This window comes from Azolla caroliniana, unplaced genomic scaffold, assembly GCF_043228905.1.
Source record: "Azolla caroliniana isolate FFs.n. ecotype wild unplaced genomic scaffold, voAzoCaro1.0.p SCAF_5, whole genome shotgun sequence".
NCBI lineage: Eukaryota > Viridiplantae > Streptophyta > Polypodiopsida > Salviniales > Salviniaceae > Azolla > Azolla caroliniana.
The window spans coordinates 9324460-9468638 of NW_028230440.1; the positions used below are offsets into that span (position 1 = coordinate 9324460).

The 144179-nt window shown below is 44.3% G+C and overlaps 6 protein-coding genes and 1 non-coding gene across 10 annotated transcripts; 2 read left to right on the top strand and 5 right to left on the bottom strand.

The window, feature by feature from the left end:
• Positions 1-16281: 16281 nt before the first annotated feature.
• LOC147864089 (non-specific lipid-transfer protein 1-like) lies at positions 16282-18639 on the top strand. Its single transcript, XM_087319915.1, has 3 exons — positions 16282-16401; positions 16511-16855; positions 18470-18639. Exons 2-3 carry the CDS (start codon positions 16512-16514, stop codon positions 18477-18479), a joined length of 354 nt encoding a protein of 117 aa, XP_087176041.1. The 5' UTR covers positions 16282-16401; position 16511; the 3' UTR covers positions 18480-18639.
• A 27737-nt stretch (positions 18640-46376) lies between these two features.
• LOC147864090 (uncharacterized) lies at positions 46377-49195 on the bottom strand. Its single transcript, XM_087319934.1, has 6 exons — positions 48952-49195; positions 47843-48082; positions 47639-47750; positions 47380-47554; positions 47056-47296; positions 46377-46888 (listed from the first exon to the last, which is right to left on the bottom strand). Exons 1-6 carry the CDS (start codon positions 49136-49138, stop codon positions 46590-46592), a joined length of 1254 nt encoding a protein of 417 aa, XP_087176060.1. The 5' UTR covers positions 49139-49195; the 3' UTR covers positions 46377-46589.
• A 1782-nt stretch (positions 49196-50977) lies between these two features.
• LOC147864091 (protein disulfide isomerase-like 2-3) lies at positions 50978-55111 on the bottom strand. Its single transcript, XM_087319849.1, has 9 exons — positions 54905-55111; positions 53793-53951; positions 53137-53250; positions 52733-52893; positions 52549-52648; positions 52255-52431; positions 51996-52141; positions 51769-51915; positions 50978-51491 (listed from the first exon to the last, which is right to left on the bottom strand). Exons 1-9 carry the CDS (start codon positions 55049-55051, stop codon positions 51338-51340), a joined length of 1305 nt encoding a protein of 434 aa, XP_087175975.1. The 5' UTR covers positions 55052-55111; the 3' UTR covers positions 50978-51337.
• A 23230-nt stretch (positions 55112-78341) lies between these two features.
• LOC147864092 (uncharacterized) lies at positions 78342-80217 on the top strand. Its single transcript, XM_087319968.1, has 3 exons — positions 78342-78606; positions 78869-78944; positions 79553-80217. Exons 1-3 carry the CDS (start codon positions 78598-78600, stop codon positions 79960-79962), a joined length of 495 nt encoding a protein of 164 aa, XP_087176094.1. The 5' UTR covers positions 78342-78597; the 3' UTR covers positions 79963-80217.
• A 602-nt stretch (positions 80218-80819) lies between these two features.
• Positions 80820-81023, bottom strand: LOC147864093 (U2 spliceosomal RNA). The gene has a single exon (XR_015529887.1). It is a non-coding gene; the product is annotated as a U2 spliceosomal RNA (small nuclear RNA).
• Positions 81024-85954: 4931 nt separating this feature from the next.
• ORG4 (OBP3-responsive protein 4 (ORG4)) lies at positions 85955-89251 on the bottom strand. 2 transcript variants are annotated; one of them, XM_087320579.1, is made up of 5 exons: positions 89138-89251; positions 87730-88000; positions 87485-87637; positions 86641-86816; positions 85955-86540 (listed from the first exon to the last, which is right to left on the bottom strand). In XM_087320579.1, exons 2-5 carry the CDS (start codon positions 87994-87996, stop codon positions 86444-86446), a joined length of 693 nt encoding a protein of 230 aa, XP_087176705.1. In that variant the 5' UTR covers positions 87997-88000; positions 89138-89251; the 3' UTR covers positions 85955-86443. The 2 variants fall into 2 exon arrangements, with proteins under 2 accessions (XP_087176705.1, XP_087176706.1); XM_087320580.1 differs by having other exon boundaries at positions 89143-89248.
• Positions 89252-90932: 1681 nt separating this feature from the next.
• Positions 90933-96119, bottom strand: LOC147864095 (Haloacid dehalogenase-like hydrolase (HAD) superfamily protein). Of its 3 annotated transcripts, none has more exons than XM_087319768.1 (11): positions 95714-96119; positions 95199-95248; positions 95020-95083; positions 94892-94940; positions 94688-94756; positions 94396-94457; positions 92962-93042; positions 92716-92870; positions 92176-92260; positions 91922-92061; positions 90933-91365 (listed from the first exon to the last, which is right to left on the bottom strand). In XM_087319768.1, the coding sequence occupies exons 1-11, from the start codon at positions 96115-96117 to the stop codon at positions 91361-91363; spliced, it is 1164 nt and encodes a 387-aa protein (XP_087175894.1). In that variant the 5' UTR covers positions 96118-96119; the 3' UTR covers positions 90933-91360. The 3 variants fall into 3 exon arrangements, with proteins under 3 accessions (XP_087175894.1, XP_087175892.1, XP_087175893.1); XM_087319766.1 differs by having other exon boundaries at positions 91918-92061; positions 95714-96118; XM_087319767.1 differs by lacking the exon at positions 90933-91365 and having other exon boundaries at positions 91914-92061.
• Positions 96120-144179: the final 48060 nt, after the last annotated feature.

Consider the following 144179-nt stretch of genomic DNA (forward strand, 5'->3'; position numbering starts at 1 on the left):
CCTTGCACCATTAAGTTCTTGAATGCTTCTCTCATTAAGGCTTCTTTGTTGAGTATCGAATCTTCCCTCTTCAAGTTTTCTTCCTTCGGTGGTGGTGTATTGCATCCCGTTCTCCTTTGAACATCCCTCATGGGTCGTGTTGTTGTCGACGAGAATATCGTCTTCCTCTCGTCGTGTTGTCGGCATACCCTTTCCACTTTGGCCCAATCCTCAATGAGGCCATTTGCACCATCATCATCCTCGAGTTGGATTCCAATGGCCTTCCTTTCATTCCGATTGATTGACTTTACAAATAGTAGAACTTTATTCACACCTACCAATCTTCGATCCCGCTCTGAGAGTTGAGCAAAGCAACACTCAAACTCAACGAACCCATCTATGGCACTCCGGTGGGTCTTCATTGTTGGGAGACAGGTCCCTCCGGATGGGAAGGGAGAAGAACAGTGCTGATGAACAAACTCGGCCGAGGCCGAAACCGGATGAGGAGTACCCGGCTACGGAGAGCCGGATGGTGCAAACCCGGTGAGAACCGGATGAGGAGTGCCCGGCTACGGAGAGCCGGATGGTGCAGACCCGGTGAGAAGTGCTCACCGGATGAAGAGACATATTCGTAAATATGTTTCTGAGAGTCCATCATGGCTATATTTGTAAATAGCAGAAAAGTCATATTAGTATAAATATGACTTAGGGCAAACTTTTAGTGGTTGTTGTCATTCTTGTTGGTGCAAGGAGAGAGAGAGCGTGTAACTGTGTACAGAGAGAGAGAGAGAGAGAAAGAGGTCGTTGCCTCTGTTGTAACCGCCGCCTGTGGCGAGGATCGTGAGCACGAGGTCGTTGCCTCCGTGAACTCACTGTTGTACATTCTAACATAGCGATAGTTTGCAGCCTGTGGGCTGCCGTGGTTTTTCCCTTAGTTTGGGTTTTCCACGTAAACATCCTGCGTACTCTTCTCTTCTTCGTGTCGTGCTTTATTTCCCGTTTTCTGTGTATGATTCTAAGCTCGGTTGTGGCCAAGCGTTGTGTATACGGAGCGTGCAGTTCCCGTCATTCATCAATGACACCCATTGGTCGAACTTGTACAAACTTTTTCCCTTCAGTCTCTTGTAGCCATATGCCTCCAATAGAGCCTCCTTGAAAGTCACCCACGAATCATGAGCTTCTTGAAGCTCTTTTACCTCTTTGTAGTTTAGTTCAGCCACCACTTGACAAAAGTACTCCAACCTCATAGCTTCTTTTACACCTCTCGAATCCATCTCGGCATTGTAGGTGTCTAGAAAATTTTGAACTATGCCCCCATTGAAATAGCCAACTCACTCGACCACGCTTTCGACGGCTTCTTGGGCCGCATCTCATCTTTTACCTTCTCTCGAAAATTCCATCATCATCTTTGACATTGCCTTTATGAGATATTCCTTATCCATCTTCATCCTCCATTGCCGCTCTTTCACGTCGGGTTCACCAAGTAAGATGTCGAGGAAATCCTCGCGTGTTCGTGAAATAAAGTGGGACCACCGGGGTTCTGGACCGGAAGGAATCGATGTTTTTAGTAGCGTAAGCGAGAAAGTATTGAAGATAAATAGATGGATGAAGAGAGAGAGAGATTGAGATAGAGATTGAACCCTTGTCTTTAGTTTTACGAGACAAAATACATCACCATTAGGATAACTCAGATTTTGATTAAAGGTTTCTTTTTTACTTACATCACTTGCCTCCCTTACACAAGCCCAACTATAAGCTTTTATAGGTCTCTCCATGCAAAAACCATGGGCTAACACCACAGGCTAAAACCATGGTTTTGTGCCCACGGTTTCTATATGTTTGCTTCCTACAAAATACTGAATATGAAAAGAAAATATACAAATTCTAAAGCACTCAGTAGTGGCTTTAGTGGTAGGTTAATTTGTTTCCTATCTTGGATATGCAAGGTTCGAGCCTTGCTTCCACCCTTATGTATGCACTTAAATGTTACTAGGCTTTAGTCTTATTTTTATATTTACAATTGAGCATGTGCACATGTTTAAGTTTACATCTAGCTTTTCTTTTACGATTCTCATTTTAGTCCTATTTACAACATGCTAGCATATGTGTGTGGCCTTCACCCCTTTCACACATGCACATTGCACCTTCTTGATTTCATTCATTGCACACAATTTTCACACCGTTGCCTAAAATCTTTACGACAAAGGACTAAAGCAAGCCCCACATGCCTGGAATGCGAAGATCACACAGCGACTACGTCAGACAGGGTTTGCCATGTCGAAGTCGGACTCTTCACTTTTCATTCAGCGAGGTTGGAACGGTCCGGTAAGCATTTTGCTTTATGTTGATGATTTAGTCATCGCCGACGCCGACCTGGATGAAATCGATCGTGTCAAGTCCAAACTCGCGACATAATTCGAAATGAAGGATCTCAAGGACCTTCATTACTTCCTCCGGATCGAAATGATCCACACCCTGGAAAGCATACTGATCAATCAACGCCACTATGTGTTGAGTATGCTATTCAAATTCGGTATGACGATATGCAAGTCCATCTCAACTCCTCTGGATAGGAATGTGAAACTTCGCCCCGACTCCGGAACGACATGCGGCCCGAAAAGGTTCTGACAGATAGTCAAAAGCCTTATATACCTGACCATCATCCAGGCGGATCTCAGCTATCCGGGCGGCTTGATCAGTCAATTCATGGCGCATTCGATTGTGGAGCAGTAAGGACAAGGGGTTGTTGTATTGGGCTGGTATAGTTGGACAACTTGTTGGCTATATAGATGCCGATTGGGCCGAAAACGCCAATGATCGAACGTTTTCACTTGGAAGTGCCGCGTCGCCTAGAGCAGCAAGAAGCAACCGACAGTTGCACTATTGAGCACTGGGGCCGAGTATTGAGCAGTGGCTGTCGCAACGTGCGAAGCCATTTGGCTCAAATGGTTATTGATGGATTTGTAGGTGGAGGTGTCTCATCCGACGACGATCTACTGTGACAACCTCAGCAACATCCAAATGGCGAAGAACCCCGTATTTCACGCTCGGACCAAGCACATTGAGGTGCAGTACCATTTTGTCTGTGAGCATATCCTCTCCGGTGAAGTCAAACTAGTGTATGTTTTGATGGATCGGCATACTGCCGGCATCTTCACCAAACCTCTTGGTCTGGACAAGTTGCGACAATTTTCCGATCAACTTTGTCTCCAACACCTCGATATGCCGAACTTGAGGGGGAGAGGTGAAGCCGAAAAGGAAGAGAGAGATGATGATGTCTGGAAAACCGAATCGGATACCGAATTCAATTTCGGTCTGACTGAAGAAGTTAGAGTGTTCGGATCGGCTGAAGAGGTCGAGGATGGATAGACATGTGCAGATAGAACGGACAAGTGGAGACTTGTCATACGCAGGGGGAGCGACCACAAAGGTAAGCCAGAGCAAAAGCCAGCTGAAAGTAGGGGAGGTGAAGTCAACAGGGGCAAGAAGACCACGACACAAACATGGTCTGATGTCGTGAAGGGTCAGAAGATCGGGGACGAGTTGGAGACAACCAACCTGGACAAAAGCGGGAACGAATCAGAGACATCCGATTCAGTCAAGAGTTGAAGTGAATTGGATGCAACCGATTCAATCGAAATATTCGATTCGGAGGAGCCGAATTGATTTTCCAAGCGGTGCAGAGGGCAACAGAAGTCGACTCCGACACGGAAGAGCCGGCGGGTCGAGAAGCGGTAGAACCGTGACAGTAAGGGAGTTGACAAGCGCCAAGGGAGGAGACAAACCAACCGAGAAGGTCGAGGTGCGTAGAATCGGACGGGTCGTCGGAAGAGGAACTGGACCGGACGAGGAGTGTGAGCCATGTGGGAAGACGCTGTCGGGGTAGTTGTGGTTCGTGTGGCGAAGTTGTAGGGACGAAGGTTAAGGGGAGTTGAAGGAACTTAAATTTTAATAAGGCTTGTATGGTGATGTTAGAAAGGTTAAGAATAGCAAGAAGAAGAGTTACGAGTAATGTGTGTGAGAGAGAGAGAGACGAGAATAGATAGAAGATAGAGACAATATATGATTCAAGAAGCAAGATAGAGACAATGTATGATTTAAGAAGGAAGATTGAGACAAAGTATGATTCAAGAAGCAAGAGTATTTGATATAAACATGATGTATATTAAAAAGACAATATTTTACTAACTTTACAATCCTCGATCGCAAACTGAACACATTCTCTACCGACCCTTGATTTGAACCCATGACCTCAACTTTGAAACGCAAGCTTCTTCACCCAATGAGCTAGTCTTCTCTACTTAATTATATTATTTTATCACTCTCTCTTGATGATTCCCCTCTTGTTTCCTTGCCCCTCATTATATAAGTGTTGGCATGCATATGGTAATGTATGGGAGCATGGCATGCATGCAATGCATGAGTTACATGTAATGCATGATCGCCATTTGGCGCACATGCATTGCATGTGATGCATGATGGCTATGTATGAAAATAAATATGGGATAACTATAATGATGAAAATGTATTCTAAAATAACTAACCTATCTTAGTGGTGTATGCTTTGTGTTTGGTATACAAGGTTGAGAGTTCAAGTCTCTTTATTTTACTCAATACAATATATAGCTTCATTCTTATATCATGAAGCACATTTTTTTACAAACTTTTACAAATAAATAGCCTAGCCTAGTGGTATGTACATTGTACTTCGTATATAAGGATGTGGGTTCAAGTCTCTCAAACATTATTAAATACAATATTTAAGCTCATTTTTATATCGTGAAGCACATTCTTCACGACAACGCAAGGAGGAGCCGAAGGGAAGGACCGGTGGACACACATTGCGATCCGACCTCAAGTTGAGCTTGAGGGGGAGTGTTGAGCGGGCAAGATCAAACGGATCCGGAGCAGAGAACCAGATCGGTGTTTGGAACCTAGAGCCGGACCGGAGAACCGGATCGTACTCCGGAATGGTGTGAAATGGTAGGTTGTTGGCATCCTACGCTCTGAGCCTAGTACATAGGCATATTCCTTGGAGTTAGTGTAGAGGCTCATTTGTGAGCATTCAAGTACTTATGGTACTTGTATTAGTCCGTGTAAGGACTTGTATAAAAGTGCTCTCTGAGCACATTCTATGTAGAGAGCGTTGTTATTTTGAAATTAAGTTTTTGTTCTGCTCTCTCTCTGTCTCTCCCGTGTATTCAAGCTTTCCATTAAACCTCTGTTCTGTGATCTACTGTTATCTGGACTAGCCGGTTTTGACTTAGCTTACACACAATATCTTTTACAATATTATTTTTGAAATTTAGTTTTCAGTCTTCTGCTCTCTCTGTCTCTCTTGCGTACCCTCTCTCCATTGTGTTGTTTTTTTGTTGCTGTCCGGCTGAGCCGGTTCTGTTTTGTTTTAGCTTTTGCACTTTAATCTTTACATGGTATCAAAGTGCAAGGGTTGAGAATCCTCTATTGCTGACAAGCGTTCAATAGGAACAAACCCTATCACCCGGTTAAGAACAAATAACAAGAAGAAAATGGACAGAAGCATAGCAAGCTCACTTCCAACGGAGAAGCTCGATCGGAGCAACTACACATCTGGGTCCTACAAGATGCACCAGTACCTGCTTGGGCACGATTACTGGAGCTATGTGGAAGGAGTAAATGAAGTAGCACCAAATTCGACACACAAGGAATTTCTGGTTTGGGAACAAGGAGCAAGTAGAGTCTTGTACTACCTTGCATCATGTGTGCATGACTAGATGTTGGGTTAGATTCGAGAAGCAAAGAAGCAGAAGGAGGCCACGGAAAATCTGAAAAAGATTTTCGCCGCAAGTACCACGGCCTAGAAGTGGCAGCTCCAGCATGAGCTCAACATTATCCGATAGAAGGATATGATAGTCACTGACTACACCACCAAAATAAAGGAGATCTGTGATGCCCTCAGATCCATCAACGTGATAGTGGATGAAGATGAGATGGTACAGATCTGCCTCGATGGTCTAGCTCAGAGGTATGAGACAATCCGGATGGCTATCTGTACAAGGGAGAAGCCATCGTCGTTCTTCGACCAGCAATCAATGCTCATCGTTGAAGAAAATCATGTGGGTGCGTCAAGGAGCAGCAATCCGACAACCATATGTTGTATAAGGAGGAAAATCGGCCCCGTGGTCATGGTAGATGAGGTGGATTGGCACACATTGGTGGTGGTTGACAAGACCAAAATCAAAGGCGTAATCGACATGCCGAGAGCAGTTCCGGATCCTCCACGAGCAGGGGGAGTCAAAGCAATGCCGGAAATCGGCAAGGGAAAGCCGAGATAGAATGTTGGTACCGTGGCCGAAAGGGTCACGGAGAAAGCGAATGCTGGAAAAAGAAGGCCGATTTGGACAAATCCGGATCCGGCAGAGCCAAACAAGGGAATCGGCAGCGCTCGTACTATGCCGGAGTGTCGGAAGGACCCAAAACCATAAAGGGCCCAATCTTTGTGATGAAGCACAAGGAAAACTCGATGAAGAAGAGCACCGCAAAACCGAAGAAGGTGTGGTATGTCAACTCCGGAGCGTCGAATCATATGAAGAGCCACGAAGAGTGGTTCTCATACTTGCAGAAACCCGAACAACCGGGAGTCATTGAAACTGGTGATGACACCGTGCATCCGATCAAACATGTCGGCGAAGACCCCCAGAGTCATGTCGAACAGAAGGGGAGACTGATGAACTTCTTGCATGTCCCAATGCTCACCAAGAACTTGGTGTTGGTCGGATAGATCGTTGACCAAGGGATGCATGTTCGGTTCACATTATTACGCAAGGGCGTCGAGAAGGGAGGATGTTCGTCCTTGTCACAAACGACGTCGACACCGCATTGTTCACTAAAGGGCAAAAGGACGATTCAAATATCGACTTGTGGCACAAGCGGATCGACCACATCAACTATTAAAGACTTCAAGTATTGCAAACAAAACAAGTTGTGTTCGGTTTGCTGAAGTTCACTGGTTGGAAAGCCCATATTTGTGAAGCTTGCCAGTTAGGGAATTAACACCGACTTCCATTCCCCAACGAGCGTAATCAGAGCCGCAACAAGCTCGACTTAATTCATTAGGACATATGGGGACTGGCACAGAATGTGAGCCTAGGCGGAAGTCGATATTTCATCTCCTTCATCGACGACTACATACAACTGACGGGAACTGGTCGTTCCTTATGCGCAACGCTCGGCCACAACCGAGCTTAGAATGATACACAGAAAACGGGAAATAGAACACGACACAAAGAAGAGGAAGATACACAGGAGGTTTACGTGGAAAACCCCAAACTAGGGGAAAAAACCACGGCAGCCCACAGGCTGCAAACTGTCACTATGTAAGAATGTACAAAACAGTGAGTTCACGGAGGCAACGACCTCGGACTCACGATCTTCGCCACAGGCGACCTCTTTCTCTCTCTCTCTCTCTCTGTACAACGTTACGTACTCTCTCTTCTTCTTGCACCAACAAGAAAGTAACAACACATACCTAAAAGTTTGCCCTAAGTCATATTTATACTAATATGACTTTTCGGCTATTTACAAATATAGCCACAATGGACTCTTAGAAACATATTTACGAATATGTCTCTTCATCCGGTTCTCATCGGGCATGCACCATCCGGCTCTCCGTAGTCAGGGACTCCTCATCCGGTTCTCACCGGGCCTGCACCATCCGGCTCTCCGTAGCCGGGTACTCCTCATCCGGTTCTCACCGGGTCTGCACCATCCGGTTCTCACCGGGTCTGCACCATCCGGCTCTCCGTAGCCGGGGACTCCTCATCCGGTTCTCACCGGGTCTGCACCATCCGGCTCTCTGTAGCCGGGGACTCCTCATCCGGTTCCGGCCGAGGCCTATCGGCCTCGGCCGAGCTCGTTCATCAACACTCTTCTTCTCCCTTCCCATCCGGAGGGACCTGTCTCCGAACAACAACACACTTGGATCCACCTCATCGAAAAGAAGAGTGAAGTCTTTGACCGTTTCTGAAACCCAAAAAGCTTAGCGGAGAGGGAAACAAAAGGGAAGATCAAGTGCCTGCAGTCGGATGGCCGAAAGGAATAATTTTTAGGCCAGTTCAATTGTTATCTTAACCAAATGGGAATTTGGTGCGAATTCAGCTGTAGATATACGCCAGAACAGAACGGCGTAGCCGAGCGGAAGAATCGGTTGATTATCGAAACGACATGGGCAATGCTAGAGGAGAAGAGCAGCCCAAGTTTTATTGGGCCGAAGCAGTTTGGATAGCGGTCTACATCTAGAATTAGATCGGAGAGAAGGTGTCAGCACACGAGTTGTCTTCGGGCAAAAGCCGAACTTGAGACACTTGAGGTTATTCAATAGCATTGCCTATGTGCATGTGCCAGATGAGAAACGGAAGAAGGTAGACGTGAAATCAGAAAGGTGCATACTGGTCAGCTACTCACAGGAACAGGAGGGGTATAAGTGTTATAACCCCTGGACCAAACAAGTCCGAGTAAGCCAAGATGTTGTGTTCGATGAGTCGGCATCCTGGTATGCTCTTCTGACTCCGAACCCCGATAACTCCGACCTCCCAATCTCTAAGGATGAGGCTATTGAGGCCGTCATGATCCAAGAAGAAGAAGAAGATTTTGGTGCTCTGGAAGAGAGTCTGATTTCATTCCGGCTTAGTGGCCCGAATGAAAAGCTGATTTGGAATGACTAGCCAATGAGTAGTGATGACTCGGCCCTGCACTCCCCGTGCAAGGAACTGAGGAGACGGTTCACGCGCAAAGAGAAGGGGAAGATGAAGATGCCGGAATATGACACAAGTAAAGGTATGTCGGATCACGGAGAATCCGATACCATCCGAAGTGAAGAATGACATCAGGGTCTGAGGTTGGATGTGGCCAAGAGGGCCCTCAAATCGGCGAATGAGAAGCTACATTGATCGACTCGCCACAAGAGGCCGGTGATCTGGTACGGTTATAACGAGTACATGGCGCATCATTATGTGTACATGACGAAGGTGGTGGAAGTCCACGAGTTGGAGAGTTATGTGGAGGCATCACAGGATGCCAAATGGTGTTTGGCCATGGAGGAAGAAATGTTGGCACTTGATACCAATGACACTTGATGCAGCCATGGTCTCCACTCCTCTCAACAAGAACCTGAAGCTACATCCCGACTCGGGAGTGGCCTGCGATGAGAAACGGTTCCGACAAATTTTCGAAAGCCTTATTTATTCAACCATCACCCGACCCAACCTTAGCTATCCGGTCGGTGTGATAAGTCAATTCATGCAATGACTGACTAGAATATTGCGGTATGTGAGCGGCACAAAGGATCGAGGGCCGGTGACGCCACAGATCATCGATCCACATCGGATTTCATGTTCTCTCTTGGAAGTGCAATTGTTGTCATGATATGACAAGACTCGAACCCATGACCTTATGTTACATGGGTCGAGCTCTTGACCATTAGACTATATATTGTAATACGAGAGATATTATTTTCATTTAGGTTTTACTATAGAAAATTGATGTATATTCCAGATTTCTCTAGAACATTCTAGAAACTTCAGGAGTACTCCTGAGAACACTATAAAAGGAGGCACAAGGCATTATTTTGAACCAAATCGGTTCAACGCCAGTCTTAAGCCTCTTAGCTACTATTGTATATTCCCTTAACATAATATATATCTTTTGTTATCCTCATTCTCTCTCTCTCTCTCTCTCTCTCTCTCTCACTCAAGAGTTCTACACCTCCCTTTGTATTAATCCTCATCTTCTCTGTTTTAGTACTGTTCTTGACAATATTTCTCTGTCTTAGTACTGCTCCTGACAGTTTGAACCGATTTGGTCTCTCCTTCCTTCTCTTCCTTTGTCTTCTTACTTCTCTCTCCCTTCATACTAATCTCTTATTCCTCTTTTCTCTCATACTATGGCCATTGTTAGTGCTCAAGAATATCAATCCGTTTTCTCAAAGCTGCAATGCTTGAAAGAGAAGTTCCTTGCTTTGGAACAAGAAAATCAACAGTTGTTGGGGGATCTTCAACAAATCTTCTTAGAAAAGCATCAGACGCAACAACAACATGGGGAACTAGTGGTACGCATGCAACAACTCGAAGCAACCTTAGTAGCGATGGAACAACAAGGACCTAGTACGTAAGGGATTCACAAAGAACCCAAGATCGGCCTTCCCATGAAATTCGATGGAACGCGATCGCAGTTTAGAGGATTCCTTAATCAGGTATGATTAGTCATTCAAATGCATCCTTCTTGATATCCCACCGATGCATCACGAGTGGGATTGGTAGGCACTCTAATTAGTGGCACGACTTTTGCATGGTTCACCCCCCTGTTAGACAAAAGCTCTCCCTTGTTAAATAATTTCGAAGAGTTTATTACCGAGTTTAAAGCCTGTTTTGGAGATACCAACAGTGTTAGAACATCAATCAACAAAATCCGAAGATTGTGTCAAGGTGAGCGGTTGGCCTCAGCTTATGTTGCGGATTTCCGTCTTCTCGCCACCGATATTCCCTGGGATGACCAGGAACTAATGGAGCAATTTCATTTTGGATTTTGGCCTACGTAATGATGTTAAAGATTTACTCTTAACTTTCCCCGAGGAGCCAAAGTCATTGACAGAAGCAATCAGTCGTGCGGTGCGATGCGATAATCGCCTCTTCGAACGACGTTCGGAACGTTAGTTCCAAATGCCATGGACAAGATCGGAGCCCACCTATGCTTCAATCGTAGCAAAGCCTTTCCCAAGGGAGTCATTCGATACGTCTCCAGCAAATACTCCGACTACAATGGAAATCGACACCACATGTCGTCGCAGACCACTATCTAGTATCGGAAGAAGAAAGCAGCGACGCAGGGCAAATCAATTATGTCTTTATTGCGGTGGACTGGGGCATATTGCAGTGAAATGCCCCCATCGGCCGAAAAGGTAGGTAAATCAAATAACCGCTAGTACTAATAGTACTAAACCCGATTCTATTCCTCTCGGTGTGTCTGATAGTCCGAATAGCCTAAGCCTTTCAAACAAATTTGAAATCCTTAGTCAACTAGAAGAAGAGTTGAATGATTAAGTTCAGCCAAAATAGGAGCCGTTTGTTGGACAACCCTAGATCTGTGTAGCCCATTAGTGGTTCCATTTCCGACCAGGAGCGTATAACCTCGTACGGATCCAACCAGGAGATGAATGGAAGACTGCGTTTTGCACCAGATATGGGCACTTCGAGTATACGGTCATGCCATTCGGCCTCACTAATGCGCCAACAGTCTTCCAACACATGGAAAATGATATATTCTGAGATCTCTTGGATGTTTGTTTGATCATCTATTTGGATGATCTACAGGTTTATTCGAAGACCCAAGAAGAGCATGATTCTCATGTACTGTTAGTACTAAAACGACTTCGAGAACATTGTCTTTATACAAAGCTGGAAAAATGTAGTTTCGAGCGCAACCGGGTAGAATTTCTAGGCTATGTCATTTCCTCGGAAGGCATCTCCATGGATCCAGCTAAGGTCAAAATGGTGGTAGAGTGGCAGAATCCGCGTTCGTTGCGAGATGTGCAATGCTTTTTAGGCTTTGCCAATTTCTACCGCAAGTTTATACAAGATTACTCAAAGCTTGTTCTGCCTCTCACACAGCTTACTAAGAAGGGACAATCGTTCGTTTGGTCTGAAGAAGCAGACATGGCTTTTGAGAGTCTTAAGAAGGCATTTACATCAGCTCCTATTCTGGCTCATGTTGATCCGGAAAAACCATTCATCATCGAAGCAAACGCGTCAGATTTCGCCTTGGGTAGCATTCTGTCACAACAAGGCGATGATGAAAAGCTCCATCATGTGGCCTTCACTCACGCAAGTTTGACGCCACCAAAATCAACTATGAAATTCATGATAAGGAGCTATTAGCAATTGTGGACTCTTTTACGCAATGGAGGCATTTTCCAGAGGGATCTTCTCATCAAGTCACCGTATTTAGTGATCAGAGAAACCTTGCCTACTTTTAGAATGCTCCTGTGTTAAATTGACATCAAGCTCGGTGGGCCCAATTCCTCATTCGTTTCGACTTCAAAATTACATATCGGCCGGGGAAGCAACAAGGGAAGCCAAGTGCATTATCATGGCGCTTGTATCTAGCACCGCGTCCTGGCGAGCCAACTTTTGATAACCAAAAGCAAGTAATCCTGGGATTGGCACGACTGCAAGCAACGCAGGTCTTCAGTATGCCCTTGGATTCCCACGTTATCGATACCATACGTGAGAACTTGAAGACAAATGCTTTCTCCCAAGCCATTCTAGCAGAAATTGATCCCTCTTGAGCATCTTGTTCACAGTCGCAACAACCAGGTACGGACTATCGACAATTTGAATGTCATGATGGATTACTATTCTATATGAAACTCTTGTATGTTCCTAATGGTTCTTGTCGCCTTCGAGTAGTCCAAAACTGTCATGACACATATACATCTAGGCATTTTGGTAGTACTAAAACATTAGATTTAGTACAACGATCATTCTCGTGGCCCCATATGGGACAATTTGTCGAAGATTTTGTTCGGACTTATGATACATGTTGTAGAGCAAAAATGCGAAGGCATCATCCATATGGTTTATTAGAACCATTACCAATTCCAAGAAAACCGTGGCAATCCATTGCTCTAGATTTCATCACAGATCTTCCGGTCTCTAAGGGGTTCGATGCGATCTTAACAGTAGTAGATCGATATACGAAGATGGCCCATTTCCTACCATGCACTAAGGAAATCTCCAGTGAGGAAACCGCCGAAACTTTCATGCGTGAAGTATGTTGGCATCATGGCCTTCCCGATAGTATCATCAGTGACCGTGGACCCCTGTTCGTCTCAAAATTCTGGAAGCACCTCTTTAAAATGCTCAAGTTCACTTGTAACCTCTCTTCGGGCTACCACAAAAAAGGGATAGTGTCATGATATGGCAAGACTCGAACCCATGACCTTATGTTACATGGGTCAAGCTCTTGACCATTAGACTATATGTTGTAATACAAAGAATATTATTTTCACTTAAGTTTTACTATAGAAAATTGATGTATATTCCAGATTTCTTTGGAACATTCTAGAAATTTCAGTAGTACTCCTGAGAACACTATAAAAGGAGGCACAAGGCATTATTTCGAACCAAATCGGTTCAACGCCCGTCTTAAGCCTCCTAGCTACTATTGTATATTCTCTTAACATAATATATATCTTTTGTTATCATCATTCTCTCTCTCTCACTCACTCTTTCCTTCTCTCGAGAGTTCTACACCTCCCTTAGTACTAATCCTCATCTTTTAGTCCTAATTCCTTCTCTGTCTTAGTACTGTTCCTAACAGTACTTCTCTGTCTTAGTATTGTTCCTAACAATTGTAGCATGGAGCAACAAGAAGAAGTCGACAATGGCCCTATTGAGCATTGAGGCTGAGTATAGAGGAGCCACTGTCGCGACCTGTGAAGCTATATGGCTTCATCGACTATTGTAGGACTTACAGGTCGAAGTTCCCACTCTAATCCCAATCTACTGCGACAACATCAGTAGCATGCAGTTGGCAAAGAACCTCGTTTTCCATGCTCATACGAAGCACATAGAAGTGCATTATCACTTTGTGTGCGAGCGGGTCTTGAGCGGTGAAGTCGAACTCCGGTATGTTCGAATGGATCGACAGGTGGTCGACATCTTCACCAAGGCACTCGGATTGATTGGACAAGTTGCGACACTTTTCGGAGATGCTTGGGTTACGACATCTCGACGTGCCGCACTTGAGTGGGAGAACACGTGGAACAATAGGGGGAGAGTAACAGGAGGAAGCCAAAGAAGATGGTGACACATTCGGAAGAGCTGGAGCAAGTGGAAATTGCGGTAGAGTCAAGAAGGACAGAGTCGACCAGAAGAAAAAGGCCAAGACCAAGGCATGGTTTGACGTATTTAAGGGCATGAAAATAAAAGACGAATTGGAGATAGCCAATTCAAATAAGAGTGGGAACGAATCGGAGACAACCGATTCGGTTGAGAAGTTCGATTCGGAAGAGCCGAATTTCATGAAAGCCAAGTAGACAGGGAGGCAACCAAAGCCAACATTGAAACAAAGGAGTACACAGGTGAAGGGGCATTGATGCTGTGACAACAAGGGAGCTGAGATGGGCCTAATGAGCAGACAAGTTGACCGAGGAGGTCGAGATGCGCGGGACCGGATGGGTCGAGGAGCACAAGCAAGCCGTGAAGACGCCAAGAGGAGCCGGAGACAAGGACCGACGAATGCTGACACAGAAGACCGACCTCAAGTTGAGCTTAAGGGTGAGTGTTGAACGAGCAAGCTCAACGTGGGCCGGATCGGCTAAACAAGCTGAGAGCCGGATCGGATGAAGACCGATCTGCTAGGCTCAAATCGGAGCTGGAACAGAGAGTCGGATCGACATGTGAGCCGGTAGGCCGTTAGAGGCCCACACATCTAGATTAGTAGGTAATCATAGTTTTGGGAGTTAGTATCAGTAACTCAGTTATGAGCATTGAAGTACTTGTCAATACTTCTGACCATCCTTTATGGACTTGTATAAAAGTGCTCATTGAGCACATTTGTATGTATAGAGTATTATTTTTGAAATTGAGTTTTTAGTCTTCTACTCTCTCTATCTCTCCCGCGTACCCTCTCTCCATTGTGTTGTTTTTCTGTTGATGTTCGGTTGAGCCGGACACACATTAATCTTTACATGATGAATCCAAACAATGTGTAGGATGAGGTAATTTACCCATGACCACCATAATCGTCATGGAATTGTAAAATTAGAAAAATGAGCATTACGGCTTCCTTCACGTTCTTCGACAAAGAGAGATTTTCCCTTTTGAAATGCATGGTGAATTTGAGATGCTAGTTAAAAAATTTGTATGATAAACCCTAAGCGTATACACACAATACAAGATGCACAACAAAAAATGAACTTGATATGGTACCACAATGATGACTCTATAGCTTAGACCCAACAACATGACACTACTCTCTTCCCAATCATTGAATATGTAATTCTCCCCTTCATGTCCTAGTTTTATTCCTAAGTTTCATAAGGGGACTATACACTTACCGCTAAACTTGCGTATATGTGTATGATAGTCACGTTCGAATTGCCATGATCATTGCATTTGTGTTATAATCCATGTGAATTACATTAACGCTCTGATTATTCGATGTTTAGAAATGTGATTAGTGTGGGTAAATAGCATTGTAATGTCACCTAATCATAATGTTAAATCGTCTTAACCAATATAATTTTAAGCATGGTGGGTTTGATTGAGTTTGTGAAGGTGGCATCAGATAATATTTATCAAATGCAAAGGATTTGACCATATTATGTTACCTTGGTACTCCTAGGGGTAATGTTTGATATTTTCTGTTCACCTTTTACATTTTGTTAGCAAATGAAGTTTCATAAGTGCACACTCCATGTCCTTTGAATTGATAAAGAGTATCCTTAAGATTAGGACATTAAACTAATCTCTTAAATTCAGGGTCATAAATATATGGGCAATACTTGACAATGACTAAATTGACTATATCAACTAAAGGGTGTTGAGTGTCTTGAAATAAAACCAAGATTACAGGATAGTCATGAAACTTTAATAAAGAAAGACAACCAACCTTCGAGAAAAACGTAATTCTTCATCAAGGCCAAACTCACAAATGAAAAGGAGGTAACACGAGAGAAAAAAGGGAATTCTACAACCAAGAGGAAGAAAGACTTATGTAAAGACGAATTCACATGTTAGGGTTGTTATAGAGAATAGTTAGCTTGGAATAGATTTAGAATGAAAAATGTTTGTTTATGTATGATCAATTCATCCATCTGTGTATTGTATATTGGAAGTAAGAGTTTGTTCATATACAAGTGTGTAACAAAGTTTACCAAATATGAGTGTGCTACAATTGGGGAGTGTAATTGTTCATTGATTTATAATAAGCTACCAAGTATATTCATGTGTAAATATAAGTCTCTCTCGGTAACAAGTGTGCTTATTGTGCTTGACTATGTGTGTACATCGTCTAATGGGTGAGACATTATTAATTAAACGTTGTGCTATTAAGATGGTGACATGTATGGATGCATTTTGGAAAGAAAATTGAAAATTTGAAACTATTCAAACAAGGTAATTTACAATGACATGTATCAAGTAATTTCTAAAAGTGCATAGAAATGCATATTAGATGATACTAAAGCATGTAGTTGAGAAAGAGAGAAAGGAAGAGGGGACACTTTGAAGTGTAAGGGGGGAGGGAGACTATATAAAATGGGCGGGGGGGGGGGGGGGGGTTGATCAAAATAATTTGAAGAGACTTGAAGTGTGAAATTAGTGGTAGTAGTGGAAGAAGAAGAATACAAAGAAGTGACAACCTATTGTTTAGAACTGAAGAGAGGTTATTATCAATATTCTTAGGGGAAATAACAATACAATAGTAGTTTCAAGGAAAAGGTTTGAGTTATTATTATGGAGAAAGGATTAAATTTTGATTTTAACTATTTTAGGATGGAGGCATCAATGAAGTTGGCTACAATGATGGTATTGGTGGCAATGTTGTTGGGGATATTCGGTGTGGACGGGCAAGAGATATCGTGCGGAGATGTGACGTCAGATTTGGGGGCATGTGGGGAATATCTGACATCAGGCGGGACACCATCATCAGATTGTTGCCAAGGTGTGGTAGCAGTGTCAAGGTTGGCGACATCCCGAAGAGCGCGTCAATCCATTTGCCGATGCCTCGAGAGTGCTGCTAATGAAATCCAACCCCTCCCCTCTGCCATTAGTGCCCTCCCTTCCTTTTGTGGTGTCGCCTTCCCCTATTCCTTCTCGACCACCCAAGATTGCTCCAGGTATAAATTTAACCTCTCGCTCCCCCTCTCCCTCTCCTAGGCTATACAATTCTCTTTATATGTTCTCCATAAAGTTTGCCCACACCTCTCTCACTACAAGAATGACTACATTTTACTCTGTGCATATCTTTTTACTTGAAGTTTGTCATTGGCAAACACTCACAATTGGTTTTAAACCTCTTGCTCCAAGATTCTCTCTCTCTCTCTCTCTCTCTCTTTTTCGTAATTAGCTTACCCTAGTGGTAAACCCAATTTTCTCACTTCTCTCTATTATATACTTCTTATATATCTCTTAATTCACTAGATGCCACTGTGGAATGTAGGGGTTGAACACATGACCACTTGGTCTCCATTGGGCAACTTTACCAATTGAGTTACATCAATTCTCTCTCTCTTACTCTCTCTCTCTCTCTCTCTCTCTCTCTCTTACTCTCATTTTTTAATTTTTATTTTCAATGATTGGACATACATTCCATTATTGTAGTCAATTGTCTCATGGGCCAAATTTGGTCTTCGAAGACGTTAATATTTCTTTCTCTCTCTCTCTCTCTCTCTCTCAAGATCTCCTATAAGAAGATTTTGACAATTCACCCATCTTACAATAATTTGCATGTTTTTGACGTTTCCACCATCATCTCTTACAAGAAGTCATGGACATTTCGTACCCACACCAAAGAATATCAAATACTTTTAGATATTACCCATCATTCCTCTAATATTTAATATTTTTCTTAGAGGAAATTTTAGATATCACCCATGATTATTCTCTCTCTAGATCTCACTATACAACTCTTTCTCCTAGAGGTCATTTGGGCCTCTGAAAAGACTTTAATATAGTGTCTTTCTTTCTATAGTGCCTTTATATTATATTCGCTCTCTTTACTTTTTACCTTCATGGATTGGTTTTGTCCATGGCAAGCTATTCAGATGAATTCAAGATCAAGGATTCAATATATTTGTTTTGTCTAGTATCTCCTCTCCTCGGCTAATGTTATACTAATTGATTCAACTAAATGACCTTATGGTCACATAAACTTAACCCAACCATTTTAATTATAACATGAAGGTTGTAGTTATCTTTTTGTGTTGAGTCTCCAATGCTCCATACCTAGATAGCCCAAGTACACATGATATAAAGTGTATTATCTCATCTTCACCACCAAACTCTCATATTCATGTTGAAAATTATAGGAAAAATCGAGAGACATCGAGCATTATCCAATGTTGGCACTGATATACATATGTGCTTAAAGTTGAATATTGTATGATAGTCAATTTCTAGAACTTACAACCACATGCCCCAAATCATCTAGCAAGGAGCCCGAGCCTCGCTTGTCACACACAAGCTCGTAAATAGTTGAATGTTTTTTAACCACACTTAGTTTGGTGCCCGAATTCAAAAGTGTTGAATGTTGTAAGGAAATATGGCCAATATGGTTATGTTTCAAGTGAGTCATGTGTTTGATTCCCCTCAACTACAAACTCTTTTTTATTGCATGCTCTTTGTATGAATACTAACTGGTTGTTTAATAACTAAAGAGTTTCTAGATCTTGTAGTCCTCATGTGCTCCACTAATTTTATTACTTACCATACATTTTTGGGGGGTTTTGCAGGATTGAGTAAGTTGTACACATGATCAAGGATATCTATAAATACATATAAATTTTAAAAATAAAATATCTTCCATGGCTATTTTTTTATAGCAATGAAGAAATACGTGTGTCACCAATATATAATTTCGTTTTGAATCCTGCTTATATATCAAACTATTGCAATTAGTTTAGATTTGTATAACTGATTATTGATTATCAAAACAATGCATGTGTTATATACCATTGTGCCACATTGATATCAATTTGAATCCATGCATGCCTTCACAATTAAATTTGGATATGTACTAAGTTTCGTGCTCATGGTGTCTCTTCCTAAAAGAAAAAAATGTTTGTCAAAAACCCTTCAATCTCCTTAATCATAACATGGATGAAGAAGAAGTGAACTATATGGCATGATCCTATTTATGATAAATTATCCATGAAGATCAACGCTCGTGCTATGACCATATTGTAACTGATTAAATGACATTCTATCAAGCAATCTTTGTGGAGATTGAATCTTTAATTGTATATTTGTGTGTATGAAACATTTCACCCCTCCATGCTGGAAAAAGAAAATATGTTACTCTACAATTGGTGAATGCACATAAGCTAGATTCTCGTTATCTTTAACCATGCAAATGCACAGGTGCCCCACTCTTTTTGGCCATTGACGAATTTGGAAAGAAGCAATCTCGATTATTCATTTGTTAATCTCAAACCACTTGTTATGTTGAATCATTCTGAATATATTATCCTTAAAATAATCAAAATGGTATTCCACAACCCTTAGGCAATGGTATTCCACAGAAAGAGCAGCTAAGTGTTGCTGATAAGTGAGGCAAGATCACTATGTTTGTGTGAAAATCCTCGCATTGTGTAAGAGAGTGACAGAGATCATCATTCAAGGTCAAATGGTCTTGATTGTGCAATTCCTTTTATTATTAGCATTCCCAAGTTAGAGAAGGCAATGGTATTGTTTTGGATGACCTATGGGTTGTGGAAAGTAAAAATTATGAAGCCTCGAATACACATGAAAATTATGAGAGTGCATGATCCCAAACTAACTAAAAAGGATGAAGCTTTTTATGACCAGGAAAACAACACGACGAGAGAGACTTTGAACCAATAAGACGAGGCTTGCAAAGCGCAAGTTGCACTATCGCATTTGTCCATTCAGAGTTGCTAATCTTGTGGACCTTAACATATGCATGTATGTATATGTATATAGTATATGTATGTAGATATCTTTGGAGAGAAAAATGAATCAACTAGATAAGCAACTACTAACATTTTAAAATACCTTATCGGGTCTTAGGTTGGTTCCTAGGCATATGAAAGGTAAAATGAACACTAATGCATCAAATTAACACTCTAGACCTAAGAAATGCAAACAATACCATTGATTATGAAGGAATTTCAAGAATCTGGAAGCTGAAAGTGAATACTTTTAGAAGTAATGGCTTTAGTTATTGGTAAACTGTTAACATTGTTACTAATTTCTCTTTCCCAAGATCCAGTTGTGGATAAATATAGGCTAGGTTAGTACAAGAACTTGCATACCAAGAGTCCTCCATCTTGATGCACCAAATTTTCCATAGTATCAATGGTGGCACAATGAGAAATATCTTACTAGCTTGGTGATGGTTTCTTGAATGGTATTTGTGTTTAGGATCAGGATTGATCACATAGACAATAACCAAACAAAACAGAATACAAATGGAAAAAAACAATGCACACAAGTTTTTACATGGAAACCCTAGGAAAAACCATGAGATCCTCAGTGTACCAAAACTTCACTATGACAGAGTGTATAGATGTTCACAACTTCCCTAGATCACTAGGGGAATGTCCAAAACCTCAAGGCAGCAACCTTCGTCACTCTCAGTAGAAGAAATGGAAATAGTAAGAAACACAGAACAAAAGAACCTGGATAATAGAGTTGCCCACTGAGAGATGTTGATGCCACCATGCTTTTAGATTGTCTTTTGAAACCACTACTGAGATCTGTGCAGAGTCCACTAACGTTGCTTGCTTTTGTTTGTCTTTTCTTTTCTGTCACACTCACAACAACGACACTCTGTTGTTCGCTTTTGCCTATATATATATATACATACATACATACATATATATATTGTGGTGTGCATGTGTTCCTTTGTGCCACCCTTTTAGCTCACCCTTTTTAGGATGCACATACCCAAGTTGACCCACCCTTTTAGCACACCCTTTTTAGCCAAGCCAACCCAAATGGGTTCCGTTGTATCAACTATAAATTGATTAAGAAGTAAGAAGCTAAGTAGATTGGTTTTGATCTCTTATGTGCATTTCACAATATATAGGAAAGCGTTATTTGCCCCCCCTAAATAGTGCCCCATCGTTTTGGCTAAACCACCCCCCACCCCGCCGGTACATTCATCACCATAATCGTTGTCAATAACTTTCTTGGTACTGCGGGGGGAAATAGCCAAAATGGGGGGGCAAATGCATATCGCAAGTGCGTGCATTGTGACCAACTTGACCACATTTGGAACATTTGCGACCGGTAGAGTACTCAAATAGTGACTTCTCCATTTGGTTGGCCTTTTTGTTCTTCGACCCTGCAGGGCGACCTTGCTTCCTTGTCACCACCACTGGATTGGAGAGAGACTACAGTGGTGCCTAACTTGCTTCATCCAATCGTGTCATGAGAACAACAACTTGGTCATCGTCGGTTTCATACAATCTTTGCTCGATGTTCCTCATCAAATGCTTTCTGGGAGACAAACATGGCTCAGCTATAGCGGCGGGTTGAACCACTGAACACGCAATCAAGTGCCATTGACGGTGAATATCTTCAATATGGAATCTTTCATTTCTTTGGATGCATCTCAAAATGTCATGACAACATACAACTTGGTCATCGTCGGTTTCATACAATCTTTGCTCGATGTTCCTCATCAAATGCTTTCTGGGAGACAAACATGGCTCAGCTATAGCGGCGGGTTGAACCACTGAACACGTAATCAAGTGCCATTGACGGTGAATATCTTCAATATGGAATCTTTCATTTCTTTGGATGCATCTCAAAATGTCATGACAACATGGGACACCAAAACTTGATCGAAACAACCCCGTACATTCATCACCATAATCGTTGTCAAAAACTTTCTTGTACTGCTCAAGTAGCTTGTCTAATGCGTGTTTGGATATCTTCTTTACTAGCGGCCTCATGAACTCGACTGCATGTCGATGTGAGAACTATCAGAGGATTTCTTTTTTTTTTCTTTTTTTTGAGGGGGGGGGGGGGGGGGTTAGCCAAAATGAGGGGGCGCTATTTAGGGGGGGCAAATAGTGCTTTCCTATATATATATATATATATATATATATATATATATATATATATATATATATATATACCCAATTAGAAAATCTCTCATCCAAATCAATTCCTTACTGGGCTCAATTACAGCCATATATTTAGCATCTATGGTTGACAAATCCATAACATTTTGCAATCTTGATTGGTAAGACACAAGTACCCCTAGAAAAGTCATCACATGACCGGACGTTGAATGTCTGGAATCAACATCACCTGACATGTCAAAATCTATGAAACCTTCAAGCATAGGTTTTCTGGAACCATACCTAAGGCATACACTTGAGGTGCCTTTTAGGTATCTTAGTATCTACTTGATTGCATCCCAATGCTCCGTACCAAGATTACTCATGAATCGGCCGATTGTCCCAACAACAATGACAATGTTTGGCCTAATGCAAACATAACATACATTAAGCTACCCACAGTTTAGGCATATGCCACCATTCTCTTGTCAAATTTGTCCTTCTCACATTTTGGACTTTCACCAGAATTTAGCTTAAAATTCATTGGTAGAGTAGAGCCAACAGGTTTTGCCTTGTCCAATTGAACCTTTGCAATACTTTTGTCACATATTTTTCTTGTGATAGCCATAACATATTTTTCTTCCTGTCTCAGACTATATGCATTCCCAAAATCTATTTTGCTAGACCTAAGTCCTTCATAGCAAAGGACGTACTCAAAGCTTTCTTCAAGCTTCCAATCTTGTTGGCATCCTGACCAACAACCAACATATCTGTTGAGAATCAAACTCAACTTTCCTAGTGTGGGAACACACCTTAGGAACACCCAAGTGTGTAAACATTCCATCTCCTTTGTATCATAACTAATGTGTAATAGAAGTTAAGTCCTATGACACATATTTAGTAGGTAGTTAAGTCTCCACCTCTTTTGCAATAGATGGTTGTAATGAGAGAACATAGAGAGAAGGTGACTACATAAGCACCTTCTCCTCCTCTTTGTAACTCTTGTTGGTTCATTATTGTTCTTGTTAATACAGTTTTTTTGTTTTCTATATACATTGTGCATCTCTCTCTCTCTCTCTCTCTCTCTCTCTCTCTCTCTCTCTCTCTCTCTCTCTCTCTCTCTCTCTCTCTCTCTCTCACACACACACACACACACACACACACCTCTTTCGTTGCACAGAATCATATCCGATTATTTACATGGTATCAGAGCAATTGGTAGCTTGATCCATTCCCAATCGTGTGTGTTGTGCCTGAGCCCACGTTCACGAAGAATCGGCCAATTGCTATAGTATAAACTTGCACAGTTTGTATCACAAAGAAGAAGAAGATTCAACATGAATACTCAGATGGGAAGCACTCTTCCAACAAAAACAACTTTGCATCTTGGGAGTACAAGATGCACCAATACCTTGTCGGCCAAGGCTATTGGAGTTACATCGAGGGAGCACAAGTAAATCATCCAACCCGACACATGCCGATCACCCAACTTGGGGGCAAGCGGCGAGTCGTGTGCTGTATTTCCTTATATCATGCATTCATGATCACATGCTCGACTACATTCGAGAGGCCAAAACGCCAAAAGAGGCATGGGGGGACCTCAAAAAGATATTCGCGGCCAACACAACCGAATGAAAGCTTCAACTCTGCGAGAACTTGAACAACATACAATCGAGCGATATGTCAATCGGCAACTACACCTTGATGATCAAGGAGCTATGCGGTTCCCTCGAGTCAATGAATGTTAACATTGACGACGATGAAATGGTGCAAATATGCCTCGAAGGCCTAGCACCTCGTTTCGGCGCCATACGGTCAACAATCCTCGTGAGGGAGAATCCTCCCTCCTTCGATCTCCAATCGATGTTGCTGGTCAAAGAAAATCACATCCGAATGAGGAGCAATGTGGAAGAAGGACACATGCTCGATTCAAACTCGCATGGAGGAAGGGGACAAAGTCATGGAAGAAGAGGTTGATTCGGTCAAGGCCATCAAAACCAAGAGCAACCCCGCGAACAAAACCTTTACTACCGGCAAGACGTTTCAAATGCATGAGGTAGAGCATCTGGAAGTAGCGGGAGCAATCATGCCGGACCTAGCCGACAAAACAACCCTGTCCAATGCGGATATTGTGGCAAATTCGGCCACTACGAGGCCGAGTGTCGAAAAACGAAGAGTGAGTCAGACCTCACAAGCCGACGACTCACTAACTATGCCTCTAATTCCGCACAAAAGGATCAGCCACATCAATCTCCAAAATCTCAAAGGAATGTAGTCAAAAGGGGTTGTGATCAGACTCCCGACCTTTATTGAGAAGGAGCTTGCAGGCGTATGCGAAGCCTGCCAATTCAGTAAACAACACCAACAACCGTTCTAGAAAGAGAGGAATGTGAGCAAAGGGATCCTGGTGGTAATACATTCAGATGTATGGGGACCAACCCAAACGGCATCATTCGGTGGTTGCAGGTACTATGTGACATTCATCAACGACTTCTCCAAACACATTTAGATATTCCCAATGCGGCAAAAGAGTGAAGTGTTCTCGCACTTCCAAAAATTCAAAAATGAAGTCGAAAAGGAAACCGACCGACATGTTTGATGCCTTCGATCGGACAGCGGCAAAGAGTATTTCTTCGATGCCTTCACAACATACCTTTGACAAGAAGGAATTCGACGAGAGTTCACCTACCGGCACACGCCTCAGTAGAACAGAGTAGCCAAATGAAAGAACAAGCATATACTTGAGGTGGCAAGTGCAATGATGAATGAGAAACATCTGCCGAAATCATACTGGCTAAGGCGGCGAACACGGCCCTCCATCTAATGATTCAGTGCACAACATCCGGAGTGCACGATGTCACCCCCCACGAGAAATTCTATGGAAAGAAGACGGAGCTATCTCATGTTAGGATATTCGGCTCAATTGCATTCGTACATATTCCCGACGAGCTGTGAGAAAAGCTTGATCCCAACTCGGAGAAATATATCCTCGTAGGGTACTCACTCTACCCTTCTAGCAAGAAGGTACGTGAATCGGGATGTCGTATTTGATGAATCAACGTCCTGGTACACAATCGACCCAACTCCATCTGATTCAGTCGAAACCGATTTCGATATAGACTCAGAGAGTCATGTCAAAGGAGAGTCCAATCTCAACCAGATTGAGTGGACCACAAGAACCACCGAGTGACCACAGCATGTCGCAGCCAAGTCGGAAATCGGACAAAGGGAAGGCGAAAATGCCCAAGTATGAAGACTCAAATGGAAACGAATCGGCTCACCAACTTGACAGTGAGTATGGTGGATTGGATGTGCCTATCATGTGGACATCACAAGCCGAGAAAGCGTTCATGAAGACAAGTGAACAACCACGTCGGTCCACTCAAGAAAAGAACACAGTTAATTGATTCTACTACAACGACTACATGGTACATCATTATGCCTTTATGATGAAGGTGGTGACAATTCGGGAACTGAAAAGCTTTTCTGAAGCCTCTAAGTAGACCAACTATGGGTTGAAGTGATGAATGAGCAGATGCAAGCACTCTCCAAAAACGAGACGTGGGATCTCGTCCCCACTCAACCTCATCAAAAGGCAATCGGATGTCGGTGGATATTCAAGGTAAAGCACAATGCCAACTGCACCGTCAATCGGTATAAAGCCTGGCTTGTGGCAAAAGGGTATGCATAGACACATGGGGTCAATTATGAAGAGACTTTTGCCCCAATGGAAAAGATGACAACCATTCGAACCATGATCGTGCTTGCAACAGCCAAAGGGTGGCTCCTCCACCAAATGGACATGACGAACGCCTTTCTCCAAGGCGAGTTAGAAGAGGAGATGTACATGGTACAACCACCCGGATTCAAGTCGAGCACACATCCGACCATTGTCTACCAACTCAAAAAGCCTCTCTACGGTCTCAAGCAGGTGTCTAGAGCATGGCATTCGAAGATAACTCACTATCTTCACCAAACCGGCTTCAAAATGTCCAAGTCTGACAATTCATTGTTCATCCAGAGCGACTCTAGAGCTCTTAGTAGATAACGATCATATCAAAAAGCTTCTCTCCGGACGATTCGAAATGAAAGACATGAAGGAGATCCATTACTTTCTAGGAATAGAAGTAATTTGGACACTCAACGGCATCATGATCTCCCAACGACACTATATCCTCAATCTTGTTTACAAGTTTGGGATGAGAGAGTGTAAGTCCGTCCCTACCCGTCTCAATTGAAATCCAAAACTAGATGTCGAGTCCAGCACAGAAGAGGGTGAGCTGACTTTCTATCGTCAGCTAGTCGGAAACCTTATTTATCTCAACATTACTCGGCCCGACTTCAGCTACCCGGTTGGCCTCCTCAGCCAGTTTATGCAGACACCATGGAACATTCACCTGGTGTTAACTTGCTGACAACCAACAATTGTAGTCAATAGACACAATAACTCAAACATCTTTCTTCTTAGAGTGTTCTATTAGGATGATTGTGGTGGAGAGATGGGTTGGTCAACACTAGTTCTACACTCAGAAAATAGGTGTACAGAAATTAATATTATGATTAAACATACGATCCTAATCGACTATTAGCTATAATATAATCTATGTAGCAGAGGCTGAATTCAAACATACGGCACGATGACAGATAGTATATTAATCAAAATAGATCAATACAAATACAATGCTCTTGGTCCCTTTTTATAGGTGACCCTAGAGTCTCTCTCCAAGATTTACATTCGCCTTGTTCGGCAAGAACCTACAATTATACCAAAACCGTTCTATTTCCTAGTATTACTCTAATTTTTATACTTGGCAAAGTTACATTATATTCGAACTTTGTACTTTCACATTCTGACTCTTGTTTATACTCTTCAACTTCGACTATGACTCTTTTTCACATTCGTCCGACTCCAACCATTCAACTCCGGGTAGCCGACCGGCTAACACATGGCACACTCGTGGGACAGTGCCTTGCACAGTCGAACCCCACCCTTTTACTCCTGGTCGTTCCTTTCGTTGTTATCGGCAACTTGCTTGTCTTCAATCGGGTCATCGTCGCTGATGTCGCTTGTATCCTCATTCAGTATGTCAAAAAGTGTTAGCTCCTCTTCACTTTAGTGTTAGTCAGATGCAGTTGGTTTTTTGTGTGAAGCTCCTCCACCAACTGCCCCGTCGATTTTGCCTCAGCCTCCTCCTACTCGGTGTCACCTGCGTTGCTTACTAGGATGGTTTGGCCAAATTCTTCTTGAGATGGTTCGTTGGCACCGATTGCCCCCAATTTGCGTGTCTGCTGACGAGGTTCTCTCTCGTAAGCATCGAGTTGCACATTAGTGTCCATCTAATGGTCGTCATATTCATCCATGAGCTTGGTGATCTCTTCCTTATGGCTTCTGGAAAGCTCATATATGTCCTTAGTGAGCTCTTCCTGGATTTTGCCGATCACTGCGTCGTCCATCTTGAAGAAGCCTTGACCCTGCTTTTTCCGGTTTTCATTGTCAACTCGTAAAAGTTGTAATTCGGCCGCTTAGGCCGACCATGTCTTCTGACCTTTGTCTAGGGATTCAATGACCATCTGGCGCGTCTCGCTCTTGTGTGACGATAAGATGAGGCACACTTTTTCTTTTCTCATGCTTACTCTGTACTTCCTTCCGCATTTCGGAAATATGTACGTCTACTGATCCTTGGTCGAACATCAGCTTTGCTTCTGCCATCAATAACACCAATCTCTTTTGTTCCTATTTCGCTTTGAACTCGGTGTGCTTCCTAGTTAGTTTGTCTTTCTCCAGTTCAAGCTTTTAGCACTGTGTTCAGAAAACTGTGCCTCCTGCATCTTAATATACAATTCGAGATCTTCGACCTTCTCCTGTTCTTCCTGCTTAGCCGTCGTATGTTGTTGTAGTTGTCGACTAAGGACCTTTATTTCTCCATCCTTGGCATCTAGGAGGGCCCCGAGTTGTGTTTTGTCTAACTCGATTTGATCCTTCATTTTCTAAAACTTTTCTTTGGCTTTTTCTGCCCTCTAATTGGCACGTTCGGCTTCTTTCTCCATTGCTCGTAGCTGATCCCATAATCGTTTGTCTAGTACATGTGGGATTCCTTCAAAGTCAAAGTTTTGGAGATATTCGTTTACTTCTTTTAACTTTTCTTCTGCCTGTTGGAGTCAGGCCGACAACTCTTCATTCTTCTTCTTGACTGTTGACCACTATATATGCATCAGGTTAGATGTTTTTGTCGCCCGTTTGCAAACTTCTGCCATTTCTTTTGCTGCCCTCGTGGTCTTTGCTAACTCTTGGTGTACTTCAATTAGAGTACTATCAAGAGAGGGCATTTGAATTGCCGTACCTTTTATTCTTGGCTTCATGTTGTCACCCGATTCGTTGTAGTTCTCTTTCTTCTTCTGGTTCGAGGTCTCCGAGCATGGCCTTCTAGATCATTTCCCGATCATTATGTTCTTGTGCTAATTAATTAGTCAGAGGCAAATTGTAATCGCTTGGCTAACCAATCCACCATCTTGTAAGATGTGCCGAACTGGAGTAGAGCCGTGAATTCATGGACCGCTGGAGGAATATCAAGTAGTCCAAGAACCTCATTTGGGGAGATTGTCAACGCCTTCCCCTTCTTCATTGTTCCTCTCTAGGAAAGTTTGATTGGTTCTATAGTCGGTTGTTGTTGTTCAGCGAACAACTGCTCTTCAGCTCTACTTCTTTTCTTCAGTCGTCGTTCTTCTTGATTTGGTGGTTCATTGGAAACTGGTTTTGACACCAAACGCTAACTCCTTTGTTTCATACGTTGTGATGGTCGTGATTATGCTTGTGGCCTACTAGCTTCTCATACTTGAGTCGACTGTCAAGTGTTGGGTGTCGGCTCAACTGGGTTTTGTGGTCGGTTGTTGGTTGTCAGTTGTCAGTGTGGGTTGTTGTTGGTTGTCGGGTTTGGGTGTGGGTGTTGGCTCTGGTTCTTGCCACGCTTCTCGCAGTACTGTTCTTCTTACCGAACCCTTCGACCGTGCTTGTGAAGACTGCCCCTTTTCCTTCTTCAAGGTCTTACGTCTTGTATCAATGACTAGTGTTGTGAAAATATGATGAAGACACGTGAACTCGAAGCAGGTCCTCGAGGCCTCCGACCATAGGATATCAAATTCGTGCGTTTATACTTTAAGAATTAACGAAAACGAGAAAATTTAATAATTTTCATTAAGAAAGGAAAAGAAAAATTACAACCTATCCCAAGATTGGGATTACAAAAGTTTTAGCTTATTGAGTTTAATAGATTAATATATTAAGGTTTATGAAATATGGCTTAGATAAAATAATAATTTAGGGATTATCCAAAAGATAGCTTAGATAAGAAATTTTAGGGTTTTTGAGACATATGGCTTCCGTAAGGAAAATAGGGTTTATGGCTTCCGTAAGAAAATTAAGGTTTGGCTTCCGTAAGGAAATTAGGGTTTTTCCCAAAAGATGACTTCGATTCCCCTAAGGACCATTCTTTCTATGGATCATCGAGCTAGCTTTCTCCTCCCTTCGCGCACTTGCATGAAGGAACTCCAGTTTCCATCTTCAATTCAATTGCCATGACCTTTATTTTACATAAAGTTTAACTTTAGTTGCATGCGTTCACATATCCTTTACTTTACTTTACTTTTACTTTACTTTAGTTCGTCGCATGATCCATCTGGTCTCCGCCCGATTGGTTCCATCGCTAGTTTCATCGCCAACCGGTTCGATCGGTTGCCGACTCCCGGTTAACGATTTCCGTTTGCCGGCTCCATCCGGTCGTTGTTCCAGTTCTGGTTCCGTCGTCGTCCGGTTTCCAACTCTGTTCAGTTGCCAGTTCTGTCCGGTCGCCGGTTTCTAACTCCGTCCGATTGCCGGCTCCATCCGATCACCGGTTTCCGGCTCTATCGCCGGCTAGTTCCTGTTCCTTCACCGGCCGGTTCGAGTTCCATCGCTAGCCGGTTCGAGAAACTTAGCCATATCTGGCAACTTAACCACATCTGTCCATCTACACAAAGTGGCCCAAGTTCAACCATTCCTTTTGTGCTCTCAACACATAGGTGAAAACTAATGGTTCTCAATCTACTTACATAGTTGGATCCTAAAGTTTCCTATCTATGTGGGATATTTCACAATTATATTTTCCCTATCTTCTCAAACTTTATATTCACATAACTTGATATGTAGCTGTCCATTTTATATGTAGTAAAATGTGTTTTGAAGCTCTTGAAGATGTCTATCTTTTTATACCAAGCCACTAATCTAATCTAAAATAATTATTTCATTATTTTTTTACATAGTGTGTGAAGAATCACACGACATTCGCCCCCATCAAACCTGCACATCCACCAGTATGTGCCAATTTGGTGAGGCTCCACTTTTGATTACTTTACTTTTTCATCGATGTACCCGAACCGCAATTGCCATCCGATCCACCATATTCTTCATTCACTCTTTGCATTTCCATGACCGGTTGTCATGGCTCTCTTTGCTCCTCTTAAGCATAATGCTTCACGCCTCGTGCACGTGCCACCTTCGTCTCGGCCATCTCCTTGGCCATTGTTCACTCTTGCCTTCCTCGGGCTGATGTCATTATGTGTATTGTCTTGGTCCTTCTCTTCCTCTTCACCACCATCTATCTCTTGGGTCTCACGTTGGTTCCCATACGCAACTGCCAAAGTCTCTAGATGAAGTGTTATGAAAGCGTCTACATGGCTTTTTACCATCACATCGTTCATATCCATCTTCGCTTCAACGTTGTTATTCGCATTGGCTTTAATCTTTGCTTCTTTGCCACTCTCCGTCTCTTAGGTCTCACATTGGCTTTTGGATGCAACTGCCCAAGTCTCCGGAACATGTGTCAAGAATTTCTCATCTTTATCGGCTTTTGCCTTTATCATGTTGTCCATAGACATCTCCTTGGCTATCTCTTTGTCGCTCGAATTAGCTTCAGCCCTTGCTTCCTCGCCACCACTGTCCTTCTCTTGGGTCTTACATTGGTTAATGCCCAAGTCTCTCAAGCGAGTGTGGAGGGATCCATACGTTTTCATAGTTTGTCTTTGTCATGCTACCCTTAGCCACTTCCACCTTATGGTTGTCCGCATTGGCTTTGACCTTTGTTTCTTGGCCGCCAACGTTAGAGAGAAAGAGAAGGAGAGTGAAACAAAGAAACACACACCAAAATGAGAGGGGAAAAATCTCTATATTCCATGATGCCCCATGGGTAACCATTACAAAAGAATGAGACAAGAAAGGGCGGGGTTTATATAGTACAAGAGGTAACGATTACAAAAGAATGAGACAAGAAAGGAGTTACATTACTGACCCACTCTCTCACTTTTGTACACATGCACACAAATGTGCATGTGTTCATACACATACTCATCCTCACACACTCATACACATTACACATACACATCAACCACATTATCATGTTCCACCCCTTATGCCTCCCTGTATACTCCTACGGGTAACAATAGTACATGAGAATCATGCTCTTCTTGAGTCTTTGAATAAACTTGTGGATCATCCAAATAGATAATCAAACATATATCCAAGAGATCTCCGAATATATCATTTGCCATGTGCTGGAAGACTGTTGGTGCATTGGTGAGACTGAATGGCATAACCATATACTCGAAGTGCCCATATCGGGTGCGAAAAGAAGTCTTCCATTCATCTCCCGGTTGGATCCGTACGAGATTATATGCTCCTCGTAAGTCAATCTTTGTGAAGAACTTTGCACCATTAATCCGTTCTAAAAGAATCGAGATAAGGGGAAGTATATACATATTCCTGATGGTGACCTTATTCAAGCCACGGTAATCCACGATGAGACTAAGTGAGTCATCCTTTTTCTTGACAAAGAAAATGGGTGCGCCAGCTGGAGATTTCGAATGTCGAATGAACCCATTTGCCAAATTCTCCTCTAGGTAGGCTCGGACGACTTCTAGCTCGCAGATCTAGGGTTGTCCAACCAAACGGCTCCTATTTTGGCTGGACTTAGTCGTTTAACTCTTCTTCTAATTGACTAAGGACTTCAAATTTGTTCGATAGACTTGGACTATTAGTACTATTAGGACTATCAGACACTCCCACTAAAATAGATTCAGTTTTAGTACAAGCTACTATTTGATTTACTATCTTCTTGGCCTATGTGGACAGTTTACTACGATATGCCATGGTCCTCCACAGTAAAGACATAATTGATTTGCTCAACGTCGTTGCTTTTCTTCTTCTGACAATGGTTCATGACGACGTGTGGTGTCGATTTCCATCAGTGTTGGAGATGCAAAGACATAATTGATTTGCTCGGCGTTGTTGCTTTTCTTCTTCCGACAATGGTCCACGACGACGTGTGGTGTTGATTTCCATCGGTGTTGGAGTATTTGCCGGAGATGCATTATATGACTCCCTTGCAAATGGTTTTGCTACGACCGAGGCGTATGTGGGCTCCGACCTGGTCCTTGGCATTTGTAACTGGCATTCCGAATGTCGTTCGAAAAGCTGGTTATCGCATCGTACCGCTCGACCGATTGCCTCTATGAGTGATTTTGGTTCTTCGAGGAAAGTCAGGAGTAAGTCTTTGACATCATTTCGTAGGCCATATCGAAATTGGTCCATCAATGCTTGATCATCCCAAGGGATATCGAAGGCGAGTAGACGGAAATCTGCAGCGTAAGCAGAGGCTGGACGATCACCTTGACATAATCGTTGGATTTTGTTGATTGTCATCCTTATGCTATCAGTATCTCCCAAACATGCTTTAAACTTGCTTATAAACTCTTCAAAATTATTTAGTAATGGAGATCATTTTTCTAACAACGAAGCGAACCATGCCAAAGCTGAGCCGCTTAGCAACGTGCCTACTAGACCCACTCGTGATGCATCGGTGGGAAGGATGCATTTGAATGACTATTCGTACCTGATTAAGAAATCCTCTGAACTGTGATCACGTTCCATCGAATTTCATAGGAAGGCCGAACTTGGGTTCTTTATTAATCCCTTGAGTACTTGGTCCTTGTTGTTGCATGTTAACTCTTCGGGCCGGACAATGGCCTAACACAGGGTGTCTACGGGAGACACTTCACCAAAGGGTGTTACGGCAACCGGATTCTACTTCAACGCTTAATCCGACTTAATTAAGTTACTTATTAGGATCGTCTTTCATAACACGCGTAAGATATAACAATTAAGACAGAACGGCAATTAACACAGAGAGATAACAACGCTTAAGCTTTCATTAATTAACCGCTCACTATTACATTGTATCCGGGCCTTTAAATAGGTTTCCGGTCTGTATTACAAAACGGTGCCATCCGCACCTGTTCGGGATCGGTCCGGATCCGGAACGGCATACCGATTCCGGTCCGTCCGTCCACACTCATAGCTAAATTACAACCATATTCCAACTACTCAATTAACTCTCCGTTTCCCACTCTGGACTCCTTTGCCGGCCGGTAACACATGGCACGCCCGTGGGACAGTACCTTGTACGTCGAATCCACAACCGACCCTTGCTATTTCTAGTCCAAAATGTCCAGAATGCTTTGTTCGAGAGGCTCCAATGGTTCATCTGGAAGTGGTTGTTGTTGTTGATGTTGCTGCTCTTCCTTCAGTTGTTTGACGATTTTGACGTTGTCCTCCGCCTGCGCCTTGTAATGCGTCAATTGCCTTTGATATGTGCTTTATAATTTCTGCAATACTGTTGACGCTCTCTCTTTGTCTTCCTGTTGCTGCCTCTGGAGCTCCATCCGAACCTTCTCCGCCTCGTCCAAGCGTCTTGTATTTTCTGCCCATTCGTCGGCGATTGCCGTCGCGGCCCGATCAACTGCCTGTTGGAGCTTGGCCATCCGTTCTTTATGCTCCGTTTCCAGCCGTTTGTAGTCCCGGTGCAGGTGCTCAAAATCATCCGTCTTTTGCTTGAGCCATGCGTTGATCTGACGACGGGCCCGGTCCTCGCGGTCCTTCTGCTGGCGGAGCTCTTTCTTTAGCCGTTCAATCTCTGTTTCCGCCGTTTTCCGTAGCTTGTCCTTTTCCTGCAGCACTTTGTCTTTCTCCTCCTTTAGCCGGTTGTACGCTTGATGGCCTTTCCGGAGGCTCTCCTCTGCCCGGCGGAGGTTCTCAGCAATCTTCTTTAATTCGGCTTCGGTCGCCGTCTTCAATTCTCGTTCACGGCTCCTTAGCGCCTCTTGTGCGGCAAGTTCATCTCTCAATTCCGCAAGCTCCTGGGCTTGCGCCGCATCTCTCGCCGGAACGGTTTCCGTTGTCGGGGTCTTATTGCTATGTACAGGTCGTTCCGTTTCTTTATTCTGTACACTTACCGGAGTCACTGGTGATTGGATCCGTATTTTGGCCATCTCTGTCGTGACCTGATCCAAGTCTTTTTCAAGGCACCGGATTCTGGACCGGGCCGTCTCTAGTTGTTCGGTTGTGACGAGCAACCGTTCGCTTTGCGCTCTTTCTTCTGCCTCAATATACCCCACTGCTCCGGCTATCTGTTCGCCTATCCACCGGAGCCACAGGCTACCGGTGCCTTGTTGTGCTTGCACGGAGGTTTGACAGATGGGCTCACTTGTAGAGGGGTGGTCCCGCCTGGTTGCGCCGAGTTGTAGTTCCGTTTCTGCCCGTGGACCACCCTGTTGTCCTGGTTCCCCTTGCGCTTCTTCTTGGCTGACCGAGGGAGGCTGCATTGACCTTTCCGGCTCTGGCGGGATGGGACTTGCCGGTGTTGTCGGTGCTGCCGGGGCTTCTGTTTAAGGTGCCATCTGCATCGGTTCCAATTCCTTCCTTGGCGTGGGAGACTCAGTATGGGGAGCTGGTGTTCCCTCCGTCTGAGGGTCCGAACGTTTCCCAGCTGCCTCAACGGTCCTTGCCGACGACCGTCGCTGGAGGTGCTCCGTAGGCTCCCCCTCTATTTCCTCCTCCTGAGCTCCGGCATTGAGTTTTGCCGCCAAGGGGTCCGCTTCTCGATTCACCGGTCGGCGGAGTGTGACCTTTACGGGTCGTGCCGGTGGTTCCTCCTGTGCCTCTGTTGGGCGCTTCTGACTGCTGCTTCCTACTGCCGCCTGTTCTGCATCCGCCGCCTTTCCCTTAGTGGCCTTAGAGGCCAACAGTTGTTGCCGTTTGGAAGCCGTCCTTGGGGTGTCGTCCGCCACTCTTCCTCGCTTCTTGGGCTGGACGGTCTAAACGGGTGGCACCAGCAAGGTGAGCCACTGTGTTACGGCGTGCCATATCCTCCGTCCGTCTCGGCCTTCTTTGTCGTCTTTGCCTCTGACGATCTCGATCGCCACACACAACCCGTCTGCGATCAATACCGGCCAATCCACCTTGATCCCTTCATAGGTGGCGATGATCATCCCTGCCCGGTTCTACGGCATGACAGGGGGTCTAGGGTACACGTGGCCGTATTCATGGAGCACACGAGCAATTTCGCGGAACAGCATATCTCTGCCGCCCTGTGTCCGGTAGCCCTTGCTGGCTAGAGAGTACTCACCAAAATACCTGATGAGTTGCTCCGGGGTTGGATTGTCGATCGTGAGTATGCCTCCCTCCGGAAGGCCTGTTAACGCTCGAATCGCCTCTGCCGTTATGACCTCTGTATCGATTTCCTTGATCACTTCGTCGGCTTCTTTGTGTGGCGGTACTTCCATCATCATCAAGAAGCCCTCGAGCCCGTGTTGCTTCAACCATGTCTTGGCGGCTTCCGACAGTGTTTGCGGGTCCATGTCTGTGTCGAGGTCGGATGGCGGTGGCGAGGTTAGATGGTGATGAGAGTGAGGTTGAGAAAGAGAGAGTTCAGAAGGCGGGGGTTCTCTGTGCGCAGGTTCTCGTCTGATGATCTTGCAACGTCTTGGTGCTTCTGTGCTCCTGGGTTCGCGAAAGTAGAGGGTCTCTACGCGCAGTGGTTTTTGTCTGTGCATTCTGGCGCCTTTTTCGAGTGTGTGCATGTCGTGTACTAAAATAGCATTATGTCCTGTCGTGGCGCTTTAAATGCCCACTACGTACCTTTTCGCTCCTCGCTCTTTCATCCATTCATTCCTCGCTTTTGCATGATTGTTTTTTTTTTTTTCAGTTATTATTATTATTAGTGTGACGTCACTTGTCCGTTGGTCCTCTCGGACCCTTACCGGCCTCATTCTCCCCAGTTACCGGCTCGCCTTCTCTGCCGTCTTGGTGGTTGCCATCGGTCCTTTGCTCAAACAGGTTCTTAGGCATCGGTCCTCTATATGCCTTCAACCGGAATCCGTTGACCCATTTGCCTAGCACTTCGCCGGCAAGTGTCCCTAACTGGTAGGACCCATTATACTCCCTTGTAAGCCAATACAGTCCGGTCCATCTAAACCGTAGTTTACCCGGCATCTTGCCCATCCAGGTTTGGAATACTAACACCGGTTTGCCGATTGCGAACATTTTTTCGTTACCTTTCCTGTGTCGGTCGACAAATGCTTTCCATCGCCGTTGCTCCAATTCTAAATGTAGGATGTTGGCCAGTCGTTGTTCCTCGAGCTCACACAGCGCTGTCAACCTTATTGCCTCCGACTCCTTCTCGTTCAGCCATTCCCGTAGCTGGATCCGTAAGCTAGGTACTTGGAATTCTACCGGCATGACCGCCTCTAGTCCGAACGCTAACCGGAACGGTGTTGTTCGGATGCTCATTTTGTATGCCGTCTGGTATGCCCAAAGCGCGCTATGTAGCTTTGTGTCCCAATCCGTCCGGTTTTCGTTGACAATCTTCCAGAGAATATTCTGGAGCGTCTTGTTTGTTGATTCCGCTAAACCGTTCGCCTGTGGATAGTAAGATGTGCTCCGTTTGTGTACAACGGCATAGAAGGTCGTCAGGCTTTCCACTACTTGTCCGAGAAAGTGCCCCCCTTGGTCACTTATTAATTCAATTGGGCATCCGTAACGGCACCAGATGTACTCATATAGAAACTTCGCCGTTGACGCAGCGGTGTTATCCCGTAAAGCTTTGGCCTCCACCCATTTCGTGCAGTAATCCGTAGCAACGATAACATACCGATTACCCATTCTCATTGTCGGTGGCTTGAACGGTCCTACAAAGTCCAACCCCCACTTTTGGAATCGTTCGAGTGGTAGTACCGGCTGGTGTGGCATATGAGCCTGCTCCGTTGGCTGGCCCATTCTCTGGCATAGGTCACATTCTTTTGCGTACCGTACCGCATCTCTTAATGTCGTTGGCCACCATAGGCCACTTTGCCATATTTTTCTGGCCGTCGCATCTCCGGCATAGTGACCTCTGGCAACTCCGCAGTGGGCTTCCCTCAGTATCAGTTCCTTTTCATCGCTACGCACCGCCCGTCTCCATATGCCGTCCGCACCCTTGTGGTACAGTGTGTCCTGCAGTAAGCAGAAATGTCGGCTTTGTACTGCCAGGCGTTTCCGTTCGTCCCGGTTCATCTCTTCCAGAGGCAGTCCTGTGCTCAGAAACTGGTGCATATTTGTGAGCCATTTGTCTTCCTGTGCCACCGTCTCATCTGTTGTCGTCTCCGTAGTGACTCGAAACAGCTCTGCATCCGGAAACTCATCCGCTACTCCGTCACCCGTCTCTCCGGACTCTAATCGGCTTAAGTAATCCGCCATGGCATGCTGTATACCAGGTCGGTGGAATATTTCAAACTCGAACTCCTGTAACAGTAAGGTCCATCGGGCCAATTTGCCGGTGAGTGACGCTTTGGACACCAGGTAAAGGAGTGTCGAATGATATACATGGAAGGAAAACTTCCTTCCCAACAAATAATGCCGAAACTTTGTCACACTGTAGATCATCCCTAGAGCTTCTCGTTCCGTAGTAGAGTAGTTCCGTTCTGCTTGGGATAGCTTCCGGCTGGCATAGTACACTGGCCGGTACTACTTTGGTTCCGTAAGCTGCATCAGTACACTTCCGATTGCGATGTCGGAGGTGTCCACGAACACGTGAAATTCGTTACTCCAATCCGGAGGCTGCACTACCAGTGCCTGCGACAATAGTACCTTGAGGGCCTTATACGCCCTATCCTCAGTGTCGGTCCACTGGAATGGTGTCCGATGTACGGCGGCATGCAACGGTGTAGCTAGGTCGGCCAAGTATCAGAGCATCCAGCTGTGCCACCGGATCTGGCCTAAGAAACGGCTTAATGCCTTTGCCGTTACCGGCGCCGGTGCTTTTAATATGGCTTTCACTTTGTTCGGGTCGACTGCAATACCTTCCTAGCTCACAATATGTCCTAATAAAGTTCCACTGGACACGCCAAATACACACTTTGCCGGATTCAAGCTTAGCCGGTACGCTCTACACTTTTCTAGACAAAGACGGAGGTGCTGAAAATGGTCCTCCTCCCGGCTATAGACGGCGAAATCGTAAAGGAAAACTTGCATGAAAGTTGGTATATATTCACCAAAGACTTCCATGATGATTCGTTGAAATGTTGTCGGTGCCGTTTTGAGTCCGAACATCATCACCACGGCCACAAACACCCCCCATTCGGTGACGAATGCCGTTTTCTCTTGGTCATCGGGGTGCATCCGGATCTGATTATACCCGTTGAATCCGTCTAGGAAGCTATAGACCTCATGGCCGCCGACGGCATCAAACACTCCATCTGTGAACGGAAGTGGAAACGCATCTATTACCGTAGCCGCATTGAGTTTCCGGTAGTCTACGCAAACTCGAATTTTTCCGTTCTTCTTCGGTACGACTACGATCGGGCTCAGCCATGTCGCTTTCTTTACCGGACGGATAAAGCCAACTCTTAGCAGTTTGTCGATTTCCTCCTTGACCTTGGCGGCATAATTGGGATTCATCCGGTACCGTCTTTGTGCCACTGGTTTTGCATCCTTGCTCAAGTGCACTTGATGCTGGTATAACTGAGGGTTGAGACCTCGCATGTCTTCGTATGACCAGGCGAATACATCGCGAAATTCCGTGAGAAGTGTGATCATCGTCGTTTTGTCTCCGGACTTCATCTCCTTGGCGATGTGCACCGGTTTTGCTTCGTCCGTGGTCCCTAAATTCACCTCTTCTAGTTGCGATGCTTTTACGCGCTGTGAAACGGCCATTTCTCGTTCCAACGCTTCTTGCGCTTGTCGTAACTCCCGGATTGCGTCTTTATCCGGTTCTGCTTCAGCCTCTTCCGGTTGCGGTAAGTATGGTGCTACTGCTTCGGCAATGTCAATTTCGAAGTGGGGTATGATCTTCGGGTTTTCCTGCAGGTACTGAGCTTCTTCTTCGTCCGCTAACCCTTCTAGCATGTTGACGCATTCGGCATATAACGGTGTACATTCCTTGCCAGTGCTCGTCCTTGGCTGTGTTGGTACCCGTACCTTGGCTTTTCCTCGCCGGAAGGTAATTATATTTTTTCACCAATTCTGTTTGATATGTGCCGTTTTCAACCATGGCCGCCCCAGCAATAGCGGGTATGCGCCTTGTGCCTGTAATTGTAGCACTACGGCCGAGATGTGAAATGTATGACCGTCGACGGTGACTTCTAATTTCCGTATTAATCCTGTTGGCCGCACTAAGCTTGTATCGGCCATCCGCAACCAGAACGGACACGGCTCCCACTCGTGGATTCCTAGGTCATCACACGTCTGGAGGCTTATTACATTCACCCCAGAGCCTCCGTCTATAACTGTGTCGGGGAGTTCTTTCCCTTTTTCAATGGCAGTGATTACAGAACTGCTGGTGTCCACCACCGTTGGTCCCTCCTCCGGATTCGAGAAGAGTACCGGTGCCGGTGATGGTTCTCCTGCCGTCATGGTCGTCTTCAGTCCTTCCGTGAATCTTGGCACGAGTTGTAGGAGTCTTCCTAGTGGTAACGTAATCTGGCATTCTTGCAACGCCTGCCATGTCTCGTTCTCGGAGTGATTACCGCCAGCAAGCCCTGCGGTGTTCTCATTTTGCCGTTGTAAGTCTGTGACATTCTGCTCGTTTGCTTTCTTTACCCATTCCGTTGCTTGTTTCCGGATGGTCTCCTGTGTCTCCCATTCTTTGGCCATGCCCTTCGACCTTGTGGTCACCTGCTGCAGATCTGCCACCTCAGGGACTACCATATTTACCGCCGGTCGTTTTTCATAGCTTTTCACCAGGCATTGGTTACTATAATGGCCTTCCTGTCGGCAATAGTAGAAGTAGGCCTTCCGGGTATTGCTAGATTCGGCATTGTCTGTTGTACCCGGGGTAGGTCCTGTGGTACGCGCGGGGTTTTGTACCGGTTGGCTGCTTGGAGCTCCTTGTTCCGGATCCCGGGGGTAGCCGCCTTTTTTAAAATGCCGTTTTTTGTTATAGCTCTTCTTATTACGGTACTCTTGACGGGGTTGCCCGTTATATCTGCCGTATTCCTCCCGTTGCTGACGATACCCGGGGGAGTGCTCCCGGTCGTAATGTTCGTATCGTCTATTGTAATCCTGGTACCGATCATGCCGGTCATAGTTATCCCGCCGATCACTGTACCGGACATCATTTTCCCGTCGATCGCCATACCGAACATCATTTTCCCGTCGCTCGCCATACCGGACCCCGCCGGTCGGTCACAGTCCATTCGCCGCCAACGTTCGTCTTCTTCATCCCGGCTACTGCGTGGCTCAATTTGTCGGACGGGCGGTGCTTGCCGATTCAACAGATTATACTCGCACCTATCTGTCGTATGGCTCTTGGATTGACAGATTACACATTGCGTCCTCATAGTGCATTCTAGAGCCGAGTGTCCGGAATTCAAGCAGGTTGTGCACTGTATTGCTTGCCGAAACCGGAGGTCTTCATCGGACGGTAACGCCTGTTGAAGTGCTCCCAGTGTGAGCCAGGAGCTTGTCTTTTCCATCTCTCTCACCCGGTCAATGACCTGGTCGATGGTACTTGTGCGGAAGTCGATTACCGTGCAAACCGTGCGTAGGGGTTCCCGGAGCGCGTTTAGGAATATAGTCCGTAATTCCTCTTCCAGGGGTGCGCGGGCAAGCTGACTATGCATCCGTTGAAACCGGATGACAAATTGGGGAATGCTCTCCCCTGCCTCTTACCGGATGGTATAAAATAAGCCTACCATTACGGTCTGGTCCACCTCCTTTTGAAAAAAATGCAAGAATTTAGCTTTTAAATCTGCAAAGGTGTTGATGGTAGACAAGTCCTGCGTCCGGCGCCATCTTGCTGCCGGTCCCTCCAATGTGACGCCAAATTCCGCTATCTTAGAGCATTCTTCTTCCTCCGGTGTCAATCGCTGGGACACATGGTTGGCTTCCCATGTTTGTTCAAAGGCGTGCACATGAGCTTCCGCGTCCGGATCATCTCTATACTTGGAGTACTGGAACGGCATGTCCTCGTCCGGTATTGGTGCGCGGGCTGGCAGTGTTGGTGCTCGTTCCGGAATCTTCTCCGGTGTCGGTGGTCTTTCCCGATTTGTTTCCGGCGTCGGTGGTTTTTCCTCTTCCTTTGGTGACGGAGGCCTCTCCTCTTCGACTTCCGGTGTTGGAGGTCGCTCTTCCTCTGCTGGTTCCGGGGGTTCCAGTGTTAGCACTTCCGGTTCCGGTGTCGGTAAGGTATCTGATCCTTCGTCCTCCGGTCCGCCCAGGGTTTCGTTGCTGCTACGGTAGTTCGTGTGCACGCTGTATTCCCCTTCGGAGTCCGATTCATATGCTGAAAAGGCTTCTGCTTCGCCTTCTCCGTTTGCCAACGCGTGGAGAAGGGATTCGGTTTCCCGGAGGCTGCTTAGGCTGCTGTCGTCGTCCGGGTGCGATGTTTGCTGTAACCAGAGGGAGTCCTCCGCTACTCTCCGGATTACGTTGGAAAACGAGCGATCCGCTCTAATTTCCTGCGCCGCTTGCTGGAAAGCCTCGCGTCTCCTTTGCCTTTCGGCAAGGCGTCGAGTTCGATCTGTAACCAGGTCGTGCGTTGATCTAGACATCCATCTGTGCCGTCGTTCGCTGCAAAAACAGGAATCGTGGTCGCCAAAAACTGTGTTAACTCTTCGGGTCGGACAATGGCCTAACACAGGGTGTCTACGGGAGACACTTCACCAAAGGGTGTTACGGCAACCGGATTCTACTTCAACGCTTAATCCGACTTAATTAAGTTACTTATTAGGATCGTCTTTCATAACACACGTAAGATATAACAATTAAGACAGAACGGCAATTAACACAGAGAGATAACAACGCTTAAGCTTTCATTAATTAATCGCTCACTATTACATTGTATCCGGGCCTTTAAATAGGTTTCCGGTCTGTATTACAAAACGGTGCCATCCGCACCTGTTTGGGATCGGTCTGGATCCGGAACGGCATACCGATTCCGGTCCGTCCGTCCACACTCATAGCTTAATTACAACCATATTCCAACTACTCAATTAACTCTCCGTTTCCCACTCTGGACTCCTTTGTCGGCCGGTAACATTGCAATGCTACAATGGTTGCTTCAAGTTGTTGCACGCGTAACGGTAGCTCCCCATGTTGTTGTTGTAACTCCCCATATTGTTGTTGCGCTTGCTGCTTTTCTGAAGAAATTTGTTGAAGATCCCCCAACAGTCGTTGATTTTCTTGTTTCAATGCGACAAACCTTTCTTTCAAGCAATGCAGCTCCGAGAAAACATATTGGTATTCTTGAGCACTAACAGTTGCCATAGTATTGGAGGAAGGAAGGATAAGAAGATTAGCATGAAGGGAAGGAGGGATACGAAGTTGAAGACCAATTCGGTTCAAACTGTCAGGGATAGTATTAGAGGCAAGGAGAATTGGTACTAAAGATAGAGGAGGAGAATGAGGATTAGTACTAAGAAGGGAAAAAGTGTGTGAGAATCACGAGAGAGGAGAGAGAGAGAGAGAGAGAGAGAGAGAGAGAGAGAGAGAGAGAGAGAACGATGACAACAAGAAGTATATTATATTATATGAAGAAAGATACAAGAACATCTAGGAGGCTTAAGACTGGTGTTGAACCAAATTGGTTCTCAATAATGCCATGTGCCTCTTTTTATAGTGTGCTTAGGAGTACTCTTGACATTTCTAGAATGTTTTCTAGAGAAATCTAGAATATACATGGATTTCCTAAGTGAAATAATAAATGAAAACAATATTCATATTGCAATGTATAGCTTAATGGAGGGTTTCAACCCCCGTGACACAAGGTCACGGGTTCAAATCCTAGGGTTTAACCCCTATGAAGCCATACCATGCTATATCATGACAGCCCCATTATCTCCCATCTTTACACAGCCATAGTCACCGGTTATGTAAGATGAGAAACATTCTCTTGAGGGAGTTAAATGGAATGATGCATTAGAGTCAATCACCCAAGTGCACTCTTCATTTGAGAGGTTTGCACTCGCTTGCTCGCAAATGAACAATAGCTCTTCTTCACTTGTAGCCACGTTTGAAGTGCCCTTTTCCTTAGAGATCTTTTTGGGTTTAACATCGTTTAAGGCACCTTTGTCTTTCTTAAGGTGTCAACAATCCTTCTGGTGTCCAGGTTTTCCACAGTAGAAGCATGTGAGCTTTCCTCTAGGCTTGGACCTGGCATGAGACTTGTCTCTCTTATGTGGAATTCTCTGCTTGCTTCTTCCTCATACAGAATGTTGTGCCACATTTGCCTCCGATTGGGACATGACACCCTTGTCCTTCCTTCTTGTCTCCTCGTTTAGGATACTTGTCTTCACCACTTGTAAGGACACGTTTTCTTCTTGGCACGAGGTACTGAGAGACACCACCAAGTTCTCCCAGTTGTTTGGTAGGGTACATAGCAACAGTAGAGCCTAAAGAGCGTTGTCACGGGGAAACTTGGCTGCGTTAAGTTGATTTACTAACCCCATGAAGGTGTTGATGTGTACTACTATGCTCTCTCCATCTCTGTACTTGAATCTTAAGATCTTTCTCATCAAAGAAGCTTTGTTGAGGGCATTTTTCCTCTCATACAACCATGATAGTTTGTGCCACATTTCGTAGGCGTTTGTGTCATTAGCCACATGTTGTAGGACACTCACGTCTACAAACTGTCTGATGGTGGCCATTGTCTTCCTATTCAGGAGTTTCCACTTGAACTCCAACACCCATGTGGGTGTTCCACTCCTATCTATGGGTTCGTACAAGTCTTTGACTATCAGGAGATCTTCCATTTTGATCTTCCAGATCTTCCATTTTGATCTTCAAGTCAGAATAGTTGTGTGAGCTCAGAACTATCATTCTTGGGAAACCGCTCACACCTCCTTCTATTCTTGCACCTCAAGCTCTGATACCAAATTTTTGAGAAATGGACCATAGACAGACAAGAAAGATAGACAGAAATGTACAAAGCAAAAAACAAAATACACAGTACACAAGATTTACGTGGAAACCCTAAACAAAGAGAAAACCACAAGGCAACAAACTTTTACTATGAAGAAAAAAAGGAGTACAAGAGAAAGGCTACAAGTATCTACTAAACAGAGTATTCACCCCTTAGGGTTTTGGCACGTTCACCTCACTTTCCTACTCTCATGCTCTCTCTCACGTTTCACCTTTTCCTTATCTCTGTAGCACTCTTTCTACACTTAACTATCTACACAATTCTACAACTTCTGCACACCTTCTACACACAAAGTTTTCCCCTAGCTTCACCTATTTATATATGTGTAATAAGTCATTATAATAATAATAATAATAATAATAGCAATCAATAGGGGAGTGGTCAACTCGATTGTTCGACCCACAAATCGACGGTCTAGTCGATTCGACTAGCCGACTCTTTCTGTTGACTATCCATTCAAGCCGACTAGTCGGCCTTGTCTTCGACCATCCGATCGGCCCGACTAGTCCACCTATTGTAATTGACTTGGATCAACCATCCAATACAGTCAACTTACTGGTCGAACCAACGGATCAACCAAAATTCGGTTGTCGATTTCTCCCATTTGGAGGGACAAGATCCTAACAACTTACCATCGACTCTAAGTTACTTTCGACTCTGACTTACCTTCAACTCTAAAGAACAATCAACTTTAAGGAGCCTTCAACTCTCAAGAGCCTCTGAATCAGAGTCTTCAAGTTTAACGATCTTTCAACTCTAATGAGCCTTTAAGTCTAATGAGTTTTCAACTCTAACAATTATTCAACTCTAACGAGCCTTTGAGTCACCCATCCTTTATGGTTCAAGTCCTCGGTTGTCCTGCTCAAGTGGCACACGTACACGCATAACTTCACGACATCGTCGTTTGAATAAAGTCACAATCAGAAATAGTTATCCCATACCTCGAGTAGATGATTTGATAGATCATCTACAAGGAGCTAAATACTTTTCAAAGATTGATTTGAGAACTGGTTATCCTAGATTAAAATTGCCGAACATAATATTCCAAAATCAGCATTGTGTGTGCACTATGGCCATTATGAGTTTTTAGTCATGCGTTTTGGTTTGACTAATGCTCTGTCTACATTCCAACAAGAAATGAATGATATGTTTCGAGATCAAGTCGAGCAATTCATCATTGTATTTTTGGTTGATATTTTTATTTATAACTATTCATTAGATGAACATGGTAAACGTGTATGTTTTGTCCTCCAAACATTACGTGACAAACAATTTTATGCCAAGATATCAAAATGTGAATTTTTCAAGTGAAGTCAATTACGTATCTTGGACATTTGATCATTGAACATGGTGACAAATTTGATCCTTCTCGAATAGAGAAAGTCTGTGGCCTACTCCTAGAACCATTCATGAGCTATGTTCATTTTTAGGTTTGGTGGGGTTCTTACAAAATCTATTGGTAATTACTCCCAATTGACTACATTGTTTAAAAACCTTTTAAAAGGTCAAAATAGTCAATCTACAAAAGCAATCCCTTGGAATGATCATTTAGATAAGTCATTTAGAACACTAAAGAACATGTGTGGCAGGCTCCTTCACTTCTCTTACCATACCCATCTAAACCTTATGAGGTTGAGACTAATGCAAGTGATTATGTGGTAGGGGTAATCTTGTATCAAGATGGCAAACTTACTCCGATAAACACTTCATCCTCGAAAGGAACCTTTTACATTGCTAACGGTTTGCTCTATCGCAATGGAAAAGTTTGTGTCCCTAATTTGCTTAAGGCAAGAAAGAAAATTCTTTTTGATACATCATACACTTGTTCTTATCTCTAGTGAATTTTTTTGGCCTAAAATGTGTCCTAATGTTGAAGATTACACCCATACTTTACCGATATGAGGACCCAACGCTTCATTGTCAAAATATCTGTAATTGGTAAGAATGACAATCGTAGGACTCTTTTCCTCACTCATGCTCACAGCATTGATAGAATCAGAAATCCGGAACTGTCAAGAAAGATTGTCTGTTATAGCTTGAATTGTTTAAACAAAGAGATAGGTATATGGATGGCATCAATCACAGTAAACATGGAATATACAAGACGATTATATTCTGCAATAGATTGAATCGTTTAAATGTAGGGACAAGAATATGGCATCAATCACAATTAACGTGGAATATACAAAAGATTTTATTCTTTAAACAAACTTCAGCAAAAATACATTCATCAGATGGCTGCATTTCATTTTGGATATAGTAAACATGAAATATACATGACATTATTATTTAAACAAACTTAAGCATAAATACATTCAGCACATGGCTGCATTTCACTTTGTATATAGTAAACATGAAATATACAATACATTATTATTTAAACAAACTTAAGCGAAAATACATTCAGCACATAGCTTGTCCATGCAAGTAGCATTTCATTTTTTACATAGCATACAATTGCCACTCTAAAAATAGATTTTTTGTCTTTGGAAAGATAGTAAAGCCATTATACCCCCATAAAATTTTAATGAAACCATATTGAGTTTGACCTCAACCTAAGTTCAGTAGAATTCGCGATCAGGGAATATGATGGGTGCAATCAGAGACCAAATGAATAAACCTGCAGTGACCCATTGGGTGGCAATGCGAACCCAAACAGATGACCATCCAACATCAATAAGCTCTTGGCCATCAGTTCGTGCATTCGTCCATCCTGTCAAAAGCATAGCAGAATACATGCTTGCAAGTGCAAATATCAAATGGAAGAATGAATATACATAAGTAACAGGTTTTGGATCAGTCTTCTGATCTTTATCTTCAACCTCTCCCCCTTGCACAGGTAGCAGTGGCTTTTGAGCACCTATAAGACCGGATAGCGATGGTTAAAGAATATTAAAAACTGTTTTTAACTATCTCGTGCTATTTGACTCACATTAAAATTGGTATTACTAGCTCTTAAAAATGTTAAAGATCAGCACTAACTAAAATTTGTTGAAGTTAATTACTATGCTCAATCTTTGTTTTTACCTGCCCTCGGAGAAGATGGAGGTGAAAGAAGTGCTGTAGATGATCCTGCACGAACAGCAGAATACACAACAGACAGCACAGTTGTAATCAAACCAAGAACGAGGGTACCAGTTGACACCGCTTTCACATGGTTATGTAGCCCATTGCACTCATAATCACGAGGCTCACTAGATAAGCCAGAGTAACACAAGTATGCACAGTAAAGAGAAATCACTGATGCCGGGAGTATACTTCCACTGACCTAGAAAAACTCCAACCATAAATAAGTCAATAATCAATATAGCAACAGTTGGTGAAGTAGTTGCTTGATAAACATGAGATTACCTTAGGATGCAATGAGATGATTGTGAAAGCGAAGGCAAGGAAAAGAGTTACTACAATGAAAAACTGATTCAATTGGCAATCTTGCCCAGACACTATGAACCAATGGAAAAGGAATCCGACAAGGGTGAATGCACCAGCATAACAAAAAAGAGATGCAAGAAGCAAGGCGACACACCTGCAAAAGGACACAGGAAATCAAATTGATTACTGCCCAGACATCACGTGATAATGATTCAATAGATAGTGAAAAAACGTGTACCAAAATTTCTCATCTTTTTCAACCCATGATGCATTCCACCCATGTGTGAAATCCAGCAAGAGAATGACCTGGATGAGCAAAAATAGCCCCGAACCAAATTTGGAAACAGTCTCTGTATGGTGAACACACATACAATGAGCATTCAAATCTCTGAACAGAAGTAAGTTTTTCATTTAAAAAAATTTCTTGAGTTTGGACGCATACCATATGCATAGATTGCTCCATTGGGAAGGAAAAACATTAGAGCTACTAGGACACACCAACCAATAAACTTCAGCGACCAACCCCCATGGTGCCAGGAATCTCGTGTGTCATTCTGATCTTTCACTCCAATCATAAGGATTGAAAATAGTGAAAAGAAGAGGAAGTTGCCGAGGGTGACACGCACCACCGCTTGTGTTTCAAACCATTCTTTATCTGGGACATGTGCAAATGTATTGATCCCTGGAAAAGAAGATGAACTTCATGAGGCTAGACATCTACAAATTCTAATCTAGCCAAAAAAGGATATCATTTGTGATCCCTCAAATCATATAGACATCTGCCTGAGTGAGGCATGGAAAGAAGCACAATAGGATGAATCGTAGTTCGTGATTATTATGTAGATAAGCCCCTGTGAGCTTAGAAACATTGACAAAGAAGTTCAGAGATCTCTTCGATCATTCACCTTTGGGCAAATTGCAACCATGTTTTCTTGATCTGCAAATCATGATGGTATAGTGAGGTATGTCAGAGGAAGAAGGTTACCTGACATCGTAGTTAGTGCTTCTTGGACAATAAGCTTTATTTGCACTACCTTTCATAAGCCAAATTTGATGTTCATGGTTACAGTTTGTAGGAAAATAAGCATTTCCTAAGGTTATGGTTTCCCAGAAAATGTCATCTTGCATGATTGTTGATAGATAAACTCGACGTACATAGTTAGGAATTCTCAGAGTATAAGCCTTTTTCATGATTGTTTCTCAACCAAAAAAAAATCACGTGGTTATGATTTTTGTATTAACTTGCAGTAATATTTCCACGGCAAAATGCAAATGACCAAGGTTAGGCGTTCATGATAGATTTGTGTGATTGAATTCTATAATCGACTGTGATTGCTATAATTAGGGACTCTCAGAAAAGATAAAGTTTGCGTGATATTTTGTTTAACCAATCACGATGTCCAAAGTTAGGGGTACTCAGCAAAGTAACATGCTGTGCAAGTTTCTGTTTTTTCGGAACCACGAGAGATGTTCATAGAAAGTGTCTCTCAGAGATAGAACATTCATATAAGAGAGAAAAAACATAGGCAGAGAGAGAGAAAGTAAGCTTACATGGCAACTTTTCCATGAGAGGAGCCGCAACTTCTCTGAAGATGAGTGCGACGATGAGGGACAAAGTGAAGAGGCCACAGTAAGCGATACGAGCAGATCTGCGGCTGATACCTCCAGCGACTGTTCGGCAAGCCTCGCAGGCACAGGAAGCACAACAAGAAGCCAAGCAGGAGGCCATGATTCCCATCGCAGAGAAAAAGCAGTCGCAGAAAACGGGGAGAGAATACACAGAGAAACGATGGATGGAGGAGAAGACAAAAGACGAGGAAAAAGAAAATGCTCTTTCGACATAAAACTATAGAACTACTTATATATATATATACATATGTATATTATATATATGTCCCGATTGTTTATATTATTTACGTCTCTGGCTTGTTTTTATCGGTTTGGTTCAGTTTGGGGTGAACGGTTCCGTTTGATCCGGTTAAAACAGTTTGATGGTTTGGGGTTGTTGGTTGATTGTTTTTTAATATTTTTTTAAACAACCTTTTCATTTTTAAGCCTAATTCTGACATTTTAAGAAAAATCTTTAAAATTTTGAAATAGTGAAATTGAAATTTGACTTTTTGACCTAACTTGAAAACTGAAATCGAACCACCAAACCCGTGGTTTTAATGGTTTGGATTTTTTGTAACAGTTCGATTAAAACAGTTTGGGTTTAAATGGTTTTGTGGTTCGGTTCAGTTCAAGTTTCAAATGTTTTAAACGGTTCAAAACCGAACCATTGCCGATTGTTATGTATGTGTATATGTATCCCCCCTCGAGACATTTTATTTCTAACTATTAACACTCCCTCATAACATAAATAAATGTGTGTTGAGGGAATGTGAGTATCCCAGTGTCAATCACGTCTGTGTGTAAAATGTGAACTGTTGCCCAAATTTATTATCTTAACATTTGCCTCGTCTTTTCCCATGAACAAGGAATGTATGACACATATGCTTGTTGAGATGTTCGACCACTCAAACTGAACGAGGCATATGTCACACATCAACCAAAATCATAGAATATATCATCTAGATTTTCAAGTTTGGTTTTTGCATTCTCCTATGTGAATGATATTCAAATAAACATATAGAATCTATCGCCCATTGTGATCAAGGACAATAAGATTGCCTTCAAGTTGTAGGGGAACATACTCAACCACACTCATTGTTAACAATGTGTATGAAATCTTCGAAACATCAAGACAAATTATGAAGGTATGCTGTTTGAGGCACGTAACATAGTTTAGCAATAATTGACCAATTGTTATGCTGTACATTCTTTTGACCTTTCTTATTGCAAGTGGTGAGCTACCAATTTGCACATCACCAAATATTAATTCTTGTTGACCATTACCTACAAGGATCATTGAATCGATATGCTGTCTTGAGATAATCCCCAAGTTCTTTTGAAAAACTCAGCTCCATGAGATTTTATGCATATTTTGAACATTTTAATTTTGTGTTCTTATAATGGTACACTGCCATTATAGTGACAAAAACAAATTATTAGCTTATTAATTCCCTCTAGCAACAATTTCATCAACTTTTGCCGACCCAATGAACTAGACATGAATTAATGAGAGTATAGCATTAGGAAATTGAAATACCTACCACCAAAATCTACCTCTATAAATCCGTATCCAACTTTCCCATAACATCGAGTAAATCTCAATGTTCAACATTAAGCAACTCTTCACAAAAGAATAATGACTTCAAACAATAACTTGAGAAAATTTTCACAACTTTTCATGTACTCCTACCCATCAAACCACATGATAAATCCTTCTAGAAGACATTAACCATTCTCTCATATCATATTACAATCAATACAATGAATGCACTCGAATATCCCTTTAAAACATGCCAGTCTTGTTGAGAACATCATAAAATATGATTGCCAAAATCCATCAGAACACCAATTATGGGAATAATTGTAATAAGCCCATTCTCACATGATTGATTCTACAGTCTGCCACTCTGGCCAGGGTAAATAAATGATATCTCATCACAAACCTGACCTACATACAATACACGAGTTCCTCCCAATTTGACTCATAAAATGGGTATATTTATTCCTTCAATGTTGGTTGAGCCAGAACCTCCGATGGTGCAGCTTGAGATGTTGGTTATTTCTAGAGGATTAACACATGGAAAAAGCACTAGAGGATCCAAATCTCAATTGCACAGTAAAGAGATTAAAGAAATGACATGTACGATCAAAAACCATATTGACTACCTTGAACATCCATAAGATAAGCCAAATACTACAAAATATTTCTCATCTCGACATTTCTCCCACATCATGTATATGTCGTTTGTGTTAATACTTTCATTTCTCCCATATCAACTATGAGGCTATAGACCTTATCCCCTAGGATCTCTTTATCTTTCTTTGTTTAACTTTCAGACATAAGATCTTCCAATGAAAATTCATCCTCCTCTATGATTTCACCATCTTTACCATCCCAGGCTTGTGTTTGTTCAAGCACAGGCATAGTTTGAATGGGTGTGATCCCCTTCCCTCCTTGGCCAGCAACCTTTACAAACTCACTGCAACAAATATACCACGCATAATGATCAAACCCAAATTGTGTTACTTGTGAATCACAAAATAACAATGGCAAAATTAATAATGTTGGTGTAAAATTAAGTTTCATGATTTTGGAAATGGTCCTACACTTGTAAAGTTCACTAAATGCACAGGATGATGTGTTTTCCAATCTGTATAGTATTTTGCATGTTTTTTGTCTTTGTATCAGTTCAAACTAAGAACGTACGTCGCCTTAGATTAACAGAAACTTATAGCAATGGCAAGATCAGCACTTACATGATGGAATCAATTTCAAATGCGCTTCGTAACGGTGCATACACACTTTTCTTCACATTCAGAGCTACCATTGCAGGGTACCCATAACCTCCTACACCAACTGCTTGTTCAAGAGATGGTTGTTTTCCTGCCGCAGCCCATGCATAACTGCCAAAACTTGCAGCATATTAGAATCTATAAAACATCAACACATGTGTGAACACCAAAATATCTTCCCATGCCATTACCCATATGCACTTCCTTTGAATTTTTCAGCAATTTGCTTCATGATACCAATATATTTATTGCGGCCCTCAGCCTTCGAATCAAGGATATCTGGGAGAAATGCCACAAAGCAAATCGCAGCTGACCCACAATTCTCCTCCAATACATCCTGAGGGTGAAGATAAATGAAGAGGGCATTAAAACAAGCTCAATCTAGCATCACACATTCTTTCTATCTATTCTACACAGATGTTCTTTCTAAGAACCACGTTTCTGCATTACCTGCCCAGTTAGTTCTACAACTTCTGGAGGAATAGCATGTGCTTCTTTCAGCACAAGAGCAAAATTCACAATTGAAGACGCATCCCTTGCACCCTGATAGGGTGTTGGGTTTTCCTTGTCAGATCCAAAAAGCAGAATAGTTGGAAAGCCTTGAACACCATATTTGCTCATAAGGCTCTACAAATAAGATTAAAAAAAAAAAAATTTGATTGAAAAGATATGTTGGTATAAATTATAATATGCATGTCATAAACAAAAATATTGCAAACAACCGATGTATATATATTACATTACCTTTTCTGCATCGCAATCTACATGTCCAAGTTTTACTTTTCCTTTCAACTGTTTTGCAGCTTTTTTCCATTCAGGTGCCAACTTCTTACAGTGTCCACACCTTCAGAGGAAAATACTTAATATTAGGTATTTTCATATAATTAAATCAACACATATCAGGTGCGAAGATTTCATCTAGACTGACCATGGGGCAAAGAACTCCACCAGCCAGAGATCCTTGCTTTTAACCACTAGCTTATCAAAATTACTTGATGTTAATTCAATAGACTGGCTAGGTCCATCATCATTATCTTTTTTGTTTCCACCACCTTTTCCATTCAATCTCTCCTTCAAGAGAACCTTGACCTGCAGTTTTGCTCTAAAGATTCATCACCCACAAAACTAATTGCAGTTAATCAATACCAAGGGTAGCACAACTACACATAATTTTTCATGTAAATAAAAGATCCATCTCAAAAATGATCATCGTTCTTAACATAATGCAGAATTATGTTGAATCAACTAAGTTTTACTGACTGTACCAGTACCAATTTAAACCTTTTTCCAGCTTGAGTAAATCAAACTCAAACTTCTCAGTAAAGCACACACCTGTTTGAGAGCAAATTCAGCTATGGACTTGGCATCCCGGGGTCCTTGATAGTCAATGGGTGAATTACCCACACCAAACACTTTGATGGTCGGAAAACCTTGTATTCCATACTCCTATCCCAGAAAAAAATATATATAATTAAGAAGCATTAAGTCTTTTAAACGGAAATAGAAATTATTCATAGCCATTGAATCTCTGAAGTTTCCTAAAGAATATAGACATAGTAAGGACCCAACCCCAATTTGCAAGTTCAACCTGCAATGCCAACAACTCTAGGTTCAGAACACCCTTTCATTTTATAGTGGCTTTTATGTATCTGATAGTCTAGCTATCCTTCTTGAAATATACATCATGGTTTTCCAATTGGGATTCTCATGATTTACTATACTGAGGATCCTGTTATCTTAGTAGATAAATTTAACCTTGATATTCCTATCTGCTGTAAACATGGTAAAAGTAAACCATTCTAGATTTGAGGTCATATATTGCGGTTCAACGGTCACTCTTGGACTGGAGGCAAATTGATACAAGTGAGCATATTTTGGTTGTCCATTCAAGGCTCTTCAATGGGTCCCTAAGTGTAAATGTCACAGAAAATGTGATGGAATGTAACCATAAGAGGAGTTGAATAACAAATTTTCTTTTACCAACTGACCTGCGCAAGAGAACTGTGTGCATCAGCATCAAGGGCAGCAACCTTAACCACTCCCTTTAAGATAGTCCCAACTTTTTCCCATGTTGGAGCCAATGCCTTACAATGACCACACCAGTTTGCATAAAATTCCACTAGAACAATTCCTTCATCTTGCAGTACCTACACATTGTTTAGGAGTATCAGGATTCAGTACGATTAATTTGAAGAACTTCGGGAGCAGTAACATGTGGTGGATCATGAAGATCACATCCAAACCTTTCGATCTGTTTGAAGGAAACAAAGCAAATGATAAAAAACTGTTTCTCTTTCATAATCTCTATCATTACCTTGCAGGTGATCAAAACAACAGTGTGTAAAGGTCAATAGTATAATATTGGCAACTTGGCGAACATGCAAAACGAGATTCTTATAATCTCTCAAATGGCCTTGCAATAGATAAAGAAAACATAAAATTCTGGTCGACAACAGAAAATTGTACAGTGATATCTTCATAAAACTTTTGTGTCAACCTTCTAACTTGGTAGATAGCATGTAACAGGTTGATCAACAACGGAAATGCACACTAGGATATCTAAGCAAAACCATGTAAAAACCAGGTCCCTAGCTGTGTTAGATCTCTTATTGTCTCTTGTGTATAAAACAGGTAAAAAGAGGATCCAGGGCAGAAAAAATGCACATCCATGCAACGCCAAGAAGAACTTTAAATGTTGTAAACCTCTTGATATCTCTTCTCAAAATTGAACTAATCAAACAACAGTCAGAAACTGGAAATTGCAGTCATTCCGCACCAAATTTACAAGAAAAATGAAAGATTATTTGTCAATAGTAGAAAAAAGATGCTGATTTTTTCTGCAAATAGCGTGATCTAATAGCAAATGTTGCTAATGATATGTGACTGCAGAAAATATTTTCAAGGACTCTTGAAAAATCCGTCAGCCTTTAGAAACGAATGATATCACTATCCCGCAAGAAGAAGCAATACAAATGTTGACGACAGATAGATAGATCGAACAAATGAAACAGATGCAAGTCAGATGGCGTGGAATGACAGAATAGATATAATGCTCAGCTGAAAAACAAAACGAAACTAGAATTAATAAAGGAAGAAATACCTGGGACTTGAAGTTGGAGGCGGAGAGGAGGACGATGGGAGAGGATGGGGAGTAGATATCAGCGAATGCAGAGTTGATAGAGGCGAAGAAGAAGAAGAAGAAGAAGAAGACAGGAAACGAGATCACTGGGAGACGAAGAGACTCCATCTTTCTTCACTCTGTGTGTGTGTGTGTGTGTGTGTGTGTGTGTTCGTGCGCGCAGAGAGAGCAGAGCAGAGCTATGGTGACCTTCGTTTGCGTCGTAATACGCAAATACCAACAAGAAAGCACAGAGAGAGAGAGAGAGAGAGAGAGAGAGAGAGAGATTAGAGAAATTACAGAAATGTCCCCATGCCCATCACCATCAGAGTGCTGCTCTCCACCAATAGCATCGCGGCCTCCACGTCATTAACTAATTTCTTTACATATTTACTTTACTTATTTATTTACTCAATTAGTTTAGGGTTCGTACATACATATACATATACATATACTATTGTATATGTATGTAGTCTTATAGATGTATTCAATCCCAATCCCGCCTGCTCTCTCTTTCTCTCGTAAATACATAATGGCTTTCATTATGAAAGATAAAAAAACACCCCACGACTAACTTACTACAATGTATAAAAAACCTTCTAGTGATCTAAACACTACTACGCTTACGAACTCCATCCCACCCTACACACCAATTCAACTGTCGCATATGATTATATATCACCTTTTACAATCCCCTCTCTTCATGGCTGAGATTTTTTGTGACATCTCTGGCACTGTCAGTCACCACAAAATAAGCCCTTTTAACTTTACAATATATTTTCTCGCCCCAACTTGCAAATCAGAAGTGAAGGCATTCCGCATATTCCAGTTGAACCCCCAATACCGCAATGACTCAAAAATAATTTGGAAATGAGGCATCCGTTCAATGTTCTCCATATGTACAAAACCCCAAATGAAGGAAGATAGTCTTACCCTAGTTAAAGACATCCAAACCAAAATGATACACCTCCAAACCATTCTACACATCGGGCATGAAAGAAATTGATGGCTACCATAGTTGTTAAAAAACTCATATTCTATGTTTTAGAATACTCTGAAATAGTCTACGTTTTAGAACTACCATTTTTCAAATTTTCAAGTATTCTACGTGTTCTAAGAATTTGAAATATTCTACGTATTTAAGAAGTATTTTAAATTTCAAAATAGTTTAAAATTTATTTATTTTGAAAAAAAAACTTTAATTTTTAAGAAGTATTTATCATATTTTACATGTATTCTAAGTATTTTATGTATTTGATCTGGAAAATACGTATTCTAAGTATCTAAAAAAAAAGTTAGAATGCTTGTAGAATACTTAGCATACATATTCTACGCGTATTGTATGTTAAGTATTCTACAACAATGGCATTGCCTACTATGTTCCAATTCCATTGAACAAAATAAACACATTCCTCTAGCAATGTTTCTTTTGTTTAATGCATCCCCCGATGGTAAAGCTCCAACTATAACTTTCCAAATGAATATTGTAGCTCATAGCATCAATCAAGAACATCAACTTGCCTTGATCATATGAAACCACCAGTTAATGGGCTTACAAAAACCCCATATCTTTATAACCCTTTCTTCCATCCACTTAGGTTTGTCAATCAACTTGTGATAAGCATAATTTATTGAGACCGTTGTCGCATTGCTACGCGCGTGCGTGCGTGTAAAATGAGACGAGACCACGGGGGCCCTGAACCAAGGAGCATGAGAGAAGGGAGAGAGAGAGCGTTTGCTGAACACGGTGAACGAGAGAGAGAGAGAGAGAGCAAACAGAACAATTTGATTATAACACCAATAACGATTACAACCGGCACACCGGCAACGGACCCAACATGGGAGTCCACACACACACACACACACACATGTCCCACGCCAAGCACAGAGACGCGAAAGGGAGAGCCTCTGATGGAAGCACACGGGCTGTCCACGAAGCAGAGGCGACGATCTCCAAAACCCGCCGAGAATGACAATCAAAGAAGGAGGAGGGAGAGAGCTCGGTACACGGTCCGGCAGCGCTTCGTCCTCCCTATTGCCTGATCCCCTATTCTTCCTCCTCTTCTCCCTTATATAGGTCGTGGGGGGGGGGGGGGGGGGGCTTCTCCGTCAATCATAGTCACATTACTTTATTCTCTGTCCCTTCGGACAGAGATATGCATCGATTTCCTAATAAATGTGTCATACCTAGTATATTTACATCAACCGCCCTACACATAATTATGCACAAGTTATCAAATCACACGCCCACACATGGAAGGGCCGGTTCGTGCACGGTTTCTCTCGTTTCCTCTTAGGGATGGTTTTCTCCACCCCCACCAAACCGCACGTCCACCTGTAGGCGCCAGATACAACACTTGTCGGAGAAACCCGGCCCGCTATCACTCGTTGTTGCCCGAATCACCATCTGTTTCGAGCCGGTCGTCGTCGTCAGTCACGCATTCCGGGTATGGCTCTTCCTCTTGCCGCTTCTTGAATACCTTGACACTTTTTCCTGCTACCGGCACCGCCATCCGTGTCCCGTCGAGCTCCGCGAGATGGTACGTGTCGTTGTCGTTCGCACTCATTACCGCATAGGGCCTGAACCACCTCCTCGCAAACTTACGCACCGCACCGCCTTGTGCTGATTGTCGAGGCTGCTATCGTGCACCAGCACCCAGTCACCTTCCTCGATCTTCCTCGGCCTCAGTCGGTGAGTACGATCGAACCGACCTTTGTTCTTTTCTCATGTTGTACGCATCCTTTCCTTCGCCCGCTCCACGTCTTCCAGTCTTTGCTCGAGTTGCCGGATCCTTGTTGCCAGCAACTCTTCCCGGCTCATCTCGTCCTTCCAGTCCATCGCGGCCCACGAAGTGATCGTTTTCTCCGTCACCATGATTGGCTTCTGCCCGTACATCAGCTCCGTTGGCATGAACCCCATCACCGAACTGTGTGTAGTTCGATCCGCCCATAGTGCGTAAGGAAGGAGCTGCGGCCAATTCCCGACTTGTCCTTCGCATGCACGTACTAACACCTTCACAATGGACCCGTGACCACGCTCTACCTTCCCATTGGCCTCCAGATTGTACGCCATGGTGAGGGAGAGTTTGACCCCCAATCAGTCAAATAGCTCTTCAGCCTCTTGCGCGTCTAGTTCTCTGCGGTCCGCTACAATCTTCCCGACGCACCCGTACCGGCATATCACATCTTCTATTAGAAACCGGCACACGGTCGCGGTCGTCTTGTTCTGCAGTGCGCGACCTTCCACTTGATTCGTCGGGTCCTCCCGGGCCAGCACCAGATACCGCATTTGTCCTACCCCCATCGGCATAGTCACTAAATCCACCATCCATTTGAAGTGGACGGACGATGGGTAGTTCGGATGAAGCTCGTCTCGATGTCGAACTGTAGAGTGCATCTGGCAACTCTCACAAGTTGTCACAAAATGATGCATGTCCCGGTACAACCCCGGCCACCAATACTTACCCTTGAGCTTCTCGAACGTAGCCCACGTCCCACGGTGTCCTGCCCAAGGACTGTCGTGATACGCCATAAACAACGCTTTCGGCTCGTCTTCCCTCGCCACTACACGGAGTGGGGTGCCGCTACGCTTCTTTGGATGCCTCCATATGTGTCCTCCTCATAGGAAGAACCGGTACGCCTTCTTCCGCACCCAATTGGCCTCTTCTCTAGTCCACGTCGTGTCCGGCGTCATTGTGCGTAGGAACCTTCCTATTTGGAGCCACTCCCCGTCGTATTCGCTCTCGTCGAACTCGTTAAGCGCCGGAGTGCTCCCCATCCTAGTTGCCACGTTGGCTGACCCGAAGAAGTCCTCGCCGACTTCTTCGTTATCCGAAACCATGACGTCCTCGTCATTGAACCGCGCCCTTGAAAGCATATCGGCCATGGTATTATCCTTTCCGAAGATGTGTTGTATCTCCGGGTTCAAGGACTTGACCTACGCGATCCACCTGAGCATCGTCAGGTCCGAAGTCGCGCATCCGGAAACCATACCCAGAATCGATAGGCAGTCCGTCTCAATGATCACTTCCGTCCCGGTCAGATAGTCCTTGTCGGCCTTGACTGCCAAAACGATACCCCATAGCTCGTGCTTAATTTGGGCGTATCCTCGTTACCGCTCACTCAATACCTTTGCCCCGAACCGGATCGGGAACTGCACGCCATCCTTGTCTTCCTGATTGATCACCCACCCGATCCCAGTCGAGCTCATGTCCACCGTCACGTAAATGGGGACTTCTTTGCCGTAAACCGATTTCCGGAGAGCCGGTGCCACAGCGAGCGCCTCCTTCAGTCTCCGGACCGACTCCGTGTGCTCCGTCCTCCATTCGAACCGGCGCCCTTTCTTTAACAGCCCGTAAAGCGGTTCCGCGACATGCGCGTAGTGCGGAATCCATATGTGATAGAACGCACATGCCCCTAGGATCCTTTGGACCTCCATAACCGACCCGCAATCATCCTTCATCGCGGAGATGGCTTCTATCTTCGCCGAGGACGGCTTCCGACCGTAAGGCCCGCATAGGTGTCCGACTACCAAGATCTCCGGCTGTCTGAAGGCTGACTTTTCTCCGGAGAAGGTGAGTTGCGCGCTCTCGAGTCTTTGTAACACCTTCTCGCAGTCGCAAATGTGATCCATCACGAACCTCCGGCAATCGTCGGGCCTGACTGACTCGTCCTTGTCCTCCACCAGACATCCTTTGATCAGGATGTCGTCCAGAAATGGCATGGTGATGTCCGGGATGCAGTTCCTCAACACCTTGTTCATCGCATTCACCATGTGCGCCGCCGAGTTCGTTCCCCCTTGCGGTAGGGTACGCATCCGAACTAGGCGGAGAGGGGTCCGCATCGTCATGATATCCCTGCTCTCTATGGCTAGTTGGAACTGATCATACCCTGAGTACATATCCCCGACCGAATAGATCGACCTCCCTACGAAGGCCTCCGCGAATTCGTCAATGGTCGGTTCGATACCTGCATTTCGAATGGTCACCTTGTTGACCGACTGCAGGTCTTGTATGAAGCGCAGTGTGCCATTCTTCTTTGGCACGGTAAACCACCGATTTGAATATGGGGCACTCGATGATTCGAGGATGCCCATTCCCACATTCTGTTTCAGCAACTCCATCAGCTCCGGAATGTGAGCTCTAGGCATCGGAATCGGTTTGAGATTCCACGGTACGTGCGGTACTATGAAGATCACCATCGCTTCCACAATCGTCGAGTCTATGCACCCGATCTCCTCTGGCGAGAATGCAAAGGCTTTCCCATGCCTTCTGAGCTTTCTCCGAAACCGGTCCTCCTCCACCGGCAGTAGAAACCCACCCCCACCAACCTTGAGCTCCCGTAGCGTTATGTCGGTGAACCGGTGTCCTATGCCGGCCGGATCCCGTAAACTTGGGTTCGACGTGACCCCCTTTATACGCTTCTCGCTGCCCTCTGGCAAGGGTGCCGCGACAGGCCTCACCTTCCGGTCCACAGTCTTGTACTTCGTACCTACACAGGCCGTCCGATCCGACCTGATTCGTTCACCAAAGTCCGCGATGACTTCGTACATTTCCACTGAGCTGACCGGAATCATCCCGTCTCCGCTAAGGCCCTCATCGACTACACCGCATAGCTCTCCCAAGGTGTCGTCAAACAAGACCGCCTCCACGACGCCACTAACTTCTTCATCGGGATGGAGAGCTCCGCATGACCTGAGCCGCTCCTCCACCTTCTTCTTCTCCCTGCCATTGATGTCAGTTAATGTACAACCTCTGTTGTCGGAGAGCCAAAATTTCCTACCTATGGTACAGGTGTGGGGTTCCTCCAGCGCGTCCGGACTATTGCGGCCCCATGCCTTGATAGCCCTCTTTAAAAATCCCCTCGATTGTCGCCGTCGAGAGTCTCACAATTACGCTCATGATTCGGTCTTACGGTCAGAAATTGGATGGAGTGCCATCCATCTTGACTCTTCACGCGCGCTGTCGTGAAGATCCGTCACTACGCGCGGATCGTGAGGCGGAACCGTCGGGGTTCTGGACAAGAAGGATTTAGAGTCGATACAAGCTTTGGCGAGAAAGTACTTAAGATAGATTGGGAAAGAGAGAAGATGAGATTACACGATTGATTTGATAACGAAATTCTTCTTCTTAATTTTCATAAAAAAAAACCGTGTTTTTCTCCTCCCCCTTCCCTCTTTTATAGATGCTCTCATGCATATGATGCATGTGAGGGTACAAGACATGCATAAATTGCATGTTTGCCATTTGGTGCTTAAGTATTACATGTGGTTGCATGCTAACCATGTCACTCATTTTAGCACTCATGGATGAGAATTTACATGTAAAAGTACAATGATAGAAATATAATTTCAATTAAATACCACGGCTTAATGGTAAGCCATTTGACTCCTAACTTGGAGGTGCAAGGTTTGAATCCATATTTGCCCTCCTTGTATATGTAAATATGTATATATTTTTATATATTTATTTTATCTAGTCGCCGGTTCGCCGGATGCCGTCGCCGGATGCCGGTGCCGACGCCGGATACCGGTGCCGCATGCCGCCGCCGGATTGCGGTCGGATGCCGTCGGATCACCGGCTCCATCGCCGGTCCGGTTTTGGTTGGCCAAAACCCTTTTCGAGTAGCTAGCTACCTTGAACTCTCTATGCTCCACACATATACACAAAGATAATATCTTTTGCTCCACCTTATATATGATGAGAGCCGTATTTGTCGTGCCTATGTGGGATATCTCACAATTTTCTCTTTTCTTTTCACAAACTTTATACCCTCATATCTTGACATTTAGTTGTCTATTTCTCGTGTAATAAAGTGCATTCGAAACCTCCATCATTTTGTACTTAGATATTAAAAATATTATCTTCACAATTATTGTATTACGTGATTTATACTCGATTTTGTACGTTTTATGGGATTTTCACACTATTGCCGAAAATCTTCACGACATCCACCCCCACCAAACCGCACGTCCTCCGGTACGTGCCAAGAAGAGAAGAAGTGAGATTTCGGCTACGATGATCAATTAGATTCCTCCATGTCTTCATTTTCATCCGGCCTATTATGTTCATCGTCGAGGTAATCGAGGTCAGGATCCTTGTCTTGTCTTTTCTTGAAAAGCTTTACTCTTTTTCCCGCAATGGGTACGGCCAACCTTGATCCGTCTAGTTCCGCAAGGTGGTATGTGGCATTATCGTTGGCACTTGTCACCACATACGGCCCGAACCATCTTCTTGCGAACTTCCTTGTTGTACTATGTTGATTGTCAAGGGTGCTGTCGTAAACCAAAACCCAATCCCCTTCTTCAATCTTCTTGGGACGAAGTCGATGCGTGTTGTCGAACCGAACTTTGTTCTTTACTCGGGCTGCCTTCATCATCTTTCGCGCTTTTTCTAAATCTTCAGGTCTTCTTTCAAGTTGCCTTATCCGCGCCGCTAATAACTCTTCTCGGCTCATCTCGTTCTCCCACGGTATCACTACCCATGAGGCGATCGTCCTTTCGATGGGCATAATCGGCTTTTGTCCATACATAAGCTCCGTCGACATATACCCTGTCACCGAGCTATGTGTCGTTCTATCGGCCCACAAGGCATAGGGTAATAGTCGTGGCCAATTCCCGACTCGACCGTTGCATGCCCGTACGATGGCTTTAACGATAGGTCCATGCCCTCGCTTGATCTTCCCATTTGCTTCCGGATTGTAGGCAGTCGTGAGGGAGAGCTTCACGCCTAGTCTTTCGAAGAGCTCCGTCGCTTCGTGCGCGTCCAACTCCCCTCGGTCGGCCACTATCTTCCCTACACATCCATATCGGCAAACAACATCTTCAAGTAAAAATTTACAAACGGCTGAAGTCGTCTTATTTGTCAAGGCTCGTCCTTCCACTTGATTTGTCAAGTCTTCCCTTGCGAGCGCTAAGTACTTCATTTGTCCCACTCCCATTGGCATCGAGACCAGATCCACCATCCATTTGAAGTGAATGGTGAGTGGGTATGTCGGCTTTAACTCATCACGATGACGTATATTTGAATATATTTGGCAAGTTTCACATGTGGACACGAAATGGAGTACATCTTTGTACATGCTTGGCCACCAATACTTCTCCTTCAATTTTTCGAACGTCGCCCATGTTCCTCTATGACCTGCCCAAGCACTCTCGTGGAATTCGGTCATCAGCGTCTCTTGCTCTTCTTTCTTTACCACCACTCGTCGTGGTATTCCTGTCCTTCTTTTTGGATGTTGCCAAAGGAATCCTCCCTTCAAGAAGTATCGATAAGCTTTCTTTCGGATTCGTAGGGCCTCATCCTTTGTCAACGAAGCATCTGTCGTCAATGTTCTTAGGAATCTACCGATGAGTAACCACTCTCCTTCGTACTCGTTCTCGTTGAAGGCGTGGAGGGTTTGCGTGTCCTGGTCTTCCGCCGACAATCGAGCCATCTTGAAGAAGTCGAGGGCGACATCTTCATCTTCCGAAACCATGTTACTTCCATTTGAAAATCTTGCCCTCGAGAGCATGTCAGCCATGGCGTTCTTCTTCCCTGCGATGTGACGGATCTCTGGGTTTAAAGACTTGATGTAGGCGATCCACCTTAGCATAGCAAGATCTGGGGTCGCACATCCCGAGACCATTCCGAGAATTGGGAGACAATCTGTCTCTATTATCACTTCTGACCCGATCAGGTAATCTTTGTCCGTCTTCACTGCCGACACAATACCCCAAAGTTCCCGCTTGACTTGGGCATATCTTTGTCCGTCTTCACTGCCGACACAATACCCCAAAGTTCCTCAAAACATGGGAAGCCAACCATGTCTCCCAAAGACTGACGGAGCCCGAAGCCGAACGATCCAAAGTCACCGAATTCGGCATGACCTTAGAAGGACCGGCGGCCCGATGGCACGCAAAGCACTTACCGGGCAACTTTGCCACATTCGATGCCTTGAAGGCCAAATTCCTCAGGCTTTTTCACAGACAAGTTGAGCAAAGGGAATTGGTCGGGCAGTTCTACACCACCCGACAGGAAGAGAACGAGACTGTGCCACAATTCATCATTCGGTTTCAAACCCTGCACAGCCAACTGACGAGAGCACCACCCGAAGACGAAGCCAAAGCAGTCTTTTTGGCCGCGCTAAAAGAGCCACTTCGAACGATGTGCGGAGTCCTTGATTTCCGCACCAGCACAATGGACCAAGTTATTGATCGGGTCTTAGAAATGGACAAGACTAGCTCCTTCTTGTCGATGGGGATGTTACACCGGGCACTCCCGAAGGAGGAAGACCTGAGGTTCCGACAAGCCTTACAATGCACAACATGCCTAAATTCGGGCCACTCAACGGTAGACTGCAACCTGCGGACACAATGTATGATCTGCAACTCTCGAGCCCATACAACGGACCGATGCGAATATAACCTGTTAAATCGGCAGGCGGCACCGGTTCGACACATAGAACCGCGCAATCAGGACCCGGATGATGATCGATTCCGGAGAGACGACCGCTACCAACGCGAACGCGGTAACAGGTACGCTGATAGAAGACGCGATAACTATGACCGAGAGGAGAAACGCAAAGATAGCTACCCCCGGGACCGGTACGACCGAGACAAATCCCCGGAATACGAACGACGCAGAGAAGAGAGGCGACAAGGGAACCGAAATTTCCGACGGAATCAGAAGCGTGGATTTTTTCGAAGAGAGGAACGTCGGGAGGCAGCAAGGAATGACAACCCGGTATCGGTGTCGGATAACCGAAAAACCGAAGACGACCGCCGAAGTATACCCACCCCCCAAACCGGGGACAAAGGAGAAACGAGCAACAGTCACAAGGTGTACTGTTATTACTGCCGTAAGGAGGGCCATTATAGTAACCAATGCCCAAGCAAAACCAATGACAAGCAGCCGACAGTCAACATGGTTACAACCGAAATAACGGAAGTGCAGCAGGTCACAACCCGGTCAAAGGGGAAGACCGCCGAGTGGGAAGCCCAGGAGGCAATCAGAAAACAAGCGGCGCAATGGATCAAGGAGGCCAATGAACAGAATGCGGCAGAAGTAAGAGACCAAAATATGCCAAAAGACGAAGAAATCATACAGCCAGGAGAAAACCCGACGTGGCAAGCGCTCCAGGACTGTCAAATCGTGCTGCCGTTAGCACGGCTACTACAGTTGGTGCCACGGTTTACGACAGACTTACAGGCATCCGTGAGCAAACCGAAGCCAACGCCAGCATCGACATTCTTCTCCAACCCGGAGGAAGGACCAGCTATGGTCGATACAAGTAGCCCGGCGATCACGGCAATCGTGAAAGGAAAGGAAATTGCCGGAACAATTATTGACGGAGGCTCCGGGGTAAATGTCATCAGTCGACGGACATGCGACAACCTGAGCATTCGGGAATGGGAACCATGCCCCTTCTAGTTACGCATGGCGGATACCAGCTCAGTCCGATCGACCGGGCTTATCCGGGATTTGGAAGTAACGATCGGAGGCCATGTATTCCGGATATCGGCCGTGGTGCTGCAGCTGAATGTACAAGGCACGTACCCCCTACTCCTAGGACGACCATGGCTGCGAACGGCGCATATCAAGCAGAACTGGCAAAAGAACATGATCACATTCCGGCGAGGGAAAACAAAGGTACGAGTAGCGACGCAACCACGGGTGATCGCCAGTAAGGAAGCAACTCCATTGTATGCGGAAAGCATCAACATGTTGGAGGGATTACCGGACGAGGAAGTCGATCGATACCTCGAGGAACACCCACGAATCGTCCCACTATTTGAGGTGGATATCACGGCGGCAGTAGAACCGTACATCACGACGCCGGACGAACCGGACCAAGCGGCGATCCGGGAACTGCGACAAGCGCAGGAATCCCTAGAGAGGGAGATGACGATATCCCAGAGGGTAAAAGCATCCCAGACGATATCAATCTCCTCCGGGTCGGATTTATCCGACCGGTCAAGCAGGCAACCTGGCTGAGTCCGATAGTGGTGGTCCCGAAAAAGAACGGCAAAATCCGGGTATGCGTGGACTACCGGAAACTAAATGCCGCAACGGTGACCGATGCGTTTCCACTACCATTTACGGACGGGGTGTTAGATGCGGTAGCCGGCCACGAAGTTTATAGCTTCCTGGATGGATTTAGCAGTTACAACCAAATACGAATGAACCCGGCCGACCAGGAGAAGACAGCGTTCGTTACGGAATGGGGAGTGTTCGTCGCGGTCGTGATGATGTTCGGACTAAAGACAGCCCCAACGACCTTTCAAAGGATAATAATGGAAATTTTCGGGGAATATATCCCCGGTTTTATGCAGGTCTTCCTTGACGATTTCGCGGTCTACAGCCGGCACGGAGAGCATCTCGATCACCTCCGGCTGTTCCTAGAGAAGTGCCACGAGTACCGGTTGAGTCTAAACCTGGCCAAGTGCGTCTTTGGAGTGGCAAGCGGCAACTTACTAGGGCACGTGGTGAGTAAGGAAGGAATCGCGGTAGATCCGGATAAAGTAAAGGCGATTCTCGAGGCACCGGCACCAAATAACGCAAAGGCTTTAAGCCGGTTCCTGGGCCAAATAAGGTGGCATAGCCAGATGATACGGCACCTCGCAAACTTCGCTACACCATTGCATGCCGCCGTACACAGGGTACCCTTCCTATGGGCGGAGACGGAGGAGAAAGCCTACCAAGCGTTGAAGGTTATGCTGTCGCAAGCTCCGGTGGTGCAACCGCCGGATTGGAGTAAAAGCTTTCACGTCTTTGTCGACGCGTCAGACGTAGCAATCGGCAGCGTTCTGATGCAACTCACGGAGCCGAAATGGTACCGGCCGGTGTACTACGCAAGCCGGAAACTCTCAAAAGCCGAACGGAACTACTCTACGACGGAACGTGAGGCATTAGGAATGGTGTATAGTATCACAAAGTACAGGCACTATCTGCTCGGAAGGAAGTTTTCCTTCCATGTCGACCATTCGGCACTACTCTACCTGGTCTCGAAGGCATCCCTGACGGGAAAAATTGCACGATGGACACTGCTGTTACATGAATTTGAATTCGACATTTTCCACCGACCCGGGGCGCAGCATGCGGTAGCGGACCACCTAAGCATACTCGAATCCGGAGAAGCAGGGGACGACGTACAGGATGAGTTCCCCAACGCCGAGTTGTTCTGGATCACGACAGAACCGGCAACGGATGCAACGGTAGCCGATGAAGACAAGTGGCTAACCGAGATGCATCAGTTCCTGAGCACCGGAGTACCCCCGGAGAACATGGACCGCGATGAAAGGAAAAGGGTAGCAGTAAGAAGCAGACATTTCTGCTTGGTTGGAGACACCCTCTATCACAAGGGGGCAGATGGCATCTGGAGACGAGCAGTGCGGAGCGATGAGAAGGATCTAATCCTCAGGGAAGCCCACTGTGGAATTGCCGGCGGACATTATGCCGGCGACGCAACCGCTCGGAAAATATGGCAGAGCGGACCGTGGTGGCCCACCACCCTAAAAGATGCCGTGAAGTATAGCAGAGAATGCGATTTGTGTCAACGACTGGGCCAACCCACGGAGCAGGCCCGGATGCCACACCACCCGGTCTTGCCATTGGAACCGTTTCAAAAGTGGGGTTTGGACTTTGTCGGTCCCTTCAAGCCACTGGCAATGCGAACCGGAAATCGGTATGTCATAGTGGCGACTGACTATTGCACCAAATGGGTGGAAGCGAAGGCCTTACGGGACAACACAGCCGCGTCCACGGCAAAGTTCCTGTACGAGTGCATATGGTGCCGGTATGGATGCCCGATCGAGCTTATAAGTGACCAAGGAGGACACTTTCTCGGGCAGGTAGTAGAAAGCCTGACGTCATTTTACGCGGTGGTACATAAAAGGAGTACTCCCTACTACCCCCAAGCCAATGGACTAGCGGAATCGACGAACAAAACTCTGCAGAACATCCTACGAAAAATCATCAACGAGAACCGGACCGACTGGGATACGAAATTGCAGAGCGCGTTATGGGCGTACCGAACAACGTACAAAACCAACATCCGGACAACCCCGTTCCGACTAGCATTCGGCCTAGAAGCGGTCATGCCGGTAGAGTTCAAGATCCCCAGCTTACGGATCCAGGTAAAGGAGCGCTTAAGTGAGAAGGAGCCCGAACGAATCCGGATGGCGACGTTGTTGGAATTAGAAGAAAACCGAATAGCCAGCTTACTACAACTCGAACTGGAGCAAAGGAGGAGAAAAGCTTTAGTGGACCGACACCGGCGTGGCAACGAAAAGGAGTTCGAAGTCGGAAAACCGGTGCTACTGTTCCAGACACGGATGGGGAACATGCCGGGAAAGTTGCGGTTTCGGTGGACCGGACCGTTTTGGATCACCAAGGAGTACAATGGGTCGTATAAGCTCGGCACGTTGTCTGGAGAAGTCATCGGTAAGTGGGCAAATGGGTTTCGGCTAAAGCCGTATAAGGGAAATATGCCAGCCAACCCGTTCAAGCAAGACCCGGAAATCTGGCACGATGAGGAACCGACACCGACAGACGCTGCTGCAGAAATCTGGACCAAGGAAGAACCGACACCGATACCGACAAAGACTATCCCGGAAAACCGACAGAAGGAGATTCCGGTATCAGCGCGAACCGACCCGAACAAATCGGGCGGGACCGGGAAATGACGTGGTCCAAACAAAGAAAAAATAATAATAATAAAAATAAATAAATAAATATATATATATATAATAAAAAATAATAATAAAAACAAAGTAATGATGATGGGGAGATCACAAGAGGTGGGAGCGCCACCATGCAACGAAGAGGCGCCATGAAGTAAAGGAGGACGTGCCCGTACTTGCTATTTAAAGCGTAGAACGTGGGCACCGACGTACGAGGTATTACGCACGCGCGGCAATCAAGAGAAGAATTGGTAATAATGACAGGAGATATGCACACGCGGCAACCAAGAAAGGACATGCTAATTATGGCGGGAGATAGACATGCGCGGGAAACGAAAAAGGGCGGCTCGAGGCAAAAGCCACTATATAAGACACAGGCCTGCAAAGGACTTACTTTTTACGAATTTTCCTACACACAGGCGCAGAAGCACAGAAGAGCGATCCGACGCACAGCGCACACACATCCCGATCCCGAACAACAGACAGCAGAAGAAGAATCCGAACCAATGGCACTATCGGAAGAGGCACGCCAATGGATGATAGAGAACGGGTTAGAAGGATTGCTGCGGATCGCCGACGCTCCACCACACGCAGAACCGGAGTAGGCGGCAGCATCGATTGATTTATCAGAAGTCACGGAAGGAGCGGTGCAAGCGCTCACGGGGATAAAAGCAGGAGGACTTCAAACGATCGAAAACCCTTCAAGTCAAATCCTGTTCGAATATTTCGGTGAGTATTCCATCAACAGCAAGGCGTACTGAACATAGGGCGGAGAGAACCTGCTGTTCGGAGAAGTGGCCCGCGCCATGATGGAATACGGATTCGTGAATTCTCGTCCCCCGGCCATAGCCAGGTACCGAGCAGCGTTCCTAATTGCAACGTACGAAGGATTACAAGTGGACTGGCTCCATTTCATAACCGAAGGATTGAAGGAGGCCATCAAGAACCTTGTGGAAGGAAAAAAGCCATGGGCCGGGATAGCACAATGGCTAACGGTGTTAGTCCCACCGGTGCTCCCCATCAAACAAAAGAAAAGAGGTCGGCAGGAGACGACGCCAAAAAAGGTCACAAAGCGCCGACAGATCCTAGAGAAACACACCCCCGGATGGACCCAAGAAGAAGCAGAACAGCGGGAGGAAGGACCATCCCAACAGCAACAGGAACCAGCAACAAAGGCAAAACCGGCAGGAAAAGGCAAAGGAAAACCGGCCGAGGAAGAACCGGTAGCGCTCAAACCAATCAATATAACGTTGCGACGGCCGAAACCAGAACCAGAGGACTTTATACAAAAGGTCCGTCTGGTAGCCGCACCAGAGGAGGAAGCTGAAGCAGAAGACTCATCCGAACCACTGGTAAGACTCCCAGCAAGACAAGGTCGGGAGAGACGGGCGAGAGGACCGGCTCCACCAGTTGACAGAACTCAGCAGAGGGCGCAAGGACCACCTCCAGTAGCTGGGGCGGAAGCAGTACCGGAACCCGCACCGAGGGAAGCAGTACCGGAACCGGTTTTGCCGGACTTCAGAGAACCGGTCATTCCAGAGAAGAGGAATGAACAAGCGCCGGAGCCAGAGAAAAAGGCCGGAAAAACAGCCTGAGTTAAGGAGTAGAAGTGAGCAATGCTACTCCGACACAGGAAGCACAAAGCCACAATGGCTGAGATGGCTTTCGGAGCAGGTATCGGGAGTAGCGGACCAGTTAGAGGAAGAAGAAACGTGTAGGCAACACCTGACGCATACAACAACCCAGGAGTTGGTCGCGCTCCGAATACAGATCCAGGAGTTGCAAGGGGAGCTGTTGCAGGCGAGGGAAGGAATTCAACAAGCACAAGTTGTCACCGAGCCGGTCGGGACAACAAGGAAGCAACCAGAACCAGAACCAGAACCGGTAGCCTTGCAAACCGGCCCTGAGACCGAAAAAATAATAGAAACCTTGCGAGAGGAGTTAAAAGCTCAGGAGGCATTAAGGGAAAAAGAAAGGGAGCAGCAGAAAGCGGTGGAGGACGACAGACGAAGAATGGAAGAAGGCCTCCGGAAAGGCCGAGCCACTAATGACCGACTGCAAGAAGAAAAAGAAAAGCTGCAAAAGGAGAAGGACCGACTGCGTCGACAGGCCGAGCAGGAGATAGAGCAACTACAGGAAGAACTCTGACAACAGAAGGACCGGGACGACTGGTTAAGAGCTAAGGTAAGCCGACGCCTGAAGCAGAAGACGGAGGACTTCGACGGCCTCTACCGAGATCACAAGCAGGCCGAGTCGGACAACAAGAAACGGGCAGCAGACTACGACCGGCAAATAGAGAAGCTGAAAGAACAGCTCAAAGAGACCCGATTAGACCTGGCTAAGACAATGGACGAGGTCAGTGCCAAAAAGGAAGCATTGTCGGCGGAAATAACCCAAGCGACGGAGAGAAGGAAGGAATTAGAGGCGCTAAGGCGGGAAAAGCTGGATCTGACCAAGATCAGGAATGAAGAAAAGGAAAGATCGACCTTCACGATCAACAAACTGCAAAGTGCCTATGAAAAGCAGAAAGCGGATTACGAAGCCCAAGATCAGATAATGGCCGACATTATAAAACGGGCAAGGAAGGAAAAGCAAGAAGCTTATGCGCATGCTAAAGCGGGGGTTGACCGGATCAAGCTCATCATGTCATGTTGGAGTACCCGAGCTCAGGCAAGCATCAACGAAAGTACGGAAAAGCTATGGAATGAGTGGTCACAACAGGCAACCGAGCTGTAGACACTCCGAGCTGATGCCGAGAATCGGAGGAAGACCGGTGACAAGTTCTACAAGATGGATGAAGAAAGTATCGTCGCCATTCGGGAAGAATTGTCGGAGGATTTCTACGCTTTAGCGGAAGAACATCTCAAAGAAATCCGAGGGTTGGTAGAGAGGTTGGATGACGGGCAGCTCGCAACTCAGTTGGAGTTGGAGAAATACGAGCAGGACCGGTTACGACAGGAAGCCGAGGGAAGAACGACGCCAATCACTATAAGTGAGGGAGAGCAACCGGCTGAAGCTGAACCAACCGACACCGAACAACCCCGACAAGGAATACCCGAAGAAGAACTTCCGTTCCAAGAAAATCAAGAAGAGCAGGTGCAGACCGATGTCGGGGAAGAAGAAGAGCTGAGACTGGAAAACACCGGAGCAGAGGAAGAAGGCGCACCGAACCGACCAGTCGAGACCGGAGAAAGCGACACTGGTAACAGAACAGAGCCTAGAACGGAGGAAGAACAGGAAGAACCCGGACGGAGCGGTGAGGAAGCACCGGCACCACAGAATCAAGCAGAGCCGGAGCAACAAATTTTTACGGAACAGCCAACCCAACCGGAGGTCGGAGACCAGGCAGGCAAGGAACAGGAATTGGAGGAAGAGGCACCACTTGACACCTTCGAGCGGAGTTTGCTCGATATTTTGGAGGAAGAATGAGGCCGGGAGTGGATTCGAAGTGCAAGGCACTTTCCCACGGGCGTGCCATGTGTTGGTCGGTCATAAGAGCAAGGACAAGTGGGAAGGCAAAGTCGGATCGAATAATAGGAAGTAAATAATAGTATATTTATTATTCGGAGGGACGGATCCGATATAGTTGTACCGATCCGGATCCGGACCGATTCGGATGCCTGTTGCCTAAGCGCACCGATTGTAACCTTGCCGGATGCCTATAAAAGGATCCGATGATTTGTAAATGCTTTACGGAAGTAATACAATTATACTTATTGCGTGTTTATCTTTGTCTTTGTATTGTTTTACTGTCTATGCTTAGTGTAATCATCTTACGCGTGTAACCTAGCATCCAATCCTTACCACCCCTTTGGAGAAGTGTCGGATAGACACTTGTCTTGTGGCTAGTCCGGCCAGGCAGACAACAGCCCCCGACCCGGATTCCTGCCAACGCCGCATAATTCACGGCCTCAGCGTGTCGTGCGGTGGCCTCTTCCATCAGCCTCTTCATTCCACCACGCTTGGTATTCACTTCCAGGGCTCTCCGAGTCTCGCTGGAGTGCACTCGGCCACCCCACAGGTACACTGTGTTAGTTCTGAGCGCATCTGCGAAATCCGCGCAGTCTCTACGAGCATGGCCGAATGCGTCGCACCATATGCATCGCTACCCTACCGGTGGCCTTCGGTCGCGAGATTGGTCGTCGTTGTCCCGTCGTGTCTGCACGATCTGGAGGTCGCGCACCATTTGTCAATTCTTCCAACGCCGCTCCTCCGGAGGGACCTTTCACTACGTCGCTCAAGGTTGACCCCGTCCCAAGCCAATTTCGGGTCTCTTCCTTTCGCGCCAGTGAAGGCTCCTCGAACAACCTTGCCGGGACGGGTCTCGTTGCTGACGACCCTTCATCACTCCATTCCCGCCGTTTGTTGAAACGGTTGTAGACTCCTTTAACCACGGCCCAGTCAATCGTGAGCCCCTCATCGGTCTCCAATATGAGACCTACCTTTTCTCTGTCCAACGCGTCGACCGCTTTGACGAACAGCAGTACCCGGCTCATATCAAGCACGGTCCGATCCAATGCCGACAACCGCGCGAACCGCGTTTCGAATTCCTGGAGGAGCGCATTGGCGCTCCTCCCCTTTCTAGGGCTTTCAACCCATGCCATGAAGTCCCGCTTTGACAATTGAAGCAAGTCGTCGAACCCATACTTTTCAAGGATCCGCTCCCCGAAAACCTCCCACATCTAGCATCCGGCCAGCACCTCTGCATGGATGGTCGACGTCACCACTCGAGGGAATCTGGACACCTTCGAGTCCTAACGGGAATCAGACCAAAGGATTGTGGTACGTGGTGGTCAGATCGCTTTTACGAAACGGGATGACACCCTACAAATTACGTAAGAGGAAACCTCGACTTATGCATCCACGATAGGGAGAGATAAGTTACTTAACAATTATTAAAAGCAAACAATGACACAACATAGACCCAACATTGTTTAGATTACGGAATGACTAATGATTACAGTTACACAACTATCTACCGGAATGTATCAGATACACTATAGTATGATTAATTACGTAATAACCTCAGACTTCTCTCCTATATGTTTCCCCCCTTCCTTCGATCTGTTGCTCCTTATATAGATGTTCCTTGGCGCGCTCCTTCTCCTTCCACGTTTACGTTTGTGTTTATTTTGGCTGCTTCTGATTGCTTTTGGTTGTTTACCTACTGCCACCTAATACCTATTGCGATTCACATATGTTACTATTTTGGCCCACGGACAACAATTGATATCATCACCCCCAAAACATCCACACTTTGTTGAGAGATGCACGTTGTTATCTTGATACAATGTTGTGGACTAAAGGGACATGGCTTCGGTGATGTCAAAAGTAACTTTATTACCTTGCCAAACTCCAAAGGCATCATCTGTATATCATTCTGGTGGTACATGTCATTGTGCTTGTAATAATAAATACGTGTGAACAGAAAAGAGATTATATGTCGCGGTTCCTTTTGTATTTTTGTAAAATTAAGAGTGATTGATACTCCCTCTTGCCCTCTAGAGGGTGCTACTCCTTACGAGACTCAATATAGCCAATGAAAAAGGTCTTTCACATGAAAGTTGAATAATGCAAGACATAACAAGGTCAAAGGCAATGCCATCTTGGCTATTTATGTGTTTGAGAAACATCTTGTTGGACTTCATGCAATCCCGTTTTTGGGATTAAGATTTGACTAAGGTTTGTATATCAATGAGTTGTAACTTGCCTACAACATCTAAAATTTATAGGTAAATATTACAATTTATCTGCATATGTTTTACAAAATGGACATGCAATTCTATAAAATAATGTCCCAATGCTTTGAGCACAACAATACTATATGTTGCATATACTTGATCAACATTCTTCATGACAACCATGATTTCACTTCTCTCTAATATACAATCAAAAGCTTGTATCTAAGTGTCTCTCTCCCATTGGGACAATGTGCATGCATTTTGTATTCATCATCAAGTGACCAAACTATCACTACCATTCTATCTCGTTTTGCACTATCCATTGGAAAACCTTAATGTAGAATACTTCTATCTCTACATACCTTTTCTCTAACCTTGACAATCCATGATACGGTTTCTTTAATTCCATTTATCACTTCCAATGCTACAAGTTTTCTAGCAAAGATTAAGATGAAGTGGTGTAAAATATCTATGTGAGAAGAGATATGAGTGTAAAACTCCAAGAACAAAAATGGCTATTTTTTATACAAAAATTAAAAAGAGTGACAGAGGGAACTATTGACAATTGCAAATTGCAAAATGGATGTGTGTATGATCCCAAAAATAATGAATTTTATTCAGAATATGAAATATACGCAAAAAAACAAATTTTAATGAATTGAGTTTGTTAAAATTGAAAGGCAAATAAACAAACACTCTAGGTGGTCACCAAAATGTCTACTATTGGTTTCTACAAGCACAATAGGTGAGATCAATTGCATTTCTTGATTAAGGCTAGAAAAGGAGGATCTAATTCCCAATGTTCCATTGTACCACCAAGAGAATTTCTTACGTACTCTCTATGAGTCTCGGAGTAAATATTAGAAGAATAGGATATGCATTCTATTGTCATATTCTACCCAAACTTTGTAGACAAAGGGTACATAACAAGTGAAAACTAGTCCTAGTCCGACTTGCTAGTAAATATTAGTAATAGTTCTTGATGAATATTAGGTCCCATTGTGCCCAAGGTAATGGCCCATGAGACAATTGGTTTACAACAAAATGGGATATTTACCCATTCATCGAAAGTAAAAATAAAATAAAAATAGATCTTAAGGTAAATAGTTATAGTAAAATAACAAACATGTTCTACAATGAAATGGCTTTATACTAGGCTTAGTTTCATTTCCATCCAAGTCTCTCGAAAACAAGCAGGAGGTCAAAGGGTTTCGATGTGGATGTGGCCCCCGTGGTCCCAATGTAGAAGGTTCCCCAACCATGGCTTCTAGTCGGCGTAGCTCACAGTGTACATGTATTTATCGTATATCAACGTCTTCTAAGGCCAAATTTGGCCCATAAGACAATTGGTGTACAACAAAATGGGGTTTGTGTGTGTGTGAGAGAGCATTTTTTCTTCTTCTAGAAATCCACAAAGTCAAATGCTCTCAAGGAGTTGGGCAAAGTATTTATCTACAATCGAGAAACAATGAATTTGTTTCTTGAGAAACAAATGGATTTAAATAGCAAATGCAATAACTAATGAGCATTTATTGATATACGATAAATACATGTACATTGTGGTAATAAACACAAACAAAATTCAAGAGTGAAACTTCTCGAACAAAATTGCTATAATACATGCATGCGTCCACCCTAGGCGACATGGCATATTCATCCAGGAATATTTATGAATAGTGGTTAGGAGTATGTGCCCAATAACCTAGAAGTGAGTGAAGAAGGCGTAACATGTATGGAATGACATGACAATAATATATAAATGAACCTTATGATTTTAAGGGAATAGTGTCAGTATGGGTTATAAATGAAGTCGACAAACACACTAATTGATCAATATAAAAGTAGATATTGTTCCTTCTTGGTCTTCCACGCTCCCCTTAACCCCATGTTAGGAGGGTGGAGGTTCACACAACTCCACACTCTAACAAAGAGGATATAGATAGGTCCGTTATGAACTACGAAGTGTCATAAGAGTCATGCATTGTGCCTGTATGTAACATGTGGTTGGGGCATGGCCTTATGGTGTGATGACTCCAATAATCTTTAGGTATTTGCATGTAACTAGTTGGAAAGAAGGAGGATGTTATACTCTTACATGAAGATAAGATTCACAATGGAATTTCACAAGATAAATTCAAATAGTTGCATCGTCTCTAGATTATGAATACCAACTTTATTTTTACAATTGTAAATCCCAACAAGGTGTGAGTGTCATGTATTACAACCTTAGTAATCATAAATTATCTCTTAAGTTATTTGTGAAATTTGCTACTTGAACATCACATGAAATGCAAAAAATTTACTTTTAATATTTAGTTTTCTAAAGTTATTCAAATGAGCTCAAACATTACAACATTCTCTTAGTAGAGGTGTCACATATAATAGAGGTTTGTTATGTTGAAACAACCATATATGAAGAATGTTTGCATTTGGTAAACACAATAAATTATAAATTACATTATCTACTTAACTGATATATGATTAGAATCAAGTGATGATCATGAATCGTGAATAATTGTTGTATATATAATGGGGAACAACCAATTATCCAACATTTTTGACATTAGAGTAGTCATAAGTTTGCTATTATCAATGGAAGAAACATGGGACACACGTTGGAATGTCATTTGGGACCTCCAAATTCGAAATATGCATTGAAAAGAAAACACACACATGGACAAATATGTCGGTAGATATGTGCTTTTGGACATTGGACCACCATCCTTTGGGATGTTGTATTTGGTAAGTATAGGTGACACACTTGTACGATCTCCATTCATGACAAATTGAATTCCAAATTGGGACAAGGCTATACAACATATGGAGTGCTATGGAGTAGAATTGGATCAAGACCTCATAATTAAAATGATATTACATCGTTCCCCTTATAAATGGATCAAGAACCCAAAAAGTCATATTGTATTTGTAAAATACGACTTTACTTTGTCATTTGATCTTGTTTGATGTGGGAAAAAATAAGCATAAATTGCTTCACTCTTATTACAATGAATTAGTCAATGATTAGGCAATTTTTCTCCCATTGGAGACATAGAATCATTTAATATTGGAACCTAAATATTGGGTTCATAACTCAGATACATAGCAAAACTACAACCAACAAGGTAAATTGGTTGGTTCTACACACCCCATGGTTGAAACAACCAACACGTCAATAAATTACAAAGTATAGTTAGGTCACACTCTTGTTGGGCAAAGTGGTTAGCGTGAACTTGGCCTACAACTATGCCATTAAAAGGAAAGATGAAGTCCTATGGTGTTGTGAACTCGAGGTTTTGCCAGTTGGGATAAATCTCTAACGAAGACACATTGCCACGACGAGGAAAATTTGGTTGAGAGAATGGGTTAACCCGCATATGTAGCCGTTTTTTTTTAGAGAGTTCATTTCAGAAAACAACTTTTGGGTAGATATTCGATCCCTCATATTCGTACTTAGGGTTGGTCGGAGTACATCCACGGGGTGTTTCTCGATTGGGTAAGATTTTGGGACTATATGTGTATGTGTGTGGGCATCATCACATAAGTAAGGTCCATGGTCTTCACTCCACAATACACATGATCGGAAGTGAAATCTTTTATCTTACAAGTCATTGATTAAGTGTATAGAAAAGCTATATTTAGTGGTGGTCTCTAAACCACTAAGACGAGGGCAGGGGAGTTTTTCTTCTAACGAAAAACAGAGGAGTTGTTTGGCCACTCCTCCCTCCCTGAGCCCTCCCTCCCTCCCTCCATGGAAGAAGAAGAAGAAGAAGAAGAAGAAGAAGAAGAAGAAGGGAGGAGGTAACAGGCTAGAGCAGAGCAGAGCACAAGACAGGACAGGGTAGGACAAGGTTATTTAAAAAATAAAAAACAGAGCATGGCATGGCATGAGAGAGAGAGAGAGAGAGAGAGAGAGAGAGAGAGAGAGAGAGAGAGAGAGAGAACTTCTAGAAAGAAGGACGAGTGGGGGGGGGGGCGGCTCAGAAAACAAGGCTACACATTTAGTTATGGCTATGGCTATTGCTATTCACATGTCCATGCCTAGTTCTCTGCAATTTGTCTATTATATTCAACCCCACTCTGTCAGGCAATCAGGAAACACAGTAGAAGAGGAATAAAATCGGATGACAAGGTTTAGGGTTTAGGGTTTTAGGGTTCTGCTTCCATTCCCGCAGACAAACAAAGCTTCCCTAACGAAATTTGGAGAGCTTCTAAATCTACCCTATATGTTTTTTTGTCTTATCCTGCAGTTCCCACTCTCTCTTTTTAACTAAACCTCTGAAAGGTGAAGCTTCCCAATTCCCGTTTCCTCTTGCCCTAAAAACCATTTGGCAGCTATGACACAGGTACTACTGCATCCTGCCTTCCCTTTCGCTGCTCTCTATTTGCATTTGTTTTCTTTCTCCGCGTTAAAAGATTGAGCAGCAGCTATGGTTCTTCAAACATGTTTCTTTCTCTTTCCTTCTCGCTTTCATTTAACTCTTCAATTACTCAATTCGCTCAGTTTACCTCTGTCCCTCCTCGTCGCCTCGTGCTTTTTTGTTCTTCCATTTCTCTGCGTTCTGTAATGGTTCAGTTCCCCACTCTATTTGTGTCTTTTCTTTGCAGACCATAACTCTCAAGGTCTCCATCGACTGTGATGCGTGCAAACGAAAAGTGAAGAAAGCACTCGAGGGAATACCAGGTTTGTGTTTACATCTACTGTTCCTCTCATCATCATCATCATCATTGCTTCTTCTGTCAGACCTCTCTCTCTCTCTCTGTGTCTATTCGCTTCATACAAGCTTCCATTTTTTCTCTGCTCATTTACAAGTAAATTCGTTTCTGCTGCGGCAAAGTAAAATGGAAGTTAGGAACAAAAGCCAGATGGATACGCCTTTAGCTGTTTGTTCTGTCGTCGAGTATCAGAAATGTTTGAGTTGCTTGAAATTTGTAAAAGTTCTCATTTGTGTAATCTCTGTAATGTAAGGCGCATTATCTTACCTTCGAGGATCTTTCTGTTCTTATGAAGAATATGAGCGTCGTTATGCAGCCTGAGAAGAAAAGGTTTAGTCTTTTAGCGATTCCATTCACTTGTACTCACTAAAGAGGATGCGTTGCTTTGTATGGTCTCCATAATCATAGCAAAACCTGATATTCCGATAACAAAATGGATGCTAAATGCGATGGAAACATGGAAAATACCTAATAAATTCTCAAGTGGAAGATAGGAAACTGAGTTAGACATGTAAATGTGCAAATGGATTGTGATGCGACACAATAACGTCTTGATCCAATGCGATATGAGTGCAGGTGTGGAGACGATCGATATAGACATGAAGAACGAGAGAGTAGTAGTGGTGGGATCAGTGGACCCAAAAATGATAGTGAAGAAGCTTGCGAAGGTGGGGAAGAAGGTGGAGATGGCAGGAAAAGGAGCAGGGAGAGGAGGAGACCATGGGTATCAGAGTGCCAACGATCACAGCCACGACATGGCCCCTAATCATTTCGGGCTGAAAGGGAAAGGAGGGAAGAACAGTACAAGCAAGGGCAATGGTAATAATGGTAATGGCAATGGCGGGAGAGGGAAGCTCGGTGGGGGGGGATCTGCAGGGACCATCAGTGGCGAAAGTGACGACGATGGTGGACATGAGATTCTGCAGGGAGAGCATTATGCGCACTTCTTCAGCGACGAGAACGCCAATTCCTGCAGGCTCATGTAATGTAGATACCCCCGATATATAAAGATCGAAGCATAATATTCCAAACAAAGATCTATCTTCTGCAGCACTACATAATGAAATCATATAGACTCAAGAGTAGCTTAGACTTACATCTATCTATCTATCAATCTCTCTCTCTCTCTCTATATATATATATACACAAATTCCAGACAATCCAGCGGCCTTAAATTTTGTTGGTTACGTACACGTAAGGCTTCATGTCAATCTTTTGAGCAAGTCCTTTTCTTCTTCTAAGGTCTCTCTCTAGAGTGCCTTTCCATGTTGTAGTAGTAGTAGTAGTAGCTATACAATGTTTCGTGTAGAAATATTTCGTCTTGCTGTTTAAATGTGTATCTCATACACATCTCTTTTTGTCCATGAGAGAGAGAGAGAGAGAAACGTGCCAGTTCCCTGATTGTCATTACCCCCCCCTTTTGCTTCTTGCATGCATGTGTGATATTCTTGTGACTATACCCAAAACATCCTAAATAGCACAGCATAACTTCCTTGGATCCATCAGACTCCTCCCAATGACTTCCATGCGTTTGCGTGTGCCAAAAACCTGTTCATTCATATAATATAGAGGATTGCCCATCATTGAATCTTTAGGAACATGATGATGTTGGCAAAAACGTGTTCAATAATATAATTTAAAGGGTTACCTATCATCGAAATCTTTGGGAACACGATGACTTTGTCGTAAGTGCTGGAACACGATGATGACTTTGTTGTAGGTGCTGCCAATGCCTATCGTTCATCTGGCATGCATGGCACAAAACAAGTTCGATAATAGAACTCTAAAGGAACGACCTTCTTTGAACCTTCATGAGATGAGATTGTTTATGTTTGGATGGTGGTGGTGTGCCAGTGTGCCTCGATGACAATGCAGGACTGAGACGATGTATGTAACTCCCAAGGCCACAAGCTGCCTTGAGTGGGAGCTGGCCCATGAGACAAATTAGGTTAATATCGTGTGACCCTATGGGCCACGTATCATCAGATGTTAAATTGCTAAGAATAGACACTACACTTGATCTTAGCCGAAAGGCCTAGAAAGGTACAAGTCTTCTTAGGCTCGTGGGTTGGTATTTGAAGGCTGCACCCCAACATGCCTTCGTATGTGGGATACTCTCTGTGTGTGTACATGAGATAAAAATGTGATGGTTCCATTACACCACCGTCACTTGTTTTGCTTTTGGTCTTTGTACTCTTTTTACGTCTACATGCACTATAATGGTAGCTTTGTGTCTACTCCAATCAATATCTGAAGAGTACAAAAATGGTTGGTTTGATCCTTCAAAGTGGCGAACGCATCTAACCCATTCCGGCAGCAACTATTTATACTGTATGGCACGATCGAGCTTTAATAACATATTTTTGAGGGTGTATCTCACAATCTTCATGTCAAAGCAACTCCATCCAATTTGTCACAATAACTATTGTTCATTCTTGTACGACATTCAGAAGGAGTTTAATAACATATGATTTAGAGTGTTCTCCTTTGAATCGTCAAAGAGGTCATTCATGTTGTGCAAGAGTGGAGTACGTGTACTACCCGTCAATAACAACACAAGATGGAGGCGACGCATCCACCTCTCAATGGCTACATTTTAGGTATTAAATTGGAAAGAAGAATATGCTACACTTGATCTTGGGCAAAAGGTGGAGAAAGTGTCAAGCGGGCAAGCTCAACCAGATTCGGATCGGATGTATAAGCAAGAGCCGGATTAGGTATTTGGAATGGAGAATCGGATAGGTATTTGGATATATCGGTATCCGGAACCTAGAGCCGGACTGGAGAACCATATCGTACTCTAGAATAGTGAGAACCGATATGTCGTTGGAGCCTATGGTCCAAGCCAAGTACGTAGGCATATTCCTTGGAGTTAGTGTCAGTCGTTCGTATGAGCATTGAAGTATATGTCAGTACTTCTGTCAGTCCTTTTAAGGACTTGTATAAAAAGTGTTCTGATTGAGTTTACTGTTTCTCTCTCTCTCCGCGTGTATTCATCTTTCCATTGAACCTTTATTCTGTGTTATGTTGTTATCCGAACTAACTGGTTTTGTCTTAGCTTCCGCACATTATCTTTACATGGTAGCTAAGTGAGAGGGTTGAGAACCTCTGCAGCCGACGAGTGATTTTCGGAGACATGCCCTAACACCCGGTAGAGAACAAAAAACAAAGGTTAGAATGGACAGAGGAATGGATAGCTCGCTCCCGACGGAGAAGCTAAAACAGATCCAACTATGCATCTTGGTCGTACAAGATGCACTAGTACCTGCTCGAACATGGTTACTAGAGTTATGTCGACGGAGCTAACGATATGGCACCTTATATGGCACACAGGGACTTCCCGGCTTGGGAACAAGCGGTAAGTAGGGTAATGTACTGCTTCGCGTCTATTGTCGGTGACCAGCTGCTTAGACATATCCGAGATGCCAAGACGCCAAAAGAAAATTGGGGAAACTTGGAAAAGGTCTTCACAACAAGCACCACAACCTGGAAGTTGCAACTCTGACAGGAGTTGAGCAATGTCCGATAGAAGGACATGTCGATGGTCGACTACACGACCCGGATCAAAGACATCAACGATTCACTTGCCTCCATCAACGTGACCGTCGAGGAAGATGAGATGGTGCAGGTTTGTTTGGGGGCCTGGCGTCGAAGTTCGGAGCATTCTGGATAGCGGTTTGTAAAAGGGAGAATACGCCCTCGTTTTTCGACTTACAGTCGATGTTCCGAGTAGAGGAGAACCACGCGGGTGCGTCAACAAGCACACACACCGACAATAAGATGTTGTACATAGAGGTGGATCGACCCAATGCTCGTGGTGGACGAGGTAGATCGGCATGCAGTGGAAGTGGCCGAAAAGAACCGAACCAAAGGCACAAGGATGTTGCCAACAATAGTTTCGGACCCTCCAGAAGCAGGGGGAGTCAAAGCGGCGCCGGAAACCGACAAGAGAAGACCGCAACAGAAATGGATCGAGCCCAACCTTTGTGATGAAACACAAGACTAACTCGATGAAGACAAACACCTCGAAACCGAACGAGGTATGGTACGTTGATTCCGGAGTGTGAAACCATATGACAAGCCACGATGAGTGGTTTTCTTATCTAGAAAAACCAGAACAACCGGGGGTGGCCAAAACCGGAGACGACACCCCGCATACCATTGAACACATCGGTGATGTTCCCCTCAACCATGTCAGGCAGAAGGGAAAGCTTATGAATGTCCTGCATATCCCGACAATCACGAAGAATTTGGTGTCTGTTGGACAGATTGTTGACCAAGGGATGCAGGTCCGATTCACACATCTCGAGTGCTTCATTGAAGAAGAAGGCAAAGTCATTGCGCAAGGGTGCCGAGACGGGAGGATGTTTATCTTGGAGACGAACGATGTTGGCACCACTATGTTCGCGAAAGGGCAGAAGGTCAAGTCGGAAATCGACTTATGGCATAAGCGGGTCAACCACATCAATTTCTGGAAGCTTCAAGATATGCAGTCGAAACATGTTGTTTCTAGATTGCCAAAGTTCAGGCCTTCTTCCTCAATGAAGCACCCGAGGTGCGTGAACCGCACTTGCATCCCCTGGTCGACGATCTATCTAATCGACACCAGGTTCTTCGTAATTGTCGGAACATTTAAAACGTTCATCAACATTCCCTTATGTCCGATATGACTTAAAGGGACTTCTCCGACATGCACTATCGGGTGAGGAGTGTCATCTCCGGTTTCGACAACTCCTAGTTGCTCCGGCTTTTCTAGAAACGAGAACCATTCTTCGTGGTTCGCCACGTGGTTAGATGCTCTGGAGTCAACGTACCACACTTCCTCCAATCTGGAAGTGGTCTGCTTCATCGAGCTCGCCATGTGCTTCATCACTTCCGGTCTTTCTGGTTTCAGATCCTTTTGATCCTTTGACGTAATGCAAACATTGACGATTCCCTTGTCCGTCTATGCCAGATCCGGATTTATCCGAATCTGTGCGCTTCTTCCAGTACTCACTCTCCTAGTGGCCTTTCTTGTCACAATACCGGCATTCCGTGTTGGCCTTCCTCTTGCCGGTTCCCGACGCCGCCTTGACTCCCCCTGCTTGTGGAGGGTCCGGAACTGCTGTCGGCACCATCTCTATGCCTCCGATTTTGTTCTTGTCGGCCACTACTATTGTGTGCCGACCCACCTCGTCCTCCACATCCATGGGGCCGATCCTTCTTCGTGTACAACATCTGACTGTTTGATTGAGTGGTCCTTGACCCACTCGTGTGATTTTCTTCGACCATGAACATTGACTGCAGGTAGAAAAAGGACGATGGCTTCTCTCAAGTGCAAATTGCCGTCTGGATTGGTCAGTATCGTTGTGCTAGACCACCGAAGCAGATCTAGACCATCTCGTCTTCGTCCACCGTCACGTTGATGGACTTGAGCGCGTCACAAATCTCCTTGACCTTGGTGGTGTAGTTGGTGACCGACGTGTCCCGTTGCCGGATATTGTTGAGCTCTTGCTGGAGCTACAACTTCCAAGCCGTGGTACTTGCGGCGAAAATCTTCCAGAGATTTTCCCAGGCCTCCTTCAGTGACTTTGCGTCTCTGATGTAGCCAAGCATCTGGTCATGCACAGAGGATGCGAAACAATACAACACTTTGCTTGCTCCTTGCTCCCATACGGGGAAATCGTTGTGTGCCAAATCCGGTGCTGCTTCATTTGCTCCTTCCACGTAGCTCTAGTATCCGTGTCCCAACAAGTACTGGTGCATTTTATACGATTAGGACGCATGGTTGCTCCGGTCAAGTTTTTCCGTAGGAAGCGAGCTCGCCATGCTTCTATCCATATCTTCCTTTTGTTCTTTACCGGTGATTAGGGTTTGTCCCTTTCGAGCAGTTGTCGGCAGCAGAGGTTCTCAACCCTCGCGCTCTGGTACCATGTAAAAGTTAATATGCGGAAGCTTAGATAAACCGGCTTAGCCGGATAACAACAATAAAACAGAAATGAAGGTTTAATGGAAGCTTGGGAATACGCAGTACACGAGAGAGACAGAGAGAGCAGAATAGCATAAACTCAATTCAAAATAACAACACTTTGTACATACAAATGTCCTACATAACACTTTTTATACAGGTCCTTAAAGGGACTGACAGAAGTACTGACAAGTACTTCAATGTTCATACAAGCGACTGACACTAACTCCAAGGAATATGCCTACGTACTTGGCTTGGACCATAGGCTCCAACGACATATCGGTTCTCACTATTCTAGAGTACAATATGGTTCTCCAGTCCGGCTCTAGGTTCCGGATACCGATATATCCGAACATCAATGACGGTACCTATCCGGTTCTTCGTTCCGGATACCAATCCGGCTCTTGCTTATTCAACCGATCCGGATCCGGTTGAGCTTGCCCACTAAACAGGATATGAACCCTTCCAAAAGGTACAACAAATCTAATGGCACATATGATGAACGAGATGAACAAAGTTTTAAGTGATTTCATACCTAAAATCACTGTCATTAAAGGATGATGAGTCTATCAAAGGATGTTTGTGGAAATGCAAGCTATATGTATGATTGTGATAGGATTCTTTTAAAACTCAAAGAGGACAATCTCACACTCTCATATTTGAAATCTACTTTTGAGTTCTTGATGTGTTGGTTGGACATATGTGTGGTTATCTCCAAATAAGGTTGATGCAATCCAAAAACTTACATAAAGATAAGCACTCCCCATGGACTTGTAGTGTCATCAAAGATTCAAAGAAATATTTTCATGACCACCCTAATTTCTCCACTAGATTTCCCACAATGAGCAATTCTTATAATTTCACTAGCCCCAACAACTCTCCGTGATCTACTGAAAGTGATAATGGGGGAAACATAAAGGTGGCCTATGATCAATTTAAAGAGAAATTAGGTGAGTTGCCCCTGAAAACATAGAGAAGAAACATAGTGCCGTCCTGTATGGTCATTCATGTCGTAAATGTGACAAATGAAATGATACAACTTTCGAGAAGTTTGCCAAAGAGGAATCATTTACAAAGTTCATATATAATGCGTGTTCAAAATAGAGGCGAATATGACAAGAGACACAAGGCAAATAATAGATTATGAAATGAGAGCTAAGGATTGGGATAGGAGGTATTTATATGCATTAACCATTAAATCTAGAGAATCTATTAAACCTAAACGCAACCCTATGCGCATAGGAATAGTAACTAATGAAATTCATGGCTGGATATGAGGATGTACAACATGCACATGGGTGTGTGCAATGTGAAGAAACCATCCTCCTTTAATGATTATGATGAGACAAAGAGAGAGTTAACATCCATGAGAGACTGAAGGCGAGATGAAGCCCTCGACGACAAGGACTGAATTAGGATTCTCTCAATTTATGACTTGATGCTACACTGTAAATGCCAAGTCGACAGACAGAGAGGGAGGGTACAACCATAACATCTTTACATGCAAAAAGTGTACAACTTTAGCTGGTCGAAGTTAGAATGGCTTCCACCCTTTCTAGGGAACCATAAAGATGACCACAATTCATACCAATTATTGGTTCCCCTGTACCCAAACCTCTGCAAAAAGTAGATATCAATAAAAGAAGTCATCATATATAGAAAAACAAATGATATATAATTTCCTTATTTACAATGCGATGCAGTACAGAACACATACCCATGTATATCGGGAAGAACATACTCAGCATTCCAAGCAACCTTGAGATCAAATCCAGGACACACTGGCATCATTGTTTTATATCGTATTTGCGATCCTCCATTTCCTCCATATATTGATGATAATTTCCAACTCCAACCTGTTGTATGATTTTGAAAATCATGCCCTAGTCCGACCTGTATTCACTAAACACATTAATGTCTCTATATCATAAGAAAGCTCTGTCCAGAAAACATAAATCAAAGCTTACAAATAATAAGAAATCTGCTTGTTCAATTACATAGCTATCTAGATTTGCAACATGTACAGCGAGCATAGAGTTTATAAAACCAAAAGAGAAGGCATTGATATTTTTATACAGTTCTTCAGTGATAAAGATCATTGTCAACATGATAAATGAACAGTCTCTTATCACCTATACTGAGTGGCCACAAGAAACCTTAATGTAACCCTGTTGTTGACCAAGTGGAAACCTAAAGTATAATCCTATTCCTCAAATATAAGCTACGATGAGTGATCAGTAGCAACAACCCTAAATTAACATTGTATAGAGAGAACGTATGAAAGATTTACAAATATATATATATATATATATATACAACAATTTCCATCAAATTTACAATGTGCTTAACATAGAAAAGATGGCGAGCAGCTTATCAAACCCATGCAAATATAAGATAAAAAAAACCATCAACTGATTCCATTTGGCTCAAAAAAGTTATCAAACTCGTATAATTCTCTATCCAGCTTGAAGAAGATTTACATGTTCAGAAATTTTCACATCTATTTTTCATAAATGCTCTCTATGTTAACTTGCATTATAATAGAAGCAAAGGAATTTCACCTGCAAACTCAAGAATGAACCTACAGATATTTTTTTGCTAAGCAATTTTAAGTCCGCCTGCTTAGGTTCGAACACAATTTTCCATTTCCTGTCCTCTGAAATGGGTTTGAATACCAGTTTTGGATTGCACGAAGGTGATTCTTTGACCTGAAACTGTGAATAAAAGCACTAGGTTAAGCCCTGACTGCTAATCCATCAAATTTTGCATAGATATTTGAGCACCTTCTAACTTCGCAGATGAATACCTCAAGATTAGCACCAATCTGAAAGTCCTCAACATGTTGCCTGAACTTCAAAACACACTCTTTTGGTTTCCAATCAATGCTATATAAATCACTCCAAGATGACGTAGTAGCATTTTCAACAGGACCACCAGAGTCAATTCCAGGTGGTCCTCGGTTTGTTATGATAGGCTGAGACTCCAATTTATTGTCATCTGCCTCAAGTCCACCTGATGATACTATTCTCCTTGACCTCGATTCTTTAATATAATATGTACTTTGATGCGGCATTACACTATAAATACAGAATGGTTCAGACAATCATATCAATGAGCTTTAATAAAGAATGTATGCAATAAATATGCCATATGGCTATCCAAAGAGCCTTCACTATGACCACTTGTAAACATTGAAACAAATACTGGTTGCAGAATAAGCTCCATTATAAAATCCTCTGTTAGGCTTCATATTGAGATCCATCATTTCCATTGATGTATCACAAGAGAAAATAACCATATCCTTAATAATGTATAGGTTACATGGACACAATACGTGGATTAAATCTCCTTCCAAAGATTGACCACTTTTCAAGTAAAGCTACACCTTGGGTTAGAAACAAACTAGCTGTTGGCACAATCCGAGATAATTTATGCTCCCCCCTTGCACAACTAACATTAGGATTGTTCACCCCATCTGGTCCAGTAGGGTTTTGACACTCCCAGAATCGTATTTTGATGAAGATTGTGTTCCTGATTGTCGATTTGGAGTACTTTTTTCACCGATTCAATCAAACTATTGATGTATGGTGAATGGCCATTCTATGTGCATACATACATTCTTGTCTTTCAACATGAGAACAACCACATGTCAGATGCATGCCTTCATAATTCCCTTCCTTCACTAAATTGGGATGCCCATTGTAGCCAATTTACGATATTCACAAGATTATCTCTTCATCTTATGTCCAAACTAACCAAAACACTCACTAATTTAGCCTTTCAAGGACATTAATTTGACCTTTCAAAGACTTTCAATTCTTAATCTCACAATGCCAAAGCATCGGCAGACGTATTGGAAATCCTAAATTCCACACATCAGTGATGATGGTGAAGTGGTTCACAAAACCCTAATATAATAGATTATCTAGGTTTACCAATAGCAAAAACAAAACAAGAATTCCATTTGTAACATCATTCAAATGAAAGAAAGGAACACACATATCTCTCCTTCAGAATCTTCACAAGAAACACACACAGAATCTTCATATCTTACATGTAAAAATCAATTTCTTCTCTTGGCTATAATAGAGTACATATTCTTCTTTACTACTCTTCTCAAACACCCACATTTTTTTTCATTACAAGCGGAGGTTTAAAACCTTAAAAGAAACGGGTTGCAAACGAATCTGAAAAGAGAATCGAGTCACGGCGACCTTACCTTTCCTGGAATGGATTGGCGATGGCGATGGCGATGGCGATGGGCCGAAGATGAAGATAAAAACAAGAGAAAACGAACACTCGCAGATTTTATGTTCTATGTATTTCGAACGAAGCCCCTTAATCTATATACATATGTATATGTATAAGTTATAACAGTATATGTATGTGTGTGTATGTATAACAGTATATCAATATGTATGCATGTGCGTATGTGTATGTAGGTATGTATGTGTGTATGTAGGTATGTATGTATGTTCTTATGTATGTGTGTGTGTGCACATAGTAGTTTCTTCCGTTCCTTTTTAATATATAAATTTCCTCCATCTTCTAGTTCGTTTTGTCATTTAATTAATAACCGGAAAGAGATCCCTAATATGTTTGCTAATCTCTTCCTTACTTTATTGGGAATCTCAAATAAAGAAAGACAAAGTTGTTCTGCAAATGTATGTAAGACAAGCTCAACTCATGTTGATCCTACATAGGACCTTTGTGTATATGTATGTTAAAAGACGACTCTAGTACATGAACATGACAACGTAACAATGTGGATTTCGATGAGATATATTATCATCATGGATGACCTTTCCAAATCTAGTAAAATGTATGGTCGTGGTGATTGTAGCTAAGTGACCAATCTAGGGGCATCATACCAACTTGGGTGGCTCACCTTCCTCCATAATATATATATGTATATGTATATCCTTTGCGATATTATATAATATAGCCTCACTAATCACGAAGGTTTATAGGCGCCACTACTAGTCTCCATCAATGCAATAGCCATGTTCTTTTAGGGATTCATCCGTCATTGTAATTGTTCTAATCATCATCATGGGATGATGAATCTATGCTCCAACCTTTCAAGCTTTGATCTTCTTGGAGCATTGGAGATGTCACAAGATTGCTCTCCACCTCATTCTCATAATCATGAGGTATCCCACCAATGGGGTAGACACTAGTATTACATGAGCATCATTAGCATTGATGCAATTGGTATTACCATTAGTCAAATATCATGACATTCACCTCATTGGTCATGTAATAAATATCATGAAATGGATATGCCTTGCAAACTAGATATAGATCATAAAAAATATGTATACTTTGGAAATGAAAATTTGAAATGCCCTTTTTAGCATTTCTACTAGTGAATGTAATTTTGTTTTGTAATTTACGAAATCACTAAAACATTTGGTTGTACATGTGACAAGCTCCCATATGGAATTATGACTATTCTTTCATCTCTCATAATCTACTCTTTATTGCTTTTGTACTCTCATTCTTATCCCACAATCATTGCAAATTCTCCTTTTTCTCAACCATGCAAGGTAAGTAACTGTATTCTGAATAAAGATCATAACAAGATCACTAGCATAATGGTCATGGCACAATTCTATAGGTAAAGTTATATAAAAGGTTTGACCCGCATGTGATGATTTGTTACGCTTAATTGATATTAGAAATCAATTGTTCTATTATTAAGATATGACAAAACAGAACATTCAAAATGCAGTTCTCCATTAACGATGCACAAAGCAATGATTGTTACAACTCGAGACGTATTTGATTCTTACAATTACTAGTCACATACAACCTTTTTGAAATTGCTGTATTTACGTAGGTAACACCAATTTCTTATTTTCATCCACATCCACTAATCCTTTTTACTATCCTCTCACTGCAAAAAAATGGAGAAGAGGAAATATGCAGAAATTGCCACTACATAACCACCATTATATATTTTAAGCTAGTTAAATAACAGAGATGATAGATACAGTGCTCACGGAGTAACAAAACTTGAGATGAGACTTCTTAGATATATATCTTACAGCCATTGGATATTATGCCTTTATCCTCTAAATGTCAACATAACTGTGACCCAAGAAAGAATATAATTAATCGGTTTCCACATCAGAAAACTATCTAAAACATTCACAGCAATAAAAAAGCTATACTACCAGCTGCAAATCAAATTTGATTCACAAAGCTAGTAGAAACTATTTACACTTGAAGTAGAAGATATAAAATGTCATATATAATCAAGTTCTTCGAAGGAGAATGATCAGTAAAGCACAAATAAGGGAACCAACCGATCAACCAATCTCAAATCGTGTGAAATTGCTAAAAGATGAAACGTCTTAATCGAGGCAGTGTAACAGATCCTGCACCAAACCCTTCGAGCACAACTCTTGCACCTGGAAACTCTGCCCTTGTAGTCAAGCTGTGTATTCAGAAACCAAGTATTATTACATATTTCCTTTCCTCTTATTCGAAAAAATCCATTAGAATTGCCACATGGCTGAATTCTGCTGATGAAACATACCATACAAACAAGCACACAATGCAGAATTTATTACACATGAAAGGACATCCATAAACTATGTTTTTAGGTTTCTACTACAACAAGTGCAGCAACATGCAGACTTTACTTTATAAAGGATATATCAAATATCCAAATGAGTAACACTCGTGTGCCCCATGGTCTCACAAATGTATATGTCACCCATTATTGGTGCAACTCAAACACCACCTTGAGTGTATCTATTCCTTCTAGTGAGATATGGGGCTTACACAGCATATATGTGTACTATGAAATTTTGGTAAGTGTCGTTAGAAGATGCTGAAAGAAAATTTATCTTGTATTGCCATTCTATGACCGAATATAGCTTCAATTTCAACCTTCTGATACCGAAAACATTCCAAAGTGGACAGCCTCTTGACAATTAGTCCGCTTAGTGGCTAGAGATTCTTAAAAGAGAATGTATGTTCTCACCTACTTTTAACAGCAACACAAGGCATGCTAATACGTTGAGCAGCTTCAACTCCAGTATTTCCACCCGCCAATAGAATACAATTTTGAACTGGAACACCAGCGATTTCAGCTCCTGCTCGTAATGCAGCTATCGCTGTTTTGGAGCTAATCGCAAACATCATAAAAGAATATAAGGGTGGTAATGCAAACAATAATTCCTCCTTGTGTGCTGAAAAAGGATTGCTGAATGAACATGAAATGAATTTTAACAATGCTCACATTTTCACAAAACTATTGTCAACCTCGATGCTTATTTTCAAAATTGACGCCACCTCTTCTGCCAGCCGTTGCTTTTCTGCTGCCACTGCATACAAAATCAATGAAGTACTTAAATGACCAATAACTTCCTGCTTGAACAAGATTTCACAAACTAGTGCATTCAAAACATGCTAACTCCAGCACAGATGGGTGATCCTAACTCTGCAAAGGCCAAAGGAACAGTAGATGTTCAACTTTAACCATGATTTTTATGACAAGTCAGTGAAGGAACTACAAATATTGATTACATTGGTCTATTGGATAAATAGATAGTCTAAAGAATTCAACAAGAAGGTATTTGCCAAGCAATGGTAGATTCACAGTGTAATATCTAAAAGCAGTATTGATTTATCACTAAGGATCCATCATAAACGAAAGGAAAACTGTGTGGGAAAAATGAATCCCACCAAAAACCCAAGAATCTAAATACTCTACAGTTCATACTTACAAAAGCACCGTCTACTGGACTGTACAGTGCTTGTCAGTCAGATGAACACCTACCAGCCTTGGCCGCCTCGAGGGCTAATTCTTCATCTAAACCCATTGAAGACCCTGCACCCAGAACCACCTGCCCATATGCACTTCCCTCAACTTCCTTCTTGCCAACGAAGGCAATCCTTCTAGCCCGTTCTATCCCAAGCTTTTGAACTAAGGACCTGTTAAGATAATTCCTAAAAGGTTTATAACTCAAAGAGAAAATATGAAGTTTTTACCAAACTTATTGATTCTAATCATAAAGTTTCTAACCTTTCAATATCTTCTCCACTATTATTGTATGCAGCGAGGATTATAAGAGGCAAATTGGCATCAAGCACTTCATCTACAAAGCTGCACCTCAATGTCTGGTATTTATTAGCTATTGTTGCCTAGCTATACTCATGGAAACAAGAAAAATGAAGAAAACAATCAAACATTATAAAAACTTTTATCAAACTATGCTCTAATATGTTACTCTTGACGGGATACCAAGCATTTATTTGTTATAAAAACTTTTCCATCTCTGGAGATGATCACTCTCATCTTTTTGAGTATGAGATTGAGATTGTGGTTAAGAAATGACATCAACCCATGAAAAAACTTTTCTCCTCAACATTTCCAGCTTAGGCTTAAATACTACTGCAACGTTTATGGTAAATCACAATGAACCATTTAGACTGATGCGAGCAGGGTAGAAACTTTTAACTCTATGAAGATAATAATCGCATCTGTTATGCTTGGATGGCAAGATGGAGAAGAGGCATTTGTCAAATTTCCCCTTTTGTCTCATGATCATGTTAGTCCAGTTAGGAGAGAGGATTTTGACTCGGAGCTTTAGCAGCATGTTGTGGATACAGCGCTCAAGGCTATCAAGAGTAATCAAACCCATTTATGGAGTCAGATGGATTTACAAAACTCAATACAAGGCTGATGGTTCTATGAGAAGCACAAGACAAATCTTGTGGCAAAGGGGGATTTCCAGTTCCATGGTACGGGATTGAGGAGCCCAATGGCACGAATGACCACTATCAGCACCATCTTAATTCTTACAATTACTTATGGGTGGCTGGAGTTCCCGTGTCAAGAGTGTTTCTCAATGAGGAGTTGAAACAGTAGGTGTAGGTAATGCCAACACCCGGCTTCAGCATCTATGGAAGGAGGATAAGTGCAACGCCAAAGAAAGCCTTGAGCTGTCTTACATTGGCATCCTTAGTGTGGGATCCAAATCTGAACACATATCTCAACCACTTACAATTTGTTGAGTTTTAAAATTCGTTCATCTCTTTGTGTTTAGACCCCTTAACACTTGCTATTCTGAATCTGTATACATTTTCGAAGATCAAAGGCAACCAGAAGCTTGCTTTTTTGAGAAATTTGGTGATTATCCTGGGAAAGAGACTATTGAAAACGGCCTTCAATAACCCAATAGATCAAGAAAACAAATACAGTTTTCATCCTTGAGCAACAACAAACCATTAACAGGTGGTGGGCCGCCGAGCTACAAGCTATACAGGGTGCAAAATAAGTAAAAAAAAAAAAGGGTGCAAACTCAAACTAGTTTCCAGCAGAATGGCTAGGCGAAATCTCTGTAAAGACTGGATAGCCAATCAACAAACTATACTGGGACCTTAAAGAAACCTCATAATCAAACAAAAAGCTATTTATAACACTTATCCACAAGTAGAGGGTGAAGAGAAATACAACCTTTCAACTCCTGGGCGAAGAGATACACTGCCGTCAGCCACTCGCTCTTCTAATGCAGCTTTCTGAGAAATATAAGAATAGAAAATCAATAGGCATAGTATTCTACAGTCTCAATTAAAAATACGACGAGGCCAAGGCGCAAAAATAGAGTATTTACATAGGATAAAGAAAGGAAACTATCTACTACTATCAGCAAACACATGAAAAAATAAGTTTTTCTATAGCATAATGAAATAGAATGAGCCTACACCTTAAATATCGATCAATCTAAATGTTACGAGTGTCCTCATACCTTTTCTTGCATGATCTTTTGAATGAATGCATTATTTTGACCTGTAGGTAGTGCCACTGGCCAGCCAATCTAGATAAATAGCATAATATAAAGAAAGAAATTAAATCATCTTCAACACGTTACTACATTGCTAAAGGAATAGCTCACATGGATATGGCATCAGAAATTTTCATATTGAGAGATTCATGCGTTTGAACGCCATACCTGATTAAAAAAGAGAGACAACATTTTTTCTTCACTACCCCCAGCCTGCCTGCATATTCATAATGTAATACCATATCAATCCTCTCATGGTTAAAAGCATTCTTTCAGAACCTCGAATGATAATATACCTTCTCAAATCTGAATATACTGGCTCTGACCAATTTGCACAATCCAATCCCAACTTCTGAAATGCTGCACGAATTTTCAGACCATGTTTAGAAACAGTGTTATAGAGATGAAAGAAATTGGCTGACAAGATCAAATCTTCAACCAATAATGAAGAAAAGAATCATGGTATATAGCCCACCTACATTAAAGGAGTGACGATGACCAAAGCGATGCATATCAGCCACAACACTACATGTTTTCCAAAATGTTAGCTTCCCTCCAGCACACATATACGCAATCACTAAGTAGCATATGAATATATGTCTTAAATCTTTGTAACCTTAATGTTGATGGTGAAAGTTCAGTGGAATTAGTTTGATGTTACACACATTACAAAAAAGTTAGGCTTAAGTTTATAGTTTGAGATCAATGACGCTAACAATAGATTTGCTCCGAAGAATTACAGATTTTTACAAATTAATTTACACAACCCAAGGGGTTGAAAAAACAATAACATCAGCTTAATTATTAAAAAATCTTCATATATCTTTACTTTGAGATCATGGATACTAACGATCATTTTTCTCCTAAGGTTTATGGTTTTTACAAATCACTTTCCACAACACAAAACACTAACCATGTCCTTAGGAGAAGAATGAAAAAAAAAACAGAAGTAGTGGTGCAAGGCCAAAATCAATATATATATATACGTACCCTTCCACTTCCATGAGAACTGCAAGCTGTTTATAGGTATTAGGAATTCCGTCTTCTTCTTCTTCTTCTTCTTCTTCGATTTCGTGTGTCTGTTTCCTTGCTTCTACTTCTTGTGTTTTACTCTTTTTTTCTTCTTCTTCTTTTTCTTGTGCCCGTTCATCTCCTTGTTGTTGCGAGAAGACGGTGCAGGGTCGCTGGCCATATCTCTTCTGCTTGGCCGTCGAATTGGAGGCAAGAAGTAAGGCATGTACACGAGCTCTGAATGGAGAAAAAGGAGAGTAGGAGGAAGAAGAAGAAGAAGAAGAAGAAGAGAGATGGCGAGGAAGGGAAGAGAGGGAGGACGTGCAGAAACAGAGGTGAGAAGTGACGGAAATCTCCATAGCTGCTGGAATCACCAAAAACATGTCCTCCTCAAAGGAGAATCTCTTTGCGACAGGCAAGCCATTCTCTGTGTAATCAATCTCTCTCTCAGAACTGATCCTCCTATTTCACTGGAATTACAAATCTGGCCCATCATAGTTTTCAAGTTACTTCATTCACAAACACACACACACACACACACACACACACACACACACAAGAGAGTGTGGCTCCCACACAAAAGATGATCGAATACAATGCATCATTTTACATAAGAAACCCGATGATCGGGTCGGCCCCCACACACACCACAGAAAATTTGATGATCACTTCTCTGGGGTGGTTGACCTTAGCTTCGTTCTGACACCCTTCACTCTCTCGGACACGTCCAAAACTGAACCCTTTCTCTTTGGACTAGATGCTATCTATCAATCCTATATATATGTGCTTCAATTCCCCTTTGTATAGAAAACACTCATGTCGAACAAGGATATTCGTTGACTGCCTGGGATTCGAATTTCTCTTCCATATATATAAGCTTCAATTCCCCTTTGTATAGAAAGCACTCATGTCGAACAAGGATATTCGTCGAATGCGTTGTAATAAAAAGGTCTTCCTCTCGTGGCTTCGAAGTAGCGTGTAGCATTTTCATGGGTGCCCATTATGATCGATGAGTACTTGAAGGCCAATCTATTTGAAGTGTTTCTTCTATCGGTTCAAGTGGCTCATTAATGTAGCCTTCACAAGTGTATCCTTCAATTTAAAACTATTGGCACCTAATTTACTATGACACGCATAAATATTCCACGAAAGTCATAAGCTTTTGTACATCTTCAAAAATATCTTCTTTCATCACAAAATGCTTTGTTTGTAACAAAATTATGTTAAATATGTGTTTTCCCAATTGTAATGGTCCCTATAATGCCTTGTTGTACAAACCAGTCAACCAGTTGTTCTAATTAATCATGTTGTCACGTTGTGGCGTGTGTGAAGGAAAGAATGCGCAAAAAGTCACGATTTGTTATTGACCAAGAGTTTGGGCAAACTTATCATCATAAGAAAAAGTAAGAGAAGATAATTAGGACAATATATTTGACGCATTCTATTGTTTCAAATTGCTCCTAACAAGCATAACCTTCCCTTTGGAACCATTGACAATCAATTTATTGGGCACGTGAAAACATTCAAGAACACTCATAAACATTTATACATCTTCAAAAGTATTTTTTTCCAGCAGAAAATGATTTGTTTGTGATAAAATTATGTTGAACCCTTCTAATGCCTTGTTGTACAAACTAATCAAAGCATTTATTCTAAAGAATCATGTTGTTGTGGTGTGGCATGTGTGAAGGGAAGATAGCATGAAAATGTCAAGTTTTACAATAGGTCAAGATCTTGTAAAATTATCCTCTGAAGATAACCAAAACGAATTCACAAAAAGTTACAGAACTTATGTTAGAGAAACCAATGGTGATATTACAACTAAGAGCTAGTCATTGAAATGACAAGGTGAAGGGTTTGATGCACATTAAATATGATAAGGAAGGCATGTGGTCAATGTGAATTTGTTAATATACATTCCAAATTTGAATGTCATCCCTATGTAAAAGGGTTCAATTATTGGAACGCCCTCGTAAATTTGGTGTCTTTCCCCCTAAAACAATCTTACACTATATGATTCATAACCACAAATATCCTTGTAATCTATTGGAAATTGCTTTAGTATCAACGTAACCGCCAATTTTATTTATGTATACATTTTTATAAGTTCAATTCTTGAGTGATCAATGCTCCACAAAAGAAGCCAAAACAAAAATAAACAAAAAACCCTTTGCGAAATCACCATCGAGTGATCTCATAAGCTCAACACAAAAATCATTCTTGTTTTGGCCCTCCACTAGTGAAACACTTGTTTTATTGTGTGACTTGCAAAGGCGTTCTTTTTGCGTAGGGTGAATAAGCCATTCGTCATCCCAATAGTTTATATATGTAAGGAGTGCCCAATAAGGCTCTCTTCAAGTAAACACATTTGTGTCCTCGTTGAACTTGGAAAGATGCTCTTTTGTATGGGGTTGGACAAACTACCTATCACCCATTTTTCAAATTTACATCCGAAAAGCGATCATTGCTTAATTTGCTTTGTGGATTCTAACTGAGTTGGCAATAAGTGAACTTGACTTCAATAAAAACTAGAATTTAGGATTTATACAAAATTTGACATGCAACCAGATTTGAATCCACACCTCCAAACCTCCTGTTTCAATGATCTCCCATTTGAGTTATGTTCAATAATCCATAAATGTTGATCTACTTTCTCGATTCCACAAGAGTCATGAAGAAGTGAAGTCAACTTCAACCAAAACGGGCTTCAGGATTTATACTAAATTTGACATGCAACAATACATATTTGAACACTCACCTCCAACCTCTAGTTTTAGGGCTCTCCCATTTGAGTTGAGCTCAATAATTCAAACTTGAACCACTATACAATAAAAGTTTTCATCCATGCATGTCAGGTGTGACTAACAATATTGTTAGCTGTTAATAATTAGCTAATTAACTAAGTGTTAATTAGTATCTAATTATGTGAATAGTTAATCACGTATGTGATTAAGCAGTAGAAGATTATGTGATGTGTGTGTGTGTGTGTATGTGAGAGGGAAAGAGAGAGAGGAAGTTACACTTATGAACAATAACATAAATGGGGGATGATTAACAAGAGTGCAGCTAAAGATCTTTCTCTATATTAATAAGTATCGAAGAACAAAGATACCCACAATGAGGTATATATACATCTCATGTGCAAGGGTGTACATGTGTGAGAAGAATATAGGTACAAGGGATGTAAGTCCTATATTCAATGAACTTGGTAGTGGAGGATCTAAAATGTATCCCCACTTAAGTACAAAATCCTATTTAAGGATTTAAGGTGAACACTTCTAACTAGATTCTAATTATGTAACTACTAAGTTACATGGTTGACTAAATAACTAAACCTAATTGAGCTTGATATCTCAACATTAGCTATTTATCAGGCATCTCTTTGGTTAGTCGTCTTTGCCTCGTTGCTTGCAACAAACGACGAGGTCAATGCCAAGCCTCCTCATCACTTGACTATTAAGTTGGTTTGATGTCCCAAACTTAGGTTCAACGTTGGGCCTAAGGTTTAGACCTCTTGAGCCAAGGAAAAAGAGAAACAAACACACACTACCTAATTTACTTGTCCCCACACATACATAGCCTAGGGGAATATTACATTCCCAAAATTGCCCCTATACATAATGTAGTCATTCTTAAACTACCCTTTTTCTTGTTTCCTAAAGTCCCCCCTAATTATTAAAAGGAAATGCTTACTAAACCAAGCAAGCACATATATACATAAACGCAAACACATACACATAATGCGACATTCTTACCTGCATGACACTTGCATACAAGTTTATATACATTTGCATACACATTTGCCACAATACACATTGTACAACGACGTTTACACATAAACATACAAACTCACACATAGATTTACACCTATAAGTGCACACAATTTAGGTTCATATGCATGTTTAGGGTTTAGGGTTTTACCAACCTAAACCCTAAACCCTAGATTCTACTTTTGTGGATTTACCATCAAGCATACTCTGTCCACAAAACTTCATGACAGCTTTGGGGTATACATTTGACATCATTCAAACACACATGAACCTCTTACGAACATTGGAGAATGATGACCTTTGGAAATGTGTCATCCAATTATAACAGAGTGTTTCTTGGATGTCGTTGACACTAATGAGGACAATGTATGTTAACAAGGAGAATATATAGTACAAAAATGTAACATTACAAGGAGCAACAACCGACACTATATGAAGTAGGAGGTGGGTGCTTTATATAAGGTCACCCTCTCTCTTCACCCACACTCTCTCTAGAGCTATAGAAGCTCATGGGTCATGGGGAATGTGGAAACTCATTAGTTATGTTTCATAGAATATGATTCTATGACACATAGTTGATGTGCAGAGAGTAATGGTGACTTTTGACCTTTGAACGTTCATACATTCTCAAAGGTGTGTTCACACACTAGTCTAGGTTGAGCTTAATTCTCAACACGCACCCTCAAGCTCAACTTGGATTGGCTTCTTTCAGTTGATGTCCACTTCGGCTGGTGCCTGGTTCGGACGGTATCCAGTTCTCTCTTGTACTCCCCCTAAAGATTGACAAGTTAGGGATTGTCAATCCAAGGTTTGACATGAATTGTCGAAGCTTGTCGGCTCTTGGGGTTTTGGTGAAGATATTGGTTGTCTGAAAATTTGTGTTGATGTGTTGAAGGTCGACATCTCCAGCTTGAACGTGCTCTCGGATGAAGTGATAGTGCACTTCAATATGCTTTGTGCGCGCGTGGAACACCGGGTTCCAAGCCAGATAAATATTGCTCATGTTGTCGCAATAAAGGGGAGTCGGACCCTTGATGGGAACACCCAGATCCTTCAAGTTTCGCTTCAACCAAACGGTTTCACATGCAGTCACATTCGTGCCCATGTATTCAGCCTTTGTGCTCGAAAGAGCGATGGTTGGTTGCTTCTTGTGGATATTACTCCGCTGCCGAGGGAGAAAACAAATCCGGAGGTCGATTGGTGGTCGGCTCTGTAGCCGACCCAGTCGGCATCAGTGTACCCCTCGAGTCGAATTGGTGTGGCCGATTTGTAGAGAATGCCACAATCCATTGTGCCGTTCACATATCGTAACACTCGCTTAGCGCAATCCAAGGGAATGTCAAGTGGCTTTTGCATGAATTGGCTAAGGAGACTGATCGGGTAGCTGAGGTCAAGTCGAGTAATTGTGAGATAGATGAGGCTCTTGATTAGTTGTCGATACTGAGTCGGCTCGCACTCTTCTGTGCCGGAGTCGGTAGCTAGCTTCAGGTTCCGATCGAGAGGGGTTGCCACAGATTTACACTCAATCATCCCGAACTTGTATAACAAGTTAAGGATGTAGTGTCGTTGAGAGATCATAATGCCGGTTGGAGTCTGAATTACCTCGATGCCGAGGAAGTAATGGAGCTCCTTCATGTCCACTAGATTTTCACCTCCAATGACCTTGTTGATGTCAACTAGATTTTCACCTCCAATGACTAGATCATCCACATATAGGATGATGACAATCGGACTTCCAGAATCGCTTCTTATGTAGAGGGATTGTTGGATTTCAACACTCTAAAGACGATTCGATGAAGATATTGTGTTATCTTCGAATGCCAAGCATGTGGTGCTTGCTTAAGGCCATAGAGTGGCTTCTTTAGTTGGCAGATTGATTTTGGATAGGTGCTTGATTCGAAGCCGGGTGGTTGTACCATGTACACCTCCTCTTCTAATTCGCCTTGAAGAAAGACGTTCTTGACATCCATTTGATGGAGGTGCCACCCTTTCGCCGCTGCAAGTGCAAACACGGCCCACATAGTCGTCATCTTTGCCACCGGAGCAAAGGTCTCTTCATAGTCGACTCCATGTGTTTGTGTGTATCCTTTCACTACGAGTGGGGCTTTGTAGTGGTTGACAGAGTTGTCGGCATTATACTTCACCTTGTAAATCCATCTACAACTGATTGCCTTTTTGTGTGGTGAGTGGGGAATGACATCCCATGTCTCGTTCTTGCATAGTGCTCACATCTCCTCGTTCATTCCTTTGACCCATCGTGGATCCTTGGCTGGTTCGGAAAAAAATTCTGGTTCTCGAACTGCTGCCACCTTCATCATAAAGGCATAGTGATATGCCATATAGTCATTGTAGCCGACTCGGTTAACCGGATTCTTCTCTCAGGTGGAGCGACGGAGTTTCTCATTTGCTGTGGCAATGGCATTCTTTACACCAAGTGTCCTCATGATGGGTACATCGAAGCCACCGAACTCACTGTCAAGTGAGTGAGCCGATTCGTCGTCGTTGAATTGATCGTCTTCATATTCCGGCATTTTGGCCTTGCCTTTGTCCATCTTCGGAGTTGGAAGAGATGTGCTTTGGTCACTTGGGGGCTCTTGTGGCCCACTGAGCCTGGTCATGATCGGACTAGGCTCAGTTGATTTTCGTCTTCTATCTCTTGGTTGGCCAAGTTCGGGTCGACTAGACAAGGTTCAGGAGGAGTTGGCTCAGGTTCGTACCATGATGCTGATTTGTCAAAGACGACATCCCGACTTACACGAACCTTCTGGGTAGAGGGGTTGAAGCACTTGTAGCCCTTTTGCTCTAGTGAGTACCCTACGAGGATACACTTCTCCGAATTGGGATCTAGCTTTTGCTGCTTTTCATCGGGAATGTGCACATATGCAAGTGAGCCGAATATCCTTACATGGGATAGATCCAGCTTCATCCCATAATACTTCTCGTGAGGGGTAAATTCATGCACTCCGGATGTTGTGCACTGGTTCATGAGGTAAATGGTAGTATTTGCTGCTTCGGCGCAATATGACTTCAACATGTGCTTCTCGTTTAGCATGGCCTGTGCAACTTCGAGGATGTGCCAATTTTTGCATTCGGCCACTCCGTTCTGTTGCAACATATGTCGACAAGAAAATTCTCATTGGGTTCCTTCTTGTTGAAGGTATGTTGTGAATGCATCAGAGAAGTATTCCTTGCCTCCATCTGACTGAAGACATCAGACGTGCCGACCTGTGGCTTTCTCGACTTCATTCTTAAATTTTTGGAAGTGTCTAAACACTTCGTTCTTTTGCCACATGCGGTAGATCCAGGTGTGCCTTGAGAAGTTTTCGATAAAGGTCACGTAATATCGGATGGTCCCCATACATCAGAATGAGTTACATCCAGTAGGCCCTTGCTTACAGTCTTCTCTTTCGGGAATAGGTGCCGATGTTGCTTGCCGAATTGGCAGGTTGCACATACACCTTCAATCTCCTTCTCTTTGAAGGTCGGGAACCCGATGAAGACTCCTTTTGATTTCATTGCCTTGAGTTTATTGAGATTGATGTGGCCAATCCTCTTGTGCCACAACTCTATGTCTGTGTTGGCGTCGAGGCCCTTTGCAAACATGGTAGATTTTACCTCATTCGGCTCAAGGATAAACATTCGGCCTTCCTTTTGACCACAAGTGATGAGTCGGCCTTCCTTCTCGATGAAACAACCACCTTGGTTGAATTGAACTTGCATACCTTGCTCAACAATTTGGCTGATTGAGACCAAATTCTTCGTTATGGTCGGTACATGCAAGACGTTTTTGATGCAAGTTCGTTTGCCTTCTTTCCCGAATGGGACATCTTCCGGACTGGAGGCACTAGTCGAAGTAGAGGCCGACAAAGAATTTTCTCTATGTTTCATCACGAACATTCCACCATGATCATCATAGTTGGATTTGGTGGCATAATTGGTGAGTTGTCGGCTTGTGGAAGTTGACTCACGCTTCTTCTTCCGGCACTCTTCTTTGTGGTCACCCGATTTTGCCGCAATATCCGCACTTGATTGAGTTTTGTCGGCTTGGAAGTTCCCCCTTCTTCTGAACGTTCTTCTATTGTTTCCATTTTCTTGCCAAAATTGTGAGTTATTTTCATAGGTCGAACCTCATTCGACTCGTCCTTGGCCGAATCAGCCTCTTCTTGCTCGACCACGTCCTCTTCCTCCGCGAGTGTGTGTAGAGCATGTGGCCTTCCGAAGCATTGCTCTTTGTTCGAACATGATTTTCTTCAACCAATAGCATTGGTTGAAGATCAAAGAAAGAGGGAGGATTCTCCCTTGCTAGAACGACGGTTCTCATTGCTAGAACCATGGTGTGAGGCTGCTAAGGCATATTTGTACCATCTCATCATCCTCCACATTGATGCCTATTGAGCCGAGCAAGTCACAAAGCTCATTGATCTTCAAGGTGTAGCTTGTGATGGACCTATCCCTTTTTTGGATGTTGTTCAACTCTTCGTGGAGTCGAAGCTTTCTTGCGGTTGTGTTAGCCACGAAAATCTTCCTTAGATTCTCCCATACTTCCTTCGGCGTCTTGGCTTCTCGAATGTAGCCAAGCATGTGGTCATGGACACATGTCGCCAATCAATACATCACTCGGCTTGCGGCTTGCGGCTTGCTCCCATGTTGAGTATTTGGGAGTTCTTGGGTTAGGTCGATTTTCTTGTGCTCCTTTGATGTAGCTCCAATAGCCTTGGCTGACAAGGTATTGGTGCATCTTTTACTCCCAAGATGCAAAGTTGTTTCTATCCAACTTCTCGCTAGGGAGAGCGCACCCCATTTGAGTATTCATTATGTCGGTGTAGATTTCTTTCTTCTTTTCCTTCTCTTTCGAACACGAACTATGTAGTGGCACTACGATAACAATGGGCTAGTTCTTCTTGAACGTTGATGTAGAACACAACACACACGGATGGGCTAGATCGAGCTACCAAATCTCTGATACCATGTAAAGAATCAGATATGATTTTGTGCAGCGGAAGAGTTGTGTGTTGTGTGTGTGTGTGTGTGTGTGTGTGTGTGTGTGTGTGCAGCGGGAGAGGAGAGGAGAGGAGAGGAGAGGAGAGAAGAGAGACACAAGATAGATAAGAGAAATGAAGTACTCAAGAAGAAGATGTATATTAACAAGGAGAATATTTAGTACAAAAATGTAGCATTACAAGGAGCAACAACCGACAATATATGAAGTAGGAGGTGGGTGCTTTATATAAGGTCACCCTCTCTCTTCACCCTCTCTCTCTCTCTAGAGCTATAGAAGCTCATGGGTCATGGGAAATGTGGAAACTCATTAGTTATGTACCATAGAATATGATTCTATGACACATAGTTAATGTGTAGAGAGTAGTGGTGACTTTTGACCTTTGAACGTTCATACATTCTCAAAGATGTGTTCACACACTAACTCCTCTCTGATGACGATGAAGTCCTCCTTCGTTAGCATGTAGCAGTCGTCGCCTTCCCTCTGCCGGTTTTCCGCGTCTGCCCGTAGCAACTGGAGCTCGGCTGTGTGCTTTGCCCATTTGTCCCACCATTGCATGGAGCTTTCGTCAATCAAGCGTTTGGTCTTGTTCCTCCATGCTTGGACAATGAACTGGATCCGCTCCAATCCCATCTTTGATTTGTCCTCCGCGGCTTGCCGTTCGTCCTTCAACTGCTTGATGAGTGCCACCGTATCCACCTCCTGCTCCAGGTAATGTGACAGTTGGGTTTGATAAGTGGTCTACAGCCTTTGCAAGATCATCGTCGCTCTTTCCTTCTCTTCATAATGCTGCTTATGTAGCTCCATCCTTCTTGCGCGGCTTCCTCCAGCAACGTGGTTCTTTTAGCCCGTTCCTCCGCCAGCATCGTCTCAACCCGATGTACCTCCTGCTGGAGCTCTGCCATCTTCTCCTGTTGTTTCTTATGCTCTATATCCAGGTGCTTGTAATCCCGGTGCAGGTGCTCAAAATCATCGGGTTTCTGCTTCAGCTTTTGGTTGAGTTGCCGGCGAGCGTGGTCTTCCCGGTCCTTTTGCTGACGGAGTTCTTCTTTCAGCCTTTCGATCTCTGTTTCCGCCATCCGTCGCAGCTTCTCCTTTTCTTGCAGCGCCTTCTCTTTCTCCTCCTTCAGCCGGTCGTAGGCCTGATGTCCTTTCCGTAGATTCTCTTCTGCCTGGCGGAGGTTCTCAGCAGTCTTTCGTTGCTCTTCTTCTGCCGCTTTCTTCAAGTCCCGCTCTCAGGTGCGTAATGCTTCATGTGCGACCAGTTCATCTCTTAATTCAGCAAGCTCTTTTGCTTGTGCCGCCACTATCTCTGGGACTGTTTCCGTCTCCGGGGTCTTATTGCTATGTACAGGTGTTGGTGCTTCTTTATTCTGTACATTGACCGGGGTCACCGGTGCTTGGAGCTGTGGTCCGGTTAAGGCCATTTTGGCCAATTCTTCTGTGGCTAGGTCCAAGTCTTGTTCTAGGCTCCGGATCCTTGACCAGGCCATCTCTAGTTCTCCGGTTGTGACGAGCAACCGGTCCATTTGCGCTTTCTCTTCCGCCTCTATGTAGTGTACCACTCCGGCAATCTGTTCTCCAATCCACCGGAGCCATTGGCTGCCGGTGCCCTGTTGTTGCGTCTGCCCAGAGGGTTGGCTGTTGGTGTCACTGGCCAGTGGCCGGTTTTGTCCAGTTGCGTTGAGCTGCAACTCTGGCTCTTGTTGGTGACTACTTTGCCGTTTAGGTTGCGGCTCCGTTGGCCGCTCCACCTCTGAATGCTCTTGGCCTGCTGGTGGGGTCGGCAATGTACTTCCAGCGCTGGCATATCGGGTCTTGTCGTATCCTGACCCGCCGGTAGAGGTTGTTGTGCAGGGGGCTCTGTGGCCGGTTCTGTCCGAACCGGTTCTGGTTCCATCCTTGGTGCGGGCTGCTCAGGGCGGGGTACATGCGTTCCATCCTTCTTTGGGTCCGAACGCTCCCCGACATGTTCGGAGGTGCTTGCCTTCTGGCGCCGCTGGAGGTGCTCTAACGGTTCCTCCTCCGTTTCCTCCTCCTGAATCCCGATGTTGATTTTCGCTGCCAAGGGGTTCAATGCTTGTTGAACCGGTCGGCTAAGCTTGATCTTGATTGGCCGCACCGGTGGCTCCTCCTGCGTTTCCGCTTGCCGCTTCCTTTTGGCGCGTTCCTTTGCCGCTTGGTTCGTGTCGGCCGCCTTCCCTTTGGTTGCCTTAGACGCCAACAGCTACTGCCGTTTTGAGGCCGTCTTCGGGGTGCCCTCGGTTGTTCTTTCCCGGTTCGTGGTCTTGACGGGCTCGATAGGTGGCGCCAATAGAGTGAGCCATTGCGCCACCGCCATCCATATCTTCCGACCCTCTTTGCCTCTGACAGAGTCGATGGTTGCACAGAGGCCATCTGCAATCAGTACCGCCCAGTCCACCTTCACGCCTTCATATGTGGCTATGATTAAGCTGGCCCGATTCTAGGCATGCAGGGGGGTCGAGGGTATACATGTCCGAATTCATTGAGCACCTAGGCAATCTCTCAAAAGAGAGGATCTTCGCCGCCCTGTGTCCGGTAGGCCTTGCTTGCCAGAGAGTATTCCCCAAAGTATTTTCGGAGCTGTTCCGGGGTAGGGTTGTCGATAGTGAAGATTCCCCCTTCTGGAAGGCCAATCAACGCATGGATGGCCTCCTTAGTAATCAGCTCCGTGTCGATTTCTTTGACTATCTTCTCCGCCTCCCGGTGCGGTGGCGCCTCCATGATGGTGAGGAAACCCTCTAAACTGTGTTGCCTTAGCCACTTCTTGGCTGCTTCAGAGAGTGCTTGGCAGTCCATGGCTTCGTCGAGGTCGGTGAGCGCTGGTGAGGGTTGTGTGTGAGGAGTCTCTATGTGCGTGGGTTCGCGTCTGCTGATCTTCAATCGCCTGTCTGCGTTTGTGCTCCTCTATTCGCGAAATGTGAGGGTACCCACGCATGTGCACGTCGTGTACTAAAATAGAATGATGTGCCATGTGGCGGCGGTTTAATACCCTATTAATAGCCCACTACGTACCTTTTCAAAGTGCCTGTTCACTCCTTCTTTTTGCATGTGTCCGTTCACTCCTCGCCCTTGCAAGATTTACTTTGATTTGATTTGATTATTTATTTATTTATAATAAATGGTTTTGCTAATTAGCAACCGGTCCCATTGGACCCCTATCCGGATTGTGATCCTTGCCGGACGCTGGACCGCTTGCCGGCGCTTCCGACTTACCGGTGTCCGGTTTTGTGTCACCCTTCACTTGTTCAAATGGGTTTTTTGGCATGGGTCCATTGTATGGTTTGAGTCGGAACCCATTGACCCATTTACCCAGAACCTCGCCGGCGAGTGTCCCTAATTGGTAGGAACTGTTGAACTCTCGCGTAATCTAGTATGGTCCGGTCCACCGAAACCGTAGCTTTCTTGGCATCTTACCCATCCTGGTCTGGAACACGAGTACCGGCTTACCAATGCCGAACATCTTTTCGTTCCCTTTTCAGTGACGATCCACGAACGCCTTCCTTCACCGCTGCTCTAGTTCTAGGTGCATGATGCTGGCTAGCCGGTGTTCTTCCAATTCGCACAACGCGTTTAACCGGATAGTTCCGATTAGGCGTTCCCGAATCTATATTCGTAAACTCAGGACCTGGAACTCTACCGGCATCACTGCTTCTAATCTGAATGCTAAGCGAAACGGTGTTGTGCGGATACTTGTTTTATATGCCGTTCGGTAAGCCCAGAGTGCACTATGTAGCTTTGTATACCAATCCGTCAGGTTCTCATTGACGATTTTCCGCAGGATATTCTGTAGTGTTTTATTTGTTGACTCTACTAATCCGTTGGCTTGCGGATAATAGGGAGTGCTCCGTTTGTGCACCACCACATAAAATGTCGTCAAACTTTCCACTACTTGCCCTAAGAAGTGCCCACCTTGGTCACTTATGAGCTCTATCGGACATCCATATCGGCACCAGATGCATTCATATAAAATTTTTGTCGTGGATGCCGTGGTGTTGTCGTGTAGTGCTTTCGCTTCCACCCATCTCATGCAGTATTCCGTAGCGACGATCACGTACTGGTTGCCGGTTCTCATTGCCGGTGGTTTGAACGGACCGACAAAATCTAGCCCCCATTTCTGAAATGGTTCTAACGGTAGCACGAGTTGGTGAGGCATTCTGGCTTGTTCGGTTGGTTGCCCCATTCGTTGACATAGGTCACATTCTTTAGCGTACCGGGCTGCATCTTTCAATGTTGTTGGCCACCATAGTCCACTCTGCCATATTTTCCTTGCCGTAGCGTCTCCGGCATAATGTCCTCCGGTCATGCCGCAGTGTGCCTCACGCAATATTACTTCCTTTTCGTCACTGCGCACTGCACGCCGCCATATGCCATCTGCGCCTTTGTGGTACAATGTGTCCTGCAATAGACAAAAGTGTCGGCTTTGAACCACTAAACGTTTCCTTTCGTCTCTGTTCATCTCCTCCGGAGGTAAACCGGTGCTCAGAAATTGGTGCATATTGGTGAGCCAGTTGTCTTCCTCTACGACCGAACTGTCCGTTGCCGTTTCTGCTATGACTCTAAACAGCTCTGCATCCGGAAAGTCTTCTGGGACTCTGTCACTGGTTTCGCCGGAATCTAGCCGGCTTAAATCGTCCGCTACCGCATGCTGTATGCCAGGTCGGTGGAATATCTCAAACTCGAATTCTTGCAGTAGTAACGTCCACTGGGCCAGCTTACCGGTGAGTGATGCTTTGGACACCAAATAGAGGAGCGCCGAATGATCTACGTGAAAGGAAAATTTCCTTCCCAACAGATAGTGTCTAAACTTGGTGACACTGTAGATCATTCCCAAAGCCTCCCTTTCCGTCGTGGAATAATTACGTTCTGCTTGGGACAACTTCCGGCTGGCATAATAGACTGGCCGGTACCATTTCGGTTTTGTCAGTTGCATCAGTGCGCTCTCGATTGCAATGTCAGATGCGTCAATGAACACATGGAACTCTTTGGACCAATCCGGAGGTTGCACCACTGACGCTTGTGACAACAGTACTTTTAGTGCCCGGTAAGCCTGGTCTTCTGTGTCCGTCCATCGGAACGGTGTTCGATGTACTGCAACATGCCGTGGTGTAGCCAGGTCTGCCAAATACCGGAGCATTCGTCTATGCCACCGAATTTGTCCTAAGAACCGGCTTAGTGCCTTTGCCATGGCTGGTGCTGGTGCCTCCAGGATTGCTTTTACTTTGTCCGGATCCACTGCGATACCATCCTTGCTGACAATGTGGCCCAGTAACGCTCCGCTGGTTACTCCGAGCACGCATTTTGCCGGGTTCAAGCTTAGTCGGTAAACCCTACATTTTTCTAGGCATAGTCGGAGGTGCTGAAGGTGATCCCCTTCTTGGCTATAAACAACGAAGTCATCCAAAAACACCTGCATGAATGCCAGAATGAATTCCCCGAAAATTTCCATGATGATCCGTTGGAAGGTTGCCGGTGCCGTTTTCAGTCCGAACATCATCACTACGGCAACAAAGACTCCCCATTCGGTGACAAAAGCAGTATTCTCTTGGTCGGCGGGGTGCATCCGGATTTGATTATAGCCGTTGAAACCATCCAGAAAACTGTACACCTTATGACTGGCGACCGCATCCAGGACTCCATCTGTGAATGGAAGTGGGAAGGCATCCGTTACCGTAGCCGCATTCAATTTCCGGTAGTCGACACACACTCTGATCTTACTGTTCTTTTTGGGTACTACCACTATCGGGCTGAGCCATGTGGCTTTCTTTACCGGTCGAATGAAGCCTACTCTCAGCAACTTGTTGATTTCTTCTTTGACCTTTGCTGCATAATTCGGGTTCATTCGGTAACGCCGTTGCGCTACCGGTTTGGCGTCTTTGCTCAGATGTATCTGGTGTTGATATAACTGAGGATCGAGTCCCGACATGTCTTTGAAGGACCAAGCGAACACATCGCGAAACTCTTTTAGGAGTGTGATCATTGCCGTTTTGTTCTCTGAAGTCATTTCCTTGGCGATGTGCACCGGTCTTGTGTCCTCTGTGGTACCTAGGTTTACCTCTTCTAGTTGGGATGCTTTCACGGGCTGGGATACTGCCATTTCTTTTTCCAGTGCCTCCTGTGCTTGTCGTAATTCCCGGATTGCCTCTTTATCCAGTTCCTCGTCGGTCCCGTCCAGTGGCAGTACATATGGTGATACTGCTTCGGCTACATCAATCTCGAACAGAGGTACGATCTTCGGATTTTCTTGTAAGTATTGATCAACCTCTTCGTCTGCCAATCCTTCCAGCATGTTAACACATTCCGCATATAGCGGCACTGATTCCTTGCCGGTACCGGATTGTGGTTGAGTCGGTACTCGTACTTTCGCTTTTCCACGCCGGAACGTAATTATGTTCTTCCTCCAGTTTTGCTTTATGTGTGCCGTTTTAAACCAGGGCCGTCCCAACAATAGTGGGTAAGCTCCCTGAGCTTGTAGCTGGAGAACTACTGCGGAAATGCGAAATGTGTGACCCTCGATGGTCACTTCCAGATCGCGTTGTCGTGAAGAATTTCAGCCATAGGCGAAAACCGGGAAACATTGGCTACATCGGCGGGGTGCAGCGTGTGTACGCACCCATGTACATTTGGTGTGAATATCGAGGGCGCCTTTATGGCGCCGAAGAGTAGTCAAGTCGGGATAGACGATCCCATGAAAGTCGGGATTTGTCCCACATTGTAACGCGTCCCTCTCCTTGTTCTATAAAAGGGAGGGAATGCCCTTTGAAAAGGGGTTGCCCATTTTTGATTAGAGGGTATACCGGTAGGTTTAGGGTTAGGGTTCTTCTTCTTCTTCCCCTTCGTGTTCGTTTAGGGTTGGCTGCAGCTTATCTCCTGTGCAAGACCCTGCTCGGCGCGACGAGCCCGAGAGCTCCCCGACGGCGGCTTGATAGCAGACGACTGTTGTAAACTATCTTGGTCCGGCTCGAAGCCGGGAGTGTATTCCTCTTATATATATATACATATAAGTTTGCGTCTGTCTGTGTATATTGGCGTCTTGTTGGTGTCGGGTGCTTCCCCTCTTTCCCTGCGTTTCCTGTACAAGAGGGCGTGGGTGCGTGCGTGAGTGCGTGAGTGCGTGTGCGTGAGTCGGTGTTAAGCACGCTCTCTCTCTCTCTCTCTCTCTCTCTCTCTCTCTCTCTCTCTCCCTTCGGTTGCTTCCGGTGTGTTTCTGAGATGCCCCAGAAGCCATGAAGCACGACTTCCTACGCTCCGTCGCCCCCTAGTCCAAGACCCCCGTGGTCCCGCCTTTCTCCACGCACGCGCGTAACAACGCGACAGCGTATTAATCCGGTCGGCCGTACTGAGCTAGTGTCCGCCATCCGAAACCAAAATGGACACGGTTCCCAGTCCTAGATTCCTAGCGTGTTACACGTTCGGAGGCTGATCACGTTCACGCCGGATCCTCCATCGATAATCGTGCCGGGTAGCTCTTTTCCCTTCACGATGGTTGTGATTGCTGGACTGCTTGTGTCCACCACTACCGGTCCTTCCTCCGGATTTGAAAAGAATGCCGGAGCCGGTGGTGTGTCAGCTGTCGTCCTTCCGGTCTTCAGTCCTTCCGTGAACCGTGGTACCAGTTGCAATAGCCGTCCTAATGGCAATGTGATTTGGCATTCTTGTAATGATTGCCATGTTGGGTTTTCGGGTTGCCCCGTGCCGATGAGCTCTTCGGCATTCTCCTTTTGTTGTTCGAGCTCAACCGCATTCCATTCATTTGCCTTCTTCACCCATTCGGTTGCTTGCTTCCGGATGACTTCTTGAGTTTCCCACTCCGTGGCTTTACCTTTTGACCTTGTAGTGACTTGTTGTAGGTCCGTGACTTCCGCGTCTACCATGTTCACTGCTGGTCGCTTGTCGTAGCTCTTCGCCGGACATTGATTACTATAGTGGCCCTCTTGCCGGCAATAATAGCAGTAAGGCTTCCGTGCGTTGCTGGATTCGGCGTGTGTGCTTGGTGGTGGACCAGGGGCAAGTGCTTGGTTTTGGTCTGGTTGGCTGCTCGGAGCCCCCTTTTCCGGTTCTCGTGGATGACCCCCCTTTTTGTTGAAATGACGTTTCTTATTGAAATTCTTTTTGTTGCGGTATCCTTGCCGGGGCTGGTCGTCATCCTTGCCATAGTCGTCCCGTCGGTGGTTGTAACCAGGGGAATGATCCCGGTTATATCTTTCATACCGTCCATTATAGTCCCGATATCTATCCTGTCTATCATACCGGTCATACGCGTCTCTTCGGTCGCTATACCAGACATCTTGTGCCGGCCGGTAGCGCTCCTCTCGCCGCCAACGTTCTTCTTCTTCCTCCCGGTTGCTCCGTGGTTCAATTTGCCGAACCGGTGGTGCTTGTCGATTTAACAAGTTATACTCACACCGTTCCATTGTGTGACTTCTGGAGTGGCAGAGCAAGCATTGGGCACGCATGGTGCATTCCAGCGCCGAATGTCCGGCATTCAGGCATATCGTACATTGAACTACTTGTCGGAAACGGAGGTCCTCTTCCGTCGGCAGCGTACGCTGCAGTGCGCCCATAGTTAGCCATGAACTCGAGTTTTCCATTTCCTAAACTCGGTCAGTCACTTGATCTATGCTGCTGGTGCGGAAATCGATGACGATGCACACCGTCCATAAGGGTTCCCGAAGTGCTACTAAGAATATGGCCTTTGTTTCTTCCTCCGGAGGTGTCCGGCTGAGCTGACTGTGTATCCGTTGGAACCAGATGACAAACTGTTGGATGTTCTCTGTTGGTTCCTGCCGGATACTGTAAAATAACCCAACCAATTCCCATTGGTCCATCTCCTTGTGGAAGAAATGCAAGAATTTTGTCTTTAATGTTTCAAACGTGGGGATGGTGCTGGGATCCTGTGTTCGGTGCCATTTGGCGGCCGGTCCCTCCAAGGTCATGCCGAACTCTGCCCGTTTTGAGCGTTCCTCTTCGGCTGCATTTAAGCGTTGGGACACATGGTTCGCTTCCCAGGTCTGCTGAAACGCATGGACGTGGGCTTCCGCATCCGGATCATCCCGATATCTGGGATATTGGAACGGCATGTCGTCGTCCGGTGTCGGTACATGGGTTGGTGGTGTCGGTGGTCGTTCCTCCTCTGGTGGTGTTGAAGGTTTTCCCTGGTCTTCTGTCGGCGTCAGAGGTCTTTCCTGCTCCTCTTGTGGTGTCGGAGGCTTCTCCTCCTCGACTTCCGGTGTCGGAGGTCTCTCGTCGTCGACTTTGGTACCAGAGTTTCCAGCCTTGTCGATTCGGGTTCTGGTGTCGGCAAAGTATCCGACTCCTCGTCCTCTGGTCCACCTGGGGTGTCGTTATTGTTGCGGTAGTTCGTCTGCGCGCTGTATTCCTTGTCCGAACTTGATTCAAATGCCAAAAATGCTTCGGATTCACCTTCCCTCGCTGCCAATGCCTGGAGAAGGGATTCTGCTTCCTGGAGGCTGCTTAGGCTGCTTCCTTCGTCCGGGTAGGCGTTTTGTGGTAGCCGAAGTGATTCCTTGGCCACTCTCCGGATCACTTTCGAAAGTGAGCGATCCGCTCTGATTTCTTCTGCCGCTTGCTGGAAAGCCTATGGCTTCCTCAGCTGTTCAGCAAGTCGCCTTGCTCGCTCCGTAACCGGGTCGTTCATTGGTCGCGTCATCCATTCTCGCTAGTGTTCGCTGCGATTGTGTAGGAATCGTGGTCGCCAAAAACTATGTTAATCCTTAGGGCCGGACAATGGCCTAACACAGGGTGTCTCCGGAAGACACTTCACCAAAGAGGTGTTACGGCGAGATAACTTAAGACACAACAATTTCTTCGACTTAATTAGCTACTTAGCAATAAGGCATACACTTAATTCACGCGTAAGATATAACAATTAATTCAGAATGGTAATCAATACGTGAAGATAAAACAAGAAGCTTATATTAATTCTCCGTTAAAGTTATACATTGTAACCGGGCCTTTATATAGGTCACTGGTGCTGCGTACAAAACGGTGCCAACCGGCACCTGTTCGGAATCGGTCCGGATCCGGATTGGCATACCGATTCCGGTCCGTCCGTTCACTACATAATTATAATCTAATCTACTTAATTAAATATATTCCGAATAATCCCTTTCACATTCTGGTCTCTGCTCCTTTGCCGGCCGGGTAACAGATGCCATGTAGTTCACGTGTATATAGGCCCACAAAAGGACATTAGTGTGATATCTGAATGTGGAGGGACACATACAACATGTGTGATGAACAAACCTCGACCAAATTCGCGAGAGATGGTGGATGGCGCTATCATATAACGCCTACCCCAAAAACTAAAATCATCCCCATCATGAGGCAATGAACATCCAACCCATCCTCCATATTACCTTCAAGCATATGTATGTGACAATGATATAAGGCATACAGGAAGTGGATGGTATCCCGATATCTCTATTGTGTGAGTAGTAGGCATGGAATGTAAAAATACTAGCTCTTGTCTTGATTGTGACATCCTACCATGGCTAAGCTCGTACCAATCAATCAAATCATCCATATCATCATCATCTTCCCCAGACGGTCAATGACAGGTACCTATAGGCTACATTATGTCAAGAGAAAAAAGAGTTGCCCAATTATAAAATAAAAAACTATAAAATAATTGTTGATGGGTGGGGGGTGGAGCCAAGTACGGCTCCACCCCCCTCCCAATGGGGGGTTCGAATGTGCAGGGAGAGAGGGAGAGGGACACATAGAGAATGAGAGGGAAAATTGAGACAGGCACAAGTTTGAGGGGTAACTCACTATTCTTCTTCTTTTCATGCCCCATGGATGGGGGGTAAATATATAGCACAAGATCAAGACAATACAAAAAGTCAAATGGGGGTAGTTACTCTTGTACACATGCACACAAAAAGCCAAATGTGCATGTGTACACACACACACACACACTCTCTCTCTCTCTCTCTCTCTCTCTCTCTCTCTCTCTCTCTCTCTCTTCCTCACACATTATACATTTCATGTTTACACATTACACCTTATACATTACACCTTAACCCTCTCGTACACCTATACGGGTAACACTTGGCACGCCTATGGGACAATGCATTGCACGTCGAACCCACATGCCCATGCCAAAATCTCGTTGATGGGAACTCCATTGGTTTTCTCTTCTCTCATTGGTCGGAAATCCCTCGACTGGATCATTGCTCTACGATCAATAACTTCGATCGGAGCTTGCTTGACACGAACCTTCTCGTTCGGTCAACACATCTCATGATTTGATCACACACCAATCGGCTTGTCCACTTTGGTAAAGTCTTTTAGGTTTAAAAATGATTTTGGGTGTATGTGTATTTCTTTTTTTCTTCATTGGTGTGAGTGGTGATGAGTTTTTTGTACCCTTGAGTTTTCAAATTCTATTTCGTACCCTCAGTTTTTGAAATTTTATTGAGTGCCCTTATGAAATTTAGGCATATGCCCTTCAGTTTTTGAAATTCTAATGGGTGCCCTTGAGCTTTTGAAATTTTTTCGGTGTACCCCTCTTCTCTTTCTTCTTTCCTTTTTCGATTTCTTCTTCTTGCTTTCTTTCTCTATCAATATCTTCTTTGTCGACGTCGATTCCTTCATTCTCTTTTTGTATGTCTTGCTTTCGTCGTTCCCTGTTTTCCTTTTGGTGTGCATGTAGCTTCTTGTTCCTTTTGTTCTTCTTCTTTCTCTCCTCTTTGTTTTTGTGGTTCTTCTTTCTTTCATTTGCTTCTTCTCTTCCAATATGCCCTCTGTCCATTATGGTGGTGGTGGTGACCATTGTCTTCTTCTTTCTCCCCTCTTTGTTTTCGTGGTTCTTCTTTCTTTCATTTGCTTCTTCTCTTCCAATATGCCCTCTGTCCATTATGGTGGTGGTGGTGACCATTGTCTTCTTCCTCCTCTTTTCATCTTTCTCCTTCTCCTTCTAATTTCTTCTTCACTTCTTCTTGCTTTTTGTTGCTCCCTCTTCTTTGTCTTTCTCTATTTTTGTTGATGTGTTCGGTCACAGTTTTTTGTTTTAATAATATTTATTATTATTAGTAGGTAGTAATATGAAACAAAACGTTCATTTTGTTTCTTTCTTTAGTAACTATTACCCTTTCATTATTTCTTGAAAAGGGTAAATGTAAGTTACGTTTTTTAGTGTTTGTGTGTGTAAAGAAAATAAAAAGGGTAAACAAAAACTGTTTTCTTTGAGATGTATAAGAAGAAGAAAACGAGACAAAAAAATGTGAAGGTGAGAGAGTGAATATTTCACTCATATGTTTGTGACTTAGCTACCATTTCTTTGGATTATTGTACCCATCTTTGTTGGTAGTATTTTGCTACATATTTCTACTTTTCTCTAGTGTATCTAGACTCTAGAGCTAGAGCTTGTATTTGTCCCGTATTTGTGTTGTATCCTCTTTCTTGATAGTGGATTGTTTTGGACTTTGTCCCGTGTTGTTTCCCTCATTGAGGGTTTTTCCACGTTAAAACTTGTATCATCTATATTGTATCATTGTGTGGTCTTTTATTCGATCGTTACCTGATAATAATTGAGCATCAACGTGATGCATGCTACACTCTTACGTGTCTATACCTCAACAAATGGTATCGGAGCGGAGGTTGTGATTTTTGCTCGATTATAAATGGAGGCAAACACATCAACAATGATTGTTTTAAATGGCACGAACTATCAAAAATGGAAAGGAAAAATGAAAGATTTGCTTTTCATTAAAAGTTTGCATTTACCTGTGTTTGCGACGAATAAACCTGAAAAGAAAAATGATGAGAGTGGTGTTTTGAAAATGAACATGTATGTGGTTTCATTCGTCAATGGGTAGGAGATAATGTCTTGAATCATGTTGTGAATGAAACAAATGCAAAGATGTTGTGGAATAAATTAGAAACCTTATATGCTTCTAGAACTGGTAACAATAAGTTGTTTTTACTTAAACAAGCGATGCATTTGACTTATAAAGAAAATAACTCTGTTTTTTATCATTGAAATGAATTTCAAGGTTGTTTTGATCAATTGTATATTATGGGTATAAATTTTGAAGAAGTTCTTTCTTTATGGTTGATAAATACTCTTCCCTGGTCATGGGAAATGTTTAGGGTTACTCTAGCTAATGCGGCTCCTAAGGGAGGTGTGACAATGGAATATGTGAAGAGTGGAATTCTAAATGAGGAAATGTGACGGAGAACGCAAGGAACAACATACTCAGAAGCTTTGGTTGCTGAAAATAGAGGAAGAAGCCAAAACAGAAGTGATGGCCGAAACAACAATGGTAGAAGTAGACGTAAGTCAAGGTCTAAATATAAATATTTAGTTTGTCATTTTTGTGGTAAGACAAGTCACATAAAGAAATATTGCTTCAAATGGAAGAAGGGGAATAAAGCATCGAACTACATGAAAGGCAAGAAGAATGTATTTATGATAATATTGATTCTGTTAATGCTGCTTCCTTTAATGATTTACTTGTTGTATGTAATAGTTACAATGAAATTAACATAAGTACCCATGAAACCACTTGGGTTCTTGATAATGATGCCTCCCACCATGTTACATCTAGAAATGATTTTTTCTCATCTTACACTCCCGGTGACTATGGTGTTGTGAAGATGAGGAATGATGGATTCACAAAGGTAATCGGCATAGGAACCATTTGCTTGCAAACCAACACGGGATTTAAGTTGATTCTATATCAAGTACGACACGTGCCCGATATTAGAATGGATCTAATCTCCACATGTACATTAGATGAAGAGGGCTATAGCCATGCGTCTCAAAATGGTAAGTGGAAAATCTGTAAGGGTTCTTTGATTGTTGCTAAAACTAATAAATGTTGTCACAATGGTTTATATCTTTTGCAAGCTTCTATCTCCATTGACTTTGTCAATGCAGTTGAGAATCCAGATGTTTCAAAATTCTGGCATAAGATATTGTCCCATATTAGTGAAAGGGGAGTTGACTTTCTAGGTAAGAAGAACGTACTTCCAGGTTTAAAAGATGTGAAATTAGATACATGTGATCATTGTTTGGCAAGGAAGGCTAAAAGGGTTTCCTTTAAGCATTCTTCTCTTTGACAAGAAAGTGTACTCGAGCTAGTGCATTCCGATGTGTGTGGATCCTTCAAGGTAAGGTCAATAGGTGGAGCACTTTATTTTGTTACTTTCATTGATGATCATTCTAGGAAGCTTTGGGTTTGAATGTTGAAGTAAAAAAATCAAGTATTTGATGTTTTTAAAGAGTTTCATGTTTCTGTTGAGAGAGAGACAAGGAAGAAACTAAAATGTATTTGCACTAATAATGGTGGCGAATACTGTGGACCTTTTGATGCATATTGCCGAGAGCAAGGTATCAAGCATCAAAGAACCCCTCCAAAGACTCCCCAATTAAATGGTTTGGTTGAAAGAATGAATAGAACCCTAGTTGAAAGAGTTAGGTGCTTACTCTCAGATGCGAAGTTACCCAAATCATTTTGGGGTGAGGCTTTGAATATTGTTGCACATATAATTAATCTTTCTCCTACTACTACATTGCAAGGTGATGTAGCAAATAGAGTGTGGTATGGTAGGGATGTCTCTTATGATTACTTACATGTGTTAGGGTGTAAATGTTTTGTACATATACCCAAGGATGAAAGATCGAAGTTAGATGCTAAATCTAAACAATGCATTTTTATTGGATATGGTCAAGATGATTTTGGTTATAGGTGTTACGATCCTGTGGGAAAGAAGCTTATCAGGAGTCGTGATGTAGTGTTCATCGAGGACCAAACCATTGAGGATATTGACAATGTGGAAATGTCAAGTTCCTCTTTAGATTGTGATCTGGTAGACGTTGACCCAATTCCTATGGCGGATGATGATACACATGAGAGTGTTTCACAACAAGAGGAGCAACATGTGGATGTTGGTGAGCCATTGATTGTAGATGATACTAGCTATGATGTTGTTTTGCCAAAGACAAGTCTTGAGTGGGGGGAGCAACTTCCATTACAAGAGATGGAAAATCAATCTATAAGGAGATCTACGAGGTATGCTACTTCTGAATATGTTTTACTCACTAATGAAGGTGAGCTGGAAAGTTTTCATGATGTGCAAAGTTCACACTCTTAACGATAAAGATAGTTGGTTAGAGGCCATGCATGAAGAAATTAATTCTTTGAAAAAGAATAACACATTTGAGCTAGTTAACCTTCCTAAGGTTAGGAAAGCTTTGAAAAATAAGTGGGTGTTTAAGTTAAAAAGGGGTGATGATAACTTTATTAAATATAAAGCTCGTTTAGTGGTGAAAGGATATAGTCAAAAGAAAGGAATTGATTTTGTTACGAGTTGTGTTAGGTTTGGTAGCTAGCTTCAACCTTGAACTTGAACAACTAGATGTGAAAATCACGTTTTTACATGGTGACTATCATGAATACATAAACATCATGGCTTCACCTAGGCTTGAACCCAAGACTTATAATACATAATCAAGAACCTAACCATTAAGATAGCCTATGACCATTTGAAATGATAAAAGCTACTTCTTGTAATACATTGATTATTGTAAATACTCTAGAACATTCTAGAATATTCTAGAACATCTTAGAATATTCTAGGTCTAGAATACTCTAGAACATTATAGAAATCTCTAGGCTATTCTATAAGAACCCATAAATATAAACATACAATTCTTCTCAAACCAATTAGAATCAATGCCAGTCTTAAGCTCTCATTGCCTATCTTGTATCCATTCTCATTCTATCTTAATACATTCATTCTTCTCTTATCACTTCATTCCACTCTTCTTGTGATCTATTTACATCTTTCTTCCACCACTCTATCTTTTCTCTTGGTTTTGACAATGACCTAAACGAGGAAATATACATGGAACAACCGGAGGGTTTTGAAGAGAAAGGGAAAGAAGATTTGGTATATAGGTTGAAAAAGAGTCTCTAAGGCTTAAAACAAGCACCGCGCCAATGGTATAAAAAGTTTGATTCTTTTATGGTGAGTCAAGGTTATGAAAAGACTAATGCCGACCATTGTGTGTATGTTAAACAATTTGAGGTTGGTAATTTTATTATACTTCTTTTGTACGTTGATGATATGCTAATTGTTGGACAAGATTTAAAATATGATTAATAGGTTAAAAGTGGAGTTATCTAAGGCTTTTGACATGAAAGATTTAGGGCCTGCTAAGCACATTTTAGGTATGCAAATAACTCGTGATAGAGAATCAAAGAAGTTGTGGCTTTCACAAGAAACGTACATAGAAAGAATCCTCAAGAGAGCAACATGTAACATGCGAAACCACTAAGTACTCCTCTTGTCACTCACTTTAAATTGAGTAGGAAATGTTGACCAATTACCAAGGAGGAAAAGGATGAGATGTCTTCGATTCCCTATGCCTCGGCGGTTGGATCGTTAATATATGCTATGGTTAGCACACAACTAGATATTGCACACGTAGTTGGTACAATGAGTAGGTAGCTCTCTAACCCTGGTAAATCTCATCGGAATGTTGTAAAATGGATTCTAAGGTATTTGAGAGGTGCATCTAAATTGTGCATTTGTTTTGGAGGTTTTAAACCAATCCTTGAATGCTTTACAAATGCAGACATGGTTGGAGATCTTGATGGTAGGAAATCTACATTCGCCTTCTTATTTACTTTTGTAGGGGGAGCTATATCATGGCAATCCAAATTGCAAAAGTGTGTAGCCTTGTCCACTACGGAAGCTGAATACATTGCAACAATTGAGGCTAGCAAATAAATGCTTTGGATGAAAAGGTTTATTCTAGAATTAGGTTTGATTCAATCAACTTATGTGGTTTTTTGTGATAGTCAAAGTGCAATGGATCTAAGCAAGAACTCAATGTATCATTCACAGACAAAACACATCGATGTTCTATATCATTGATTACGATTGGCAATCGAGGAGCAAATGTTGCAGCTCGAGAAAGCTCATATTGACGACAATGCTCCTGATATGCTAACAAATGTGGTTCCAAGGGAGAAGCTTGAGCTATGTGCCAAGCTTGCCGGAATGGAGATGAATTGAGACACAATCAATCTTCTCCTTGTGTGACCTGAGGGGGAGATTTTTGAAGTGTCCGGTCATAGTCTTTTGTTTTTTGTTTTAATAATATTTATTATTATTAGCGGGTAGTAATATGAAACAAAACGAACATTTTGTTTCTTTCTTTAGTAACTATTACCCTTTCATTATTTCTTGAAAAGGGTAAATGTAAGTTGCATTTTTTAGTGTTTGTGTGTGTGTAAAGGAAATAAAGAGGGCAAACAAAACAAAACCATTGTTTTCTTTGAGATGTTTAAGAAGAAGAAAATGAGACAGAAAAATGTGAAGGTGAGAGAGTGAAAAGAGAGAACAAAAAACAACAAGTTTGGTGCTCAACTCTTCTACCTTCCAACTCCACTATTCAACGGGAGATCAACACTCTTACTACTTTGACTTGTGGGCTTTATCATTCGGGTTTTATTCTCTCTTCTGTTTCACTCATATGTTTGTGAATTAGCTATCATTTCTTAGGATTATTGTACCCATCTTTGTCAGTAGTATTTTGCTACATATCTCTACTTTCCTCTAGTGTATCTAGAGTTAGAGCTTGTATTTGTCCCGTATTTGTGTTGTATCCTCTTTCTTGATAGTGGATTGTTTTGGACTTTGTCCCGTGCTTATTTCCCTCATTGAGGGTTTTTCCACGTTAAAAACTTGTGTCATCTATATTGTATCATTGTGTGTGTTTTTGTGTGGCCTTTTATTCGATTTTTTCCTCATAATAATCGAGCATAAACGTGACACGTGTTACACTCTTATGTGTCTATACCTCAACAATTTCTTCTTATTTTTGTTGTCATCATCTTCCTTCTGTTTCCCCTTCTTCCTTCTCACCTTGTTTGTCTTTTCCTTCTTCTGTTTCTTCTTTCCCTCTTCTTTCTCTTCGTGTTTCTCCTCTTACTTCCTCATTTTCTAGCTCTTCTTTTATGGGTCTTCTTGTGGTATTTCTCAGACTATCGACCTCTCCGTCGGCTGTCGTCTTTGGTCGTTGTTGTCTGGTGGCCGGTACTGTCCGCTGGCTATTCGGCCGCGTCTCGACTATCTCTCAGTCATCGATCTCAGCTGTCTCTCGGCGCTTGGCCGACTCTCGACCCTCAGATGTCTCTTGCCCGTCACTCGACTGTCCAACTTTATCTATCCGACAGTTTGTTGGACGCCAATTGTCTTTCTTTGACTTTCATAGTTCTAAGCAATAAATATTTGAACATGCTCTTAAATCCATTTTCATGAGTTGGAAAAGATTACAATACTTCCTCTTCACAACTTCTATTTCTCCATTGCGATTCATGCCCATGACTGTGTCTAGCTGCTTTCTGAAAGCCTCCATGTTTAACTTGGAGATCCACAATACGGAGAGAAGAAGGCTGAAGACGCACACATAGAAACATAGACATACACTTAGACATAGAGAGGTGAAGACATAGAGAGGAACTCTGGGTGGCTAGGGTTTTTGGCAGAGAGAGTGAGGAAAAGGGGGGGGGGTTGAAAGGCCCTATCCATCAGGCCTTGGATACATTAGAAATAGAAGCAGGAGAAATCGCCATTGCCATCACATATTGGTTCTCACACAGACTGTCCACACACACACCACTCTCTAACACAAAGACACAAACACGAGGAGAGGGAGAGAGTGAGATTAATGATGGAGAGGGAGTAAGGGAGGGAGAGTGTATCTTGCAGATACATACATAGAGAGAGAGTCTAGACTTCTTCTAAAGGGAGGGTTGACCGTTCGGGCATGCCAAGTGTTGATGGGTGGGGGGTGGAACCAAGAATGGCTCCTTGGCTCCACCCCCCTCCCAAGGTGGGTTTGAATAGGTGGGGAGAGAGGGAGAGAGACACATAGAGAATGTGAGGGAAAATCGAGACATGCACAAGTTTGAGGGATAACTCACTATTCTTCTTCTGTTCATGCCCCATGGGTGGGGGGTTTATATAGTACAAGATCAAAATAGTACGAAAAGCCAAATGGGGGTAGTTACACCTACTTACCCTACTCTTGTACACATGCACACAAAAAACCAAATGTGCACGTGTACACACACACTCTTCCTCACACATTACAGATTACACCTTAACCCTCTCGTACACCTATACGAGTAACAATAATTTATATTTATGGCAGGGTAACGACCACCTCGCATTTGTGGTGGTGGTATTTGAGGGTAAACTCCATTTTGATGCACCTAACCATGAACTTGGATTCACGACCGGTTTATTGTGCCTTTACATAAAGTACACCAACACATGATCATTTCCGATTGGGAAACATGCATCTGATCTCAAGGGTTTGAATTTGATTCATCCATCCTCAATCAGGGAACATGCCCCTTGATGATCAAGCGTAGTATATGAGAAGGAAGTGAAGATGGTGTTCATGCACGTGAATTTGAATTTGAATTTGTATTGTGCATAAGATAGAGACTTTAATTGTAACCAATGTAACATAAGTTTTCACTTGCCTAACAAGAGGATTACAAAATCAAGACCAAATGGCATGAGGCCGCCTTCTATGGACAAACGTACCTGGGCACATGTTCGTAAAGAGGTACACTTAAATGTGCAATCCCCACAACAAAAGGCAAGTCTCCTTGATTATTTATCACATTAGTTCTATGAGTTTCTTGTATATTATATGGTGTTTTATTGTATCACTAAGTCAGAGAGTTTGTTTCATTAAATAGGAAGTTGATTGGGTTTGCGTACACATGGGCCCTACTTTCCAATTGGGAAGAGGTAGTATGAAAGTTTTTAAGGCCCATTTCATAAGCGTAAATTTGTGTTTGGAGTTTGAGTTTTAGAAAACATAAATGAGAGGTGATCCTAATTCATGCTATTTTCGTTTTGTGGATGAAAGTTTGTGCCGTTCACCTATGATGGATAAGCAAAAAAATGGTCACATACAAAGGCTACAAATTTTTTATGAACATATATCCCCCACTGAATCTAGAGATAAATGCAATTTACAAGCTCTATCATATTATTATTGTCTCTTTCTCTACTAAACAAAATTCTAGCAACTTTCGGGCTTTTACATGTTTAAGAAATTCATGGAACTCAAGACATTCTTGAGTTTGAACGACCGCGCGATTCTTCCACATCAAACTGAAGATCCAGGGGGATAAGAGGCAATGAATTCATCATCGGATGATACGTCATCCGATTGCAATGAGGAATCATGACAATAATGATCACTAGCTTATTTTTTGTTTTTTTTCCCCGACTTATTGTAATGATACTTATTAATAATATACAAATTACTTCAATCATTTTTGACAAGTTAAATTTTGTATTTAGTTTTTGGGAATAATAATAATAATGACACTTAAACAACATATTTGTTGGAAGCATGAATGAGTTGGACAGCGAGACCGAGACCGAGACCGATATTGATAGTGTAAACGTAAGTGTTTGCGGAAGCGTAAAACAGAGAACAACATAGAGAGAGAGAGAGAGAGAGCAGAACACGATTTCAAAATTATATCAAAACTCTGTGTATACACACTGTGCTAAGTAGCACTATTTATACAAGTCCTCTTGGGACTGATAGAAGTACCATGTACTTCAATGCTCACACGAGCATTTGACACTTACTACGAGACTATAGATACCTAGTAGTCTATCCTATTCTAGGCTTCCGATTGGACTGCCGGTTACGGATTGCACCGGGCCTCCACTGCTTGCCGGTTCGGTTGCTCACCGTCATACCTATCCGTCTCGCTCACCGGCTCCGGCTTATTCAGCCGATTCGGCTCCGGTTGAGCTTGCCGCTCAACACTCCCCCTCAAGCTCAACCTGAGGTGGGGTCGTAGTGTCGACCTCTGTGGCAGTCGGTTCTTCCAACCGACTTCTCCTGGCGTCACTCCGCCTTACTCGCGCTCCTCATCCGGTCTGGTCCCGTTTGCCGCGACACCTTTGGTTCTGTGCGCCTCGACCCTCTCGGTCGGCATGTCTGCTCAATAGGCCCATCTCAGCACTCACGTTGCTGTGACTCCGACGCTTGCCGATCCGTCGGTTCTCCCACGATGGCATCGACTTCCGCTGTGTCCGTGTCCCCTTGGCCTTCAGTCGATCCGTCTCATCCGGATCCATCTGTTGATCCGAGTCAGCTGTCTTCGACTCGTTCCAGCTCTTGTCCGAATCGGCACACTCCGATTCGACTTCTGGCGTCAGGCCTCTCACCACATCGGACCACTTTCGAGTCTTGGCCTTCTCCATGCTTCCCTCGGCTTCTTCAGCCGGTGAATCGAAATCGAATTCTCCATTGGACTCCGCATCATGGTCAGTACCGTCGTGATGACCTCCGCACAGCATGCACTTCTCTTCCTGAGTGCACAACTCTTCTTCACAGCCGCTTGCTCCGACCTGTTCGGATGTGTCGACTTCCTTCGTCGACTCAGCTTCCTTCATCTTCTTGTCTCTTCTTCTTCCGGCTCTCCTCTTATCGACGGGTTCAACAGTTTTTTTGCCTTTGCCCGTTTCGATAGGGACTTTGCCCTTGCTTCTCCCCCTCAAGTGCGGCACGTCGAGATGCTGAATACCAAGCATGTCGGTAAAGTGCTGCAACTTGTCCGATCCGAGCGGCTTGGTGAAGATGTCGGCAACTTGCCGATCCGTATGAATATACCGTAGGTCAACTTCATCGCTCAGGACCCGCTCACGCACGAAGTGGTAGTGCACCTCGATGTGCTTTGTGCGAGCATGGAACACAGGGTTCCTGGCGAGCTGCAGGCTGCTCATGTTATCACAGTAGATCGGGATCGGGGTCGGCACCTCGATTTGCAAGTCTCGCAGCAGTCGCTGAAGCCAGATGGCTTCACAAGTGGCAACGGTAGCGGCCCGGTACTCAGCCTCAGTGCTTGACAAAGCCACTATGGGCTGCTTCTTGCTGCTCCACGCAACGGCCGCGCTGCCTATGGAAAACATGTATCCGGAAGTGGAGCTGCGATCAGACACATCGCCGGCCCAGTCAGCATCTGTGTAACCGACAAGCTCTTCGGGTATACCTCGCCGGTATAACAGTCCCTGGTCCTTAGTGCCGCTGACATACCGTAATATTCGTTGCGCGCACTGAAGGTGCTCCACGGTCGGCTTTTGCATGAACTGACTTACCATGCCGACCGGATAGCTAATGTCGGGTCGGGTGATGGTTAAGTAGATCAGGCTTCCGACAACCTGTCGAAACCGTTTCTCATTGCAGGCCGGTCCGGAGTTGGGACGGATCTTCTGGTTCCGGTCCAGGGGTGTGGAGACAGGTCGGCAATCCGTCATGCCAAACTTATACAACATATTCAACACGTAATGTCGTTGTGAGAGCAATATGCCGTTGGGGGTCCGGATCACTTCGATCCCAAGAAAATAATGAAGGTCCCCCAGGTCCTTCATTTCGAATGCGTCCGACAACTGGGACTTGACGCGGTTGATTTCGGGAAGACCAGGTCCGGTGATGACTAAATCATCCACATACAAGAGTATACATACCGGACCGTCAGAGCCTTGCCAGATGAACAAGGAAGAGTCCGACTTAGAGACAGCAAACCCCAGCTTACGCAACCGGTGCGTGATCTTCGCGTTCCAAGCTCGGGGGGCTTGCTTCAAGCCATAAAGCGATTTCTTTAGTTGGCATACCGCCGACTTGTTCATCTCCGATTGAAATCCGGGGGGCTGAGTCATAAAGACTTCTTCTTCAAGCTCTCCTTGAAGGAAGGCGTTCTTCACATCCATCTGGTGAAGATGCCACCCCCTTGCCGCAGCAACCGCCAGTACCACACGAATTGTCGTCATCTTCGCCACAGGAGCGAAGGTTTCGTCGTAGTCGATTCCGTGGGTCTGCGCGTATCCCTTCACCACTAACCGAGCTTTGTACCGGTTAACAGAACCGTTGGCGTTGTACTTGACCTTGTACACCCACTTGCATCCGATCGGTTTACAATGACGGGGAGGATCAACTAGGTTCCAAGTTTCATTGGCATCGAGTGCCCGCATTTCTTCGTCCATAGCGGCACGCCAATTTGCGTCCTTTGCTGCTTCTGCGTAGCTCTCCGGCTCGCACACTTCTGTCACCTTAGTCATGTACGCATAATGATGCGCCATGTATTCATTGTACCCGTACCGCACGACGGGATCCTTCTGACGGGTTGATCGGCGCAACGCACCGTCACCTAATTTGAGGCCCTTCTTAGCCAGTTCGGTCTTCGGTGCCGAAGATCTGCCTTTCTCCTTTCCGGAGTCGGATACGCACCGATCCGACTCATCGTTGCCGGTTTCGAATTCCGGCATCTTCCTCTTCCCCTTCTCTTTGCGCGTGAACCGTTTCCTCGGTGCCTTGCGCGGGGAGAGCACGTCAGAGTCTCCAGCACTTGCCGTCTCTTCATCCGACCGGTCCAACCAACTCAGTCGCTCGTTCGGTCCATTCAACCGTAACGATTCCGGACTCTCATCTTGAGTCCCGGCTTCATCATCCTCTGTCACGGCTGATTCAGGCTCACTGGCCTGATCTTTCGGCATTGGGTTGGGATCGGAAGTCGGTACGGAGTACCAAGATGCCGATTCATCGAACTCGACATCCCGGCTAACTCGGACTTCCTTCGTCCGGGGGTTATAGCACTTATACCCCTTTTGCTCTTGAGCATACTCGACTAGGATGCATTTTTCCGATTTTGCATCCAGCTTTCTTCGCTTCTGATCCGGCACATGCACATACGCTATGCTGCCGAATATCCGAAGGTGTCTTAAGTTCGGCTTGTGCCCGAAATACAGCTCATGAGCTGACAGCTTGTCACCAATGCGGTCTTGTATGTTGACGGCCGTCTGGACTGCCTCCGCCCAGTAGAACCGGGGCATGCTCTTCTCCTCCAGCATTGTCCTTGCCGCTTCGACGAGTGTCCGGTTCTTCCTTTCGGCCACACCGTTTTGCTCCGGTGTGTATCTGCAGCTGAACTCTCGCCGAATTCCCTTTTGCTGCAGATAGCTAGTGAATTAGCCGGAAAAATATTCCTTTCCGCCATCCGACCGAAGGCATTTGATCTTCCTCTCCGATTCCCGTTCCACCATCTTCTGGAGGCTTCGGAAACAGTCGAAGACTTCGCTCTTCCGCTCAATGAGGTAGATCCAAGTATGTCGAGTATAGTCGTCGATGAAGGAGACGAAGTACCGGCTCCCGCCAAGGCTTACACTTTGTGCCGGTCCCCACACATCCGAATGGATGAGATCGAGCTTGTTACGGCTCTGGTTCCGTTCGGTGGGGAATGGAAGCCGGTGTTGCTTCCCAAGTTGTTAGGCTTCACAAATTTCGGCTCTCCGGCCGCTGAACTTTGGCAAACCGAAAACGACTTGTTTCGTTTGCAGGTCTTGAAGCCTCCGGTAGTTGACGTGGCCTATCCGCTTGTGCCATAGGTCGATGTCCGACTCGACCTTCTGTCGTTTCGTGAACAGAGCGGTGCCAACGTCATTGGTGTCGAGGATAAACATCCTCCCGTCTCTGCGCCCTTGCGCAATGACTTCGCCCTCATCCTCAATGAAGCACCCGAGGTGCGTAAACCGCACCTGCATCCCCTGGTCGACAATCTGACCGACGGACACCAGGTTCTTTGTGATTGTCGAAACGTGTAATACGTTCATCAGCTTCCCTTTCTGTCCGACGTGGCTTAGAGGGACTTCTCCGACGTGCACAATTGGGTGAGGAGTGTCGTCTCCGGTTTCGACTACTCCTGGTTGATCCGGTTTCTCCAGAAAGGAGAACCACTCTTTGTGGCTCGTCATGTGGTTCGACGTGCCGGAATCAACATACTACACTTCCTCCGTTTTGGAAGTGGTCTTCTTCATTGAGTTTGCCTTGTGATTCATCACCAAGGCTGGCCCCTTACCGTCCTTTCCGGTTCTGGATCCTCCTGATCCGTTTGCGTAGTGCGAGTTTTGCCGGCCATCCTTACCGGTCTTGCCGGATCCGGATTTGTCCGAATCGGCACGCTTTCTCCAGCACTTGGTTTCCCTGTGGCCTTTTTTGCCACAATACCAGCATTCCGTAGCAGATTTGTCTTGCCGGCCTCCGGCACCTCCTTGACTCCCCCTGCTTGTGGAAGTCCCGGAACTGTTGTCGGCACGCTCATAGTGCCTCCGTTCCTGCTCTTGCCGGCCGCCTCTATTGCGTGCCGACCCACCTCTTCCACCATGCCCATGGAGCCGATCCGCTCCTGTGTACAACATTCGGTTGTCCGGGGATGCACTGGTAGATGCACCGGCGTGGTTCTCCTTTACAAGGAGCATCGACTGTAAGTCAAAGAATGAGGGGGTATTCTCCCTTGTACACACCGCAGTCCGGAACGCTCTGAACTTGGACGCCAGGCCTCCGAGACATACCTGCACCATCTCGTCTTCCTCTACGGTAACATTGATAGAGGCGAGCGAGCCGCAGATGTCCTTTATCCGGCCCGTGTAGTCTGCCACGGACATGTTCTTCTGTCGAACATTGCTCAACTCCTGTCTGAGTTGCAGCTTCCGGGCAGTGGTGCTTGCGGCGAAAACCTTTTTCAGGTTCCCCCAAGCATCCTTCGGTGTCTTGGCATCACGGATGTGGCTGAGCAGCTGATCTTCGACACTGGACGCGAAGCAGTACATCACCCTGCTTGCCGCCTGTTCCCATACCGGGAAGTCCTTGTGTGCCGAGTCTGGCGCCGCATCATTCGCTCCTTTGACATAACTCCAGTACCCGTGTCCAAGCAGGTACTGGTGCATCTTGTAAGACCAGGATGCGTAGTTGCTCCTGTCGAGCTTCTCCACCGGGAGCGACGTAGCCATGCCTCTATCCATGTCTTCTACTGTGTCTGTTTTCCACCTGTTAGGGTTTTCTTCTCAAGAGTAAATGTCTGCAACAGAGGTTCTCAACCCTCGCGCTCTGATACCATGTAAACGTAAGTGTTTGCGGAAGCGTAAAACAGAGAACAACACACACAGAGAGAGAGAGAGAGAGAGAGAGAGAGAGCAGAACACGATTTCAAAATTATATCAAAACTCTGTGTATACACACTGTACTAAGTAGCACTATTTATACAAGTCCTCTTGGGACTGACAGAAGTACCATGTACTTCAATTCTCACACAAGCATCTGACACTTATTACGAGACTATAGATACCTAGTAGTCTATCGTATTCTAGGCTTCCGATTGGACTGCCGGTTACGGATTGCACCGGGCCTCCACTGCTTGCCGGTTCGGTTGCTCACCGTCATACCGATCCGTTTCGCCTGATCCGTCTCGCTCACCGGCTCCGGCTTATTCAGCCGATCCGGCTCCGGTTGAGCTTGCCGCTCAACAGATAGTGAGAGAGTGAGTGAGAGAGAAACCAATAGAGATCACGAGAGAGAGAGGGAGAGAGAGAGAGAGAGAGAGAGAGAGAGAGAGAGAGAGAGAGAGAGAGATAGAGAAGGAGGAGGAGGAGGAGGAAAAAAAACAAGAGTGGAGAGGGGAAGAAGAAGCGATTTTTATTTTATTTTTAGGCTCTCTATCGGTAATGGAATTAAGGATAAGACATGCGTTAGAAAGCCTTCGATTAGAGCTTCGTAATGAGATATAACAAGTTAAATTTGGTGGTTTGTGTGAGAAGCTGCGATACAAATAAGGAATCTTGTGTTATTGGCATCCACATACTCAACACAGTGTGGGTCTTCTATTGTATTCATCATTTCGACATCTTCAATCGGGTGAGTTCCAATTATCTTTCTTGTTCATGGAAAATTGTTTTGATCCTGGATCGCTATCACATCAAGAATAATGGATATGAACATGAATTCCTCTCAAATTGTGGGGGATATTGATATGGACACAATTGATCCAAAACAGAGTAATGTGATGGTTGAATGTAATCGTGAAAGGGAAGACATTGGAAGCTCTAAGAAGTTTAAGGGTATTGAGGAAATTTATGAGAAAAAAGTGACATATGCCGAAGTAATACATGTAAATGAGGTTGGCAAGGATCATTGTAATTGGGATAATTTATGGGGAATTGCCAATACCTTGTTGTCTAATATTGTGGACACACCTGGTATGAAAAGACTTTGTTTTAAATTGAAGTGGGAGACATTTGCAGGTCATTGTTTTGGATGTGGTGAATGGGGTCACTTTATGGCGGAATGCCATCGTCATTGTCCTTCAACTATAGAGGTTCCTAATGAAGGGAATGGTAAGGAAGGAGTTGGGAGAGATGTTGGTGTGTCAGGTATTGTGGTTGTTATGGATGAAGGAACATCATCTAGAGCGGTTTATAAAGAGGTTTCACTTCAAGGTTTGGGCCCTAAGAATAAGGGAGCTCAATCTATGGATATGGAAAAAAAAGTTTGGTGCCTATAGATAAGGACAAAAAACCGTTGGATAGAACTAGTAGTGATGTTGTTGTTGAAAAGGATTGGCATTAGGTTAACGGCAAGTCGAAGGGGAAATCAATGAATATGCAACGTAATAGTTTGCCCACTAATCATGAGACTACTTGGAAAGGCAATTCAAGAACTAGGGAGGGTCCTTGAAAAGTTCCTTGGCAAAGACAATTTAGGGATTAAGGGATTTACCCTTCACCTTCAATTTGATTCATTGGGATGGGTTGTAAATTCATCGAATTCTCGAGGTTTTCGTCAAGCGGGAGAACCTAAACAAAAGATTTTGATAGATAGCCCCAAGGATGTGGTGCATGAAAATCCATATGCAGCATTGGAACAAGTGCATGATAGTTTCATGACATTGGTTGCTCTGAAGGAGCAAGTGCAACCATAACATTGTTGATTGAATGAAAGTGGTAACATGGAATGTGAGAGGGGCATGTTCTCCTCATAAGAAGTATATATTATGGAAAACTTTGTTAAGTAAAGAATGGGATGTATTATGTGCAGTTGAGCATAAGTGTCATGAGTTAGCAGGATCCACAATTCATTTGCGTGGATATTCATCATTCTATGCAAGACATCTTAATAATCATTATTCAGGTGTGGTATTAATCGTGCGGGATAAATATTATCCTCAGGTGGTGCATAATGATCCTTATGGTCGGTTTTTTGTTCTAGAAATCACTTTTTTTGGCGAGGTTGTGTGGGTGGTTGGGATTTATGCCCCTAACCAAGCCACTCAACATATTGCATTATGGGGCTTACTCCGTCAAACTCTATGTGTGGGTCGTCCAGGATTACTTATGGGTGATTATAACATGTGTGTTGATGCATCTCAATCTACGTCTGAACATTCAATCATGGATGATCCTGAGCAACTTGCTTGGGATTCATTGGCTATGGAGGTTTTGAAGTTGGATGTTTGGACATGGTTGCATGGGAATGATCGAGGTTTTACTTTCCAATTGTCGAGACTTGAGAATAGGAGAGAGAAAGGAGAAATGCCGGGTGAAGATGCATATGATGGGGAAGATCAAGGCGAAATGCCACATCATTGATCTTACCAGATATCACATATGGGCCAAAACGTTGATAATCCAATTTGCAGCAAGGTTGGGTTGTTTTAATGCGACCTTGTAAAAGCCATACTCGATCTCCCACTTGAAACATAGTCGATGACGGTCGGCAACCTTCTTTTGAGTGTTTTGAGCATCGCATAAATGGTGTAAAAGGATATCTTGGACTTCTTGGAGTCGAGTGAGCCGATCTTCAGCAACTGGGTTTGTCGGGAGTTCAGGATGTTCAAGCATAGTCCAACGAGGATGGTACCCAATGTTTGCGAAAAATGGGGAATATCCAGTAAAAGAATGTTCTGAGTTGTTGTAAGCAAATTCCTCCAAATGTAATAGATCAACCCAATCATCTTGGTGATAGTTGACAAAACAACGAAGATATTGTTCTACAGTTTGGTTGGTGCACTCACACTATCCGTTAGTTTCTGGATGGTAGCCGGAAAAGAGTTCCCAATAAGTATGTAAGAGTTTGAACATGTGCCGCCAAAATTTTGAGATGAACTGGGGACCCCAATCACTGATAATATCATCAGGAAGACCATGATGCCAAAACACCTCTCGCATGAGTAACTCGGTTGTCCCATGGCTCGTAATGGCCTTTGTGCAGGGAAGAAAATGTGCCATCTTGGTAAAATGATCGACTACCGTGAGAATAGAATCAAAAACCTTGGAAGGTGGTAGATCCGTAATGAAGTCCAATGAAATAGATTTCCATGGACTCTCAGGAATAGGCATTGGCTGTTGTTACCGATTAGGAACACGGTTTGTGGTCAGTCCTTCGACCTATACCTCCAAGTGATTATGGAACAACGAATGGGGCGTCTATGCGTAATGTGTAGGGGAATGTTCCCCGTAACCTATCAGCGTATAAGGGAGACGACTACAATCGACTCCTTAGCAATGGTTACACTCATGTTCTTACACGCTCAGGTATTCCAGACACACAGTAGAGTAGCCGTAGCTATACATAGACTTTCAGAGAAGATAGAATTCTATTACAATACGCTTCTTTACATTCCCAAAATACATGCTCCCTCTATAAGAGGTTTTCTGCCCTTTATATACGCAGGGTCTATTTAGCCGTTCACGCTTCCTGCGCGAACCGTTACATGCGTTATGATCTTATATTATTTCTTATTCCTACGCTCTTGTCCGTCGGTTACTATTCTGGCGGACAACACCTGGCACGCCTGTGGGACAGTGCCCTGGCACGTCGGATCCATCACGTTAATCTTCTTCCAAAATGGCCCGGATGTTTGGCTCTGCTACGGTGTCTGCGTCCGGAGGTGACGTAGGGCCTGTAGGTGCATCGTGGTGTGGCTCCCCTGTTTGGTCGGAATGGTTTCTCCCGGTGTCACAATGGTCGTGTGTGGGTGGTCCGGGTATGGTGGGCTCTTCTTGACCTAGTGGGTTGGGCTCCGCTGGCGTCATGCTTGCGGTTGGCCGCGGCTCTGTCTCAATCGTTACTTCCTCCGTGGTGTCAGCCGTCTTTGTACGTTCCGAGGAGTGGGGCTGCGATTCTGCCTGGCCCACATCGTTCTCCGTGTGGTCGGACGATAGCGTGGGCTCCTGCGGATGGAGCTCCTCTTGGGCAACGGTTTCGCTGTCTGGTACTGTGGGGGACTCCGCTCGCCGGTCTGCGTTGTTCACCGTCGTTGTAATTTCTGGTGATCTGGCCTGAGGTTCCTCTTCTTCGAATGTGCCCGGAATTCGTGTCGCGCTGGATTCCTCATTTGTTCGCGTGTTGCCGGCTTGTGTGATTTGATGAAATAGCTCCTCTTGGCTTTCACCAAAATCATCTAAGAGCTGCGCGAGTTCTTCGGAATGTTGGTCCGCTAGCGCATGATAGTCTTGCGCTAGGTCCTCGCGTACGACCTCAATGCTCTCATCATTTAGTTTATAGAAACCTCGGCCGTCTTTTCACCGGTTCTCCTAGTCCGCACGATACGCTGTCGTAGTGTATTCCACACACTACGTGAAAACCATAAAATAATATATCCGATTTTAGATACATATAACTAGATAAATAATATATCAAAAGAATTTATCACGTGCATAGGGCAAGATTCAAACCATGCACCTCCACATAGATAAACCCCAACTTTACCATTGTAATAACTTATCTTTAGCGTTATAAATATAGATTTAATAAGTATAAGACCTTTATTTACACATACCTTTATAAAAAGGTAAAAATCATGTATTCTTTAGAGTGTGAATATTTTATTTACACGTGACATTAAAAGTGACTCATGCACATCTAGCGTGCATGAGCCCTATATTTAGGAAATGACAAAGCATCACATGCACATTTAGTGTGCATGGACACTTTAGGTGAAAAAGCATGAAGCCATGCTTAGCCTCTTCCATCTTTATATAAGGAGGAGAGAAATATGTATAGGGTTGTTGATTAATATACAAGGATTGATCAATCTAATATATTCGTGGGATTCACGAATTTTGCCATCTAATTGCTCTTATAGTCTAAATATTGTTTTAATTACACTAAACTCGTGGAATTCACGAGATTGCTATCTTACTTCTCTTTCCACTATTCATAACTAGCCTTAAGTTGTATTCCTCTTCCTCCTAGTCAAAAACCTCGGCGGTTCCCACCCGACTCACGCAACGATCCGGAGCCGAAGGGCACGACACAGTTGGTGAACCCGACGTGAAAAACCGGGTGGCAAGGAGATGGAAAATCAACCGGAGGCTAGCAACATGATGATGATGTTCGAGCGCATGCTACAAGAACAACGCGCGATGTCGGAGATAGCGGCATCAGTGGAGCGGCTCGTGCAACGAAACGGGCAATTCAACGGGAAAGACGTGTCGCGGTATCTTCGGGACTACAAGCGGAGATGCTACGGTGCGGAATATCGGAAGGACTGCAAGTGACGTCCTTCAACCGGGTGGCGACCGACGGGCTTCAAGCAAGCATCCATGGGCTACGACAACAAAATCCGACATGGGAGGCGTTTGAAGAAGAGCTAAAGAGGACGTTCGCCATCGAGGATTCCTCCAAGGCGACGCGAAGGGGATTCGAAGATTGGGTGGAGACGCCGGACAAGGGATTGAAGGTCGTTGATGTGTTTTCGGCATTCGAAAGCCGGTTCGGGAGGTTGTCCGCGAGAGATCAAGCTATCCTCGTACCGGACAAGGTAATCATGTTCTTGCGAGCCGTGGACGTCCGGGACCGGAAAGATCTCGGAGTGCTCTTGGAGGACACGACCACGGAGAGCGGCCTCACCGAAACATGGGAAAACGTGCGGGATATCGTCGCGCGATACACGAAGAGGGGGCAATGGCTTGCCAACGAGGAAAAGAGGGTTTCGGAACCGATTCCGAAACCGAGAACCGGATTGGAAGACCATCAACCAAGGGCTCGGCAGACTACAACCGAGAAGGGAATTGATGCATCTACGGTGGAGCAACTATTGAAGGAGATGAAGAATCTGAAGATCGCGATGGTGAAGAAGTCGGATGACCGCCCCACAAGCTCCAAGTATACGGACCGACGGTGCATATGGTGTGATAGCGCCGAACACGATCGGAGGGATTGCGACGAGCATAAGGAGGCGCTACGGCGGGATCTCATCTACTACGAGGGAAACCGGATTCATTCGATGGACTCTCGGAAGCCACTCCGACCGAACTTCCGGAAAGGCGGCATGAAGAAGGTGCTCGAGGAGGAATTGGCGGCAAGAAGCAACTATGCGACAACCGCGGGAATATGTGTCGGGGAGTCATCGAGAGCAAAGACGTCTTTTTGGCCGGAAGTTCTAGAAAACACCGAGAAAACCGACTCCAACGAGATCCGAAGCACCGCGGAAGGTGTCCGGGAAGCTATGGGATGGGAGTGCCCTGTCGACAAGAATAGCGTATACGCCCTGTGTCAATTGCATAAGGTGTATGTGGACGAGAAACGACGACGCACGGAGGATGCGGCCGGGCCATCAAAGATACCGGAAAGTTGGAACTCCGGAGGTAAGGGAAAAGAAAAGGCGACTCCGGCATTCAAGCTCGCCTCGGACATAGAACAACAAACCGACTTGAAAAGAGTGTTCGAGGAAAGAATCTTGGATAGCCGGGTAGATTTCTCGCTTCGGGAGCTACTCGGAATAGCAAAGAAGGAGTTCCACGATCTTCTCGTGGATCTCGTGAAGCGAAAAAGACAAAGTACGGAGGAAAATGCTCCAAGGGTGAATGCGAACACCGTTTTAATGAACGACACTGAAGCGGAGGACGAAATTCCGAACTCCCACTATACAAGGCCACATTGGGCACGCGTGATTACGGAGACTCCGGTCCGAATCGGCAACATCAAAGAACCCGTGCTAGCATTGATTGATCACGGATCGGAGATCAACTTGATGTCCAAGGAGTTCTACCGGAAGGGGAAGTGGCCTATTAACACCAACCATGGATGGAAGATTCGGGCGGCCACCAAAGCAACGGAAGATCTATTTGTGGCTTGTCCGGATGTGACGGTGAAGATCGGGGATGTCGAGATCGACCAAAATGTCTTCGTGCAAGATGAGGTTTCACATTCCGTCATCCTCGGCCAACCCTTTATCACGGCATCACGGATGGAGACGAAGGTGCTCGATAGCGGTGCGGCTTTTGCGCGAATTCGGAGCCAAAACAGTGGGAAATCCGTCCAATTCCTAACGGTGCCGGCAAATCACGAAAGGAACAAGAGGGAACTCTTGTCCCAAGTGAGAATGGATTTTTAAAGCGGACTGTTGCGGAGTGGGGAAGTGATAGTCCGAGAAGCCCTGATACCCCACACAGGAAGAAAACTCTCGGAGCAAAACATGTACGAATTGGTCCGAATGGGGCATCTACGTACACGACCGTAACCGGAGGATTGAAGAAAGGATACCGACAAGTGGAGGATAAGTTGCGGTCGGCATCAATAATAAAAGAAGATGAAGAAATCGTGGGGATAGTCGAAGAAGTGTTCTATGAGAGCACGCTACAACGACTTGAAGAGCTTGCGGAAGATAAAAGCCAAGGGAACCGGGTAGTCCCGGTGGAATCGGTCGAGATGTACGAGATCATTGCGAAAATGGAGCCGGATACGCTCCGCAAAGAAGAAGCAATGGTAAGTACGAAATACAAGACCGTGGAGAAGAAGGTGAAACCGGCCGCGGGACCACTACCCGCTGATAGCGAACAAAAGAGGAAAGAAGTCTCGGGAGATCCGACACTTCGGAAGACCGTGGATATCGGACATGCCTTCACGGATGAGACCCGGAAGAAACTTCGGATCGGTGGAGGTGGGTTCCTATTACAAAAAGAAGAAGAACGGTTTCGCGAGATGTTGGAGCAACACGGCAAAGCGTTTGCATTTACATCAAGGGAGATAGGGTGCGTCGATCCGAGAATAGTGGAGCCGATGGTGATCTTCACGATTGACCATGTACCGTGGAACCTGAAGCCGATTCCGGTGCCACGAGCGCATATTCCGAAAGTCATTGACTTGCTCAAGGAGAAGGTGGCGATGGGGATTCTAGAGCCATCAACTGCTCCGTACTCAAATCGATGGTTTACGGTTCCGAAGAAGAATAGGTCACTCCGATTTATCCAAGACTTGCAACCGGTGAATAAGGTCACGATCCAGAACTCGGGAGTCGGTCCGATAGTGGACGAATTTGCGGAAGCTTTTGCCGGTCGTGCGATATACTCCATCGGAGACCTATACTCGGGGTATGACCAATTCCAACTAGTCGTGGAGAGCTGAGACATCACAACCGTGCGAACACCGATAGGATTAGTCCGAATGTGCACACTACCACAAGGAGCGACAAACTCGGTTGCTCATATGATGAACGCGATGAACAAGGTGCTTCGAGACTGCATTCCGGAGATAACGATGCCGTTCCTCGATGACATTCCGATGAAAGGATGCGCGGTAGAAGAAAAAGATGAGACTATGGATGATCGGGGATGCCGAAAGTTCGTGGTCGACCATATTCATGATTGCGAGAAAGTGTTGCGAAAGCTAGAAGATGTGCACCTAACACTTTCCGGGGAGAAATCGGCATTCGGGCAAGAAGAAATATTGGTGGTTGGACATCTATGTGGGCCCTACGGCCGAAGACCGTCACCAACAAAGATCGATGCGATTCAAGCTATGGAGGAAGTATGCAAGTCAACATCCGAAGTCCGAAGGTTTCTCGGTGCATGTGCATTCTATCACATATGGATTCCGCACTATGCACATATAGCGGACCCGCTCTACCACTTGCTGCGGAAAGGTAAGAAATTCGAATGGAAACCGGAACACACCAAAGCCATGAAGAAATTGAAGAAGACACTTCGGAGGGCGGAAGCACTTAAGAAGCCGAGCTATGACCGACCGATCATAGTAACTGTTGATACAAGTCCAACCGGTATCGGGTGGGTCATCAATCAAGCCGACTCGGATGGTTCGCGGTATCCGATCCGATTCGGAGCAAAGGTTCTCAACGAAAGGCAACGTGGATATGCACAAGTCAAAAGAGAACTGTGGGGAGTCGTGTCGGCGATAAAATCGGATCGGGATTATTTGATCGGAGCCGAAGTGGTGATCGAGACGGATTGTCTTCCGATACTCGGGATGATGCGGTGTTGTACGATACCGGATGTAGCTATGCTAAGGTGGGTTGCATATGTCAAGTCGCTTAATCCGGAGGTTCGACACATCTCGGGGAAGGAAAACGCGGTAGCGGATATGTTATCAAGGGCTCGGTTCGGAGACGACATAACCGAATCGGATAATGAAGAAGTTTCCGAAGACTACTTCGCGTCGGAGCACATATGCCGAGTGAACGTAATCCGAGAATTCCGGGAAGAAGAATACGAGGGAGAAAGTTTGATGATCGGAAAGATGTTACAAGAGGCCGAGGACTCGACAAACGATAAAGGAAGGAGAGCCGAGATCCGAAGGAAGAAGAGGCAAGTCCAAAAGTTCTTCTTGGAAAACGGATTAATATGGAGGGCGCCGAAAAGACCGGATGGTATACCACTTCGAGTAGTCGGGACAAAAGAGCAACAAGACCGGATAATGTCCGAGTTTCACGAATCCGATTGGGCTGGACACCGAGGAACATGGGCAACATTTGTGAAGATCAAGCAAAAATATTGGTGGAAGAAAATGTACAAAGATGTCGCGGAGTTCACGGAAAGCTGCGAGAAATGTCAAATCTACTCCGGGGTTCGACATCGAGATGAGTTACATCCGACATTCTCACCGACAATCAACTTCAAGTGGATGGTTGACATAGTGGCCATGCGGACCGGGATCGGACAAAAGAAATACTTGGTATTAGCTCGGGAAGATCTCACGAATCAAGTAGAAGGTCGAGCGCTTCAGAGGAAAACGTGTTCCGCGGTATGCCAATTTCTTTTGGAGGAAGTATTTTGTAGGTACGGGTGCGTAGGACAAGTGATTGCGGACCGGGGAGAATTCGACTCGGACAAAGCTAGGGGATTCTTCGCCAAACACGGAGTTCGGTTATCGCTGACAATGGCATACAATCCGGAGGCCAACGGGAAAATCGAACGAGGACATAGTCCGATCGTGAAAGCACTTGCAAAGGCATGCGATGGAAAGGTGAAGGACTGGCCGCAGATGCTTCCGTATGCACTATGGTTACATGCCGACAGAACTCATGACCGGACAAGCACCGGTAATGCCGACGGAAAACGCGATCGCAACATGGACAGTGCTACCGTGGAAGCAAGAGATGAGCCGGGAAGAACTACTAGCAGTCCGGATACGACAACTAGAGGGGAGACCGGCAGACATAGCAGAAGCAATACGCCGACAACAAGAAGCACGATTAAGGAACAAAAGCTGGTTCGACACAAAGCACCGACTACGACCGAGGAGGATTGAAGAAGGAGACTGGGTGATCGTCTATGACAGTAGTTTGGACCATCAACATACGACGATGCGGAAATTCGCGAAAAGGTGGTTCGGGCCATACGAGGTTCGGAAAGTCTTCGACAACGGAACGTACCGACTGTCCGAGTTGGATGGAACAATACTACGAGTGCCTATAGCCGGGAAGCGGGTGAAGATTTTCAAGAAGCGGACTGACGACAAACCCTATGTGATCCAAGCCAAGGCCGACAACGAGGAGCAATCGGACGAAGACCACGGTGATGCGGGAAGCGAAGAAAGTGAATTACAACTCATAGTCGACATAAGGGGAGAATCGGAGGAAGCTTTGGATGAAGACGGATATGGGGAATCGAGAACTTCGGCACATACCGGAGGATGTGCGGGTTCGGAGGGGGCGAGTGTCGTAGTGTATTCCACACACTACGTGAAAACCATAAAATAATATATCCGATTTTAGATACATATAACTAGATAAATAATATATCAAAAGAATTTATCACGTGCATAGGGCAAGATTTGAACCATGCACCTCCACATAGATAAACCCCAACTTTACCATTGTAATAACTTATCTTTAGTGTTACAAATATAAATTTAATACGTATAAGACCTTTATTTACACATACCTTTATAAAAAGGTAAAAATCATGTATTCTTTAGAGTGTGAATATTTTATTTACACGTGACATTAAAAGTGACTCATGCACATCTAGCGTGCATGAGCCCTATATTTAGGAAATGACAAAGCATCACATGCACATTTAGTGTGCATGGACACTTTAGGTGAAAAAGCATGAAGCCATGCTTAGCCTCTTCCATCTTTATATAAGGAGGAGAGAAATATGTATAGGGTTGTTGATTAATATACAAGGATTGATCAATCTAATATATTCATGGGATTCACGAATTTTGCCATCTAATTGCTCTTATAATCTAAATATTGTTTTAATTACACTAAACTCATGGGATTCACGAGATTGCTATCTTACTTCTCTTTCCACTATTCATAACTAGCCTTAAGTTGTATTCCTCTTCCTCCTAGTCAAAAACCTCGGCGGTTCCCACCCGACTCACGCAACGATCCGGAGCCGAAGGGCACGACAACGCGTGCAATTCGGTTGCTTGGGTTGCCCACGCCATCCATCCTTTGTCCAACGACGTTTTCAATTGTGCTGTGAACCTCTCTCGATTTGTTTGGAGAAGGATACGCACGTTGTCTGTGATGGCCTGGCAACGGTTGCGTGTGTCCTCCATCGACTTCTGGAGGTTTGCAATTTCTTGTTGCCTAACCGCCACCGCTTCTTCGTACGCGGTCTTCAGGCCTGCCCACAGCTGGGATTCCTTTGCACGTTGTTCTTCTAATTTCCCCATTTCATTGTTTAGGTGGATTTCGAGCTGATGCCTTCTTTCCTATTCGACCACCAGCTACTAGTCGAACCATACCTTCTTTTTCTCTAATAAGGCCCGGAGTCCCGCGATTGCCGCCTCCGATTTCTTTGCTTCATCCCGTAATTGGGTGTTTTCGTCTTTTGTCTAGATGTGCTGAGCTACCTCCGTATCGAGTTTCTCTTCAAGTGTTTTTACTGCGTTCCGGCCGTTAGCCCGGATCTCCTTTTCTCTATCTGAGGATTGGCGCAATTCAGCTCGAATGCGGTCAATTTCTGATTCCGCTAGTTGCACGACCCTTTTCGCTTTTGAGGCGATGGCGGTCTGAACCTCAATTTCTTCCTTCAAAGCGTCGATGGCGTGGTTTGGTGGCGGAGTTGCGTGTTGCGCCGTAGTCGCGTCAGCTTCAGCCTCTGCGATGCGTTCGTTGGCTTTTTGCAGCTCGGCTTGGGTCATTTTCACCTTCTTCTAGACATTCTTATTTTTAATGGCCATCTCCTTGGCGCCCGTGCTGACCTTTGCCAGTTCCCTATGGACTTCGACTAGGGCCGCGTTTAATGGGGGTAGCTCCATCCCCACTCGGCGTACCCCGACGTTCCTCTGTCTGCCGACCCTGGCTAGCCGGTCCTCATCGTTGCTCTCCGCCGTTTGTGTTAGGGCGTGCTTGATCATCTGGCGCTCCGCGTGGTCCTCGGCCATTTGTTGGGAGGCTTTTATCTGTTGTGTTGCCAGGAATTCTATGAGCTCAAAAGAGGTTCCGAACTGTAAGAGGGCACTGAACTCATGGGCCATATCCGGGATATCTGGATATGCCAAAACCTCGCTTTCCGCCGTCAATACGGCTTTCCCTCGTTGGGACTGGGTCGTAATGATTGGTTGTGGCTCCCGAATGATTTCGAAGGTGGTATTGGGATCCGTAGCTGCAGAGCCATCGCCTTCGCTCGTTGTCTCTTCCGCCGTGGGGACGTCTTTGACTAATCCCCACCCATCTTTCCTGTCCAATCTACACCGTTTCGGTCTGGGGCTATCCTGCCGTGTTTCGGTGTTTGGCTCTAGGGCTGCTTCCACGGAACGTGCTGGCTGTTCCTCCTGCGTTGTCTGTGTGTTTGGCTGAGCGGGTTGGGGTTCCTCTTCCCACTTTGGGGCCGCTAACTCCGCTAACCTGCGCTTCACGGATCGGGGCGGGGGCGTGGGTCGGCTGAGCTGTGGTGCCGGCAGGCCTCAGGGTGGGAATAGTATCATAAGGTATTGTTGTATGATTGGCCTGAGCTTTTTGCCTGCTTGATACGCATGCAAGCCTCACCTTAACGCTGGCCCTGTGATGACCCCCCAATCGACCGCACGCCCTTCAAAGGTATCGATAATGATGCCCGCCTTCTGCTTGGGCATCCCATATGCGTTGACATGTACGCAACCGACCTCTAACAGGAACTTGGCAACTTCATGGAAGAAGGGATCCAGGATCTGCTTCGTCCTATAGGCCTTGGCAGAGGAGGAATATGGCCCGAAATATCGCTGTAGCGCCTCTGCAAGAGGGATTTCGAAATGCCTTTCGCCTAGCAATGACAGGTCCAACTTTTTCCGGATGGAAGAGTTGGTGACTGTTGTGTCGATGTTAAGCTTCCTGGCGATGTCCATGGAATCCGGGTGTGGGGGTGCCTCTGCAACCCGGATGTACCCATCCAGGTGTTTCTCCATGAGCCATCGGCGTAAGGCAGTAGAGATGAAGATCGGCATCGCCAGAGTAGGTTTGTGGGAAGGAGATTGGTGGTTGCGGTGGGCTAGAGCTCTGTGATAGGATGGAGGAGAAGGTGAGGGGGAGGAGTGATGGGAGCGTTGATAGTTAGAAGGTGGGTTTCTGTT

Bases quoted from the DNA above. Each gene is read 5' to 3' on its own strand.
- LOC147864089 (XM_087319915.1), top strand. From the start codon at position 16,512: ATGGAGGCATCAATGAAGTTGGCTACAATGATGGTATTGGTGGCAATG.
- LOC147864090 (XM_087319934.1), bottom strand. From the start codon at position 49,138: ATGGGAATCATGGCCTCCTGCTTGGCTTCTTGTTGTGCTTCCTGTGCC. The intron at 47,555-47,638 runs GTACACGTTTTT...GTCCTTTTGCAG, and splicing joins GAAAAAGATGAGAAATTTTG to GTGTGTCGCCTTGCTTCTTG. The intron at 46,889-47,055 runs GTAAAAACAAAG...CCGGTCTTATAG, and splicing joins TCCATCTTCTCCGAGGGCAG to GTGCTCAAAAGCCACTGCTA.
- LOC147864092 (XM_087319968.1), top strand. The intron at 78,945-79,552 runs GTTTGTGTTTAC...ATATGAGTGCAG, and splicing joins AGCACTCGAGGGAATACCAG to GTGTGGAGACGATCGATATA.
- ORG4 (XM_087320579.1), bottom strand. From the start codon at position 87,996: ATGCCGCATCAAAGTACATATTATATTAAAGAATCGAGGTCAAGGAGA. The intron at 87,638-87,729 runs GTATTCATCTGC...TTTTATTCACAG, and splicing joins AGATTGGTGCTAATCTTGAG to TTTCAGGTCAAAGAATCACC. The intron at 86,541-86,640 runs GTATGTGTTCTG...TACTTTTTGCAG, and splicing joins GTTCTTCCCGATATACATGG to AGGTTTGGGTACAGGGGAAC.
- LOC147864091 (XM_087319849.1), bottom strand. From the start codon at position 55,051: ATGGAGTCTCTTCGTCTCCCAGTGATCTCGTTTCCTGTCTTCTTCTTC. The intron at 52,894-53,136 runs GTGTGTGCTTTA...GCAAAACTGCAG, and splicing joins CTGAATTTGCTCTCAAACAG to GTCAAGGTTCTCTTGAAGGA. The intron at 52,142-52,254 runs GTAATGCAGAAA...CTTCACCCTCAG, and splicing joins TTGTAGAACTAACTGGGCAG to GATGTATTGGAGGAGAATTG.
- LOC147864095 (XM_087319766.1), bottom strand. From the start codon at position 96,117: ATGTTTTTGGTGATTCCAGCAGCTATGGAGATTTCCGTCACTTCTCAC. The intron at 92,261-92,715 runs GTAGGTGTTCAT...TTTTGTATGCAG, and splicing joins CCTCGAGGCGGCCAAGGCTG to TGGCAGCAGAAAAGCAACGG. The intron at 91,366-91,917 runs GTGAGAACATAC...CTGAATACACAG, and splicing joins TGTGTTGCTGTTAAAAGTAG to CTTGACTACAAGGGCAGAGT.